The 144,179-nt window shown below is 35.2% G+C and overlaps 5 protein-coding genes across 11 annotated transcripts; 3 read left to right on the top strand and 2 right to left on the bottom strand.

Annotated features, from left to right (window-relative positions):
- Positions 1-17,510: 17,510 nt before the first annotated feature.
- Positions 17,511-50,460, top strand: LOC128999793 (E3 ubiquitin-protein ligase SMURF2-like). The gene is made up of 17 exons (XM_054426472.1): positions 17,511-17,637; positions 28,474-28,512; positions 29,260-29,368; positions 33,151-33,284; positions 33,933-34,188; positions 34,664-34,777; positions 35,385-35,500; positions 35,974-36,086; positions 36,291-36,427; positions 38,115-38,337; positions 38,764-38,888; positions 39,450-39,543; positions 41,740-41,918; positions 42,698-42,835; positions 43,162-43,345; positions 46,134-46,272; positions 46,878-50,460. The coding sequence occupies exons 1-17, from the start codon at positions 17,583-17,585 to the stop codon at positions 47,060-47,062; spliced, it is 2,340 nt and encodes a 779-aa protein (XP_054282447.1). The 5' UTR covers positions 17,511-17,582; the 3' UTR covers positions 47,063-50,460.
- Positions 50,461-51,466: 1,006 nt separating this feature from the next.
- Positions 51,467-65,551, top strand: LOC129000787 (mitochondrial glycine transporter-like). 2 transcript variants are annotated; one of them, XM_054427785.1, is made up of 8 exons: positions 51,467-51,539; positions 58,495-58,619; positions 58,985-59,078; positions 60,178-60,354; positions 62,275-62,443; positions 63,710-63,876; positions 64,529-64,621; positions 64,772-65,551. In XM_054427785.1, the coding sequence occupies exons 1-8, from the start codon at positions 51,504-51,506 to the stop codon at positions 64,796-64,798; spliced, it is 888 nt and encodes a 295-aa protein (XP_054283760.1). In that variant the 5' UTR covers positions 51,467-51,503; the 3' UTR covers positions 64,799-65,551. The 2 variants fall into 2 exon arrangements, with proteins under 2 accessions (XP_054283760.1, XP_054283759.1); XM_054427784.1 differs by lacking the exon at positions 51,467-51,539 and adding an exon at positions 56,864-57,481.
- A 4,134-nt stretch (positions 65,552-69,685) lies between these two features.
- On the bottom strand, positions 69,686-81,330 carry LOC129001071 (zinc finger protein OZF-like). 3 transcript variants are annotated; one of them, XM_054428236.1, is made up of 3 exons: positions 81,216-81,327; positions 75,441-75,832; positions 69,686-75,356 (listed from the first exon to the last, which is right to left on the bottom strand). In XM_054428236.1, the coding sequence occupies exons 1-3, from the start codon at positions 81,233-81,235 to the stop codon at positions 74,530-74,532; spliced, it is 1,239 nt and encodes a 412-aa protein (XP_054284211.1). In that variant the 5' UTR covers positions 81,236-81,327; the 3' UTR covers positions 69,686-74,529. The 3 variants fall into 3 exon arrangements, with proteins under 3 accessions (XP_054284211.1, XP_054284210.1, XP_054284209.1); XM_054428235.1 differs by having other exon boundaries at positions 69,686-75,850; positions 81,216-81,330; XM_054428234.1 differs by having other exon boundaries at positions 69,686-75,832.
- A 3,464-nt stretch (positions 81,331-84,794) lies between these two features.
- Positions 84,795-104,324, top strand: LOC128999991 (pyridoxal-dependent decarboxylase domain-containing protein 1-like). 3 transcript variants are annotated; one of them, XM_054426819.1, is made up of 16 exons: positions 84,795-84,918; positions 86,186-86,338; positions 87,026-87,210; positions 88,356-88,545; positions 88,974-89,118; positions 90,799-90,926; positions 91,255-91,326; positions 92,391-92,486; positions 94,456-94,557; positions 98,816-98,887; positions 99,120-99,218; positions 100,675-100,833; positions 101,288-101,519; positions 102,456-102,608; positions 103,366-103,574; positions 104,074-104,324. In XM_054426819.1, exons 1-16 carry the CDS (start codon positions 84,865-84,867, stop codon positions 104,197-104,199), a joined length of 2,175 nt encoding a protein of 724 aa, XP_054282794.1. In that variant the 5' UTR covers positions 84,795-84,864; the 3' UTR covers positions 104,200-104,324. The 3 variants fall into 3 exon arrangements, with proteins under 3 accessions (XP_054282794.1, XP_054282793.1, XP_054282795.1); XM_054426818.1 differs by having other exon boundaries at positions 90,799-90,938; XM_054426820.1 differs by lacking the exon at positions 84,795-84,918 and adding an exon at positions 84,997-85,027 and having other exon boundaries at positions 90,799-90,938.
- Positions 104,325-108,758: 4,434 nt separating this feature from the next.
- Positions 108,759-143,420, bottom strand: LOC129001591 (protein rhomboid-like). 2 transcript variants are annotated; one of them, XM_054428943.1, is made up of 8 exons: positions 143,276-143,420; positions 121,115-121,227; positions 120,020-120,137; positions 114,427-114,569; positions 113,381-113,493; positions 112,325-112,425; positions 111,883-111,937; positions 108,759-111,315 (listed from the first exon to the last, which is right to left on the bottom strand). In XM_054428943.1, the coding sequence occupies exons 2-8, from the start codon at positions 121,225-121,227 to the stop codon at positions 111,071-111,073; spliced, it is 888 nt and encodes a 295-aa protein (XP_054284918.1). In that variant the 5' UTR covers positions 143,276-143,420; the 3' UTR covers positions 108,759-111,070. The 2 variants fall into 2 exon arrangements, with proteins under 2 accessions (XP_054284918.1, XP_054284919.1); XM_054428944.1 differs by lacking the exon at positions 143,276-143,420 and adding an exon at positions 128,219-128,282.
- Positions 143,421-144,179: the final 759 nt, after the last annotated feature.

Raw genomic sequence — 144,179 nt, 5'->3', positions numbered from 1 at the left:
TTTTGGTCGAGTTTCGACCACTGGACGACCTCTCGTTTGCATTATTTGTTGCCAATGAAGCTGCGCGACCATTTAAACAAGGAGGTCCCTAAAAGTTCAAGAATAAAAGCCAACTCCACTTCAAGTACATTCCACTACACCTAACATTCCGTAGAGAGATTATATTGACAACTTTATGAAAATGATAAGGCTGAGACATCTAACTGCCATCCCCCATGTCACGCAATTCCAGCTTTAACAGTAACCCCACAACCAATTTTTCAAAACTATGCTGGAGGGTTATTTGTCGAACAGAAGTACGATAAGAACTGACGCGTTGTGACGAAGGAAAACTCCCTTTGAAGTTTCAGGTACCTATTTGACATGTCTCACATATCTAAGTTTTCGACCAATCTAGTGTAAACTAACTTTTTTTACTTCATTAATACTATCAATCCTTATTGCCTTAATATTTAAATCGGATATCTTCTAATCTGCAGTACAGCAATCATTTGCAAATTGCATTTCCATCCCGTAATCATTTTCATCTTGATTTGTATTAATTTATGTTATCACTTTAATTGTTATTTTACTGTATTATTGGCCTAACCTACGTGAAAAAGTGTACTTCATTTACATTATTACATTATTTCACTTTTTTGTATATCACGTATTTAAACAAATCGTTATATTACTTTATCACGTGCATTAGTTAAAATTTATTATTGACTTTCCTATTTTTTAGAGTAACTGAGCTCATTGTTAAGAAGCCTAAATTTGCCTTAAAATAAAAAAGTGGGAAATTTAATGTTTGCTATGTCTATTGTCTACATTGAAGACGGGGGATATTCAATTTTTTTCATTTTTAAGCAATTTTTGGTACCTTTCTTGAGTATTTTCAAAAAAATGCATAATAGTAGATTGTAGGAAATTTTATTCTCTTTCGGAATATTACCTTCCACTTTGGTCGATTTCCTCACCATTTAAAAGTTATTTGCAAAAACGTCAAGTAACCTCCAAATTTCTAGTGCTACAAAAAGTTGGAGATAACTTTTTAACTTTGTACAATTAAATCTACAGTTCTGCTGGATCGATTTTATTAAATAATGTGTCTTTGGTAGGCATAAACTCTTTGAGTTGCTTATTCGTTTGATGTGTATTTTATAGCGGTAAGTTTAATAGTATAAAAGTTATAAAGCGTTAAAACCGGGTGAGTCATTTTGAAACACCCGGTATATCGGCATTTCCTTACCTAAAAATTTCTTTTTTCTCAGATAGTTAGACTTAGCCGACTCAGATAATTATTCAACTATCGAAATAATTACATTCGAATACTAACAAATTCCCATTCCACTATTTATCAGAGTATTTGCATTATTTCTTGAAAATACTTTCCTTAACGTATGTAATCAGTATATTTAATCAAATATTTTTCATTTTACATTTCAAATTATTTCATTATTCTCTGGAATTCAGTTCGTGATTTTATCTCGAATAGGCCTAGCTAAACAATTTTCTGAAATCTAGTCTACGATTTTATATTCAAAATAGCTAAATAGTTTGGAATTTATTCCATAGTGTAGCGATGTAATAGTTGGATAGCAACAATTAATTTCGTCCTTGTTGACTTCCATCTATGTTCGGGACGCAAACATTCTATACATTCCCCATTGAATTTGACGAATACCGTTGACGGCACGCTGCGCCACTGGCTGGCAGAGCGATAGTTCTGTCCGATAATGAACATAGATTACGATGAGTCTCCCTTTGTTATTTGTAAAGAAATTGTTAATCCGAATCACAAATCATTTAATGCGAATTTAGGTATATAATAAGGAATAGTAATATACATAGATTACTCATGATCAACTTCCTATAACCAGCTATTAATTGGCGGTGTCGCTACGAGTCTTTCCTTGACTTTTACGTGGGCAGGCGTGAATTGTAACTTAACTGCCATATATCGCAGCCCTGCTTCGTCTTTGCAAATTTTTATTGATAGCTTACATGATTATATAACAAATTCTGTAACAATTGATATACTCTATTGCCTCACTAATTTTCATTTATTGAAGTTGGCCACTTCAAAAGATGAATTTACACATTTTTTAGTTGATGAGCGCGCAATCAGCTCAAATAAAAATTAGAGGATCATGTCAAACAATTACTCCAAACCCAACCAGACAATAGCCATTGTATCAGTTCACCAGCTCAACTGATAAGGATGTTTCAACTGATAAGAGAGTAGCCTGGAGCAGAGCGATTCAAACCTTGGACAAGACCAGTTGTAGGGGAAGTCGGGGCACAACGGGATACCGGGGCACAACGGGATACCGGGGTACAACGGGATAGCTGTATTATTTTTGTTGTATGGTGCTGTAACTTACTAGTGAAGCGTTTTACTAACTATTCAACTCAAAAGGCAGCCTCGGAGGCCATCTTAGTTCTATTGGAAAAGTGTTACCATCTGAACTGTTGTGACATGGGTATTTCATCAACTTTTTACAACTTTTAGCAGTTTTCTGCGTAAGGTAAGTTATTTAATATCAAGTTTGTAGCTTTTACTGACATATATCCTTACAGTATGCTTGTTCAGCTCTAGCCTAGTAATATTCTAAGGTGAAATAGACGTCTTTTGAATCCAGCATAATTTGATAACCTAAACTGTGTTGTCGGGGTGGAACGGGATAGGGCAGAATGCATTGGTATCCCGTTCTACCCCAATATGTTTTTTTGCAAGCATATAAAGTAAGTGTTGTCTTAATATTCCAGAGTGTGAGAAATTATACCAGAAAAACTGATCAACAGAAATGAGATGAAGAATCAATGACAGAAGCAGTTGAAGCGGTTATTTCCGTTGAAGTGGGTCGTGAAAAGATGAAGATATGAATTTTGAATTGCTTTCATGTCGACGAATTTAATATTGTGATTTAAGTTAGTCTGTGGAAAATAATACAACAATGTGAATATTTTATTTATGTATTTAAATTAAATTGAAGAAATAATTATCGTTTGAAATTAGTCTACTGTTTCCTATAATAATTAATTCTTTGAAATTATAATTAACTAGCAGTTTGCCCGTTCTACGTACGGGAATCTTGTAGTAAGTTAAAACCTTCTTATATTCAGAACAGGAGTAGAGTAGGTTTGCATATGAATATTTCCTGATATGCTGGCAAAACTATTAGGTCTAATGTATAGGAATACATATAATCCTTAGCAAATACATGAAATGAAATGAAAGGAAAATGTGCTTTATTGTACAATTTAGAACATGAATACATTTTTACACAGACACATAAAAACAATGGTTAATAACCGTCTGTTTTGTTGGCACTAGAGTTGTTCAATTACGATTAGAATAGTAGGCCTATTGAGCACTAAACAGATTTATTAATAATTCTGAAATAAAGACATAAGAGAAAAGATATAAGAGAGAACGATTACTTTATTACAGAAGTGAAAAAAAACAACAAAAACATACTGACCCTAACTTATCTGTAGACGAGTTTCATATACAATTAATTTAGGTTCAAAAGTTAAATTCTGTCACTATCTCCCATCTATACTTTCAAGCGTTTTCTATATAACTAGCTAAAGCTCGCCAATTATATTATCCCATTTATAAATTGATGATATTCTATTTCATTTAAAAAAAGTTTTCCCAACCAAAAATGTCTTATGCGTTTTAAAATCGGACAAAGTGCAATAAAATGATAGACTGTTTCATTTTCATTTAGGTTACATAAGGAACATCTATAATTTTGATCGAGCCAAGGCTTGTAATTCAGGTTGATAAGCTCTAATCTTGCTTTAAGAATCCACGAAATGGTACGAGTATTGTTGAGTTTGAGGGGACTCTTATCTCCAAGTTCAAGGTCGAGCGTGAGTAACTGGCTGTGATGGACGGAGGTGCGCGCCCGACCAACACACTCCCCCCTCCACCTACAACGTAGCCCCTCCGCTACCGACCTCAACTGCTCGCTAAGCTCCGCTAAATCATCATTTTGAAAATTAATATTTATATTAAATTGTTGTCCCAGAAGCTTCCATTCTTTACTCCAAAATACATTCCTTGAAATAATTTGTTTAGTTAAAATTTTGGGCAATCTCCCCGCTGGTAACGTTAAATATTTCAATAAATAATTTAGGTTTACATTCAAAGTATAAAAGTATAACTTTTCACAGCATGTTTCCAAATATAATGCATATTTTGGTGTGTTAAAATGTAAAGAAAATAATTTTTTGAGAAATATTTTTTGAACAGATTCTATTTGATCGCTTTCTATACATCCCCACACCTGAGCTCCGTAGCAGATTGTAGCTCGCACTACCGCTTCGAAACAACACATTTTAGGACTTAGCGGTACTTTTGGGTTTTTAAATAAAGCACTCCAGACTGAATTAACAGCAAATTTACCTATTCTGGCTTTTTCTTTGAAATTATTACTCCAAGAAAGGGAACTTGTGAACGTGATTCCTAAATATTTGTACTCATTTACCACCTCAATAAGTTTACCCATATACCACCATTTGTCGCTCACCTTCAATTTCCCACCATTTCTAAAAACAATAATCTTTCATTTATTTAAATTTACAGTTAAATTCCATGTCCCACAGTAGGTTTCTAAATTTTTTATCATGTGCTGCAGCCCGGTACTAGTTGGGGACAGAAGAATGATGTCATCAGCGTAAAGCAACATATTATTTATTTTCGATCCACCAAAATCGCATCCTCCTCATACCGCCTCCGGCAGGTCATTGATAAGTAAACTGAATAAAGTTGGTGAGAGATTGCAGCCTTGCCTCAGACCACAGAAAACGTACTACTATAGTAGTACGTTTTCATGAAGTCATGAAAAATAAAATAATTACTAAAAGGGTACTTTGTTATATATGTTTTGATTTTATTTAATATATATATCCTACTAATATTATAAATGAGAAAGTTTGGATGTATGGATGTATGTTTGTGACAAGTGAACGCGAAAAATACTGGTCGGATTGGGCTGAAATTTGGCATGATGATAGCTCACATTCCCGATTAACATATAGGCATATTCTTATTTCAAAAATCCTTTAGGGCTCCGCCCCAGTGGCTCTGGAGTTTCCCATGTTAACCTTATGAGAAATGGAATTATTGAATCTTAACAGCTGTTTCAATTAAACAAGTTGGTTCTGTTCTATGATGTTCAATAGCATTAAAGTTACAAGGATTACCAACAGGGTGCAGCACTATTATTTCTTTTACATCTATGACAACAGCTAATTTGCAACCAAAAGGTGAGTGAGCGTAGCGAACGAACTTCAACCTGGAGGCGAGTTAGCGTAGCGAACGAGCTAACCTGAAGGCAAGTGAGCGCAGCGAACGAGCTCCAACCTAAAGGTGAGTGAGCGTAGCGAACAAACTTCAACCAGGACGTGATTGAGCCATGCGAACGAGATAATCTTGAAAATTAAGAAGTTAAACGGGGCAAAGCCCGCGGGTTACAGCTAGTATATATATATGTGTGTGTGTCCGTTAGCACGATAACTCGAGCAAAAATGATCCGATTTTGATGAAATTTTGTACAAACATGTAAACCTACATTTATTCGAACGAGTTCGCGATCCAGCATAATCGGACTATGGGAACGGGGGTTTATGGGGGGTTTTATGGGGTAAAAATAGGTTTTTCCCATTTTTGACCCTAAAAACACAAAATTTCACAATTTCTTTTTAAACCATTTTGTAGAGCTTAAAAAAACAAATAATTTAGTATATTGAAGCGTTATTATGCGCCTAATTGTTACGGAGAAAATTAAAAAACATTGTAATTTTAAAATTCTCATGTTATTCTTATGGAGAATAAGTCAACTGTTGTTGTTTGCTTGTTTATGAACATATTTTGATCAAATTTGGAAAATACATTAATTTCTTACTAAACCACAGTACCATTAAATATTTTACATAAAAAAAACTTTTTTACCCTCCCTGTTGCAGCAAACCTAATTACTCATTAAACTAATTCTGTTTAAATTGGGAATAAATGTGATATTTTTAAGGAGACATTTTAGTTTAAATCCAATCAGGCAAATGGAAATTCGCTAAGTCTGCAGGTTTGCTGCGGCGGGGGTATATTAAAGTAAATCGGTCCCGGGCTTAGGTCTTACCATGAGACCTACGGTAATAGCTACTTCCCTATAGGGAAATTCGCTAATACCAACTCTTTTGAATTGGGGTCGTTAGATTGGATTTGTCGTCACTACTTCAAATCTATGAATTTCGAGTCAGAACAGACTAACTGGGACACACAAATGTTTTAGTTTTCCTGCAAAGTGATCTGAAGGAAAGTGTTAATTGAGTTTAAGTTTGAGTATGGAATGTGAAATAATACCCATAGTAGGGGTGGAAACTTATTGTTTTGATCAATATAATTTATTCTCTATAGCCACCAGAACAATCATAGGGAAATCCGCTTGCAAGTTGTATAGATAATTGCTAATGATTGGTAAAAATACAAACATTTTATCGTAAGTGATTAATCTTACTCAAGATCAGTGTTCGACGTCCAAATTTTACCTTCTCGAGATGGCGAGTACGCTGGGATATTTGGAACTACAATTTATCAGTGAACTATACCCTACTTTTTTTAGTTACTATATTTGTTCGAGTAGGCCTACACAGGGAAGTTGCTTGAGAAACTGTGACTTACGATTTCGGTTCTGGCGAAGAAGTTTTTGACTTGATGTTCAATGGCAATGTTGACTCGGGTCATTATAGCGTTATAAAACTTTATCATTAACCCCATTATGTGAAAAGTACAATTTTAAAGAAAAAGAAAAGGTAATCATTAACCGGGCGTAAAGAGACATACAGAACGAAAAAAACATGTAGAGAACCATTAAACTAAAAAGGTAAAGACCAGTGATGGTGTTAAATGTGCTCTGGAAGTCCCTTCTGAAAAATACCAATTTTTTTGAATTGTCGTCGTTAGATTGGATTTGTCAGTACTGCAAATCTATGAATTTTGAGTCAGAACAGACTAAATGGGACACAAATATTTTTTCCTTATGTTGTCACAAGGGGAAGGTAAAATGAACTCCTTATCAACATTTTGAGTTTATAGAAAATCTTATCAACAGCTACTATAAAAAAAGTATTAAGGGTAAAAAGAGACCAAAAAAACTATTTGAGTAAAATATCATACAATTCTGCATTTGAAATGGCCAGTTCTTCTTTCTGGTAGTGGTAGTCTACATAGTTTTAAAATCCACGACTCCTTTTCCATCAAATTGGACCGCTAATAGGGGGTATTAACGATCCAATTTGATGGAAAAGGAGTCGTGGATTTTAAAACTATGTAGACTACCACTACCAGAAAGAAGAACTGGCCATTTCAAATGCAGATTTGTATTATATCTTACTTAATTTTAACATTGAACAAAGTATGCCCATCTTTATATATACGACGTAAACACAGCTTTTACTCACAGTATGGGTCAAAGATTCATGAAATGCGACCAACTGCTGATGCGTGATTTACATGTAGGCTAAGTCACTATCTTTATTCCATACAACAAATGTAATGAAAAAAACGACGAATATAGGAATATACTTGAGCAAATGATCTAATTATCATAAATAGCTGCTTATTAGGTTATCAGCATTGCCCAGTTCGTATACTATTTATTTTTCAAATGAAACTCGAATTAATATAAAACATTCATTTGGTTAAAATAATATATCGGTTTGATTAACATAAAATAGTTTATACAGGCAAACTATCAGTTCTATTTCATGTAAAAAATTAAACAACCCCTAAATAAAATACAAAGATAAACAGTATTTGTTAATTATTATTTCTTTTATTGCTGACAATATTCCCGTGGCGGAGCACGGGCGGTTAACTAGTGAAATTTAAAACAAAAGTTTTGAATAAATTTTCAACATATGTTTTGAAATAAAAACAAAACAGAAGTTTTCTAACTAATCTTGCATCGTTGATAATTTAGTCAATGGGGCTATTTCATGTTAAACATTCCTTCAGCACGCAGCACAACAATAACCTACTAATGTGAAGAAATGTAATTTTTTTTTTTTTTTTAACTTAATTTTATTTTACAATCTGTTCAATACTTTGAACAATTAGTAAAAGGGATAATATAAATAAGTGTCTTGACCAAGAATCTTCCCTGTGAAAGATCTTGCAAAATTAAATAGTCATGTCATAACTAAAACTATACAAATCGGTATGGGAGTTCTAGAACTTTCACAATTTTCAGTCTGTTGGGAAAATCACTATTGTCCAGCAAATTAACGGCTATATTGTTCGGGTGGGTTTCGAGTTTTTCTTGATAGTTCTTGCTAATTCTTGTTATTTCTTCAATTACTGTAGGTATTCTGAAATCTTCATGGATTGTTCGATTCGAAACAAACCACGGAGCATCAACTATTCTTCGTAGCGCCTTTGACTGAAATCTTTGAATAATTGCTAAGTTGGATTTACTTGCCGTTCCCCAAAGCTGTATCCCGTACGTCCAAATAGGTTTGATCATAACTTTGTAAAGTGTGAGTTTATTGGTCAACGAAAGCTTAGATTTTTTGCCTAGAAGCCAGTTGAGTTTACGAACCTTCAAGTCCATTTGTTGTCTTTTACACCAAATATGTGTTTTCCAAGTTAATCGTTTATCCATATGGAATCCTAAATACTTAACGCTGTCCACTTCTGTCAACGCTATATTGTTCAAAGTAACTGGAGGGCAGTTTTCTTGTCTCAGCGTGAATGTTATATGTAAAGATTTTGTTTCATTAACTTTAGTTCTCCATTTTTTTAGCCACAGTTCGAAATCATTTAATGTAACTTGCAATTGATTTGAAGCATCTTGAGGATTTTCGTGAATGGAGAGAAATGCAGTATCATCCGCAAACGTAGCAACCGTAATATTTTGGCCCACGGGGATGTCGGAGGTATATAGTAGATATAAAACAGGTCCAAGAACACTGCCTTGGGGTACTCCAGATTGAATAGGCTTCAAGTCGGTTAAAATTTCTTGAAATTTAATCTGGAAGAATCGTTCATTTAAGTAAGATTTTAACAAACTGTAAAAAGAATGGGGGAGCAAGGATTTAAGTTTATACAGTAGTCCAGTGTGCCACACTTTATCGAATGCCTGTTGTACATCCAGAAATGCAGCAGAACAATACTTTTTTGTTTCAAATGAATTTTTAATGATGTCTACTAGTCTGTGGGTTTGTTCAACTGTAGAGTGTCCTTTCCGGAAGCCAAACTGATGCTCAGGAATCAAATTTAAGTCTTCTATAATTGGGTTCAATCTTCTTAGGATTAGTTTTTCAAATAATTTGGATACAACAGGAAGCAAACTTATGGGTCTGTAGGACGAGACCTCATTTGGTGGTTTGCCTGGTTTTGGAATTACCACAAGTTGAGCTATCTTCAATTGAACTGGAAAATATTCTAGCCGTAATATTGCGTTAAATATGAAGGTCAGCAATAATATTCCTTTTCGTGGCAATTCTTTCAGAATCCTGCCAGTGATTAAATCGTATCCGGGACTTTTCTTTGGGTTTATTTCCTTTTGTATTACTTTTAGAACTTCGGACGGTGTACAGGGTGATATAGTCAAAGATAATTGATTAGGTGAATCCAAATATTCAAAAATATCACTCTCGTCGTTTGGTGGATTGGGAAGTAAGGGCTTGAATACTTCTGAAAAGTAATTTGAGAATATACTTGCTTTCTCCATGTTAGTTTTGGCCCAATTTCCATCATTTTTCCTGATAGGTGGAACATGTTGTACTGGGCGCTTTACGTACCTCGTGGATTTCCATAAGGAGTAATCTGTGGCTTCAGTTGGAGATAAATTGTTGGTAAAGTCGGAAAACCATTCATTCTTTAGATTTACTAAACATCGTTTTAAAGTTTGAGCTGCATGATTAAACCTATTTTTATCAGCTGGGTTTCGAGTATTCTGCCAAATCCGTCTTAGCTTGCGTTTCTCAGCAATTCGTTTTTTTATAAACAAAGGATAGTTTATCGATTTCGTCACCGAGGTTTTTGCTTTAGGAGTGGCTTCCCAACCTGCTTTTTGTATAGTGGTATTGAAGTAATTAATTGATTCCTCCAAATCTGTTGGGGTTTTTAACGGAATTTTCAGGTCAATATTACTGTTTATTAAGTCTCTAAAGTGATCCCAATCAGTGAATTTATTGCAAAGGAACGGTGGTTGTTCTTTAAGAGAAATGATCTTACTGTATGTTATGATAACAGGAGAGTGATCAGAAGAAAGATCAAGGGATGATTCTACATCAATATAGTTCAATGAAATGCCCTTTAGTACGCAAAAATCTAATAAATCTGGCACTTTGTTTTGGTCCGTTGGCCAATAAGTAGGTTGGCCTGTCGAAGCACAATCAAATCCATTTTCTGTTATGGCGCTATAAAGCGTTCTTCCTCTAGGAGTTATTAGTCTTGATCCCCAGTGGGTGTGTTTTGCGTTATAGTCTCCACCTGCAATGAATTTTGAGCCAAGAGATGAGAAAAATTCTTTAAACTGGTCTTTATTGATAACATGAGGTGGGGGACAATAAACAGCCGACAGTGTCAGAGAGCTATCATGCCCGTCCTCTAAAACTACGCTGGTAGCTTGTAGAAAATTATTTTGTGTTTTAGGTAGTTCAAATTGTTTAAGTTTTTTGTGAACTAGCACCGCTGTTCCGCCATGCGCCCTATTATCAGGGTGATTAGTACTATAAACATTGAAATCTGAAATATTAAAAAAACTCTTGTCAGTAAAGTGGGTTTCTGAAATCAAACATATATCTATTTTTTGTTGAGTAATAAAAAGCTTGAGTTCTTGACAATGATTTGCCAAGCCGTTGGCGTTCCAGAGTGCAATCCTAAGGAAATGATTCATTTAATTTAGTTTACTTATGACGGTGGTTAATAGATTCATAAGAGAACCTATTTGCTGAGTTTGTTGGAGCAGTAGCTTTTCAAATTTGTCTATAAAACTTTCAATGGTTTTTTCTAAGCTATCCATCCTACAGGTTTCAGTCATTTGTGGCATTTTTTTAGAAGCAGCAGCTTGGGCGTATGATTGAGGTCGATCAGTTGTATCAACTAAAGGAAGACTGGGCGGAATTTCGGCAGAGGCTTTCTCGTTATTTGATTTGGCGTTGTTCAGAGATCTCTTTCTCAAAGGAGGGTGCAGATTGTTTTTGATCTCTCTGTATACGGAACAGCCTTTATAATTTGAAGGATGATTTCCTTCACATAAGGCACATTTTGGTGGTTCAGAAATAGGTTTTTTACATGTTAGCGTATCGTGATTTTGACCGCATTTTACACATCGATATGGGTGCCAGCAATAAGTTTTAGTGTGGCCATAGTTTTGGCACCTTTTACACTGAACAATATCAGGCTTCTTTAGGGGAGGCTCGAAAGTGATTTTAGCATTTAGAAGGTATTCAATATTAAATATGTTCTTATTGCCTGAATTAGGCTCAAGATCGACAAAAAACAATGATAGAGGCGTTTTTGTTTTTTGTTGCCGGATGTTGACTACATTACGGACTTGAAACCCGTAAGCCTCAATAGCGTTTTTTATGTCCAAAACGTCTGAGGAAAAGTGCATGTTTTTTAAAACCACGCGATAAGCTTTGTCTTGCTTAAGCTGGTAAGTATGAAATTTTGCATCAATTTCTTTAAGTTTGTGAACTAGTTTTCGGTATGCTTCCGAAGACTCTGTATTGATTTTAATTTTGTTTTGGCTCAGACATTTATACGTGTAAGAGCTACTGGGTATTACAGACTCAATCATGGTGACCATACATTTAACATCTAATACGTCAGGAACAAAAATCGGAGGAGGCTTGACTTCAGGAGCCTGAGATGACGCCGCCGCGTCACTCTCTTCCATTACATCAGTCTCACTGATGGCATCAAATCGGTTTGAGGTCTTAACCGTAAAGTTAGACGAGCTTTGGCGGGATTTTTTTGATGTTTCAGAGGTGTTTAGACCAGTATTACTGATAGATCTTTTACTTGAAGATGCGGCTATCTGCCATTCATTTTTGTCATCTTGTTTATTTTCGCTATTGCGTTGCGGGATAAAATTATTTACATGATGTGTTATGCTTGATTTACTGTAACTATGGTCGTGCATAGGATTCCCGTTATTATAAGGGGCTTTGTCATTGGTATTAGCAGTCTCAGGTTGCATATTTAACAAACAATGAATGAAATACAAATGTCAACAAAAACAAAACAAAGTCAAATTGGGGTTAGGTCAGATCAAAACCGTTATAACATCACATTATGGGAAATATTCGTCAACACTACAAATTAATTAACTAGAAACAAATAGTTCTCGACCTTTTTACCAACACTTCAAATATTTCTTGATGAAATATCAGATATTTGTCAAATATAGGCGCACTAAAAACAAATACATTTTCACTGCACTATTAACAACGATTTTCTTATACTCAATCTGAATCTAAAGATTCACTGGATTAAGAGAGGTTATGTTTTTAAGAAATGTAATCAAAGTAAAATAATTTTGTAAACTTCGTGAACATATGTTTAAAAAACCCAAAGCTTAAATATTTCAGCCATTCTACTTCCATTTACTTTGATTTTAACCATCTCCCACGATTCTACTAAATTTCATGCGCTTGGCTAATTTACATACAAATACACAAATTTGCAAATTGCACAGTAAAATTAATTTCAACATTCTAAGACATAACGACAAAAGTCTCAATTGTATGTAACGTCATCCCTGGTTTAATATAGTATACAGTACATTGCAGAATTTACTGGCAAACGAGTTAAATCCAAATGTAATATTGCTTACTGGCTTAATGATAAATCACGATCAGCTGTATTGAGGTAAACAAAAATCAACAGACAAATGGCTTCTAATGCTATTCTTATGGAGAACATTTTACGTTATATCATTGACTAAGTTAAAGGTTATGTCTAATTTTGTGTTAAAATTTGGGGAATTTCACTATTTTTCCGGGATCGAGACCTTTAATTTGAACCCTCTCCCGTCGTTCTACGACTACCCAGTCGCCCACAATTTTGACGCAAAGAATCGGCTTTCGTAATTAATCTTACTAATATTATAAATGTGAAAGTTTGTGTGTTTGTTTGTTTGTTTGTTTGTTTGTTTGTTTGAAGTTCAATCACGCATTAACTACTGGATGGATTGGGCTGAAATTTGGCATGATGATAGCTCACATTCCCGATTAACATATAGGCATATTCTTATCTCAAAAATCCTTTCGGGCTCCGCCCCAGTGGCTCTGAAGTTCCCCATGTTAATCTTATGAGTATTCATATTTAAAGGGAATTAAAGAATTTAGTCAGCTGTTTCAACTGAAAAAGTTGGTTCTATGATTTGCAAAAGCATTAAAAGTTATAAGATTTACCAACAGGGTGCAGCACTATTATTTTTTATCATTTAAAAAACTGTGATACATAATGAGAACTGTCAAAGTAGGATTGTTTACAGTTATGTTTATTTTTTGATTTCATGAATATTTGTGATATTTAGCAAATTTTTTAAATTTGTTTTTCTCTATTGTTTAGGTGAAGTGGTAGAACATTATGACTATTGTAGATGTGTCATACTATAGTATACTGTAAATTTAAAGAAGCAAATTTTATCAAACCGTTTCTTCCCCCATTGCAAACGCAAAGCTTGAGTATAACTGGAATAATCATTTTATACTTATGTGCCAACCCCGTACGAAGGACGGGTATGACTGCTAGTATATAGATAGATATTTAATTTACACAAAATCAGTAATGTAACCAATGCGTTTCGTTGAATTGAAAAACAAAGAACACAATTAAATTAAACAGCTGATGTAAACAATATTATGTTCTTCGTAAGGATAACATGGGAACTTAATAAAAAGCAACTGTGGCAGAGGCCAAGGGACTTTTTCAAAAAATTTAGGCCAGTTTGCAAATCTACGCAACACGCTCTTTCCAATGAGACGTCAGTGGATAAAATCGGTTTAGAAATGGTGGAGGATTCAACCGACAAACTTCGTGTTCGCGTATTAATTATATAGATTTCATATGTGCATGAAATGTTGGTGTGAAACCAACTTGTATAACTTTAAGCTAAATGGTTTAAGTTACCTGGCTTAGTCAAGTGATCCTTCTTCAGTATTACACTACTATTGTTTCGGACTTGAAAATAAGTCCATCTTCAGAAAACGTCAATAGGTCATCTAACCAAATTGGTTAGATGACCTATTGACGTTTTTGTTAACTTGAAGATGGACTTCCAGAGGCTACCTCACCATGTATACCTTTGAAGTAGAGGCTATATTTATTCCCAAAAGGTATCAAACGCCAGCTCCTGATCAAATCTTTTCTATCCCTTTAAAGTTTGTTTCGTGTTTTTAGTCTTCACGTACAGAGACTTAAATCTTTGTATTAAATTGTTAGCAATCATAAATCGTGGACAGAATCTTCCACAAAAGATAAATACAATATAGTTTAACACCCTAGAACTCCTTAAAAAAATATATTTTGTTAAGGCTTCGTCATAATGTTAAAAATACTCAATACAACAAATTCATTAATTTTACACATGTAAACGTTGATAGTTGTATGCGTATTGTATTTTAATATATCTTCTGTATACATCTAGTCCTCTATATTTTCTGTGAACACAAATGCTTCTGTATACACTTTTTTTGCAACTCACAGTAACTGAGAAATATTCTAAACTGGTGAACTGTTTTTATAAATTTTTGCCATTATTTCTCAACCCGTGCTTAAAAAATTAGTGACTCTTGGATGAATCCAGATACAAAATTTAATCTAAATCGGACCACAGGTTTTGTCTGTAGCTCTGTATCTGGATCATACAAGTGTGTATTATATAACATGATCAAATCACATAGTCAAAATATGTTTTATTCTATAACTTTTAATTTAATTAAACATAAAAGTCATGCTCCCTCCATTTTTAAAGTATTCAGTCCAAAAATGTAATAAATTTACTTGTGCATACATATTTATTTCGTTTTAATAAATAATTGAGGTGATGCAATACACTTATGTAGGCAGTCGCAGCAGTCGAAGCCGGGCATAGCGCCTAGAGTTTCACGAACGCAAACCGCGCAACGAGTAGCTAAATGAGCCGTAGAGTAAGTGAACCATCTAATATTTCGAAGAGGGTTCACTTACTCTACGGATCATTGTGCAAATGATCTGTAGTGTAAGTGAGCCATCTAATATTTTTCTGCAGGCTCGTATAGTATACGAGCCTATTCCTATAATTTATATTATTCATTATTTTGGCTCGTATACTATACGAGCCGATTCCTGAATTATCAAATAATTCGTAAGCTTGGCTCATAGTCACTATGATCTTTAGAGTAAGCGAACCTTCCTACTGTATTTTTAAATATAATACACGAGGCTCATAGGCACAATGATTTGTAGAGTAAGTGAACCCTCTTCATTTACTTTTTATTTTCGATAGGCTCGTATAGTATACGAGCCTGTAGTGCAAGTGAACCTTCAATATTATTTAAAAAGCTCGTATAGTCTATGATCTGTAGAGTAAGTGAGCTGTCCCCCACAGAGGATACGCGTCCGGTAACCAGACGTGGATTAGGCGTCCGGTAGTGACGTCACCGGGTTGTGGGGTCCCGGAACGCCATTACCACAACGATACGATGTTCGGTCAGCGTTGTTCGTGGTGAAGTGGATAGAGTGCTCGGCTGATATCCTAGAGGTCCCTGGTTCGAAACCCATCGGTTTCTTTAACTTTTTGTCACAGATTTTGCTTTGAATGTAATTTCTTCTTAACTGTACATCTTTTGTTCAAATTTTTGGCATTTATAATTTTATGTTATGAAGAGAATTTAACCTTCATTTGATTTTTTAATTATCAGCAAGTTTGGTTGGTTAGGTTAGGTTATGACAGTAACTGCCGGACGCCTAATCCACGTCCGGTTACCGGACGCGTATCCTCTGCGTTGAAGAAAATCGTCGGAGCCGTCAGCGAGCACATAATAGCCGTTTTCGAGATCTTTTTTGCAAGCAAGCATACATACATACATGCAAGCAAACATTGCTCGTATTAGAGTATAGGATATTGTACCGTGGTGGAAGGAAAAACAACAATATGCTAAGTCATACATGGTCATACCAAGCATTACAATTTAACATGCAGAAATCAAACTACATCAAATAATAAAAACAATCATCATGAAGAACTCTCTCTCTCTCTTAATAAATTGTAAAAAAAAAATTGGCAACCATAGGAACCATATTGTTTGATTTATTTTGGTAAAATAACACACATTATTTTTACATGTTTTCTATTAATTTAATGTTTATAGCCATATCTGTTTTATCTATGGCCATATCCTGCAAGGTATCCTACTATTTTTACTTTCTCCCCCTATACCATAGTATATGGAGAAAGTATTGTTTTCGTCAAAATTTTCGAGTTTGAGTTTTGAGTGGATATATTCGTTTTGGGTCCCCCTGGACCCAAAAAAGTGGTTTTCGAAGTGATGTCTGTGTGTGTGTGTGTGTGTGTGTGTCTGTGTGTCTGGATGTGTACAGAGCTAGAGACTACACCTGTGGTCCGATTTCGATGAAATTTGGTATGTAGGTTCTAATCTATGGTATCTCCAGGCGTTTTTTTCATTTTTTTGAAATTTAGATTTTTAATGGGGATTTTCCCATATAAACCCATAAAAAAACGGAAAAATCGGATTTTCTCAAAAATGGCCCGAACGATTTTGATAAAAATTTAGTATGTTGTAGCCCTTTAAATTCTGAATAAAATGGTACAAATCCCATATCTGTAAAAATTACGGTTCAAAAGTTATGGTCAAATATGTTATTTTCCCTTAAAAACCCCATAAAATAATGAAAAATAGGATTTTAGAAAAAAATACGGTTTTGATTTAACATAGTATGTTATAGTCCTTACAATTTTGATAGTTTTTTTAATTTTTTAGAAATTTTTATTTTTAATAGGGATTTTCCCATAAAACCCCATAAAAAAACGGAAAAATAGGATTTTCCCAAAAATGGCCCGAACGATTTTGATAAAAATTTAGTATGTCATAGTCCTTTATATTCTGAACAAAATGGTACGAATCCCATTTCTGTAAAAATTACGGTTTAAAAGTTATTGTAAATTATGTAATTTTCCCATAAAACCCCCATTAAATAACAGAAAAATCGGATTTTCCCCCCAAAAAAAAGGCCCGAACGATTTTGATAAAAATTTAACATGTTATATTCCTTTACGTTCTGAACAAAATTGTACAAATCCCATTTCCGTATATTTACTCTCACCGCGTACACATGATAAAGGTTGTTGACAAACTTATTGGAGAAAGTATGTGTCAGAATGCTGATACCGTTTATTATTTTTTGTACTTTTTACCGGTCTTTACCATGGTCTTTACTGTACTTTGATTACCACTGGCATTTTGATCGTCCTGCTGCCTCGCCTGCCCTGGGCCCTGGTGTCGAACTTACGAACTAGCCAAATTGAGGCTCTGCTAGGTGAAGTGTTGTTTACAATAAATGTGTAAAAATAATGTCAAATCCCACAGGTAGTAGGCGTAATGGAACGATGAAAATAAGATTAACAAGTAAGTAGATTAAATGAGATTACAAATTAAAGCAGTAATTAGTATAATTAAGCTTTTATATTAATATTTTTTAGATCATACAGATTGTTCATTCATGAGTTCATTCCAACATGGCTGCTAAATGTGTGAATAACAAGACTACCCACAATCTAATTAATTTTAAAGTTACTTCTATCTCACAAAGCTTACAGTACCTATTTATAGGCCTACTAAAAAGAGTGGTTTTTATGTGTACCAATTTCACACACCCTTATTTTCTCGTGCATGTAGTTCTCGTGCTATCTTAGTTAAAAATTGAAGATGTGAAGATTCAATTAGGCCTAGGTCTACCCTAGGCTATTTACCAATTAAAAAGTTACTTAAAATTGTTAAGTTAGCTTCTTATTTGGATGAATTTGGCTTAGTATTGACTATATTAACAAATTGAAGTGTTAAAGTAAAATCCAACCTCCTTGTTCTGTATGTTAACCCATTTGGAATATTTAGGCCTAGAACTTAATCCCGATTTATTCTAAAAATCCGGATAGGCTCTAAGATAAGCCCTTTGGTTTGTAACACCCTGCTAGGGGTTTTAAAGATCCTTCCTTACAAGCCTGACTAAACTTAGCTGCCTAGTTGGCCAAGAAATGGGCTATAAAACATTGACCTTTCAGATTCGTGTTTGACTAGCCTAAGTTATCTTGTCTTAAGTTGCAAAAGTAAATTACTGTAGGCTAACCCATTCGCTGCCAGCATTTTTCATTCGTTTAATCGAGAACCACCGAGGCCATTTTGTACTTAAACACAATGCTTAAGTTATAAGTTATAATGGCTAGCCTACCAGTAGGCCTAAGAAACTTTTTTATTTTTTCAAATATTTTGATAAAACTTTTTTTTCTAGAATTGTATTAAAATTTCCTTTATAAGTTAAAAATGTAATATTTATAAAGCTTTGAATGGATTTTCTTATGTAACCAAATGTAGCCTAAGTAAAAAATAAATTGGTAAGTTTAGCCAAGGCCTAGGCTATGAGTTTAAATAAAATAAAAACTTTGAATAAGTACAACCAAGATGACTAGGCCTACTGTAGGGCCTAAGTTAAGTACTTAACTTAGCCTAGCATATGAAAAAAATATAGGCTAAATTTTATCAATAGGCTAACTTAACTTATTTGTGTTACGGGTCAATCCATGTCAAGTGATCAAATACCTACCTCACCATTTTTTACAGGATTGATCTTTTTACATTAGATACATCTATGCAAAAGAAGCTTAAAAATGAAAAAAAAATTGTTTATCTCATCTCGTTTTTTTGTTATTTTATTTTAAAGTTCCAAAAAAAGTGCGGTTTTGCGCTTTAAGGGATTTACGTTTTATTTAATATCTCAAGAAAGAATAAAGATAGAAAGGTAAAACAAAAACCATTCTTTTCAGGATTAAATTAGCAGTCTTTGATGTCTCTGTGGCACTCAAATGCGCTACATAATATCTACCTAATGCTATATCATGCACAAGAAAAGGAAAGAAGCCTAAGTTACAGTTTTTATTTAGGTATTTTATACCAAAAAACAAAGATAACACCAACTATTTACAAAATAAAACTGTACATAAGTTTTAAACTTAGCCTAAAAAAGTAAAATGGTCTAGCATCTACGTTAGCCAAAACACACGGCGTGTGCACCTTTCTGGCACTCTAGTGCATATGGCTCGGGATTTCTTTGTTTTTCCACCTGCTGCAATAGCCTACTAATAGGGTTGCATACACAACAGTTTCCCTCTCATTTATCTGGTAAGGTTTCCATTCCAAACTGGTAATTTTGCCGCTAATTGTCTACTCCTGCCATCCTCAAATTGTCTCCTCCCGCTAATTACCCTAGATGGTCAAGCCACTCTTTTGACATAGGCCCACCTACTGTCAATTAGATAATGTGAACTGAAACCTATTTATGTCTTTTCCTCTATGGTTTTCCTTATATATAAAGTACAAGTTCAAATCATTCCTTGAAAAAAATGTGTAATACAACCTTTTTCTAATACTGAACAGTCTGTCCCTCATCGAGGTAGGCGTACTGTAGTGATAATCATATATGAATAGCTTTATATAACCTACCTAATGTTATAATATTGAAGCAATTGCACTTGGAAGCCTAGTTTAGTAAAAACCAAGAGTTTATATTTTATGTAAAACAATATAAAAAGATATTTAATAAAGTTATTCTCAAAGATTCTCTCAAATAATAACCTAATTAGAAAATCTGAAAACAAGTCTAAGGCAGTTTGGCAAATCGTTAACAATGAACTGCGGGCTTGAACCGTACTGAAAGAGACAAAATTATTTTAAAATATGGTACAAACCAAACCACTGTTGATAATCCTAATAATGTAGCTACTTAAGCTTTTTAACAGTTTTTTCTGTAATACAGTTATTAATCTGAACGTAAAAAAGGCTTCTGTCAATGGTGTTCATTCGTCGTAAAATCATACTGCAGTGATGGTGGGGTTATATTGTGCAATCTTAATCTAAGCCTCACTAATAAAGATGAAAAAAATTGTCACCCTTTTTCTAAGGAACAACATTTCACTAGGCTGGGACGAAATCCCAATTTAACTGATAAAATCTACTGCTGACATTATCTCCGAACCCTTAAGTTATCTCTTATTATAAATCAGTGTTTAAAGAATGGTATTTTTCCAGATCAACTCAAATACTCCAAAATTTCTCCCATTAAGAAAGGTTCGAAATCAGATATTAATAACTACCGTCCAGTATCAGTATAAAGTATTTTTTCTAAAATATTAAAAAAAGTAATAAGTTGTAGACTAAGTTTAATTAATTATTTTGAAAGTAATAATTTATTTTACAACGGAATAAACAATTTGGTTTCCAAAAAACTTAAGCACAGTTTCTGCTCTAACTCAGTTTGTTAATGACACATTGTTGTTGATCGTAGCAAGATTTGATACATTCTTATATATTAGGTAATTTTTTAGTCTGTTCTATCTTCATGTATGTATGACGTATACGTAAGCCTGAAATGTAACGTTTTGCCATCTTTGTCCATGCATATGTTAAATGGAGATTTCTGTTAATAAACAAATGAGATTGCAGAGGCCTTGGACAGGTCTCTGGCCACAGCAGGTGTTTTCTGTGACCTGTGGTCACAGGCTTTTGACTGTGTGGACAGTGCCGGATTTACCACTAGGCCGATTAGGCCACGGCCTAGGGCCGCAAGCAAAAGGGGGAGGATTGAAAAAAACTTTTTTATATAAAAAAAAATATTTTTTAAACCATCAGTTTGCCGCGATCACAGGTGACCATAATAATGTTTCCGTGATTGCGGCCCGGCCATGGGAGATGTTCTTGATTTCGGCGCGGCTGGGGGTGCCAATGTGGATGTCCATGTGATGGCTTCCCGAGGGAGATGTTCACGATTTTGCCGCGGCCGTGGGTGTCGATGATGATGTCCCCGTGATTGTGGCCTGCGGGAGATGTTCTCAATTTCGCCGCGGCTGGGGGTGCCAATGTGGATGTCCATGTGATGGCTTTCCGAGGGGGATGTTTACGATTTTGCCACGGCTGTGGGTGTCGATGATGTCCCTGTGGTGGCGGCCTGTGGGAGATGTTCACGATTTCGCCACAGTCGTGGGAGATGTTCTTGATTTCGCCGCGGCTGGGGGTGCCAATAAGGATGTCCCTGTGATAGCTTCCCGAGGGGGATGTTTACGATTTCGGCACTGCCGTGGGTGACAATGATACACTCATGATCGCAGTCCACGGTAGATGTTTTAATACAACTTTTCTGTGACCACGAGTGTCGATGATGATGTCCCCGTGGTTGCGGCCCGCGGAAGATATTCACGATTTTACTGCGGTCGCGGATGACTGTGATAATGTCCCTTTGTTGCAGCCCGCAGGGGATGTTCATGATTTTGCCGCGCTAACGGATACCTATGATGGCTTTGACTTGATTTAGGAGAGATGTCCACAATTTCATTCACGATCACGGGTGTCATTGATGATGTACCCTTGATGATGTCTCCTTGATGCATTAGAGATATTCACGATTACTTCCGCAATTGCAAGGAATTTCCACCACAGGGGAGGAGGGCCGCTCAAGTAATTTGGCCTAGGGCCGCAAGTACCCTAAATCCGGCACTGTGTGTGGATCACTCACTCCTGTTGCTGAAACTTAATGATTATGGGATTGGGGGAAGTTGCTTTTCTGTAATCTTACAATCTTACCTTTCCGAAAGAAAACAAAGAACTTAAATTTTAGAATTAGGCCTAGAATTAATTTAGTCGAAGCTCATAAATTCTTAGGGGTTTGTGTAGATGACACAGTTAAATGGGATTCACATTTGAACTATTTACATAGCAAAATTAGGTCGATATCATCTTTATTCATACATTTAAAGGGACTGTGTTTCTATTGAGACACTTAAAGTTGTTTATGATGCTTATGTGGAGTCTGTATTAAGATATGGCATAATTTTATGGGGTCAAGCTACTGGTATTGAAACTATCCAGGTTACAAAAATGTAATTATTCGCATTATCACCAACTCTCATCGACACAGTTCTTGTAAGAAACATTCTCAAAATTTTAAAATTCAGACATAAACGGGATTGTATATTCTAGAATTATTAAATTACATAAATTCAGTTAAAAATGAGCTAGGCCTACCAGAAACAATACATTTCAACCACAGGTATGAAACCTGAAATGAAAATATATTTAGACTCCCCAGACACCGTTTGACCCGAGCCTAAATGAAAAATTCTCATTGTATACTGGGCTGAGATTGTACAATGTGCTTCTGCCATGCTATAAGTCACTAAACAAAACCAAATTTAAAAAGACAATAGATAATTTACAACGTATTTGACAAGGCTTTTTACTTAATTAAAGATTTTTACAGAACTTTAATTTAGAACATTTTTTTATTTTTTCATTTTTAATGTTTAATTTTTAGTTAAGTTTAAATTTTAAATATTTTATATATGGATTTAATTTTGACAATGCACCTGTTCTAAATGTTACAACTTGTATGGAATGTTTTGTGCAAATAAAGTATGTCTATGTCTATCACAACCCTTACTAAGGTTATTAACCTCCATCGATAAGGTGACTTAATCCTGCTTGGAAGCTAGATTAGCGAGTTTTTGGTCTGGTGAACTCTAAGGGGCGGTTCACGAGCTCGGGACTTCATAGTCCGCGACCAGGCGTTGGTCCGGGACTATATAAGCGACGACCAAAAAATGGGTTCACGAGTCAGAGCCTAATGAGTGGAAGCCGGGCCCAGTGTAGGTCGAGACCAAATCCGTAGCGGAGCCTAATGACAGGGATTCGCAGGGAATTTCCGTTGAGACGTTGGTATCAACCAGTAACATCAGTCTGGAAACACATGTGAAGCCACTGCTGTTGACATACGCACTTCCATACAATAGGATGATCGTGAAAAAGGGCTGGACCAAAATGTTCAAAACGATAATTTTTCTCGTATTTAATTGTCCCAATGCTCGCCTATGATAATCTATCTAAGTTTATTGATTTATAAATCCACGTTTGTATGGAATCAGATAATGGAAGTCTTTAGTGAAATATATTTTTCTGTGTGCATTATTATAATTTAATTAAGATGCATGACATAAAATAACCGGGTATTTATAAACGGATGAATTCCTATTTTGCATAAATGCCCAATAATTTAGGATGGTGATTTTTTGATAGGATAGTTGTAACTAAACTTATTTAAATGGCACAATTATTGAAACTAAAATGTATTTTAGATGTACTGATTATTAGATATAAAAATTGTATGTTTGTGCTGGATTTAATCGTGGCTGTAACCTAAGAATATTCTTTCCGTTATTCTTACACTCTTTAATAATCTAACTTTAAAATGTTGAAAATAATATTCTGCAGTTAGCTCGTAATATTATTTATGTTAACAGCTATGGTTTTTAATTTACAAAAACGTCTTTAATTTACGTTTATATTTAGGAAAACATTGTTTTTTCTTTTGGATATAGTTTCGAACTAAAAATTTGATTTGTTCTGCTTTCATTAAAAAAAAAAAAAAAAAATAGCTATCATCCAAGCTTTACTAACATCCAATAAATCACCAGTTTCTCGATGAAAAGTGCTATCAGCCAAAAATATTAGTGCAACTAACATTTTTTTTCAATTTAGAATACAGTTATGGATTTTGCTGTCGGGAAATCCGTGCCTTTGAGTGAACGCCTCAAATGACTCATTGACGGCATCTTTGGAACATTTTAATCTACCTTTAAATTCATCAAGTCATAAAAGGGTTTTAGTCATGATAACGAGCTGGTCCTATGCGAGGTAGTGGAGTGATGGTACATAATTGTTAACATAATACAGTATGCTGTAGATATTTCATAGTCATATTTAATACACACGGCGACCAGTGAGTACAACACAAGACGGTGATATACCGCGAACCGTACTCAACGACTGACGGTTTGCTTGATGTTTCCCACGTCAAAAAACCATTTCTGATAATTATTAGATAACGATGGTTTAACTGTGGCTGATTAGTTATATTTATATTCTACACATAATTTTCTCGTTAAAATTGTAATAACTTGGGGTTTATCAGTAAAATATCTTTGTTATGATACTACTTTGTTACGTGCATAATTTATGTGTCGTTTTAAGTTGTTTGATGATTTTTTCATGTTTTATGATCCTTTTTACCATTTTTACATATTTTTTTAAATATGGTGTTGTGGGTAATGAAAGTGTTCGGAATTTAATGAGGAACCATATTTAAACATTAGTTTTTAACAAATAATAAAAATAAAGGAGCTAATTAGATAAAACCGGCATCATGTCACGTTAAACCTGCCTCCTACCAGGTCTGAGTTGGAGACCAAACACCATTGTTCTTTTGGGCCCGAACCATCTCATTTGGGCTCGGACTTGACTCGTGAACCCACCGGGACTAATGATCAGAGCCGGGACTATCTGTAATTGGACTCGTGAACCCAACTTTTAAAACCGGGTTTTATCCCTGCACTAATTGTGTGCCGCCTATCAGTTTGGTCCGCGGCTTATATTGTCTCGAGCTCGTGAACCCGATTTTTTAAGTCGCGGCCCAAATACCGGTTATTTCCGGATTCTGGGCTCGGACTACGATAGTCCCGAGCTCGTGAACCGCCCCTAATAGTATCTATGTCGTTTAGATCTACGAGGGGTAAAATAATCACTAATTTTGCGGTCGGACATGTCACCACGTGGTGTTCTAGCTGCTCCACTCGCCCGCACAGACCCGCTCGGCCGCACCCCCATACTGCACCACAATATTATTAACCTCGGCACACAATTTGCTTTCCGACTGATAGCTAATTACTCTTATGTGCACACTAAATAAACTTTTAAACACAAAATTAAGTCTTATAATGTCAATAAATCCACTAAAACTTCTTGAAATGTGGGAGCTGTCGTACCAGTAGTCTTAATCACATGCAGTCAATGCTGCCAACTAATCATCCCTCAAAAGTTGTGCCTACAAAGAGTTGGAAGTCAATTCAAGCCCAAACTAAAAGTTAATAAACAAAACATTCACAGCAAACAAGATAGAAACACCAACAATACCTGCCCGGTAAGTGAGGACAAAAACAAAAAAATTAAACAAAACAAAGGTATAAACCATAGGGTATTTCTTTAATTGCTTGAATGCTATGATTTTAAGAGTTTTTTGTTGCATCAATTTCCAGCATGTAAAAAAAATTTAACACATTTTTGTCTCTGAAATCTGTGAACTATGATACCCAACTGAAATAACATTAGGTTTGGTGCTGATGTAAATTAAAATTGTCTTTAACTTCATTATTACAATCATAGGTACGACTTGTCAAAGTACCCCAAGTTCTATAGGCCTAAAATCCACATGGTACTTATAACAACTAATATAGACTACCAATAATTTAAATGATAATATTAGCACCGTGTGGTTGTGATCTGACCTTAATTATGTTATATGTCTAAATATTAATTAAAATAGGATAGGTACCATAGATGGTTAGAAACACTAGGAGACCAGACTATATTATAATGGTGGTCCTTTCCCACTGAAATATACAGACTGAAGCAAGTCTGGCGTCTAAACGAATCTCCATTTGTGTGATTGAATTTTTACCAAAATATTTCTCTTAAATTGCCAGATTTATTGCCTAATTAACTTGAAATGAATATAAAGGCCTGCTGCTAAAGGGATGCAATAAAGTGGTTTTAAGTAAAATGTCAATACCGTGGCTTAAGTTTAATACGAAAAATAAATCAATTTGTTCAATGAAATATATTCATAAACAAGCAAACTACGACAGTTTATTTATTCTCTATGAAAGTAACATGAGAGTTTTAAATTTACATGTTTGTGGAATTTTTTGTTGTTAACTGTTAGACATAGAACACATCAATATTGATTCGATTGACAGCCTAGTAAATTATAAGTTTTTAAGCTCTACAAAATGGTGGAAAACAAAGCAAAATCATTTGTTTAGGGGGTCGAAAATGGGAAAAACTAATTTTTACTCCTTAAAACCCCGTTCCCATGGCTTGACCATGCTGGTTTACGAACTTGTTTGAATAAATGTAGGTTAACTTTAGTACCAAATTTCATCAAAAAAATTTTTACTTGAGTTACAAACTAACAGGTAACACAAATTTGAAAGAGATGGTGCTTTTGGCCTCTGGGGACATCAAAACGAAAAAAATAAATTGTTCCCGGGTCTAGGTCTTATCATGAGACCTAAGCTAATAGCTTATTCCCCATGTAGCATATATGGGAAATTTACTAAAATCATACATTCACCCTGCTTTATTTTATTGGTTGATAAATTTGGATAGTTTGTAATTATAGTTTCCTTTTAAAATATTATTTGTAATTTAATTTTTAAAATTGTATCACGGTTTTAAATATTTTAAGAAATATGTGCAAGGCACATTTTCAGACAGTTTTAGGACTTTTTGAGTTGGTTAAGACCTAGGCACCTAGAACTTTTTGGTGGGGTAACTGAAAGCTGCTTAAGTTTTACGAATGCTTATTGTTAAATTGCACTAGGACTACAGAGGGATTCTTAAAATTAAACTAAGCAGCCTAATAAAAAATTCCCAACAACTTCTTGAACCTTGGACAAATTAACATATGGGCTAATGTATGCAAGACCCTACGTAAGACATCTGTAGGCAACCTGATACTGACTTCTGCCGCTAGAGCGAGTTTTTGTCCCCATTGATCCTCTCTGTTTACCAGACATCCTGAAACGTTATTCCACTCTGTTGGTTTTGTTTTACAGTCCGGCCCCTGTGTAATCTATGCCTTCCAATACACAGCAGAATTGTTTGCCATAGAAAGTTTGTGATAAATAACAGACCTATCATATGGGGCTTAACTAACGTTTTTTGTACAGGGTTGACTTACAAGGCATTAGAACTCAATTTTGACAAATGAACCATATCTGTCATTCAATATTAGTGAATGTATTTGTACAGAATATTCTTAAAACAAAAGAACTTTGAAATGCACCAGGACAACGGATATGGTCCTTTTGTTTGTGACAAGCGCAAATCTTTAGAATGTAAGTTTGACCTAAATCCATCTGGATTTTGCAGTTTGTTTATACCAACCATAAACACTTGAGGGTTGTTCTGAATAAAGCCATTTTTATTATATATCTCTGATCAATTGTTTACTCTCTTTTTTTATTTGAATTCTTACAAGATAAAAAGCATTGTACAGATATAATAGATAAACCTATTAAATGATTTACAAAAAATGTACATATGAATGTAAGTATCGTAGTAGTAAATGAAATTATTGCATGCATGTTTAGCAGGCCCTACAGTACAGTTTTCTCTCTACTAGCCATAATTTTCATTCACGCTTGTTTTAATTTTAAATCTGTCCATATTTATTCTACTCTTGTATAACTGAACTTGATCGTTTCCACAATAATAAACTTTTGTTTCAAATAATCTTGCCTGATTTCAAATACATCTGTGAATGCATTCTTGATTTTTGTAAAAACAGACAAATGAATTGGGTTAATATTTCTCACCATTTGGCTTAATAGTTTATAAAAATGTTCTCTCTTTTTTTTGTCAATCAAACTATCAATAATTGTTCATGATACATCTAGACCTACTCAAATACATTGAATAAAACAGCTTAGCTAGGTTTTATTGGCAAAAATAAAATAGATTGTCTATTGTTTTAGATAGGTCATGATTCTGAGGAGGAACTATTTAACCAAGATTGGTCACTCATTACACAATAGTAGGCACCACTCTCTCTTCCTGTCCCAACTATCAGTGTGCTAGTGTTGTCTAATCATACACTTACCATTGACAGCATGAGGGAATCATTGAATCTGTAACATCCAACGGTTAATATCACTGTGTTGATCTTCCAAAAAGTTGTATTTAGTTCATTATAATTTTAACCTTAATTTTTTAATTTTCAAGAGCTATTTTTCTTTGGTTTGGTTTAATATACAACTTATTTCAGGACGTTTAAATATGTATTTTTAATGCACATAGGCCCAGCCTTTTTATTCTTGTAGTTCAATATTTCCTGGAACATCAAGGAAATTAGTTTAGGGTCAGGGAAGTGGTTGAGAAAATACTAAAAGTCAATGAAAATATGCTAAAACTATATAAAGTCACGTGAGTTGATGTAAAACTCAGTGAAAACCTGCACTTTAATGTATTAAAAAGGTTGTGTATTATAAAATTATTTTTCTATGTATTTATTTAAACCAAAAATGTATATTTGTACTAAAGTTAGCCCTATATGTAGTAGAAAATACATCCGTTGTCTTTTTTCAGTTCTCTGTGCAAGAAACTTGGCCAGAAAAGATCTATTTCGTAAGTAAAGTTTTCTGAATTAAAGATAGTTAAAATATGTGATTAGCCTATATCGGTTTACTCTAACTACCTCAACTGCCAGTCATTATGAACCTTACTGGTCTGTGCCATGATATAAGGTACAGTATAAGTCACATGGATAAACCATTGGTGTGCAACGATTTAAGATAGTGCATGCGGATAGTACGAACCATCTGTGTAGCTTATCTGCACTGAGCTACCGTAATAAGTGCTTAGACTATTAATAGAAAGTCTTAAACTGTTCAAATAGCACTAAATTAATTTATAGATTGGTCATAGGTAACATTGTGAAATGTTATTTTTGTCAAACAAAACACTAACAATTATTTTACTCAATACACTTAAAAGGTAATAATAATTATAAATAATTAAATCATAATTATTTATTTTTTTATAGTTGCAAGTATCAGCAGATAATTTTTTTTAATAAATTGCCTTTCAACATCAGTAACTTGGATCTGAAATGCTTGAATACTCGCTTATCTAGATATCTAATGAATAAAGCCCTTAATTCAACAATAGAGTTGGAATCATAACCACTTGTTTGGTTTATAAAATGTAAGTTGATTATAAATAAACCTCCTTTTATATTTTTGTATAGGCTAATATTTGTATTAATTTTTTTTTTTATTTTAACTTATAATGTCCTCTGTAGGTTTTTTTTAGGCGGTTGTTTCTGGATTTATGCTATTCTTTTGTATAACTCGGTCTATTATGTGTTTGCAGGGTTGCCAGACCCATTTGCCAAGATCAGTGTGGACGGGTCGGGACAATGTCACAGCACTGACACCTGCAAAGCAACATTGGATCCCAAGTGGAACCAACATTACGACTTGTGAGTAGCCTTAGTATGATATCCTCCCCTTCACATCCTGGGAAGCTGTGCTCTAGCCTCGGACAGTGCCACACATTGCTTCAGTCATATATCATATATAGCGGGATTTGAACCCAGTACCTTGGAGACCGAAGCCCCTTACTTTATCACTAGACCAGCTCGCTCCTCAATTTCCAATCTGAGCCATACGTAGGTGGCTGTCCCAACCAAATAGATCCTAACGAGACGGAGCCAACCGTGGTGTAAGCCATCTTGAAGTTCTCTTTTACTATCTATAGTGCTGCCCCTTATCTCTTACAGTTTTAATGGATGAACGGAATGGACTAGCTAGTAGATTCTTAGTACTACAATGTTCCCTTTTATTGAGTCCATAATTTAATACAATTTCTTCCTTCTCCACTTGATTATTAATAGTTAACTAATTAAGTTCTAATCATTTGATTCAAGAACATGATACATGTATGTTGTAAGCCTAAATCAGAGGTAGGGCCTATATCTTGACTAATTAATTCTAAAATAAGTAAAATTAGGTTTGTTATGTCAGGTTGGATATTATCAAAATCAGATTAAAATTACTCAAGTTATCATGTTCAATGGTCTTATCATGATACCTACAGTAATAGCTTATTCCCTATAGGCTATGGGGAATCTATATATCTATCTATCTATATATTAATAGGCAAGCATGTTTCTTTTAAACATTTTTTCTCAGCTCACCGTGTGCATCGCAGGGAAAATCTACGCATACTCTTGGAAAGATATTTTCCTGTAGATGTGCAGAATCCCTTTATAAATTAAAATAGGCTCAAAAATAAGCACAAAAAATGAATTTGAAAACTTAAACAAAATAACATGGGAGTTATGGGTTGCCGTGATGGTGACAAAATAACATCAAAATATAAACAGAAAATCAAAACAAATTCCTATCACATGTTTTATTTACAGTGTGGGGTTAATAAGGTACATTACATAGTGTAAGAAACGGCCATGTGGACCTAACTTTGCCTGAATAAATAAAAAATTTTTCATTTAATTTATTATTTTTTCATTTAATTTCATTTAGGCCTACATATTTTTGGTCGAGTTTTCGACCACTGGGCGTCCTCTAGTATCTATAAAAGAGGAAGTATGTATGTATGTACCCTATGAACTCCGAAACCGCTCAACAGATTGTAATGGAACTTTCAGGCATTATTGAGCATTATTCAACGATGGTTTTTGTGAAGTTTGGTGCAGATCCGTCAAAAGGGCTCCACCCCAGAGGGTTTTAAGGGGTCCAATGTCAGACTTTTGGAACTCAATGTTTATAAATAAATATAATTTAAAAGCTGATGTTAACTTTCATAAACTGTTTTGTAGGTTTGAATAATCACAACATTCTGTATTAGTCATGATTTGAAATAGTGCCACAATGTTTTTACAGAATGCAGAACAGAAAGCTTTTTTTTAAGTCCAAATATATTACACTCCAATCGCAGCACACCTGTGCACTCAACAATGTTTAAATTGACCACTATAAAATATGTAAACATAAAAAGTAAAAACCTTTATCAAAGTATTATAAACAATAAAAGGGATGGTAATGCCTTAATATTTTTATCTTTTGTTCTATACCCACACAATCTAACATAAATTATTAAGTGAATAATAATTGTGTGCTATCTCAGGTATTCAAATGCCTCCCAATTTGTCATTGACCCACCACATTACTTACTTAAATCCACCCAAGCTGAGCAACAGAACCAGACTGACGATTAAAAAGTTACACCAAACCTGATCAAAGCAACAATCATCAGTGGTAATTTTAAAGGAGAAATAGTCTTTATCCCAAGAAAACCGATGATTACATTCGAATTACCCTTTGAATTCAAGCGACTACAATTTTCTTGGCGTCTTGCTTTCGCAATCACCATAAGGCACAAGGGCATTCCCTGACTATAGCCAGTTTAAATTTAGAAAATGCATGCTTTTGACACGGACAGCTGTATGTTGCGTGCTCACGTGGTGGTAAATACGCCTAAAAACTTTCATATTTATACACCTAATGAAAAAACAAAAAACATTGTTTATCCACTGGCAATTAAGTAAAATACATATTCTATTTTTGTTTTTGGTATACACAGGGTGTCCACCGACTGGGAAAACCGGGAATTAAGCGTGATTTTTTTGAACCGGGAATTATGCGTGAATTTTGTATTTAACCGGGAATCGTGCATGCGGAGGATGACGTTTCCGTTACCGCGTGAAACAATGATGATGTCCAACTGCCGCGGGATATGTTAGTGATTTTTCCGCGATCGCGCATGCGGACGATGACGTTTCCGTGACTGCGGGAGACGACGATGACGATTTCGTGACCACGGGAGACGACGATGATGTCCAAAAATATTGCTTGAAATGATGACTGCGGGAAATTATTTGAATTAAGCTACGATCGAAGAAGATTATGATAACTTTACTGTGATCGTTCCCGTTTCCGTTACCACTGAACAATATCAGGATTTTTTCACGACCACTGAAGACAGTGGTGATGTTTCTGTTATTGAGTGAGATATTCAGGATTTTTCAGATATTGCAGAAAACGATGATGGTGTCTCTACGACTGTGTTAGATGATTACAATATAACCTCGAGTTTGGCTTGACCAAAAATTTCAAAATGACACTCTTCTAGAAAGATTTTTTATATTTTTTTGTAATATCTTCATTTACCTTTAACGTGGTAGGCTATTTATTTAATGGAAATGTGTTTAGAAGGGTTTCAAACATAAATTGGCTACGTGCAATTTTTGTAATTTCTGCATTATTATTTCTCTAGGCCACTTGGAAAACAACCCATTACTCCAAAATTATACAATATGAAAGTACATAAAGCCAGGGGTTGGTGTAGTAATCCTTAAGAAAATTTGGTAAAATAGAAATTATCAGTATTAAGAATCTATTTTTCAGGTGTCTGTACAGAGATTCGATAAATTTTGGTATCGACATATCACTATTTTTAGGAAGTTATTAATAAACGGCAGGTTTAATTTTTGGATTATTTAATCAGTAATATATCAAAATTGAATACTTGTGTCAGGCAATATTACAGCAATCATATTTTTCCCCCCCTTAACTGAGAATGCTCTTTCCGATAACTAAAATAGCGAGCTGTGTTAGAGCGCTAAAACAGCATTGAGGGAGTTGGCGCAAAACACATTGGAAATTTTAGTATGAAAAGTACGACCTGAACTACCTGGATATTTTTTACTCATGAATTACTCATGAATTTTTTCTGGTTGGCCTGGTGGACACCCTGTATACATTTTTATTATTTATGGTAAAGAACAGATTATCATTTAAAATAATAGCGCAGCAACGTGTGCCGAGTAACTGCTAGTTCACTATAAAAAAAAAAAAAAAACAACAGTAAAGCAGGTTTATAGTATACACACAATAATACAAACGTCATAATAAAAGGAACCAAAACCGTTACAATCTAAATACGCTTTAATGAAAAAAAATTTAAAGTTTTGCCTTTGAGTAAAAATTACTTTATAGTAGGCCTAAGTCTTACTAGCCTTACATTAAATGAAAACCGTTAAGAAGACTAATTTAGAAAAGCTCAATTACAATATAATATGGATTATCTTAGAATATAGACCTACCAACTAATATGAATTAAAAGTATAAATTATCAAATTTATCTTTCATCTCATTGCAAAAGATTGGACTTCAATTTTGATTTTTCTGGTGTTTATTTTGTATTTAATCACATTTGCTGAACAAGTTTGTGTTTTTTCAGATACATTGGCAAGGGAGATGGGATCACGATCAGTGTATGGAACCAGAAGAAGGTCCACAAAAAGCAAGGAAGTGGATTTCTAGGATGTGTCAAGATAATGGCTAACACTATCCAGCGTCTGAAGGACACTGGTTGTAAGTACTTTATAAACATTCCTCTTGTAATAATAATATGTCTCCTACAGGTTAAATCTTCAACAGTATGTTAAAAATGCTCAGGAGTAAAATCTTCTGTTTTAAATTATGAAGGGTTACAAAGGGAAATCTGTTGAAAAAGATAGTACCAGAAATTATATTGGATTAACTAGTAATAGGCCTATGTAAGAAGGATTAGGTTATTTTGTAAAACAATGGGATTTAAACTGTTAGCTAGTTGTTCTGGGGACATACCAAAACTTGGTAATTAAATCTGTCATTGTCTCTAAAAGAGCAGTTTTCGAATTTGGGCAAAAATTGCTCAAAACAATCGATAGTTTTGAACTGAAATATTTTTAATTTGCCACCAATTTGAGAATCAGGAGAGGAATCGTTAGGAGATGTTGGTTTTTTTAGTAGTGACACGTAGTGGTGCTTTATATGTGTTTTGCTTCTACAGTGCAGTTTTCCGAATAGTGACAAGTTGTGTGTCTGTCTATTGGCCTACCTCCAGCTCTATCCCTGTAGCCCAGTCAATAAAGATTTTGTGTAAGAAAGAATTATAAAAAAGCTAAACTCGCATATAAAATGTGTGTTTTCTATGTGTGTTTTCTTTTCTTTAACCTAAGTACCCACCTGGTGTTGCAGACCAGCGACTGGAGCTGTGCAAGGCGAGTGCTGACGACCCAGACGTGGTGAGAGGACAGATAGTTGTGTCCCTGCTGTCCCGTGATGGCGGAGGGGGTGGAGGTGGCGGGGGACACAATGCTGTAGTGGACCGTGACGGGGCACTCAGCTGTCCGGCAGATCTGCCCCCGGGCTGGGAGGAGAGGCGCACCTCCGCCGGCCGACTTTTCTACGTCAATCATCACACCAAAACAACACAATGGGTGCGGCCCAACAGGTACTGTCCCATGTTACAATCACCTAGCTATATTCAATTTCACATTCACCTAGCAGGAAAGAGGCCATATATTTCAAACAGTAGACTCAGCGTCATTGGTCCTAATAAATACGTCAGGACATGCAAAACACTAATTAACATAAACTTTATCTCACGTTTTTTTACTACAGTACTCATTTTGAAATCCAAATTATAGCAAGACTACCTGCCTGAAACCTGTATTGAACGGTGAACAATGTATTCATTATATACATGTAGAGTTTAAACGAAATTCACATTACTTCTATCCTAATATTTGTGATGCAATTCAGGATTTGTGTGTTAAGAAGCATTAACTATATAATCTTAATAACATATAAGATGAACATACACTAAGTTTTACACATGGAGATCAGCTATGCAGCTTTGCTGGTACACTAATGAAAAGATTTATAGTAATATTTTCAAGATTTTGAACTTAACATGGTGTTGGCAGGCCTCAGATTATGCTGACTTCAAGCCCTGAAAGTCCCATCAGCAACTCAACGTCCAACGATGCTGAGAACATTCCACAGAACAACAACAGCCACCTAGCCAATCCTAACCAGAGGTGAACCTGTGAAGACTATATAAGTGTTCAGTTTGGAACTATCAAAACTGTTATCATGGAAACATATTGTAGACTGGTTGATAATTGAACCTGTAACCTGTCAAATCAAGTTTATGATAGTAACAACTGAAGCATGTTAAATTCATAAGCGATCTTTCCAAGAACATTTCTAAGGAAAGTGAAGCTAAATACTATAACTTATCAAAATTGTTTGTCTTATGCATTGAAGATAAAAATGTGTTTTTCACATGCCCTCATGATTACAAGTTATTGAGAGATCCCACTTGTCCTGGAAAATCTTGAATGTTGACCGTATTCAGGAAAAGTTCCTGAATAATTTTACTCTGGGCTTTTTTGTTATCTCTCATGTGATTTTTTAACAATTTAACTAACATACATTTGCTAAGCATACAATAGCATACAATACATAGCATACAATAGCTAGCTTCACCTGTTAAGTACTTAAATTAGTTTGAGCTTTTGATCAAAGTTATCTGTATTGAACTCAGCAAACCTATCAAAAAAGGCAATACTTTATTATTTTCTTCTTTAAAGTAATCATATATTTCTCATAGTGTGCATTTCCCAATGTTTGTTTTCTTTGCAGGAACAACAGAGAAGAGCCACCTTACCCGAGACACATCCCTGGCCAGAGACGGAGCAATCGACGACAACAGAGACAACATCAGATACAGCAGCCGACCGACCTGCCACATGGTTACGGTAGGCTACAACCTGCTTATCTACTCACACAACTGTACTATTTTTTATTACAGTAAAACCGTGCTGATTCAGCATATTGAATAATTCAGAATATTCCGTATTGAATTGGTCGGAGAGTTCTTTACCCTGAATAATGTTCGGCTAGAGTTAGCAGACACTCGGCTGAGGTCATGTACTTAGAAAAATTGCTGCTAATCAATGGGCTTGTTAACTCTTTCTTTTTGTTGCTGAGTTTCCAATTGTGTTGCAACATGGCTATTTTTGGATGATGCTCAGTAGTCTTGCATTTTTAGCTAATCCGCACTACCTACCCAAGTCCTGAACTAATGAATCAGTGATTGTCTATTGTAGTACCTATATTTCACATTATCACTTGTATAACATAACAATCCAATATTACACAGCACTATTAGAGTAGCACAATAAACATATGATGATAACTTACTAAATATTTCAATAATGTTGTGTTTCAGAGCTAAGGACCACACAACAGGGTCAAGTGTACTTCTACCATGTCCCTACAGGCAGCAGCACCTGGCACGACCCTCGGATACCACGAGACTGCACTGCAGAGCTCAGTCCAGAGGTGAAAATTAGGCTTACAATGTAAAATCAAACTTATGACATTTATCTAAGTTTCTGTGCAAAACACCGCTGGAAGTACACTGGCCACCCAACTTGTTAAGTGGACATAAAAATGTATCTCCAATCATAAATTGTTAACAATCCTAACAGCAAAATATCTAGATGATTTTTAGCATGATGTCTGATGTGGCTATGTCTGTTACAGGTGTTGGGTCCTCTACCCACTGGGTGGGAGGTGAGACAGACAGCCAGTGGTAGACTGTACTACGTCGACCACAACAACAGAACAACACAATTCACTGATCCAAGACTGTCTACCAGCATCATATCCAATATCATCAAGTGAGTGGCTAGTTCTGGATAGGGTTCCAGGTGAAATAGGTATCTTTAAAATAACATCTGAATCTGTTAAAAAAAGATATTGCAGTAAATTTCTTCTTTGTATTTCTGGTATAGTTTAGCCCTCCGAGTGTCACGTGTTTTGGCCTTAATGTCAGCCTATTTTTTGCTCATTTGCAAGGTTTTATTAAAACTGATCTGAGAAGCTTAAAAACAATGTTAATTATACTGTTCTATATACCATTTTGTTTGGAAAATCTTGGGCTTCAATATTATATATAAAACATAAGGAAGATTTAAAAAAAAAAAAAAAAATTTAGGTAAAAAAATGTATAATTTCAAAAATTTTCAAAAAAAAATAAGTTTGCGCTCAATGAAATTGTATAAATTATAGGCCTATAAATATTTGAAAATAGCCACTTTGTTCTAAATTTTATGAGGATTACAAATCTATAATAATATAAGGAAGTAGATTTGCAAATAAAAAAGTTATGGGCAAAAAACAGATTTCAGTACATAGCGTTTAGCTAAGAATGCATAGCCCAACCATAGCTAGGAATCTGGCTGATAATTTACATCAATATCACTACCTACTTCTTCAGGATCATCAACCAGCACTTCAAAACCACTTAAATCTTCTTATAATGCACCACGTATATCACTACTTTTGATTTTTAACACTAATAACAATGATAAACGTAATAAAACACATCAGTCATCGGTCCGAGGGTAACCTAGCTGTTTACTAATACACGCACGTCAGCTCAGTCAGCTGTCTGCTACAATATTTTCGGAACTAAAATGAATAGTGCTTAGAGACAGACCTCTGCAGAAAGCTTAGAATATTACGGACAGAACGATACCTAACTCAATCCAGTACAGTCCGATTCAGTTAGTCATAGAGCCTTCGCCGTAAACAGTGTTCGCGAGTCGCTGCAGCGACGCACGACACTGTACAAAGTGCGTTACGCGTCGCTGCAGCGACGCATGACACTCGGAGGGTTAAACTAGCAGGAGTTTTGTTATTGTACTCGGACGCTAGGTACTAGCCCAGGATCATTTATCACATTGCTTCAGGCCTGACCTAGGGGTTGCGGCTTCATCTCTTAGATAAAATCCATTGGTGATTTGGCAGGTTTTGAACCCGGGACCTGTGCTCTAACACTAGCAGGAATGACACTGAGAGGAATTGAATGGGTGATTTGTTGAGGGCATCATAGCAGATAAGGTCATATTTTCTGGGGGGTTACATGCAATCAAATTCATCCAATAAAAAGAATGAATGTTCTACCACGTTTAGAGTTAATGTAAATTTAAAAAAAATCCCTGTTAGGATTCCCCAAAACAAATGAGTATCTGTATCTAGGCATCTCTAAACTTTTGTAATACTATCTGAAAAAAAAACACTTGAAAACAGAATGATGGGTTTTCAAGGATTCTTGAAACCAACTCATTCAATCTACTTAAAAAAATTAGGTTCCTATCAAATAGATCAATCTCAATCATTGTTCCTGCAAAGAAACAGAAGCACTTAAACTCATTCATACTCATTCATACATTAACATTAAATTTTACAGGGACCATCTAAACATCAGGGGAGATGATCTAAAATAGCATGATTGTCTCACCATGAGGGTTATTTCAATTGCTCATCTTACCATAAGAAATATTTTAAAAATCATTCTTGTAGGAAAAACAACCCCACAACACCAGTTGCTCCACCTGCTGGTGAGCCAAGCTCGGCCCCCACCACTACTAGCCCTGCCCCGCCACCACCAGCTGAAGGCGAGGCACTGCCCAAATACAGACGTGACCTGGTGGCCAAACAGAAGATATTGCGGGCAGAACTGACGGCATTGCAACCCCAGAGTGGCCACTGCAGACTGGAGGTGTCAAGGACGGAGATATTTGAGGTGTGTAGCGACTATCGAGTGCAACTGAAATGTATTTTAGGGTTGAGGGTATAAAGGAAAATGTCTATATGTGCCTTAGATAGCTTAGGATACTAGTATGGAAGTTTGTATCGAAATTGATTAAGTAAGCTATTTTTTTTTTAGATTAAAACTTTAGGTTACATAAGAAAATTAAAATTATAAGTCCCAAGAAAATTAAAAGACAGTAGTGTCAGCAAAATAAATGTATATCTTTTCCCTGAAAATATATTTTTTTAATATAGTGTGATTGGGTATCTGATTTAAGCAGCTAAATCTTCAACGCATAGGATATATCATGTAAGACGTCTATCCTCACATGACATTCTTTGAATGTGAACCAGTATGGAGTTAGCAATAAAAGGCTAGTAGTAGATTATAATACATTGTTGGTTTTTCTTGTCGCAGGAGTCGTATAGGCTGATGATGAAGATGCGGCCCAAGGATATGCGCAAGAGACTGATGGTGAAGTTCCGAGGGGAGGAAGGACTGGATTATGGAGGTGTAGCTAGGGAATGGCTCTACCTTCTGAGGTAATTTTTGTATTCCTAAGCCAAGTGCTTTTACTCTAAAAGAATAACTTTTTAACCAAATTTTAAGGTTTTTGTAAAGGAAAGGTTTAACAGGAAGTTTACCTTACTGACTAAAATTGATGAAAATGCATAAATAAAATCCTAACTCATCAAATTTTTGAAGCTATCAGCTCCAACTACTGATGACGAAGCTAGTAGCTCCAAAAATTCTATGTGTTATGTTTTTTTGTGCATTTTCATACAATTTAGTCAGTAAGGTAATCTTGCTGTTAAACCTTTCTATTACAAAATCCTTAAAACCCCTGGTCTCAAGCCAGCTGTATTAGCAGCTCTTATTGCCAGTAGTGCTGGCTGCCTTTTCTGTGCATTAGCTCAGAACTTGTGTTTTTTTTCCCCTATGCGGCTGGCCAATCAATGTTGACACGTGTACCTAAAACCTCATAACCTTTTAACCAAATTGTTATTGCTGTAGTCGTATATTCAAGTTGAACAGCAGCTATCACTTGTGGTATGGCAGCTTATAAACTCCTCGAGTAATCAAGTGTTTATTCTGTGTTACAGTCATGAGATGCTGAACCCCCAGTACGGACTGTTTCAGTATTCCAGAGAAGACAACTACACCCTCCAGATCAACCCTGACAGCAGTGTCAATCCGGTAAATATACATGGTTTGTTCTTATAGCACCCTTCCTCATGTCACTCAGTAGTTACAAGGAAAGCGAAATATTTCCCTCTTTACATTGTACATAAAAATGTGTTTGCCAGTTGAAAAAATTCAATGACTTTTAAAGGGGAAAGAACTATTGATTTAATGTAGAAGATTCACTATCAATTTTCACTTTAGGGACATAAATAAATATATAGGATGGAGAGGACATAGCTAACTCACCTGATGAAAGGTTGCAGATGAGTGAAAGAGGCGTATTGAAATGAAATGAAAGAGGCGAAATATCAAGTATTATTATGTTTGTGTGTATATATTTTATGTTTTCTTTGACTCGTCTGCAACCTGTCATCAGGTGAGTTAGCTGTGTCCTCTCCATCCTATATTTAATTTAATCCAAGCTAAATGCTTTCTCCTAAAAACATAACTTTACGGATATAGTTACTGTAAAGAAAAATCCAAGTCTGGAGCAAGCAAGTTTTGTTAATCCCAGTCAGCACCACAGTCAACCAGACTGATTTTACTTTCTCTTCCTATACAGAGTGTATTGAGAACGGCCATTGGTGACCTGCATGTTTAAAGGATACACTAACAACCACTTTATACTTTATACTTTTCGATGAAATGGCGACCATACAAAGTAGGTATTTTAAGCCAAGTATGAATGGAGATTAGTGGCGCGATCTTGTAGTCTTGTTAGTGACTAAGGCCGACATATTCCTTAGTCACAGCTGTTAATTAATAACCCATACAGCTTATGGCAACTAAGGGACCTACAGTTTGTAGTGGAATCCGAACCACATTTTTACCTTGGTATATAAGAATTGGTCTAATTACCAGGACAGTACTGCGGATAGTCGTAGTACTCACTCGTGCGGACGTTAATCCACACCAGAGAGTATCGCATCCACAGTGCATGCCTATAGATATCCACAATTCGGGACCTCCTAGTAGCCGTATTATTGGACGACGCCACCCGTCCCAGTCTAAAAGATTCCCCCGATCCGATGATTCAAGGTGTGTGTCTAAAGCAAGGATTATGAACACCTCACTATGTCCCAGTGGTTGTAGTATATCGCTAAAAACACAGGTCAACAATTATTTGCCACACAGGACGGGAATCAAACCAGAGCAAACGAATGCCACTGGCCAAGTGACACACGCCCTAGCCTTCTCGGCTATCTGTGCTTGGAGACTGAGGAGTCAAAAACCGGTATTTAAGCTGACGCCAACGATTGCAAACAGATAGCGCTACAGCAGGTTGTTCAAAGTGTTACAAGGTGGCCCTAGTTAGTCACGGACTATTTAGATGATATTTTTCAGTTGAACCACAACAGTGGTCATAAATTGTGTTACTGAGGCTTTGCTGCAATAAACTATTTTTCCTAAAATTTCTATATAATAATAACTTTGTTAAACTAAATCAAGGTTAAATTCAATATTACATTGTAAGCTAGATTTCTTTAGATTTTTGAAAATGTTTGTTTAAAATAATAAATAATACTATTAGAACATTACAATTTATAAGAAAACTTGGAAATTTACAACAAAAACAATGTTTTATTTAATGTTTACTACAAATACCCGGACTTTTCTTTGTTACATGTTTTTTATTGTCTTATTAATCAAAATTAGCCCAATCAATAAAATAATGACAACAATACAGTTAAAATTCAACAAAAGGTAATGGAATTAAAAGGCAAACAAAAAAGTCTTACGAAATACAAATTATTGGCCTAACACTGAAAGGGTTAAGCACTGCTTATTTAAATTGTTATTAATGGCAAATTAGCTCAATAACTTGTAAAAAGTTGTGCATTTTTTTTTTAATTAACATTTTTTTGATGAAATTAGCCAGCCTGATCCAATTATGACAATTGTGGCTTTGTTCCCTCCAAAAAGTGTTGACCTTTTCCCTTGATATTTTATAAAATGTACAAATATTTTAGAAATTGAATGGAATTTTGACAAAGATCATTTATGTCTACTGCTAATCTAGAAACTTTGTAGGTACTCAACATTACCTAGAATTTGTTGTATCTTTTTTGTACTAACTATCACAGTTACTAGGGATGCAGGTATTGAATTGGTGAGTTAAACAGAAGAAAATCATAATTTGTCTTTAACACAGCTGTAAACAGTAAGCTGTGGTAATATGTCAATCAATTTCTGTGCTTATTGTTTTAGGAACACTTGTCCTACTTCCACTTTGCTGGCCGAGTCATCGGCGTGGCTGTGTTTCACGGACACTATGTGGACGGAGGGTTCACCACTCCCTTCTACAAGATGTTGCTCAACAAGCCTATCACGCTGGAGGACATTGAGGGAGTCGACCCAGAACTGCATAGGAGCCTCACTTGGATGTTGTGAGTGATTAAATGGCGTAGAAACTATCAATTTAATTGTTTAAAAAATTAAAAGTCAATTCATAAGAAAGGAGGATAAACTACACTCCTTTTGTCATTATATTAGCAGAAAATGTTAGATGTTAACAAGACCAGAGTTAACAAAAGACGTTAAAAATTACAATGGCTTAAAAACGCAAGGGGTAAAAGACAGTGACACAATGTTTTAATCAGAATATGAGTGGAACATAGAGTAATATGCCTTTGTGTGGATTTGATACTGTCTAAGATCAGCTGTTTCTTTAGCCCGAATAATTACTAAAAGCCCAATAATGATTAATGAATGACAGATGGGTTTGGCTTTGAAATGCTTATGACTTTTATTAGTATTGAACTCCTGGCCTTCTTTCTAACCATTTGGTAAGTACTATAAACTCCATAATAGTTCTGTTAATACTACCTAGCCTACTATCAACGATTACATTATGACGGTTAAGCCTTCCCAAGCTATTGGGACCTCTCACAAGGTATCCACCAAATCTTGTACTGTACCTGTAAGAATATATAAGAAAACTCTGTATTTGTATGAACTAATTATATTACCAAAATATAGTATGACAGACACACTTAAATGTTGATTCAAATATAAAAAATTTTATGAGAAGAAATATTTTGTATAGTACCGAAAATATTAAAACCAGCATTAGCATACATCCTTCTCTTTACCAACAAATAAAAGGATTTTATCTAAAAATTTGGAAAACGTTTGATACCCCTAACCATTTAGGATTTGTTTGCAGGGAAAATGACATAACTGGTGTCATTGATACAACATTTGCTGTGGAGGTGAATAGTTTTGGCGTTTTGAAAGTTCACGAGCTGAAAACTGGTGGCAAGGAAATTGCTGTCACAGAAGACAACAAGAAAGAATATGTCAAGTAAGCTTTGAGAGTATAAGTTAGAGTGCCAAGTATGAAAATCACCCATTACACTTTTCTCAAACTTCATTTCAAATTCACTCTTCTTCTACTCCAAAAATTGTTTAAACTAATTCATTAGTATTCATATCAACTTTTAGCAACGAGTTTTCATAAAGTTGGCATCATTATCAATCAGAGATTCATCTTTAGAAATTCTCAGTTAGGTCACTAAAGAAAAATATCAGCAAAAGATAATTACGGTATCCTGAATAGTTCCTGTGTATAGGTACCTGTTTTTTTTTTTTCAATCATGCACATGATTGATACATTGTTGTCATGTCCAGGCTGTATGTCAACTACCGGTTCATGCGAGGTATAGAACAACAGTTCCTCTCACTACAGAAAGGCTTCACGGAGGTAGTGCCTGCTCATTTGCTGAGGCCGTTTGACGAACGAGAACTGGAACTCATCATAGGAGGCCTGGGAAGTATAGACATACAGGACTGGAAGGCCAACACCAGACTCAAGGTGAGAATTGTGTATGGATATATATCAGTTGACTTTTGAAGACTCTGTGAGTAACTTGTGTTAAACTAGAGAGGCATGCATACCTATTCTCTATATCGAATTGAGAGGTCCTCTCAAACAATTTGGGTATCCAATATATTTTACTAAAAATTCTCAGAACGGTTTTGAACCACGCCCTCACACCTGCACCCAGGCAAACCAACTGGAAGCGTGATCCCATGTGCAGGGACAAGGAGCGGCTCACAAATCTCCCTAACAACCAGAAAAACCGTGGAGGGAAGGTTCAAGAACAACTCTCTGTTTGAGAGGAACAGACTATAATGAACATTTTAAAACAATAAAAAAAATTATCAACAATAACACATGCAGTTCAATAAATTTAAAAATTCAAAAAATTTAGAGTCCTCATCTATCTTACTAGCTCTCAGCCATTTCCTTAGTTATCAAAACAATGTCAGTGCAAAGCTTCTACTAATTTTTAAATTCCTTCTAAATAAAACAACAAATTACAGTGATAACAATAAAAATACCTTTCAATCATTAATTTAGGCTTTGTCAAAATTAACCTTTTAGGGGCCCCCTAGTTGAATAAATAAATCAAATCATTAATAAATAACTTAGTGAGAATAAAATTTGAAAGAACAATAACAATAATTAGAATGCTGTGCTTAAATTTTTTTACCTAAAGTCCATTTGGCAACAGCAACAATTAACAAAAAAATTCTATATAATAATAACGATTCACAAAACTTGTGTAGTACGGTTTTGGCGGGTCAGGCAGATGACACCGGAGGGTCCATGAAGCTGGGCGGAGAGGGGGCCAGATTCCAAAGTAGGCCCGAATAGTATAAGTTTCTCCGCCGACGCTCAAGGAAGCTAGATGGCTCTCCTCGGGGGCCCCATCAGGCACAGTCGGCCTGTTTAATTACTCCATAGCGTTGAAAATAATGCAAAAATTCAAACAAAAAAACTGTCTTTGAATATACACAAGGTATATACACAAGGAATATTACACAAGGAATATTACACAAGGTAACAGATGAAAATGGATGTGTAAATATTTCTATGAAGTCTTCATTGTCAACGTCATGCAACCTCTGATTACTGCATGGCAGGAGTAAGAAGAAGTGCGTGGCAAACAGTTTCACCGGGGGTCGTCTGAACAGAACATGGCAAAACACATACTATATAAAAACAACTTAAACACTGTAACAGAAAATGAGTCGTGACATTCGTTGGTAGAAAGTAGTCACGGCTCAGTTTCAATCATCTTACCTAAACCAACTGCGTCAAGGTTGGATAATATGATAATATTTTTAAAACCAGTGTAAAGTGTTCAAAATCATTAATTCCTAATGTTTGTCCATTGTCAAACATATTCTAGGCTTTTGTTTTTTGTTCAAACGACTATTACTTTCTCCCCTTATACCATAGTATATGGAGAAGGTATTGTTTTCGTCAAAATTTTCGAGTTTGAGTTTTGAGTGGATATATCCGTTTTGGGTCCCCCTGGTACCAAAAAAGTGGTTTTCGGAGTGATGTCTGTGATGCGTGTGTGTGTCTCTGTGTGTCTGGATGCGTACAGAGCTACAGACCACACCTGTCGTCCGATTTTGATGAAATTTGGTATGTAGGTACTAATCTGTGGTATCTCAAGGCATTTTTTTGAAATTTTTATTTTTAGGGTTGTTTTCCCCATAAAAACCCCTAAAACTACGGAAAAATTGAATTTTCTCAAAAATGGCCCAAACAATATTGATAAAAAATTAGTATGTTGTAGCCCTTTGTATTCTCAACAAAATGGCAGAACTCCCATTTCTGTAAAGATTACGGTTCAAAAGTTGGTGTAAATTATGTTATTTTCCCATAAAAACCTCCATTAAATAAGAGAAAATCGTATTTTTGAAAGAAACCTGTTAAGATTGAAATTAGTATGTGATAATCCTTATAATTCCAAACAACATAGTGCAACCCCCCATTGCTGTAAAAAATATTGTTCAAAAGTTATTGTAAATTATGTTATTTTCCCATAAAAAAAACCCATTAAATAGGAGAAAATCTTATTTTCGAAAGAAACCTGTTAAGATTGAAATTAGTATGTGATAATCCTTATAATTCCAAACAACATAGTGCAACCCCCATTGCTGTAAAACATATTGTTCATAAGTTATTGTAACTTATGTTATTTTCCCATAAAAAACAGAAAAATTGATTTAAAAAAAAATCTATTCTGATTTAAATTCTTCTGTTATGGTCCTTATAATTATAACAAAATAGTGCATCCCTTCATTCCTGTTAAAACTACTGTTCAAAAGATAATGAAACTTTTGTGATTTTACCTATGAAATATCATAGTTACTCTCATCCATGATATTGACAAGCTAATGGGAGAAAGTATGTGTCAGATTGCTGATACCATTTATTTTTCATGTTTTAAAACCATCATCACAAGTAACATTCAAAATAACACAAACAGACTAAACAAAAACAACACTATTCAAAACTATATTTGAGGTTCTACTGTATGAGATAAAGAGATATACATTATTCTGAAACCATCATACCACAAAAAAATATTTGTAGCGATTCAACAGAACTCAGTTGTACACAGATAAGATAATCAATCAAGTAAGGTTAAAACCAAGGACCAGCTTACCAAAACTCTGCTGTTACAACATTTTTAATTTTTTTATGTAAAATGATGAAGCATTTTTCAGACACTGAAGCCTAGCGCTCAGTTTGTACAAGCTTTATACTGGAGTGTAGTTTATGAGTTTTATGTTGGCAGCACTGTACGGCAGAGACGCCAGTAGTCCAGTGGTTCTGGCAGATAGTAGAGTCGTACAGTGAGGAGATGCGAGCGAGATTGCTGCAGTTTGTGACTGGGAGCAGCAGAGTGCCGCTACAGGGCTTTAAGGCATTACAGGGTGAGTTGGAAGTATCAGGTCATACTACAGTATTAGTTAAACTAATAAGTTTCCCTCCTCTAATAGTGAAGAGCTAAGATTTTAATCTCCAACACCAACGCCATGGCACCTGATCAAGCTGGCTAGAGGTCATAGCTTCCCCACGTAGGTACAACTTGCTAAGTAGCATTGTTTCCACCCTGCTTCATCATAAGATAAGCATCCAGTCATATTAAGAGTCCTTGGAGCCTAGACCTTCTAACTCGTAAAACAATTTAAAACCTACAAAGAAAATTTCTAATCTAACGGTTTACTAGATAATTAAATTACAATCACTCTGGTGTTTGAAAAAATATAACACTTCAGCAGCTGCTTGAAATTAATATTGCTCTCATGGCGGGCAAATCCAAGATGGCCAATAGCCTCCAAGGACTCTTAAGAGAACCCATAACTCTAACTTGATTTGCTTTCTGGCAGCAGCAGAAAGCACATTCAAAGCATTAGGCAGTGGAAATTAGTTGTTGTGGGCCCAACTTTTACCTTGGTAATTTGTATTAGCCTGTGGATAGTAAGGATATTGAGGAGGTGGTACTTATAAAGATATAGTAATGCATTTTGGTGTACAGGTTCGACCGGTGCTGTTGGCCCGAGACTATTCACTGTTCATGTCATTGACGCACCTCAAGAGAACCTACCGAAGGCGCACACCTGCTTCAACCGCATCGACCTCCCAGCGTATGACAGTTACCAGCGTCTCCAAGAGAAGCTCACACAGGCCGTCGAGGAGACGTGCGGTTTTGCCGTCGAGTAACACGACATAACCGCAAGCACGCCACTGTTGATATTATAGTATATATATATATAGTCTGGGACTGGAAGTGTGTTTTTACCAATGATATGGTTTGGAACAAATTTGGCTCTTAAACCTTCATAGATTTTCTTTTAATTATTAACGCAAACAAATATTCTCATAGAGCTGATTTATTTTATCATCTAGTAAATGTGTGTTGCTATTTATGCTTTAAACAGTTTTAATATTTGTTTTTAAAGTTCGATCAAAGTAAACCCTCACACCCAGTTCCAGACAGTTGTTAGAATTTTGTAAATTATATTCGCCCGCTTTAAGAGTATTTTTATAAAGGAGATGTGTTAATGAGTGTTTTATTGTTAGTATTTGGTAGCACTGATATTTTAATACCTCACTGAAGTTGGAATGCAATCGATGGTGGTATAATTATTTTTTAGTTTGTAGAAGTGAAGTTCACTAATATTTTATCTGTCGACAATAATTTCAGTAACTTTTATGTTAGTGCTAATTTTGTGAGACAATAAGTCTGGTTTGTAAATATGTGATGTTAATTTGGTAAGAAAACCACAGTATCTAGCATGAAATTAACTGTTTTAATTGAAATACCATATTCATTACTGGTTTGCTTTACCAGTTAAACTTTAGAACAAATGGAAAATAATTTTACCTATGGAAAAAAATTATAGCCTGTGATGAACTATTGCAAACTTTTAAATTAAATTAAACACGTTGGTCTATATTCTTTCTTATATCTCAATAGTGGAAAGAAACTATTTGATGAAATACTCCTGTTGTGTATATAGACATTGTGTATAGCTATGTATATAGATAGGTTAACTTAAGATATTTCCTTGCAAATATTTTTGTAATTTGTAAACTAGGTTTTTGGGCTCAGAGGTATTGCTGAATTTTTTTGTAAGTTCATGACAATTTCATCGGAATATTTGAGCAGTGCTATATACATAATGATTAGAAGCGATGTTTCAATTGAGAATCTTACAAGGTCTATTGAAGCATTACAATATTTTTAGTGCAGTAAAGAAATACCCCTGCCGCAGAAAACCTACAGACAGCAATATCCATTTGCTTAATTGAATCTTCAATAAAAATACCTGGGGACCGTGCTTTGCTCGAGGTATATCATCTCACTGTCCTCCAGTCATAAATTAAAAACCTCTTTTACTTGGTTTAAAACTATCTTTTGTTGATGTTTATGATTACAATTTTCATTGTTAATTCGTTGCCAAAGTAGTAACCCATAAAGTAAGAATGTAAAACTAAATTACTTAGGTACCTTACCGTAATCCCATCATAGCTCAACAATTTTTGTCAAATTAGGACATGTTTCGGTGTTAAAACGCCAATCCATAAGGTAGGGATGTAAGACTAAATTACTTACATTATCCTGTCACAGCTCAACAATTTTTATCAAATTAAGACATGTTTCGGTGTTAAAACACCATCGTCAGCTTCAGATACTTGTAGAGTTGATCAGTTGTAGACATCGTCAAAACGTTAACACAGTACAGCTCGAACAAAATTTCGATAAAGTACAAAGAGAAACATTGAAACATTTTAAAACAGGCCTGTTCTAACATAAGTTGACCGACCGCACAGGTAGTAAGGGACAGACTGGACCAGCTTGTCTATCCTTATCAATTGTGTGTGTGAGAGATATATTGGGCAAGAGATATTGTTGTTATAAAGAAAAAGTAAACTGTTGTAGTTTGTTTGTTTGTTGATTAATTTTGATTAAGTTTGACAAATTTATTTATTTCATACCAACAAACCAATCTATTAATAGTTTAGCAATAAACACTTGTTCTTTCCTTGTAGTAGCAAAATTAAGTACTCATTAAATCCAACTAGCTGTAACCCTCGGGCCTCACCCCGTTTGACTTCATAAGTATTAATAAAACTATTGATAGTTAAGCTGAAACAAAACAGAATACAGTAATACCAACAAATAATCACACCTGATTTTAATAAGGTAATAAATTGAAAGAATAACAAACAAATAAGTACAGCTGAGGTATTTTTAACATAAGGTACAGTATATGGAAAGTTCCCTTTAAAAAGGAATTACAACCTTAAAGGCCAATTTATGAAATAATGGATAGTTTTGCGCAAGGTTTCTCGGCATGACGAACATTTCAGTATAGGGTTTATGGGGGTGTGACTTTTAGTTTTCTCAAAAGTTCATGGGTACTTTGGGATTTATATATGGGTGTTATTTAAATATGAAATAAATCTGTCAAGTTTAGGAAAATATTTTAGAAAAAGTCCAATAAAATCAAATAAAAATCTGCTTAGTTTTCAAGTTTGCTGCGACAGGGTAATTTTGGTGTTTAAGTTTGTAGAATTTAAGTACATTAAAAAAATGTATTGGAGCAAAATGGATGTGCAGATTTAAATCGTTTAATTTTTTTGGAGTTCACCTTTTGTATTGCATTGATTGAAAAACAATTTTTTATTTTCACTTATTAAAATCTTACTCTGATGCAAGTCTGAGCCCAAAACCTACTAGACAGTGTGATATTGTAGAATAGTATCCCACGCTTGCCTTACATCCCTACCTACGCTTCTTCAGCACAAAGTCTACCGAGAAGTGCCTTTTGGTTTAAAGTGCCTAATCGAATCTACTTAACACTAAAGACACATGACAAGAAAAATAGCAATGTGCATTTTTAGATTAGTGTATTTTCAATTCGACATGTTGTGCTTTTCAATACTGCTAGTGCTGACTTACATAAAGGATTTGCGTGCAATAAAGATTTATGTTACCATTAATACATCAGTTAATACTTGTTCCATAGATAATTCAGTGAAGATTTTCATTGGTAAATACAAGTTGTTTATATTATACAATAACTAGCTCATTGATGGATTTTGGATACTAATTAAACTGTCCTCAAACATATCACAGAGTTTGCAAATAGGAAGGATGGAATTACCTTATGAAGGTGCTAAAGGTGTGTCTTTTAAAGTTATCTAAATAAATTTATAAACTGTATCATGTATTTTGTTTTATGCACACATAATGCACATCACGATTATTAACACTTACAATCAGATATTATTACATGTACATGTATGTTTACAAATTTATATATGGCATTTTTATCAAAACAACACTGCCAATTTAGTTCATGATATATTTGAATGGGAAAACTTCAAATTTTTGTATATTGTTTTGTATTATTTGTTTGTAATGTAATATTTATGTACAGTAATAAAAAAAATATTGAGAATGTTTTAGAGTTCATTTCTTGTTTAAAAACATCTAACTCACGTAATGCACTGTGATTTATGTTTTATTTTCACTTCAAAAGTTTGCTTTCTCATTAAGTTGTATATTTATTAGTCCATGTCAACATAATATATTGTTAAAATATTTTATTTAGTACCAATCTGATAATAATAGTTAAGTATAAGTGATATCTTTATTGAAAAGAGATAAATTATTGGATATTTTGTACATTTTGGAGTTTATTAAAACTGTATCTAGTTATCTTTTGGCTTCACTAAGTTTGTACCCCCTTTTTCAATGTGAATGTGTAGCAAACTTGAACTAATTCCATCAGTAGACCACATGAACGTGGTCAAATGAAAGATGACGCAATGTGGCAATGATGCCAAATTTCAGTCCAATTAATTAGGGTTTACAAACAAATGTAACAATTTATTATGTTTTATGTTATTTTGGATTTGATATAAAAATAAATGCAGTAGCTACATTGAGTAAATAATTAGCTTTGACTATTGACGTAAGAATCCAATAGTCAATGGTTATAGTGTCACTGGTGTTGGTCCAAGGTTCTACAAAGCTCTCCATGCCAAAATAATACTATAGTCATGGTCATAGTATTGTAATAAATAACTACTCTGAAGGAGAACTCCAAAATAAATTTAACTAAATAAGTTTTAAGTTAGGCTCAATCAAATGAATAAATTTTGAACTGTGTCCTAAGTAGTAGTTGGTAAATTCACACCATGTAAAAAGTGGCCCTAGTTCAAGATTTGCAATTTTAAATAGCTTCAGCCAAAAATGGCATTGGTGAAGTTAATCTAACTAAACACATGTCCTCAATATCACGGCCTTATCTAAAAAAAAACTTCCCTGAAAATAAACTCCTAATTTTCCGCTGGTGTGTCAAAAACATGTTTTCAAGCTAACAATAGCAGATGGTGTAATTGTTCGGTTGATTCGTAAAGCTAATATAACGAGAAATATGTTTTGATGTTGGATCACCCAATTAGCATCAGAGATAAATTGCATTTTCCGAGGCTATCTACGCCACTGGGGGTCTTGATAACCCTGGGGGGATTGTCCCCCCCCCTCAAGTCAAGGCTCGTTTTAAATTCATCAAGCCATTATTATCTTCATTCTTGCTCTCAGTAGTGGTTGAACTGTTGCTTATTTTACCTTCATTCTATCCAAGTAATGATGTCTGGATTTGATGCTGTTTGGATTACCACAGTGAGTTATTGTGATTTTGTTATTTTGTATAGTGCTATAGCTATAGGTGTATATTGAAAAATATAATCGACCACCCATTTTTACTTAAAACTTAATTATTTCAGTAAAATTATACTGTATACCTAAATGTTATATTTTAGGATATCAGAATATTGGGACCTTTTTTCAGAAGAGGGCCACCACTATTTAAACTGTGGAAACCCCACAGTTTAGGTTAGGTGATCTTTTTATTTTTTGTGATTATTTCAGTTCAGTAGACAAAAAAAAACTTGTTAGTAAAAATATAAACTAACCTAACCCAACCTAAACTGTAGTCCTCCCACAGTTAAAAAAGTGGCGGCCCTTTTCTGAAAAAGGCCCGAATATTTATTTATTAAATGCTACAAATATCAGTGGCAATATATTGGACTTAAGCTATCGATTTGCTTAAATATTGGTTTACTAGAAATGCCTAGCATAATCTTCAAGCAAAATATCTATATTATATAGTATGTGTGATGGAACCTGTCCTCTGACCCTCCATTTACCTTGGACTGGCCTGGGTCTCAAACTATTGGCCATCCTCCAGGTCAGGAGACAGGTTCCATCGTACAGAATATAGGCATCGACTTTATATCTGTCAATGATATAGGGTTATACGGGTTTGGGCTTCCGTACCATAATGAACTACACTTGTATTGTATCAAATTAAAGCTCTTGCTCACTAAATTTCCTTTGAGGATCTTGAATAAAATTCAAGGAGGGAAGGTGATCTTGATCAGAGTATAATATCAAACAATCTAAAGCTATAAATATATTAATGGTAATGTTGTTGGTCTCTAGCTAAAGATAGCAAAGCAGAAATGAAATGAAAAATTATTTATTTACAGACAAAATTCTTTACAATATAATACAAATTTAACAATTAAATACATTGTAAATATTACAATACAACTAAATAGAATACCTATAGAAATATAAAACGAAATAGAAATTGATATAATCAGGAGCAGTTATGTAATCGATTAATATTTTTTACAGCTCATTATTTCCTTTTTTACTAAAATAATGTATTTCATTCCATAATTGATTATATTTGTATTTTATCAAGCTTCTCTGAATTTCACCAAAGTTTCATACACCTCTTTGTAAAAAGTGATCATCTCAAATCTGACCACCAATGAAGAGCAATACAAAAAACATTGACCCAGATATCACGTGGTTCTGAACTGTTGCAACTCTTGAACTCCATGGGGGGCGAGGTCGAGGGTTATCGAGTAGGAGAGTAGTGAAGAAAGTTCAAAGGGAAAGGAAATAAGCGTAATTTGATGAATAATTACATTGAGTGGTTATGGAAAAATGCAGTCTTTGGAATTTAAAAGAAATGATTCATTGTTACACTGTTTTTATTTTAATGCCAAATCGTAATTTTAATAAAAGCCCGAGATATATTAATTTGCAGAGTAAAATTACTTCCCATGAAAAGATGAGGATTTTAACAATCCCCCACAAAAAAAAAACTGTAAACCAGGTAAACTAAAACAAATATTAAAATAATTTCCCACCGAAGACAATTTTTTAGGTTTTCAATGGAGATCAGTCTTGTGTAAAACAAATTTAAGGAAGGATTGTAGGGTTTCTCCAATTTCATACATAATCTATCATCTTCTAATATTAATACAGAATATTTTTTCAAAAGGCTTTAATTTTTTCAGTGAACCCACATTAAGAATAAATAGTGACAGAAAACCCGCTTTTTGGTAGCATCCAAAACAAATTGCCACAAGTTTAACCTGGCAATTATGTAAACATTATATTTTTTGTTGTACAAATCATTCATTCTAATACCAACGATTAAAGTATGTAACCAAACACAGTTAAAAATTTGTATTATATAATTTAACTACATTGTATGCAACCGGTACAATATTTTCTGCATGATGTCCAGTTATGACACGTGTAGAGTATAAAACCAGAGTAAAGACCATCCCACTATTTAATGATTAGATGCATTAGCCATTTTGGGCTACGACGCCAGTTAATGTAATGGAGTGAAAATTTAAAAACGTACGTTTTCATGTCCCTGGCCTTTTACTTCGTAGATACTGGATTTTTAGTTTATTATTATGTGTTTTAATATTTTTTGGGACGGGGGCAACATGTTACACACATTTATTTGGTTTAAAATAGGTTCTAGGTATTTTTTTCGTATTTTTAAAGTCTCGAAATTCACGACCATGACGTGTCCCTAGGGTACATTTTCCAACTTTCACACTGTTTTTAGACTAATTATTCATGCCGAAATATATAAAGCCATATTTTTATGTCATCAATGGTTATTAAACTTACAAAAAAGGAGCATATTATAATTTTATTGTCATTACAAACTGACTACCATGACAAAATAAGTCTGTCCCTCGATTTGGCGTCACGACCATTTGGGAAAAATTTTCAACTTTGGAGCACGACAGTGGCAAGCCTGGCGTCGATGGAGTCAGTTGGTTTTAGAGACTAGTTCGGGGTGTACGTCAGGATTGTAGTGCCAGTCGTTTCGAGTTGAAAGGAGGAATTACAAGATTAATAAAGGAAAGATTGTGTTTTTTGTAATTTTGGTGTGTCCATGACCGTACGTAGTCATTCGATGAAGTAGACATGGTGTTAATTTTTGTTTATAAGATATTTCAATTGCTAGATTAACGTAGAAGTCCACTTTGTATCCTCGAACATGAGGTGCAGGGCTACCGCCAGAACAGAGCCAAATAACACGTAATTTCACGACCAAAGTTTCACGACCATCGCGGATTTTTTCACGACCAATCCAGCATTATGGATTATAGTGTGTTTGGTCGTGACAATAACTTTAATATAATTGTAAATTGAACAGTTTAGTTCAATTGAAACACATATTTTTATTATAACTAACAGGATAATTGAAGGATTGTTTAGAAAGATTTAGATTATTCCAGACAATTCACGACCGTACCGTTTGTCCCTGACCATCACGTTTATGATTTCTATCATAAAAATTTCAAAAACTAAAATATCGTCATATTTCAATGTTTTATACACAAAAGAAGCACACCTCTATACAAACATAACGATTTTTCGGGTCTCAGGTAAGTTTCTTCGGAGTTATACAAACTTAAAAAGATTTTATTGGCTTTTTTTCAATTTTTTAAGTTTTTTTATTTTTTTCTAGAAAGACCAAATATACCAAAAGCTCAGTGACCTTTTTATTGTATAATGGTCATAACAGTAAATTAGTTTATAGCAAAACATAGTTATAAAAATAATATTAACTATTTTTAATATTCATTTAAACGTCCGTTATGGTCGTGACAGGATTTTGTGTTTTTCAACTAAAGATGCTCTTTTAAAAAGAAACTACCAAAGATATTGCGTTACCATGGACATTTTATGAAACTTCAAATGTTAATGAAATAAAAAAAATAATAAAAGTTTTGAAAAAAGGGGAAAAGAATTTGCAAAGTGCTTTTCCTGAAAACGTACGTTTTTAAATTTTCACTCAATGACGCATTTGTGATGTGTTTATAAACAGTGTATGAATTGACGTCATTTTGATTACTAGAAGATATGTAAATCCAACGTCAACCAACAACATGAGTCAGAACTGAAAAATATCGGTCTAGTTTTTGTTAAAAGGAAGTAGAGCTGAAAATTATTCGCTAAAAATTCCAGCAGCTGATTATGTCATGATATCTTAATGTTAATGTTGAAACGGTACGATGGAGATGGAGCTGAGTTAAAAATGGGCAGGATGATTATTGAGAGCTTTTTAAAATAACCAAACAGATGATTTATTAATAGGGTGATTACCATGTACTTTGGTCAAGTGAATACACGCAACTTCAGGTCTAAAATCTAAATAAAGCATCAATATCTTTACCTTGTGATAAAATATGAGCCCAAGCTTTAATGGTCCAGAGATAAATTGGGAAATAAATTGGGATCCCTATAGATAAATTCGCTAAAATGTATATGATAACCCAACCTAAAATAACCGCCACATTGCGCTGTATAAGGGTGGCCTCCGTATATTATGAAAGTTCCAACAATACAGATACAGAGCTAGAGATTTTGTTTAAACTTTTTAGGCCTACAACTAAATCTAAACAGTCTACTACTACTGCATCGATATTGTTAATTAATGTGTAGTTGGAAAGCTTAAACTCCTTGAGTTGCTTTTTCACATGATGGGTCACTTACTTATAGTGATAAGTTGAATGTAATAAAAGTTGAAAAAACGTTAAAACCCCAAATTGAAAACATTTGAACCAAATTAAAATCAGTTTGTAAGACTCTCGGTCCGTAATACCAAAAAGCTAAACATATAGGGCTAAATAAAGAAAATGTTTAGTCGACAACATTCAGGATACTCTAATAGGATAAGAAGTGGAAAGTCTACTTGACAGACAGAGAGAAAATCTTTTATTCGAAATCTTAGAGATTTGAAAGGCGCCAAAATACAATAATACAAAAATCATACGAATTGTCAAATACAATCAATTATGCCAGTCCATAAATTCTTTTATGCTGTAGAATGGCATCTTGCAGAACCAACGGGCGAGTCGAGCTTTCAAGGTTTTAGGGTTGTTATCTTTCAACTCTCCTGATGGCAGCATGATGGAAGAATCTTGATCCGGCTTTGGTAGGCTTACGTTCGAAGAGTCCCAAGGCGACGAGCAGGGAGGTTGTAGTTGGTTCTATTTCTCGTTTCATAGCTGTGTACTTCTATATGTCGCTTGAGATTCCTGTTTGAGGCCAAAATAATGGTTTTTATTATGTAGAGGCTGATTACAGTAAGTAGCTCATTGTCTTTGAAGAAACCTCTAGAACTTTCCAGCTTTTTTTAGTCGGCATCATACATGATTTTAAAGTTTTTTTTCTGCACTATCAATACACGTTGCAAGTGAGTATGAGCCGAAGACCCCCAAACCGCTATTCCATAACGTAGATGGCTTTCAAATTGGGCGTGCGTATCACGCCCTAGCACACCGCACAAGCACAGCCTCTTGGAATGCTAAATTGATCAATTAAATAGGAAATTTGCAGGTTAAGTTGTTGGAATTCATAAATTTAATTTACTTATATATACTATATACATTTAAAATCTCAAATCACTGACAAATCCAAATTCAACTTTTGTGTAGAGGTCTTTGACTATCTTTGGTAACCAACGTAAACAAATGACGTCAAGGTGAAGGTCAGTTGCTTTGTTGCTTGTTAAAATTTTTAGCAGACGACAAAATGAAAATAGCAAACTAATACCTCCTAACTTCTTAACACAGAGTGAAGTTTACATGTATAATATCAGTTCTGTTGAATCAATCGTACTCGAATTATCATCATGAGATGATTGGTCTCCTTTGTGTGCTGATTAGTGTTTATTCAACATGGAAACATTGAAGAAAAGAAAACTGTTATCTCATTTTATCTTAAAACTATAACCTATAAGTTAATCTTTTGATAGTGATAACAAGGAGGTCAACAAGATATTTTATGTGGTCTTGAGTGCTTGGTGCCATATTTATAAAAATATTGCCTTTACTCTGCATCTAATTAAAAAAATTAGTTTCTTGAACTACACAAATATGAACAGAACGCCTATCTTACTTTATTGATAGCCTATGTTAAAAGTTTTTCTTGTCTACAAATAAAGTAATTTACATACCAACACCTGAGCCTATCCCTATATTCAAAACTAACAATTCTTGTAAGGCTAGGATATTTGATCATCTTAGTCCAAAAGTTTCACCTGAGGTCACAAGCCTAAGTTGTACATAGTCTGGAAGAGTTCTAGAGTGGAAGAGATTTTGCATGTCTCAACAAAGATTAGAAAAATAAGTTTAAATTGGCCTTTAAGGCATGGTATTCTTGTCTCGTGTGTTCAGATTATAATGGCAGAAGATATTGTCCATGATCTAAAAGAATATGTCGGAAATGTAAGTTACCTTAGTTTTATGTTTTTTGTTAACTTACGGCCTAATTGAAATGAAACATTATTAGGTAGGCTTGTGTATTTTGGGAATCCAAAATGGTGTTTACAGATGTTCCGTCCAATTAAGTACTTAAGTTACACTATCAACTTTTGGCTACCGAAGTTGACATCCCATCCATAGAAACCAGTTTTTAACCTTTGCTTTTCTTGGACTTTGTTACTATTTAGGAGGCCTTGTCTAAGTTAAATAAAAGTTGCCATATTTTACAAGTTGTTCTTGCGGCTGCACTTTAGTTTACCCCCCACATTTATCCACATACATCGTATTCAATTGTCAGAAATCAGTTATAGGCTAATATAAGTTACATTAGAACACACAATACTGTATTGTTTTATTATAAATTTAATTTATTATTGAATTAAATTCCCCCCCAAAACGTCCTACCATTACAGTAGGTAATTTAACTAGACATAATTTTTTTATTATAACATAGGCAACAACTTTTGACATAGGAATGGAATGTCTAGTTCTAGCCGCTAAGTTACTGTGCTTATTCAAGAAATAGGAACATTAAAGGGTGGGGTTTTCAACATCACACAAATTGGCCTCAGTCATGTGCACATTTTAATAAGGTAGCAATGTTTTGGGGATTTTGTCAGTATTTTTTTTTAATTTAGCTGTTTATCAATTAATACATTTTTCCACCTGACCGCTAAGTTCCAGTTTTCATGTGATAAACTGTAGGCTAACTTAATATGTCACAGTGTAGCATCTGTTTAAAAATTTCCTTATCTTGGTACCGATACGTAGTAGGGATATCCTCATGTAGTTTAAAACGGTTTTTGAGATTACACAGACCCGTGGACTATTTACTTAACTACAGCCAATTTAAAAAATTGACAACATAAGAAGCCTTAACATAAGTATGCTATTTATGGTGGTACAGCCATGCCAACATCAATAACACTATGGAAACTTGAAACTTTCAGATTATTACTAATAAGTTTCTTTTTCAGTCCCCAGTCTTGAAGGCGTTTCTGGCTGGCTCTATCTCAGGAACATGTTCTACTGTTCTGTTTCAACCTCTTGATCTTGTCAAGACTCGTCTACAGTCTACAAAACACGTCGCCACTCTTGCTCGGTAAATAAATATTTTATTTGACGATAAAATTTCCACAGTAGTAGACTTTAGGTAGTTAACTTAAATACTATACTTAGGTGTGTTAAAAATATTTTTATCGAACAGTTTAGGTATGGTACCTAATTTATCATGAAAAAATCACACCTATTACAAAAAAATGTATTAAATTAAGTTAAGACTGTTTTAATTAAATGTTGGCCCTAATATAATAATTCAATTCCTGCCTATTGGCAAGCTAGTTTCATATAGGCTACTGTATTATTAGTTTCAAAGTCCCTGGTTTTCTATCCTACTTGGTACCGGTATCAAAGTCACCAATTAAACATTTTTAAGAGAATTTATATAGGTACCTATTTATTTTTCAGACCAAGAATTGCTAGCACTATTGGTATGATGGAAACCTTCAACAGTATTATACAAAAAGAACACCTGTTTGCACTTTGGAAAGGAATGATTCCAGTAAGTAAAAGAGTGAATTAGTAAAATAGTAATGTCTAAGGATTAAGTTATTTTTATGTTTATTACTCACACATGGGTATCAAGCATTAAATTATGAACTCAAGTAGGCTTACCTAATTGTTTCCGTGTTTTATATGGAACTGTATATTTTTCTTAAAAATAGTCCATTCTGCATTAAATGTAACCAAATCACTGGTCGGGAAGATATTCTATTTCAAAAGTGTTGTGGTTGCTGTACGGTGTATTATAGGTGAGTCGGTGGCTCAGTTGGTAGCGTCACGGACTTCGGGCCCAAGGCAGCGATGTCGTTGGTTCGGATCCTGGTCACTGCCGCAAAAATTTTATCAGTACAGTTCACCCCTTGCTTTGCTGGATACGTTCCACGCACAGATCTATACGTAGTCTATGTGGACAGGCAAATGCAAGGTTAAGGTTATAGGGGAGTTGCAGAGGCTGCCAAACTCTTAGAAAAAAAAATATTTGATTAATGATCACCTGAGGACTGCAACCTCATCATTCATTTGTCAGATTCACTTTTTCTGTCCTCTTTACCTTCAGCAGTCTGTACAAAGATCATGAAAGTGATTTCCGCTTATTCATATCCACCTTAAAAATATTTACCAGAGTATGTCCGCATCATGCTACACAGCGATTCTACTCCTTCCAGTGGAAAGATGGTTGGATACAGTCACAAAAACGTAATAAAACCATGTAAAATAGACTAAATAATTTCATTTATTCCCACAATATATGGGACCTAAAGCTGCCTTCAACAATAAAAAAATTGATTGCATATAAAAATTTCTGAAAACACTTAAGATATGGCTTCTGGAGAAGGCACTTTATTCACTAGATTTCCTAAAAAAATTATAATTATTTCCAAGTATTTTGTATTTTGGTTATTGTTGTTTGTTTTTTACAATAGATTTTAGTTTTAAGACAAATCACCTGTCAAACATTGATGTAACCATTAACTAATAAGTAAATAAATATCTTAGCCTACCTCTAATGTCCTCTACCTACAGAAGATCAAAACTGGAAGATCTTAAGAAACTTAAGTCAACATGCACCATTTTCTATTTCTTACCACCTGTTCCAGAGTTTGACCAGGTGTGTGCCAGGGGTTGGTTTGTACTTTGGCTCCATGCACTGGATGAAGTCCAAGTTCACAGATGGGCGACCGACAGCTACACAGGCAATGATGATTGGCATCGTGGCTCGTTCCATCAGCGGCATCTGTCTCATCCCCATCACTGTAGTGAAGACTCGTGTTGAGGTACCTCAATCTATATTATTAATTCGCTACATGAAACTTTAGCGAGAATAAGGCTTTTTTGTTTAAGATTTAACCCTACATATTATATAATATCAAAATGTTCGTCTAGGTGTGTAGATTTGCAAACTGACCTTACATTTTTTTTAAGTCCCTTGGGCTCTGCCCCAGTGGCTTTTAAAGTTCCCATGTTATCCTTATGAAGAACATATTTGTTTACATTATGATCAGCTGGATAATTTGATTGTTGTTAATATTTTAGTTGAAATTTAATTAAACATGTGCTAATAACATTTACTGACTTGGTTGAAATGAAATATTTACTACTAGGTGAAACCCGTCGAAATTGACGGTTACTTTCAAGGCTTACGTTACTCATCTAACTGCGATAAATTGAGTGAAATCTTACTAATATTATAAATCTGAAAGTTTGTGAGTTTGTGTGTGTGTTTGTGTGTGTTGCTCAATCACGCACAAACTACTGGGCGGATTGGGCTGAAATTTGGCATGATGATAGCTCACATTCCCGATTAACATTAAAGCATATTCTTATCTCAAAAATCCTTTCGGGCTCCGCCCCAGTGGCTCTGTAGTTCCCCATGTTAACCTTATGATTTTTCATATTTAAAAGGAATTAATGAATCTTAACAGCTGTTTCAATTAAACAAGTTGGTTCTGTTCTATGATGTTCAATAGCATAAAAGGTACAAGGATTACCTACAGGGTGCAGCACTATTAGTTTTTTTTTTTATTTATGACAACAGCTAATTTCCAACCAAAAGGTGAGTGAGCGTAGCGAACGAGCTAACTTGAAGGCAAGTGAGCGCAGCGAACGAGCTCCAACCTAAAGGTGAGTGAGCGAACGAACTTCAACCAGGACGTGAATGAGCCATGCGAATACTTATGAAGTTAAACGGGGCAAAGCCCGCGGGTACAGCTAGTTATACATATTTTGATCATTTAGCATTGTTTAAAGAGTAATAAGTATAAAAGCAATAATGATATTAATTGCGTTTGTTACCAAATATGGTTCGGAGTTATTATTAGTATGTTATCTGGTATCTCTTCCTTTGGAATAATCTTTAAGTAGTATTAAAATCGTATTGGTGGATCTTTTGTAGTTAAACACTTCTGTGATTTCATCACTGTGATGCAGATTGATCTATGATTTGTTTTGAAAAAAATCTGTTTGTTAGGAAGACACGTTCCTACTTCAAAGGGAGGCATATCCGTTACAGTGTAAGTTTGATTTTTCCTTTGTCACGTCGCGTCAGTTCATGTCGTACTTCTGTGCCATGAATAACCCTATATCATAGTTTTGAGAAATTGGTTGTGGGGTTACTATTAAAGCTGGAATTCCTTGAAATGGGGGATGACAGTTAGTTGTCTCAGCCTTATCAATTACATAAAGTTGTCAATATAATCTCTCTACGGAATGTTAGGTGTAGTGGAATATAGGCCTACTTGAAGTGAAGTTGGCTTTTATTCTTGAACTGTTAGGGGCTTCCTCGTTTATACGGTCGTGTGGCTTCATTGGCAACAAATAATGCAAATGACATAGCAACGTGACATTTACAAAAAGCAAAAAATACTGTAGATTGGCTGTTACGTAAATATTGACGTTTACATGCATTTTTAATCAACATATCTCATAAAGGATGATGTGTTCTAGTTTAAAAGGAATATGACCTTTCTGTCATGACATTAGCTGCTTAAATAGTATTTACTCATTGTGCCATTTTTTACAGCCAAAATGTCGTGTTATTTTCAATAATATTACCAACCCAGTGGGCTACGGTCCGTTAAACTTACTCGGTTGAAAATGCTATCAACGACAGTGACATATTATAACTTCCAATTTATTGTGTGTAATATTAGGACGATTGACAGATTAGTCTAAAATGGTATGGTTGATGTTTTCAGAGTGGAGAGTACAAGTATCATGGCGTGGTGGATGCCCTGAGACATATCTACCGTGCAGAGGGAGTCCGAGGACTGAGTTGTGGTCTTCTACCTACACTGTTCCGTGACGCTCCATTCTCCGGCCTATATCTGGTGTTTTACAGCCAGATAAAACAGACGCTGCCTAAAGGTAAACTTTTGATTAGTGCATCTTATTACCACAGATACAAGAATTAAATATAAACCGACAGCTGTGCTGCGGTTAGCATACATTCTGGCGTCCACCGCTAGGGGTCCGTGTAGTTTCGGCACACACTGCTGCAGCGTCAAGCGCTAGCAAGCATTATCATGACAAGTTGGTAGTTGGAGCACAGCTGCCAACTTCTGAAGAATTCCCCGAATCCGGGAAAATTGGTTTTTCCGTTTAAGTTACGGGATTTCAGAATTTTGAACTTTACCCATATTAAAAAGTAGGTCTGATACGTTTGTTAGGGTGGTAGTGCTGGTAGCAGACAGTGAGTCCATGTCGGCAGCGAATCGTTGAACACTGAGCACACACTAGCGGCACATCACAGAACCTTTGTTTGTCAAGTCTATATTTAATTTGTCTATGCTATTACTATTCAAAACGTGTATTTATTGGGAAAAGAAAAACACATTTGGCATAAGAGTTCATTTAGGAATATGGGACAAAAGCAAAACTTATCATTTTTGAAAAAGTTCCAGGCAGATAATAGGATCGTGCCACTAAAAATTAAAGAATACTTTTGGATAACCTGTAGATAGTTTTTTTTTTATACAAAGAACCAGTAAATTATGCAAGTTAATACATAAAATATCTGATGCTTGAAACCCCCTCAATAATGCTCATAACCACGATATCAGGATTCTTTTTTTGGAACAACTCATTTCTTGTGTGTACAGGGTGTCCACATTCTGGAAAGTCAGGGATAGTCATGGAAAGTCATGGAAAAAAATTTGGTCATTGAAAGTCAGGGAAATAGGCAAGAAGTCATGGAAAGTCATGGAAATTTCCAATTATGGATGGATTTGAGGGGACCATTTAATGCTCTAGTCAGCCGTAACCCGAACTGTTGTAGCATTTTTCAGTATTTTTCACAAATGTTCGACAATTCAATTTATTACAGTTGTATTATTTTATGAGTTTTTCGGTTTGTTTTAGTTCATTGTTGTACCTATTGTACTCCATTGTTATCTGTTATTACATATTTAATTATTTTCTGCAAAATAACATGTCCAGGCAGTTATATTTGTGTGTGTACGTTATATTATAACTTGCGTGTAAAGTTCGTGAGTCATGGAAATCAATGGTAAATGGTCATGGATAGTCATGGAAAGTCATGGAAATTAATGAAACATTTTTTGTGGACACCCTGGTAGAAGATAACAGTAGTCTGTTGTAATAAGAAATCACATTGTTCTGTTATGCCAACAGAAGTGCTCACTGGAGAGATGGCTGCTGCCACCCACTTCACCGTGGGTTTACTGGCTGGAGCATTGGCATCTCTGGTGACACAACCGGCCGATGTCATCAAGACCAAGATGCAGTTGGATCCACAGCAGTACAAGAGTATTCCGAATGTGGTGGTACTAGTTTATCAGGTGTGTACAAGGAACAATTCCTTATCCCATTAAATAAAAAAAACCTAGTTTGTAGTTTCTCAAATATGTTACGAGCAAATACTATTGTGTTATGGTTTTTTATTTGAACACTTTTGAATATTTTCATGATGAGATAGTCTTCAAGATTGGTAAAATTAACCAAAATCCATTAAATGTAAGACTAAAAACATAAAAAAATGTAATTATAGTCCGAAATCGAAGAATAATATGGAATATATTCACAAGCTCAAAAACATTATGTTTGTTCAGTACCTGTTTCGGTGTTGGAACACCGTTGTTAGTTTCAGGTACTTGTGGAGTTGTTCAGTTAGAAACCTTGTTCTGTAGGATGATCGAACATGATACTCACACGCTCAAACAAAAATTACAATGAACAATATACATTAAAAAGACAGGCATTGACATTAAAATTACAGGCCTTTTGTTACAATAAAAGACAGTCCACATTGATAGCCTGGGACAGACATAATATTTATTGCTACAATATGCATGTTTGAAAATTGTAATGTAATTTTGTATCAATTGCGGGTACTGTTTGCATCCCGCATAGGAGGGGAAGTTTTATGTTATTTTAAGGCAGTATCTTATCAATCATACTTTTTTACTTGTACATAATGCCAATGTGTTGCAGAAATACGGTGTCTGTGGTTACTTCAAGGGGTTGATTCCTAGAATGTTACGTAGGACTTTGATAGCTGCAATGGCCTGGACTATTTACGAACAGGTATGCATTTAACGCTTAGTATAAATCTTGAAGTTTTTCCTCTATTGTCATCTAAATCAAAATATAAATTATCCAAACCAATTAGGTAAATTGTTTGTGATTCAATAATCTAATTTAAATACAAGCCTAACACTGATGGTGATGTTTCAGTTGACTCAGTCCATTGGTCTGAAATGAAAAGAAATATAGAAGAATTCACCATTCTGGAAACGTTTGGTGTGTAGATGAATTACCTACTGCAACAGTCGGAGTCCCGGTTGCATATTAATTCTCCGCCGTTCCATAGTAGTAACAAGAACATCACCTGTTACGTAAACATATGTTGTAAGACAGCAGCCCAGAACACATATCAGTCCAAAGTCAGTGACTTAGGTCTTAGGTTTAGGCGTTCAAGTTAAATGCAGTTCTGATTGGATGTTAACCTGTCATTGAAGAGTTGAATTAGTACCGATAGGGGAAATAACCAGCCAAGCATAATACTGCTAGACTAATCGTAATTAACATTTAAAGCTTAGAGTTAAAATGTTGATTCAAACCACTGTGCTGTGATGAATATCTGGAGGTAGCACTTCTCGAGGGAATTTTGTGCCGCTGACGGCCAAATGGTCGTCCTGGGATGGAATATGCCGAAGTGGAAAAATGTAAATCCAACCGTATGAAAATTTGTTAAAATCACATTGATTTATGTAACTTATGTGTTAACTTTGCAAACAAACAATTGATTTTATTTGAAGTTAGACAAAACAAGGGATAGAGCAACACAACTTATTTAATTAATAATGCTGATTGAAAAACTGAATTAAGACACACTCTGACACACTCTGGACTAGGACATCACTTTACAAACCAACAGCTTGTGTGAAGTATTCAAACTCTAAACTAGTGTTCCTTCCTGCAGTTGCAATCACCACCTTTTTATGTTGTCCACAACAACTGTTAACTTCTTCAATTTTTATGGTAGTTAAAACCATAAAAAACCATAGAGTTTTTTTAGCTCTTTCAATTCAAATCAATATTTCTTTATTCAATAAAGCACAAAGTACATGAATAGTGTCATTCTAATGTCCTTACATTATATAGATACAAAGTTCTTAAAACCTAACGTAAGTTTATACAAATTAAAAATTAACGCTCCTTCTAAAATTTTAAAGTTTATCAAGGGAATACAATACCTTGTTGATGAGAAATGTTTTAAGACCCCTCTTAAATCCCACCATGCTCTTTGCCGATTTAATTTCATTTGGAATTTTGTTGTAAAATTTGGAGCCGGTATAACTTGGTTTTTTACTGTAAAGTTCTAATCTGTGGCGGTTCTAGAGCAATGTTGGTTTTGTTTCTGGTGTTGTAGTGGTGGTTTTCACCAGTTAACGCCAATTGAGAAAATCTGTTTTTAACATATAGAACTGTTTCATAGATGTACAATCCATATACTGTCATTATTTTTAATGATCTAAAATGCTCTTTTGAAGTTCTCGAGTCAAGGTCCAAAATAATTCTTATAGCTCGTTTTTGTAATTTTAGGATTGTTTCTAAGTTATTGATAGATGTAGCGCCATATAGAGATATTCCAAAAGAAATAACAGAATGTATGTACAAAAAGTATATTGATTTTAATGTTACTTGATCAAGAAGATTTTTTAATCTAGTTAATGCAAATAGACCAGATACAGTTTTTTTAATTACTATGTTTGCGTGAGTATTCCAAGTTAAATTTTTGTCAATTTCAAATCCTAAGAATCTAATATTTTCTAATTTTTCAATAGGTTTCTGATTAATTTCTAGTGAAGGATTAATTGAAAGTCTTGTCTGACGGGTCTCAAAATTTATGAGCTTTTTTTATCTGGATTCAAAAGTAACTGATTGTTTTGGGAAAAATTTGAAAGTATATCTAGATTAGCATTTTTGTACATTAGAAAATATATTGCTGAACTGTAGTTTTGGATAATAGACCAATCACTCTAGATAGTGTAGATGAAATAGTTTCAATTTTGATTATGCGGTGTGATAATTAATAACTCTTTTTTTTAGTTTTCAAATTGTTACTTAGTTTAAATTACTTAAGTTTGGTCTACCTAGAGGAATAACTTCTTGAAACCTTTATGAAGTTAGTGAACTACTTAAGTGCTTGGTGAAATTTATTCTTGAAGGCCTAGATGTCTGAATAATCGCACCATTTAAAAGCTCTTAAAAAGATTCATTTTTTCATATAAACACAGTTAATTACTGGGCGGCAGTCTTGAGTTAAAATATTGTTATACTCCGTTCACAAAATGTATGCGGTTTTAGGAGAAGAAATCTATCTCCTCCACGAATTGATCGTATAATTAAAACAATAGCTCAACAGCTGAAATTTTGAAGCAGAAAAAAGTGGTTGGGGGACTTCCTCTCAAACTGCCTACATATTGTGAACAGAGTATAGTATTGTACGAATATATAACAAATAAAGCTATATAGATGAATCAGCTGTGATATGTACTTTTTTAACAATTATGTTCATTTCATAAAGTAATTTGTTTTCATTCGATTTAAAACACATTTTTGTGTAAACTATAAATAGAAACTTACTTTAAAGTATAATATATCTAAATATGCCTAGTTATTTAGTATTTGGAATTAGTATTAAAATGACATGTTTAAGATGGAACTGTAGTTTTAAGTTCCATTACATATTTTACTTTGAGTTTTAGCAGTATTTATTTAGAGCCTAATCAAAATGTTACGTTTAGTGAATCTTTTAATAGCTACCCTATTCGTCATAGCTTAAAAGAAAAAATTATTAGTTTATGATAAAACATGATCATTGTAATTATTTTTATAAAAGTAAAGACCAATGTATTTTGTATTTAACTAAACAACTTTTGATAAGTCTCTACGGTGTAAAAACTTTGTCTTTCACACAAAAACAGGCTAGTGTTTTAATGTGTAGTTGTATTTATTTTGCCAAAGATATGTTATTTTAGTTTTAACTGTTGTTATGTTTTAAGATAAAATGTTATAGGTGATGGAACCTAGATTGAGAATAGAGGTTGTGATGGTAGTAATTGGTTTTCATGGTAAACAATGCTGCTCAAATATGATAACAGAAAATTGTGAGTAAAGGGTTACAAGTGGATCAACAATATCGATGTTGTGAAACTTTATCATTTTTTGTTTTCTTCCCTTGAGAAGAGCTCGTGAAACACTCATTAGTTGGACGTTGACACGTTTATTTTAAACCTCTGAGTAAGCTATAAAATAGCACAGAAATAATCTCAAAAATTTTTACAAGCTTATCAGTTTTAAAATTGTTCGTATGTTGACCATTTGTTAGCAGTTACCACAAATACAGGGTGCGCCAAAATAACCGGTTTTAATACTAAATAGCTCAAGAACAAAATACATAATACAATTTTATGTATTATATTGTACACACTACTATGCCATTTTCATTTATAAACAATTATATCACTTAGATCCTAAATGCAGGTTTCCGATTTTTTTGCATATTTGGAGTCACCTTCGCCTTTGGAATAGAAGCAATCTCTTCCCGGAGTTCAGGGAAGGTTCAAAATTTCAAAACAAACACTTTGCTCTTTAAGTAGCCCCACAGTCAACAGTCACACAAAATTAAGTCTTACCAAACCAAGAGATCACTTTACTGGGAAAAAGTTCACGCAAAACTGTCATTGAATAATTGGCAGTGTGACAAATTGCGCCGTCCTGTTGAAACCATGTGCTGTTCATGTCTATCCCTCCTAACATTCACAGTTGTGGAACCAAAAACCCCCTCAGTATTGCCACATAGCGTTGAGATATTACAGCGACAGGGGGGTGTTCCCCCTTTTGTCAAAAACATATGGTCCGATTACTCAAAACCGTGCCACACCACCACTAGACAGTAACTTTCTTTCGACGAAGTGATATTTTACCAAACATAACCTAAAAATGGCATAACATAAGCAATCGTTCACTACATAAATGAGGTCTCTAGCTCTTATAACAGCTGACTAATTACAAAACAGAAACCGCCAGGTTTTTTTGGCGCACCCTTTATATACCTAAATTAACTTTTATTTTGCTTATTTCAACATTATTGGATATTTCATCCTGAAAATATTAACTTAAAACTCAAGGGCTTGTATACCTTTTCTTAATGATAAATTTAATCTTTAGTGGCCTTTTGAATTGTAGTAATATCTAGAGATTGTTGATTACTGTTTTGTTGGAGTTGCATATAAGACTGCATGTATCGATTTCATATTTTGTAAATAAATGTTTTGTTTTCAACTTGATCTTTTTCAACCATATAAAACGGTAACAAAACCAAACCAATCATATACTCAATTCCATGTTCACCGTGCAGTACAGGTCTTATGGAAGATAACCTTTCTACTACTACAGTAGACTCCCTCTTATCTGGATTCCTTAGGACCGAGGCCAGTCCGTATGACGAGTAATTTCCTGTTAAACCGACGCCCCCAAAACTCGTTAAAACGTTTAAATGCGTACTGTATACAGTATTTGACTTAAATCTAGGAGAGCATTGTATTTAGACACATGATCACTGGTCTCAAATCTTTCCCACAAGAACAGTTGTTTCAGTACCGCACACTTCCTAGTCCGGTTAAACCGATGTGCTGATAAAAATTGTCCGGCTAAAGAGATGTCATTACCGCCAAGTGTAGTCTGGTTAAACCGATGTCAGGTAATTTCTGTATTTATCAAGATAGGCCATTAATTTCAATTTGACTTATAATTATAATTTTTCTTTAACCCTATTTCTGGCATTTGTCAATTTTTTGACGTTAGAAATTGAAGTGTGATCTGGCATCGTCAAAAAATTGACATTTAGGACAAGGTGTGTTTCAACTTAATTTTTCGACCAGTAAACTCTCTTAAATCGCAATAAAACTTCTACTACTAGGGGTTGGTGAATTGTAATAGGACTATAGAAAAACTTTGTAAGAACGTATTGTTTTAGGCTGAGTACAAAACTGTCATGGTTGATATATCACAAATACTTATCAAATAAATGTATGAATAAAAATACAAATGAGAAATAAAAAACAGACGTACTAAGCACATTATAATTTATTGATGACAAATTTAAATTAACTAAAGGTACAATATTTACAAAAATTCACTTAAAACTAATCACAAAAATACTGGTCAAAACCGGTTGTAGATAAAACTAAAAAAAAAAAGTGATCGGAACATAAGTATAGCACGAAAATCAGTTGTCTAAATAAACTAACTAGTAAAAATACTAACTAAATATAAAATAAAAACCTTTTAATAAATAATGTATACTGTCTTCAGTCCAAAACCTGAGTATTCAAAATTTCATTATGACTAATGTGATTTATGAGGAATTATTATATACAAACAAAGACAACAAAGAGGTAGTACCTATAATGTCAACATGTGAGATCATAATGTCCATAGAGCTGCATAACGTGAGGATGCATTGGTGCGTACAAGACCATCTTTCATTCGATATTTAATAAGTTATATTCTTTGTGATAACTAACTACATTTGGTAAGGCTAGTGAGTTTTACGTTACAAATATCCAGCAGAGAGCACATTTTTATCCAAGCACATTGAACAAATGACCTCACATCAGCTGACTTTACATACACTATAACAATAAGAGGTGATCGATTAAAAGTTGTTACAAAGGTGTAAAAATACCAGATTGAAGTATTGAAGCATAAAATATCACCAGAAATCTAAGAGTGGCTGCTGGTAAATAAAGCTTTTTACGCCACACTAGACTGTTTTGACGAACTTTCCACACAAGGATTTAGTTCTGGAAACAGCTGTTTGCCGCCAGCTTAACCAAATGGAGTTTACCGGACACCAACCAGCTGATATACTGTATTTGGAGATGAGTGGATATAAACAAAAACATAACCTCTCTTAGAGGTTAAGACTAGTGATTGTTAGTCCTTTATTTGGTGGTAATATATAGGCTACGGATTTGTACAGATTTATTAGTATGGCGTAAACTATCGTACATCACTCGTCCAAAATGTGTTTACCAGAATCGTATGGTAATCCCGTACTCGACTTTGTCTTGCACGGGAACAACCACACTCGTCTCGTAAACACTTATTTTCCAGGACTAGTAACGTAATATACTAGAACATGGAGTTTTAATAAAAAAAAAGCTAAAATATTTTTACAAAACATCTTCAACACTGTAAACCTGCAGATTACTAAAACAATATCAGAGAAAGAAAGTTTATACTTGAATTATTCAGTATAAGTAACATATGGGCCCCCAGCAAGTGCTTGAATTTGCTGTGTTCAAAAATTGTTGTTTTGGTTAGAACCAAAGGAAAAACAAATATATTTTCAAAGCTTTAAAGACATGCAAAACAAACGATCAACGTGATTAATTTATCCTCCATAATTGTCAAATAGAATTGGTTTTTTCCGTTTGTATAACATCAAGATTTGACTTATCAAGTTTAAATATTTAAAATATTCGACTTAGAGTGGTATTTTTAACATTTTGATTTACTGCGGTTTTGAGAGGATTATGAAAAATTCCAGATATTAAGGTTTGAGGTATGAGGTCCTACTATACTCATATTTAAACACGGTAGTCGCATGTGACCATATTAAATATGGTCACTAGTGTTGCCACGATCACGGGAGATGATCGCGGTATCGCAGAGGCCGCAATATAAAGTTACGAGTATTGCCTTGAACTTGGGAGATGATCACGGTTTCACAGAGACAGCAAGAAATGGCAACGAGTGTTACGGCTATCGCGGGAAACTATCACTAAGATCACCAGAACACATCAAATGAACGAATACAATATCTCTTTCGAATTACAACAATACCATAAGTATACAAATTAAATTAGAAGCATATTTGTGTAGAATAGACTGTTGTTTTGAACACAAGTATAAATAAACAACTTTAGGACTATATAGAGCTGTGATTAATTTAGAAGCAGTGATAATCAGTTAACTAAAAATGAGTCTTCCAGTCAACCCCCAGAAAAAAAGTTTAAACAGATGGATAAATATACATTAATCAACTTTCTCAAGCATGGGGTATCCCAATGTTAGATATACTATGTTGTATTGTCCATCCAATTAAAACATTTCTTAAGCTTTTAAAAACCAACAGAATTTAAACAAAACTAATATAGTCACGAACAATTTTGGAATACAATTTCATTACGATACCCAACCGGTGTCCAAGTATGGAGTATATTGTTTCAATAGTATATTAACAAAGCTTTTTTTTATGACTTGACAACAATCTATGTTTACAATTAAAAGTGACATAAAGCTATGTTGATCAAGTAATTAATTTAAGCACTACTGTCTACCTATACGCAATTAAATTTCTACATACGGTACACACATTTGTACATCATTTGTATATACATTGAACATATTATATTCTAAACCATAAATAAAAAAATATAGGGTACCATGGCATGTAATGACAAATTACTATTCCTGTATGATTAAAAAACATTGACTTGTACTATCATTTGTAAACCAAACCAAAAGAAATTATAAAACTAAAACAAATCAAAACACATAAAAAAGGACACGATAAAACATCACAATATTACCTTAATTTCAAAGTTTGTTTCCTTGTTAAATCAGAAACTCTTGCAGAGCAAACAGTGCTTGGGCTCATCCAAGCATAAATCATTGATCAAAATCACTTTATCACAGTCAAAAGACTAAAAAACTAAACCGGTTTTCTTCAGGCATTGAAAATTTCCAAAATGTCTGCTAAACTTAGCACAATGAAGTTGTTTATGTTAGAAAGTGCATTGCACTAGTATTAGACTACTTATCAATGTTAATAATTGGAGATCTTTCTGAAACTAAAACTATACAACCACTTTTGACTTTATAATTAGGATTCTTTTCTTTCTTTTAATGTTTTAATTGAAATGCTGACCATACAAAGATAGGTATTTTAAGCCAAGTATGAATGGAGATGAGTGTAGGATGAGGATCTTGTAGTCTTGTTACTAAGGCCGACATGTTCCTTAGACAGGACTGTTAATTAATAGCCCATACAGTAAATGGCAACTAAGGGACCTATAGTTTATAGTGGAATCCGAACCACATTTTTTCCATGTAATTTAGAATTGGAAAAGTATGGAGAACTACACATACAAAATAGGCTATGCACCATAAAATGTTCTTCCACCTTCTTATGTTTTTCAATAAACCCTCAATTGACAGATAGGACAGAAGTTTTTAGGGAGGGTTTCCACTTATGGGATTGTCATCCCAAAAACAGGATTTTTACATAATGCTTGGGATTAAAAAGGTATGATGTATATAACGGGATGCAGGATAAAACAGGATTTTCAGCTCTGATCTTTTTTTTATACCGTTTTCCAGATTAAAACTAACCCCAATTGATTAAATTATTATAGCACAGCTTTGTATCAAGGTTTAAAGAGCTTCGAAGACAGACTCATGATAAAGATCACTCTAGTTGGAACAAAAATTCATGCGGGAACGGATAGAACTGGAGTCTTCATTACAGTGGAATAAAGCGGGATTTTCTTGGCCATGTAAGCGGGATTTTGTTTTTGCTCATGTGGAGGGACACTGTTTCCAGGTTATTATATTTTATTTTAAAATCAATTTTTTCAACGGATGTGATAAATTAAACTTGTAAGTAATTAATAATTTCCTAAAATATAAATGTTATCTTTAAAATCTTGTATTTGTATTTACATAATATATCTAGGTTACGCTGTTTTTTCTTATATGCAAACTCATGTTCATGTATGCTGAGCTATGCTATTTTGTAATAGTTTACATCATATAATTTATAATGGGTACAAACAAAATGAAACTACTAAACTTTAAAGATTCAACGGATATAAAATATAAAAAAATGGGTTTAAACCGAAACATAAAAACACTTCATTCACATGTTAAATCTTCATTAATAATCTGATTGAAAACAATTCACTAACTATTATTAAAAGATAAACTAAAATTTATGTGAGCAGTTAAAAATTAGAACTTTGTAGGCCTATAAAAGTAATACTTGGTCAAATAACTTTTATTCTTCTATGACAAGACAAAATACATAACTTACATCCACACCAAACTAGCCAGCTGTTATAATACTTTGATACTTATCAATTAAATATGCCAGCTAATCAAAGGTGAGCACTAGATAGTAACAAGCAAGACCACGGTTACCACTGTAGCCTAACAACTATATTTTTTAATGCCAATGGCATAGAAAAACGCAAAAATTAAACCAAAATATATTTGTACTAAATCATACTCATGTCTTTTACTTAATACCTGAAATACAAAAATTCGTCAAGTAACACTCGCCTATTGGGTCTGATGATGATTGGAGTGTCCAATTGAAATCAACCACCACTTACCATCTTTTTTATATATTTACCGTCTTGTGAGTAAACAGTAATATATAAGTGTAAATATATGTATTATCACAAGTGTTATTTGACGTAGTTTTATACTTTCAGGTAATTTAAAAACACTGCTGATGCTGATCAAGAAGTTATTTTACTTAATAAGCATATTTAAATCATCTGTATTACCGTAATGAGAAAAATCAGAAAACAAATGTAGCCTACTCATAGTACGTTAATTCGATTAACATAAGCTGTATTCTTATGTTCCTATACTCTTCAAAAACACTAATAAAGGCATTCTTCTCTGCACCTGTACAGTGAAGTGTTGGACAGACCTAATGTATGGTCATCATAAGTAAACCTACATAACAGTGGTCCTTGCAGAGTGCGTTGGATATATGTCGCTATATATTATGCAATACATTAAATTACTCTAGTCTAGACACGGTAGCTACCACACATAGCGACAAAACACCGACTAAGTTATACATAGATACACAGACACATGTTTACCTTACTATGTTGCGGTGTTTACGTCACAGCTGCCATCAGAGCATTGGGTTGTTGGAGGTGGACTTCCGCAGGTTGCTGAAGTATGGAATTGTTGAGAGGTAGCATTGGCAAGCTGGCCTGGGTCGCTACATTCACCATGTGAGACTGCCTCGGAGGCTGCTGCTGCTGCTGCTGCTGCTGCTGCTGCTGATGAGGTAAGGAGACGTGGTTCATCTCAGTCAGTTCACTCTTCATAATCTCTTTCAACATGAACGGGTTTACTTTTTCGTCATATTGCTCCTGAGAGTTGGGTGTTTGGATGACATGTGCAGTCATATCCGAGGTCTCTCCTTTTATGATCTGCTTCAACATAAAACTGCTGTTCTTATTGTCAAAGGCTTTATCAAACTGTTGAGCACTGTACTGCTTGGCGTTCGTGTGGCTTCTGCGGTGAGAGACCAGATGGCCCTTACACATAAAGTCCTTCGGACACAGGTCACATTGGAAGGGGCGCTCGTGAGGGAGGCCTTTCTGGTGGGATCGCTGATGGAAAAGTAGATTACCCTTCAGAGGGAATGACTTGCCGCACTCACCACAGATGTACGGTCGATCTCTCGGATGTGTCAACATATGTTCCACAAGATTTTCCTTGGTTGCAAAGGGAGCACTGCAGATAATACAGTTGAACTCTTCGCCGCTCGCATGCTGTCTAACGTGTCTCTTGAGATGCTCTTTCCTCGTGAACGTCCGGTTACAGAACTCGCAGTTATGCGGGGACTCTCCAGTGTGTATACGGATGTGGTTCGTCAGATGTTCTTTCCTCGTGAAACTCTTAGTGCAGAAGTGGCATCGATGCGGCGACTCGCCTGTGTGTTGACGGATATGATTAGTCAAGTGTTCTTTCCTCGTAAAACTTTTGTTACAGAAACTACACTTATGCGGTGACTCACCAGTGTGACGGCGAACGTGGTTCACCAGGTGATCCTTGCGAGTGAAGGCCTTCGGACAGAACTGGCAAGGGAACGGAGTCTCACCAGTGTGCTGTCGCTCGTGATAGACCATATGATCTTTGCGGGTGAAACTCTTGGAGCAGAAGTTACACTGGTGCGGTGACTCGCCCGTGTGCTGCCTCGTGTGATTCACTAAGTGTTCACGCCGAGTGAACGTCTTTGGGCAGAAGTCGCAGCGATGGGGTGTTTCACCGGTGTGCCACATCACATGATTTTTGTAGTGGTCCTTGCGTGAGAAATATTTCCCACAGGTTTCACAACGGAATGGCGTAGCCTCCTCAAACTGTGGTTGCAGCTGTTGCATAGACTCCGGCCCCGTCACTGCTCGCACCCTTCAACAGAATCGACACCTGGACATAGAGAAATATAACACTTGAAGTCTACTAAACTCATAAACACAACAGTTCAGTAAGTTACCTAAGTGATATATAATAAATCAACAGTTTTTTGGCAATTTACACTTAAAATCCCTTTTAAACTTCTGGAATATAAAACTATACCTTACATTAAACGGTAACACCATAGACAAATAGAATAAATATAGACCGGCAGCAGTGCTGCGGTTAGCATATGTTCCGGCGCACACCGCTAGGAGTGCCGTGTAGCTACGGCGCAGACCGCTGTAGCGTCTGCTGGTAGCATACGGCTCCTGCGCTCCTCGCCTGCAGCGGTGTGCGCCGTAACTACACGGCACTCCTAGCAGTGGGCGGTGGAACCTTCCTTTGACAGTCTATATTTATTCTATTTGTCTTTGGTAACGCCTAATAATAACTAAACCTTTTTCATAATCTAGTTATCACTGAGCCTAAGCACAGTCAATTATTTTTTTGTACCGTAAAGTAGTATGTGTAGACTGAGGGGGGAGGTAGCTTCGTCGACAGCAAAACTTTGTTGTAGTCTATTGCAAAACTTGTGGAAAGCAACTTTGCAGTGTGGCAAAGGGTCGCCGGAATTTTATCCCCCTGGAATTTTACCCCCTGGGCAAAGCTGACGTCACTATGACAACCTGAGTGCTCAAAAGTTTGTTCGCGGGCGTAATTTTACCCCCGCGGATTTGGAAGTCTAATGAAAATAGACAGAGCGTGATTAATTAGATTAGCAATAAAAACCGGAATTTCACCCCCTGTCCATATAACTAGCGTTTAGACAACTGAAAATGTACTGGCCGGATTTTTACCCCCTGGCCGGATATAGAAATTATAAAAAATGATTGATTTTCCTATTTCTGTTTTTTATTTAATTGTAAACATTTTATTGTTAAGCAGCCTTTTTTTGTAATCTCTTCTAAGTAAACAGAATTCGCTGTTTAATTTTGATGTTCGGGATTTGCGTTTGGGGCCAACTGTTGGTTAATAAGTATGTAAAATAAACTGAGTAGCTTATTTAAATGATAATTGGGTGAACATTTCTTCGTAAGGAAACAATAAGGCTTTTTAGCGAATTTCCCTATAGGGAAGTAGCTATTACCATAGGTAGCATGGTAAGACCTAGGCCCGGGACTGATTTACTTCATTTTGATGTCCCCAGAGGCTAAAAACACCATTCGTTCAAATTTTTATATATGTATATACAGGGTTAGTAAAAAGTGTGGAGACCCCCTGTTATTTTTTTAACGGCCCATACTAGAAAAAATAAACTCGGCACACCAAAATGGCATGTTATGAAATACTTTTTGGGCATAACCACCACTTGGTGTACATCTTCAAAATAGGGGATTTTGTGGGAAACTCTTAAAAATTTTAAACACAAAGACCCATTGAGTGACCCCTTATTTTGAAGGTCCTGGTAAAAGAAACCCAACAACGCAAACTAGAGGTCTCCATCTCAATCCAGTAAAAAATGGCAGCCAATTGAAATTCTCAGAAGTTAAATTTAACTTACAGCTTTCCAAGTCTGGAGACACTGTGTAAATTTTGTAATGGCTCTCACTAGGAAAACTAAACCCTACACACCTTTTTGGCATGTTATGAAGTACTTTTTAAGCCTAATAATAGCCACTTGGTTCTCAAACTCAAAATGGGGGATTTTGGGGGAAACTCAAAAATTTTAAACGATAAGCCCCATCGAGTGACCCCTCATTTTGAAGGTCATAATAAAAGAAAACTATCAACGCAAACTAGAGATCTCTATCTTAACACAGTAAAATATGGCAGCCAATTGAATATAAAATTGAAAGTTATTTCTGATTTCTAAAGATTTCAATCAGCTTCCATTTTTTACTGGATTGACATAGAAACCTCTGGTTTGCGTTGTTAGTTTTCTTTTACCAGGACCTTCAAAATGAGGGTCACTCAATGGGGCTTATCTTTTAAAATTTTTGAGTTTTTTGGGTTGGCATATAAGTATAAAATGCTTATTGCAGTTATACACAAGCTTTGCGTTTGCAATTGGGGAAGGCACAGTTTGGTAAAATTTTCTTCTTTAAATTTACGGTATACTATAGTATTACACATCTACCATAGCCATAATGTTCTACCACTTCACCTAAACAATAGAGAAAAATAAATTAATTAAAAATTCACAAAATATCACAAATTATTCATGAAATTAAAAACATAAACATAACTGTAAACAATCCTACTTTGACAGTTCACATTGCGTATCAGTATTTGTTGCTGCTTATTTCAAATTAGCTGTTTTCATAAATGCAAAAATAATATAGTGCTGCACTCTGTTGGTAAATCTTATAAATGTTTAATGCTTTTGCGTATCAGAACCAACCTTTTTAGTTGAAACAGCTGACTAATTTCTTTAATTCCCTTTAAATATGAAGAATACTCATTAGGTTAACATGGGGAACTACAGAGCCACTGGGGTAGAGCCCAAAAGGATTTTTGAAATAAGAATATGCCTATATGTAATCGGGATTGTGAGCTATCATCATGCCAAATTTCAGCCCAATCCGTCCAGTAGTTAATGTGTGATTGAACTTCAAACACACAAACTTTCACATTTATAATATTAGTAAGATATATGTGTGTGTGTCCGTGAACACAATAACTTGGGTAATTTTTGTCCGATTTTGATGAAATTTGGTTTGAAGGTGTAAAGCGGGACAAACTTAAATGAGTTTGCGAACCAGCATGATCGGACCATGGGAACGGGGTTTTACGGGGTAAAACTTGGTTTTTCTAATTTTTGACCCTCTAAACACAACATTTCCCAATTTCTCCTCAGACTTTTTTGAAGAGTTTAGAAAAACAAATAATTTAGTATATCAAAGTTTTTTTGTACAATAATTGGTTACGGAGAAAATTCAAAAAATTGTAGGTAATTTTAAAATTCCCATGTTATTCTTTTGGAGAATGTTGTAAAATGTTGTAGTTTGCTTGTTTATGGATATATTTTGATCGAACTTGGTAAATTTATTTATTTGCTTAGTCGGCAGGTTTGCTGCGGCAGGGGTATTTTGTTATTGTTACAATACAAACAAAAAACATTATTTACCACACGGTTGTTTTGTAAATCGTTAAAGAAATCTTCGAATCAATTACCATTCTGATGTTTGTTTATACGTCAAATTAACCAACAGTTAGCTTCGAAAAGATCGAATCCTGATACTCGAATCTCAAAATTAAAATTAAAAAACTGTTGATTAGTTGATGTTATAAATAAATTAAGATAGACTACCTACTAAATAATAAAATGTTTACTATTAAATTAAAACTGAATTAAGATAATTAAGCCTTCTCACTAATTTTATATATCTGGCCATGGGGTAGAATTCTGGGGGTAAAAATCCGGGGAGTAAAATTCCAGGGGTAAAATTCCGGGGGTAAAAATCCGGGCCGTACATTTTGAGCTGACCTCATGATGGGGTAAAAGTCTGGGGGTAAAATTCTGGCCCGTACACTCTAGGTTTTTATAGTTTGATGTGTTCACACTGATTAAATTCACAACCGTGAAAAGATACGTTTAATTCTGCGTTTGATCCATCGAACTTATATCGCGAAACTCAAAAGTTCGCGGCCGGAATTTTACCCCCTGGTTTGGTTTGTGACGTCACGTTTACCCAGGGGGATGATAATCCGCTACCCCATGGCAAAAAGTAAATGAGGTGGACCTTCATGTATTCTTTTTCCAGTAGTATTGATTCTTATTGTTTTGTACCATATTAATGGATAAGTTAATAAGCTAACTAGATTGTGCAACGATTGATAATCAATTATTAAGTAAAATGTACAACAAATAATTAATAACCCATTAGACATAGGTCTATGTGGGGGAGGGGTGAAATTCTCTAGTTTAATTATTAGTAGAATGATTTTTCAGTGTGGCAGATTGCGTGTACATAAATAAATACATAATATTTATTTATACTTACTGTCTTCGCATAAATATAAAATAAATAATAATTATAATTATAAAACTAAATATATATGTAATATTTATACTAAAAAACTATTACACCAGTTTTATAGCCGTGCACATGCTTAAATGTTTTTGTGTTGTGTTTCGAGTTGTATATGCACTATTTATTAACTGACGCAATGAAAATGAAGAAATCCCGTGAAAAATTTAAATATAGCAGTATTTAAGTTTAGTGTATGACTACACCCGACGATGGAGTAATCTCCGAACCGGCCGTAGTGTCATAAACAATAAGGATTCCGAAGACTTACATAATATTGTACATAATATTTATTCTTAGTAGAAATTATTAGTTAACAGTAGCCTATACAAACATGTTAGGTAAGTAACTTATGTCTTACTGTTGAAAAGTTTGGTAAGAACAAAGAAATCACCGAGACCGAGAATAATGCTCCATTTCAATAAAAATGGCATCACAAGAGACTAAATAACAATTTTCCTTTACAAACACATTGTACCACAGCAACCAATAAAATATCCCTAGTTTGGTTGGTTAGGTTAGGTTAGAACAGTGTCATCTAACCTAAGTTAACCAACCAAACTTCTCGAACAGCTACAAATTTGCAGTAGGCCTAGGCCTAGTTATTCTACTAAAAAATATTTTGTCATATGACCTAAACTTTACCTTCCTAATCTAACCTGAACTTAACTTCGAAACTCTTAATGCAGTGTTTCTCGGTAATCACCTTGTAACTTAGAACACTTTTGGGGCAAACTCCTAAGTTAAGTTTCACATTGAAATTCACAAAAACTCTGAAAATTAGTGATTAACTTAATATGGTTTCCCTAAGAATTTTGCATACTACCTTAAAAGAATAGGTTAAGTTTACTAAAGAAGGGTAGAACAAGGAACTGAACATTAAAATTAAGTTAGGCTTAGTAAGTTTACTCTAAGGATTTATTTAAAGTATTAAAAGTAACTTAGTACTTGTGAGTATCAGTATAAGCATATATGTTTCAAGTGTTATAAGACGTTTCTTTTATTTACTTTCCGAATTAAAAGCTACAATACTGTAGAGAATAATAACGTATTAATACTCATTTACAGTGCCTAGAGGGTTATTGATCAAATCAATTATTCAACAAAGGACAAAATTCAGGCATGAATACATTGTTGTTTTTATTAAGGGTTTTAAATGTAAAATAACTTATTGTTAGCACTATTTAGTTTGGCTATACATTAAATACATAGCACAACTATCCAGGCGTTTAAATTATAAAGAGCTGTTTTAATTTCATAAAATGTTATGATTCAAAAGGGTTTACCACTGATGGCGCAGACTATTTTTACTTTGAGGAACTCTAAAAACAAGTGAGCTAATCATGGTTAGGGGTGTTACTTACAAGTATTGGAAATCGTGCATTTTTTTGTCGAAACACTTTAATTCTTCGAATTATATTCATTCACTAAAATATAAAAACTTAATAGTAGTCCCTATCTGAAATAAACTCTTTTAACAGGACGCGATCAATTTCATTCCGCCATTTTGTGATTATGGGTTAGGTGATTTACATAGAGGTATCTGAACCATAGGGGAAGGAAGGATTATATGCATAAAACTGCTTTCAGTATAGAGTATTACCATAGACTAACCAACACGTATTACTAGCACTTACTTACTTACTGCTGGGGCGCTACAAATCGCAGTCGATTCTTCGCCTCGTAGATCAGCCTCTTCCACGCTTCTCTGTCCGCTGCCATCTCCACTGTCCCTCCACACTGACTCACATCTCTCTTAACTTGGTCATACCATCTCATTTTTGGTCTACCCAGTGGACGCTTTCCAGTTGGTACAGCAGAACATACTTCCTTCAGTCTTGTTCCTTCTTCCCTTCGCAATACATGACCTAGCCAACCTAATCTTTTTGCCTTTATCAAAGCTATTATATCAGGGTCCTGGTATAACGCTCGTAGCTCTCTGTTTTTTCTAATCCGCCATTCTCCTTCTTCGTTTACTGGGCCGAATATTTTTCTTAGGACCTTGTTTTCAAAAACAACCAAGCGTCCTTCATTTCTCTTGGATAGGACCCAGGTCTCGCTTCCATACAATAATACTGGTTGAATAATGGTTTTATATATTCTTATTTTTGTATCAGATGATAGGAGTTTTGATGACAGGAGCTTCATACATGCACCTAAACATTTATTGGCATTTGCTAATTTACTTAATATTTCTGTATCTTCTATATTAAAGCTATTTACAGTAACTCCTAAGTATTTAAAGCTTTCTACTGGTTCAATTAAATAGTTGGCTATATTGAAATTGGTGCCTCTATTGATAGGATGTCGTTCAAACTTTATTATTTTGGTTTTTTCCTCATTTAGTTCCAAACCCACTTTTTTACATTCTTGAATAAACTTGTCGGCTAGAAAACACAAATCCTCCGACTTTTCAGCCAATATCACCACATCATCTGCAAAGGCCATGACATTTAAGTCTACACCCAATTTTAGGCCCCTCTTTAGATTTTTTACTTTTTGTAGAGCTTCTTCAATCGCTATGTTGAAAAGAGTGGGGGAAATCCCGTCCCCTTGTCTCACTCCTGTATTTATACTAAAGCTCTCAGACATTTCTCCATCTACCTTTACTTTCGCTTTTGATTCGTCAACACATAATCTTGTCAAATTTATTAACTTTTTAGGTATGCCATGTTTTTCCATTTTCCTATATAAGGTCCTTCGATCAATGCTGTCGTAAGCTTTCTTGAAGTCAATAAATATCCCATAAAAACTCTTATTATATTCATAATAATTGAGATTCCCTGTTTCTTACTGTTATTACTAGCACTAGTGAATGATTTTGTGGATTTTAACTTTGTCTTCAGATTTTTGGGGCCATTGAGGACATGCATCAAGGTTTCACAGCAATAATAAGCCACCACGACAACCCAACCTGCCACAAAAGGTAAAAGGTAAGAAGATTTAAGTGCGGGTTGAATCCTCCTAGGGGTTGACCCACCTCTGTACTTTCAAAAAGAAATCAATGTTTGGTTTAGAGTCGATGTCAATTATCAATCATTGAGATGGGGACGCCACCTAGGTGCGTATTTTAACCCAAATCCCATGTAGCACAGATGGTTGGGCCAACGTTGGTAAATTGTGGAGCCACACAGTTGGCCAACGGTAGAAATGTCACCTCTTTAAACTGTTTTCCAGCCAACCATTGTCCAACCGTTTTATTTCACACAAAATAATAAAGATTTAGTACGAAAAGCATAATTATTAGTTGAGTAAATTGATTAAATAGTTCATAAAAACAAATTTTGAAAAAAAACTAGAACAAAATTTTTTGGCCCAGACGGGTCTCGAACCCGGGTCCTTCGACTTATGAGCCTCTTACTTTACCACTGAGCTATCTGTGATTGCTGATATAGAGAGTTTTCAAGTGGTGAAAGAGTAGCCGACAGTTGCAATGGTCGCAATACTTCAAACATTTTTGATACTACACAGTATAATATGATTCTGTTAATCTGTTAAGGCATCATAAGTAGTTTTTTTTTGGAGTTAGAGAGGATACTGGTATTTGAATGATTAATTAATTACCGTTAGATTGTTAATGCTATTATAATTGCCTGTTATATGATTAATTACTCTTTCCCCTTAAATTGCTGCAAATAAGTTAAAGAATATTAATTTAAAAAATATTTGCATTATTAAAATTCATTGTTGTAGCGCCGGAACTGTAATATATAAAATATCTGGTTTTACAATACCTTTATCAGTTCCAAAAACTTTTGGAAACTTTTGGAACTGATAAAGGTATTGTAAAACCAGATATTTTATTATAATTATGTTGTGAAAGCTAGACCCAGAGAATGAAAGTCGTGTAAACTCAACTATGGACCATTGTTGGTCCAACAAAAGTATCTTTTGTTGGTCCAACGGAGTGAAAAACGGTTGGACAACGGTTGGCTTGATGTATGATACCCAGCAATGCATATTAATGTATTTCATTAACAATGAACCAATGTTGGCCCACAGTTGTAAATATTGGTTGGCCCAACTACGAGATATACAGTTGGACAACGGTTGGTTGGTTGTGGAAGCTCCAACCAACCATCGACCAACTGTCCCACAGTTGGCCAACGTTGGCCCAACCATCTGTGCTACATGGGATATGAGTGAAGGATGATTGTCAAATGGAGTGTGATGATCTGTGTAGCTTTGTTACTGACTAAGATCAGCGGTTTCATTAGTCAGGAATGATCATTTATTTAAAGCCCAATGATCAGGAACAGCTATAATGCCTATAAATATCCACAATTCGTGACCTAGTAGCTGGATTACAAACAGGACGACGCCACCCGTCCCAGTCTTGAGCACCCTGATGGTAAACATTTACCAAACTCTAGAGCCACTGTGGCAGAGCCCGAAAGGTACCTTAGAAGAGATTAGAATATGTCTATATGTTAATCGGGAATGTGAGCTATCATTATACAAATTTTCAACCCAATCCGACCAGTAGTAAATGCGTGATTGAACTTAAAACAAATAAACACACAAACTTTCACATTTATTAGTAAGATTAAAATAAGATAGAATAAAATCATAGTTACTTCCACTGCTTACCATGATAAAGGTTGTTTACAAGTTTATGGCAGAAAGTATGTAGCCTTGCTCACGTTTGCTGATACCGTTTATTTTATTTTTGTATGATACCAATGATGGTACTTTTACTAATTACCACTGACATTAATTGCCACGAATGTTGACAACTTACAAACCGGCCACCGGTTATTTATGATTCCACTAATTAAAGTATTGTCGTCTTAAATAAGCTCCGTAAACCGTATTCAGGTGATTCAGTGCGGATGCTGCAGGGATCTCTGTACAACGATTAGTTTGAATTGAATTCAGTTCGGTACAATCGAATCGAACTCGAACTCAAACTGAACTCGTAGCGGATGAAGTACACAAATCAGCAGTAAAGTTTAATAAAAAATACTATGAAATTGAAGAAATCACAAACATTGCAAATCTAGGGGAAATATTATGAGTGATAAGGAGAAAATGCCAGATAATTCAGGTGACCATGGGAATACAACAGTAAGTATTCAGTTAAATGATTTATAAAAATCCATGTGACAGGCTTTATTTAATTTGATTAGTTTCCATTTAGTTGGTGTAAGGTGAAAAAGTGTCGACTAATTTTTAGGTTAGTATATGTGACAGACAATTAATAGGCTAGTCCCTAACTTAGTGGAACCAAATTTTAATTAACAAATATATTGATCTCTGTAAAGATAAAATCGTATACATTCAATCATTAAATTTGCCAATGATTGTCTGCATACCTCAGATATTCCTAGGCTACCCTTAGACTTTAAAGTCCTTGCCATGTCTCAGGGGAAAAGAGTAAGTTAGGTTTTAACCAAACTAACCCTCACTGGTTTATTCATTATGCATAGATCATGTCAGATGTTGTCCTGTACCAGGTATCGAAGAAAAGGGCTCTCAACAACACTAAGAGCCACACCAATAGACACTATTAGTATATATTAGTTAGTACTTAGTGGTAAGTTACCTACCCTATTAAAAAAATCACATAGGTATCCCACTCATCGCTGATTGACATAACTCTGTCTCAATTTATAAAACTTACACACTTATTGTGTTATAGGTGTTTATCTTAAGTCTCTTATTGTTCTCGTTCAACCTTTTTTGAAGTTCCACACTAAGCCTCCATTCCTCACTCCAAGCTCTCAATAACTTAGGCTAACTTACCTATCACAGAAAAGTAACTTAGGCTATTACCCAAATCAGAATCAGGAATATCTTAAGTTAACTATCCATCCAGTGCTAATGCAATATCTCGTGTGTAAAATTAGTTTTGACTTATTTAATACCTTGTTAGAATTATTAAGTAAAGTTAATAAGTTAGGTTGCTGCTATCAGTTTGGATACAGTAGGCTATTTGCCTTATTGTTGTGATGTGTTCAGTTTTTCAGTTGCCAATTTTAATTAGCCTAGCCTAGCATACCTAAGAAATCACAATTTTGCACAATTTTTTTATGTGGGCCTACAGACCTAACTTAATTTGAGGTCATTTATTTAATTGACTTAAACCCATTGCCTGTTCTATATTACAGTCCCAAACAAAAAGATACATGACTTTTTAATGCCGGTAGGCCTACTTTTAACTGACAGGTGAAAACAGATTTGCCAACCACGCAAAATGAGAATTTTTTATGCTAACAGCAAACATTGAAAATCGTTGTATTAAAACTAAACATCTATGTTACAAGCAACCTAATCTTTTTATTCTTTTTCGATAATAGAGATTGGTAAGTTCTTAAATTATTTGTTTGTTTAGAAGAGCGTTGTTGGTGACATTGAGTTTCAAGTGTCTCAGGTGATTGGTCGACTAGAGGAAGCAGTGGAGGGGAGGAGTGGGGTGACCCCTGCCCCACCCTCCCTGGGACCCCTACCTACTCGAACTGCAGAAGACATCTACACTCAACTTGAGGTAACATGTCTCCTTCATCTCCTTCATTTTTTGTGGTTTTTTTCCTCCTGACCACAGTTTAAACTATAACTAGAGGTTAAAATACCTTAATATTTCAATGTGATCAACGTCACCGATGAGCGGCAACCTTTTAAAATAGAACAAAAATAAAGTGGTTGTCCGAAATGGCTTTGCCCCCTTCATTTCACTTAATCAGAGTTCAATGTAACTAACTTATTACCCCTATACAGTGTGATTGAAAAGAGCCGGAACGGTGATAAATATTTTTTACTATTAGCCTATAGATAAAATAATGAAACTTGGTAGGCCTAAGTCAGTTATAGCCTACTCTTTTAAGCTATTATTACTTTTCTATCCCTTAACCCTACAATAAACCCTCAGACAATGAAATTTGTCTTTTGCTGGGCATGCTTGAAGAGCATATTGTCATTGTAGTTAAGTTACCTCTGGCTTGACCATGTTAGTTGAACTGTGGTAAGTAGGTCTACTTAATTGTCTTTATATTACAGTGAGAGTAGGTATATGGTAACTTTGAGGTCAAGGTTTTAAGTTTTAAGTCTGTTATTTTTTCATCAAAATATTTTCCTCACAGTTTTGATTCAAGCAGTGTTCAGCAAAGTTTCTACGAATTGTGAAATCTCAAACAAAAGCTGTATGCCTAACAAACATTTAATTTTGATTTGACAGAGCCTGTTGGTGGAAGTGACTCAAGAGGATGGTAGCACGCTGCCGGAGCCTACGGGACTGTCTATGTTGGCTCTTGTGTGTCACGCAGTGTCTGTCCACGCTGGCAGTCTAGACAGAGGACAACTGCAACAGCTGAGCAACAGAGTCACCTCGGACACCAGCAAGTGGCTGTCACAGCTGTTTAGGTACAACCCCTTTAAAGAAAAATCTCCTAACATTGACTTTTTAATCCGTTTTGAACACAAATTGTCACCGCTGTAATGTAATTAGGCCTGATTGTAGGACTTACCTGAAAAGTCACAGTTCAGTGGCTTATAGATACATAATAAAAAGTCTTCAAACATAACACTATTGTGTATCTATTTAATTGAATACTATCTATTACTCCCTGTAACTTTCCCAAAAAAACAAACTAAACTCTATATCACCTTTAAAAAGAAATGCTAATCAGCCTCTTGGCTTTCTTTTAAAATATAATTGTAGGACTTTGATTTATAGGGAGATCATGGATCAGTTTAAAGAACTTTTTCATTTGCGGCAAAAGTATACATTTTTTAATCTCATAATGATCACATAGGCTAACTGTTCTACGATCGTAATAATAAAAGTTGGCTTGGCTCAGCCTACTTTCAATAAAACACCAAGATTTCCCATTTCAGTAAAAAATACATTATTCCGAATGTTGTGCAGTCCCAAATGATTTGGATATTTTGAGTTATACAGTGGATTACATATTTCTTAAGAGGACAAACAGATATCTACCAAAAGAATAAGACTCTGAAAACCAGGGAGATGGCCTAAGCCCCAAGCCTAAGGCCCCATTGGATGACACATAATCCAGAAGCTTTCCACAATCAAATAAAACTGAGTAAGACAGAAGAAAGAAATGGTAATTGTTAAATCTTCAAAACATGATTCTCAATTTTGTTTTACCAGATAAAAATACATTTCAATAGCACATTCTTTCCTGGAAGGGTCTAGGTCCCAAGGCGCTTCATCCGTCAGTGTCAGATAATTGCACACCTTATATGGCTGCGTCATTTTTACATAGCTAACAACCATTGGCGATTGGTGGGATAACTTGGTGACTAAATCTCCACACTCTACTGCTAGACCATCTTGCTCGACCCAATCGCTTGTATGTGAATTAACTGTTGTAAGATTTAAATTTTTTCATTTTGATTCAGAACTGCACCAGAGCTAATTGGAAATTCAAAACAGAGCATTCCTTGTTCCAAGATAGTTTTTGTTCCCATATTTGTAATTGTTCCCACCAGAATATCATTCCAGGGTTCCTACAAACCTTTCTAATGTTTGTTCTGTCTGACAGGCTAGGCGAGTGTGGCGTCTGCTACCACGAGGACCAGCTGGAAGGTGTAGTCAGAGTGACCAGGTCTCTGTTACATGCCAAGTACCCCCACTACCTACAGGAGGGCTACGAGGTGATGAAGACTAAGCCTCCAGTGATCTACAGCAACATCGCATCTCCCCTGGGCATCGTACAACACATCTGTCGACAGGTCAGTAGATACAGTGTGGTAGTGATGTCTTTTAATTGGAAAATGGAAATATAAACTATATGCTCACTCAACTCAATTTCAATTTCTACATCGATCATGACAAAAAAAGCTTACGACCATAATGCTGATTTAAGTAACCAAAGTAATTTCACATTCAGCCTGTGAGTCATCATCCATAATGCCTTTTCAGATTGGACCATAATTGTCTTACAGTTTCTACCCATTTCATCAGCTTCCATCCATGCCTTTAATAGCAGATTTGACTTGGAAGATTTCTAGACTTTCTGTTTTAAACCATTTAAACCTGAAATTTTGAAGCTAATGCTCTAACTAAAGTTTCCATTTCCTCATGCATTATGTAATACACTCTCACTCACTGATGTCTGATGTTTTAGTGACAAGTTTTGAACATCTCTCTGATGTTACAGCTAGGCCTGCCTCTACATTGTGTGAGAGCTGTACCTTGTACAACTCTGTTTGCTGGACACAAGATGGACGTAGCAGCTCTAGAACGTCTAGTAGAGGAGGACAAGTCAGCAGGAAGACTGCCCTTGATAGTTTTAGCTGATGCTGGTAATTGCCGTTGATTTTTTGTTTCAATCTTGAACTTTATTCACAAAATTAACTGTCTGTTCGCTAATTGCCGTCGGTACCACAACCACCTTGGTGTATCAGCTCAGAAGCCAACTCAAGAAGGCAACTTCTATTTCCCATCTTAGAGTTAAATTGGACTCAATCTGATAGCCAGCACCAGGAACAACAGATTAGACATAAACTGCTGTGCAAATGACCACAACTAGTAAGTGTCCAACAAAAAAACACCTTTTTACCCTCCCTGTTGCAGCAAACCTAAGTACTCATTAAACTAATTCTATTTAAATAGGTAATAATAGGTGTGATATTTTTAAGGAGACATATTAGTGTAAATCCAATCAGGCAAATGGAAGTTGGCCTAGTCTGCAGGTTTGCTGCGGCGGGGGTATTTTATATTTAGAATTGTTTTAAACATATTTTAAAACATTTCTTTTAAAGCAGTTTTATTATTTATCAATCTCCAGCTACATAGATATTTTAAACCTCAAAATGTAGAATAAAGTGGATTATCTTATCTTATGGAGTGGAAAATACAAGATCCATTTAGGGAAAAAGATAAAACTAATTGACAAAAACAATTATTGTATTTTCCTTGTGCCATGCAATCTCAGTTGAATAGCGATTGATTATGCTTTTTAAAGATTTTGTAAGGAGAATCAGAGAAAAAAATTCAAAAATGTTTGTCCTTGAGCTACAAAATATCGACCCATTTATAAATCATAGTCTGATTTCCAAACAGCTTTCCTTATCATCCCACTGTTTTTCTTGTGTTTTTTAATGTCTTGCAATGGTAAAACTCCATCACAAGAAGCGAAAGTGGCTCTCTAGCCACTTTTGCTCCGTGGGATGAACAACTATTTTCATCATACTGTGAAAATAACCTTCTAATCGTTACAAAATTATACTACATAATTTGAGGTTAAGCAAAGTCGTCATCGATGTTTAAATTTCTGTAAGTTTGATTACAAACATAACTTAAAATTAGGGGTGTGCGATGCATCAAAAATGCATTAAAATTTGGATTCGATTCGATTTGATGCATCAAATTGCGATTCGATTCAGCATGCATCGAAATCACGATGCATCGATTTGGCCTTGAATCGCATCGATTCGAATAAAAAAAAATATGCTGCATCGCACACCCCTACTTAAAATATCATATGATTAGTAACGTTTTCATAATGTAGCCTACTAATAAAATTACGCAGTAATGCCATATCCTTACCTCTTGACTTATTTGGAAGCTATCCTTCCTTGACTCTTCCAACCCATAATCATAAACAACGTCTTCCCCGTTGTTACAATAATTAATCATATGTTTAGTAATTATTATAATATGTACTATTTTAATTTTAGTGATTACTTTTATTCGATGTACACAATGTATCCTTAGTGAATAAATATGTTTTCAATTCAATGTGTTTCAAATAGTAAACAACATTTTTAATCTGAATGTCCCATAAACAAATTTTTAGGTTAGCTAACCGAAACTTTATCATATTTTTTCTGTTCCCAATTTCAAGTTATCCAAAATTGATAATTTTGTGGACGATTTAGAGAACTAAAAACGGCTGTTTTCCGGACAGTATGATGAAAACGACTTGGTTTTTGCGGTTTGCGGGTTTAACAGGTAATATTAACTGCCTCTAATGTTTGTAGGTATGCCAATAGCTGGACATGTTGACAACTTATCGCGGCTCCAAGAAGTTTGTCGTAACCATGAGCTTTGGCTTCACTTACGAGGACATTCATTGGCGGCTTTGGCTCTTACAACAACTCCCAACAACGTGAGTTTTGGGGTCGGTAATTTGACTGTACTTAGCTTTAATATTGTCCTGTGCTGTTAACAAAGACATTCTTTTTTTATAGATATTGTAATGTTGGTATTTTTCCCTTGTGATATTTTTTTTACCCACACTGCTCACTTTATACTCAAAATATATTGTTTATAAAATAAATATGTTATTCACCAAATCCACAGAGGTGTATAAAATTACTCCATGTTTGACTTCAACTCTTCATTAGGGCTAGAGTTATTATATCTTATTTTTTTATGTTTTGCCTCTGTAGTAAGTTTTGCAAAGTGAGTCTGATATTAAAAAAAATTTGTTTCAGACTCCTCGAATATCTGACAGTGCAACTCTACCAATCTCTACTTGGTTGGGAGTGCCTGGACTACCTTCAATTGTATCCTTTACTCAAATGTACTTGCTCTCAAGTTTAACCAAATACATTTCAACACCAAGAAGTTTAAAAATGAGAGAGTTCAGCTAGCTTATCTGAGAAAATTAGAGCCCAGGGACTTAAAAAATACATAATAAAAAGTTATGTTACAAAACAATGTCATTTCCGCCTAGTATTGATCATCGTCAGAAAATATATTAATGATGTTTTAATGACATTCTAGTTTCAGGTCATAAGACATATTGTCAAATCCAATATTAAATTATAGTCACCTGTAAAAAATAGTATTTCTCATTCTCACTAAGTAATCACAATTACTTATTGTCACAATTAATTCATTGTCATTATTGTGAATATACAGTAGTGCGTCGAAAATCCAAATGTTAAAAATCCTAAACATCAAAAATCCAAATCGCTCCTGTGGGATTTAAAATATTGAATCAGCACAGAGGCAACAGATGTTTTAAAATTTCGCGGGCCAAACAGTTGGCGCGCAGCGGAGTAATGCGTGAACATGTCGAGCCAGTATTTGTTGTGTTCGCTTCCAATGCATAAACTCTACATATTATTTCAAGAAACAAACTACAGTAATATACTGAAAATACCTAAGTATAAAAACTGTTTTTATTTTATTTACTGGATGTATCCTAGAACTGTATTTTTTAATACTGTAGGCATAATTCTGTGTCTTATTAGGCATTTTTTAGGTTACGGTATGTTTGAAAATCGGAACAAATCAGTAATCTGAGCAACCTACGGTCCCAATTGGTTCGGTTTTTTTTATGCTTTACTGTAGTTAACGAAAAGTATTTAGAAACCAATGCCTTTGTTAAGTTTACAAACAAGTTTTGATCAAACTATCCAGAATTATCTTTACGATTTCTAACTTGTGCGTTAATTGTTCTTTAGGTTTGTATATCATTGATTTTGTACAATGTCTTTAACAGTTCTATTTGTTTATTTATTTTTTTTAGTTAAAAAATATCACAAAACTGTAATAGCAGAGATACATCAAGGTACATTTTTACCATCAGTTCACATGGTGTTTTACTTAAATATGTCTACAGACATTGTACAATCCCTCAGGAATAGCAGGAGCGGCTTTACTGCTGGATCATCCTGGAAGAAGGTTGCAAGCTTTGCCGTTGTGGGCAGTGCTTCAGGTTGGTACCAATGAAGATGTGCTTAAAACTACTGTAAAGTAATTTGAATGGTCAATTAACATATTCAAAAGATCATAGCCATAGCTGTAGTGATCAGTGAGAACACTTTTGTGATTATTACTTTAATATAGGGATGGACGAGATTGGATTTTTAGTTCGAGACGAGACGAGACGAGATTTTTTATTTCTCATAAAATTTCGAGACGAGATCGAGACGAGATTTCTCTTCTCATACACAACGGGAAATGCACGTTCGAAATTTTTACCTGATTTTGTAACATTCTTAGATGACTGTTTAAATACTAAAATAATGATAATAGGCAAGAATATTTACAATCTTTCATTAAATAACATCAGCATAACATTTTTTTATTAATCACGCCTAACTTATTAAAAATGCCTACGATTAGGAAACATGGTGATATCAGTTAGGATAGAGTTCAACTTATCCTAAAATAAAATAAATCATAAAATAAAAGCAATATTAATTTTTATAAAATAGTTACTTGTTTTGACTTTTTTTATAGTAATAAAACATTCCTCACACTGCTTACACTTAACAAAACTTCTCAAATGTTATTAAAGTAATATTATTAAAATAATGAAAGTAATATTTACATTAAAAGAATTAAAGTAATATTTACATTAAAAGAATTAATTAAATAAGAACGCCTTCGAAAAGGAAACGCAACTACAACATGCTCCTGTATTGCGGGTATTGCATTGACTTTCTGCAGGCGTTTTTAATTTTTTTTATTTTTTTTATTTTTTATTCTCGTCTCGATAAAAATCTCGGCCAAAAAGTAATCTCGTCTCGTGTAACGAGATTGAAAATTTCCCGAAAATTTCCCGAAATTTCGAGACTTGACCATCCCTACTTTAATACTTTAATCTGAAATGGCGATTAACAGGACAGTGTAGGATGAGTGGCACAATCTTGTACTATTGTTAGTGACTAAGGCCGACATTTTTATTTAGACACAGCTGTTAGTGTAAAACAAAACAAATTCATTTGCTCAAACCATTTCAGTTTATAGAATTAAGAAAACAAATCATTTGAGTCAAATGCAATGATTATATCCCCTTTTATCCATATGCATGTTGTTGCTTGACATTAGCATGTGTAAAATTTGTTTACTTGTTTATTTTTTTTCTTGTTTCTATGCCAGTGGCATTTTTGTAATGAATTAAAGTCAAAATGCTTTTAGGGAAAGTGGTCCAAACCCATTAAATGTTTTGTGGATGTGCCAGAAATTGAACCTGTCCCTCCCGCACCGAAGTCTAACCGAACGCTAACCGAACGCTAACCACTAGGCTAGCAACACAACAAAGTAATAGTCTCCTTAGAGGATTAGTTTTATCGATATGTCTAAAGTATGTTTTTACTATTTTTTTAATTAACCAAAAAAGTGAATGATAACAGTGAAATAATTCCACTAAGAATTCCATTAAAATAAACTGAACTCCGGGTACAGTTTTAGTGCCACTAGAGTTCTTGGGTATCAAAATATAAAACTGAAAATCTATTTATTTGGTTGTTGGTCCTTATAATGAGAATCTATGTTTTTTGGTACCATCCCATCTCTAGTTTCAACTAATTCAGGAAACATATACGCTCAAAACTATATCATTTTGTATTAACATAGAAAGAGTTAAGTATTAAAGTAACTTAGGCCTCCCTCATAACATCAAACTTGGTGACAGGACATTTATTTTTTGTGAGTATTCATTTATAGAGGTCCGTACAAAATTTAATACTACACATTTACCCTCACCCAGTAAAAAATATTGGCCGGATGAGTTAAAACTCAATGCAACAAGGGAGAAACGTTGTTGTTTAGAGTAAATTAAAAACCTACAATAAAATAAAGAAGTTGGTTACGAAATGGTTAACAGAAAGGGACAAATCGTTGTTATCTTGAATCCTCTCATATTGTTAAATGTGCTTGAACCTATTTAAATTTTGTAGAACATGGGACAAACAGGAATACAGCAGAGGATAAAGGAAGCTTTTGAATCCAGTGAACAACTTTGGCGAAGGCTCATAAAGTATCCTTGTCTTCGGATGTTGGTAAGTTGAAATACAAATATGCCATTGATCCAGTAATTAGTTGTACAAATCTAGCCATTTAAGCTGAAAAATTGTGAACCTCTACGCCCTAACAAGTTGTTAAATCCACCAAATAGTGTGTAGTTAGTGACGTAGTTTTAATTTAATTAAACTTGTGTTGTTCCTTGTAGACTTTAGGGTGTCTATCAGTCGGGAATTCTGGGAAATTCGGGAAAAAGCCTGGGATTTATGAGAGGTCGGGAATAATCTAACCCTTAAAAATTAGGAATTAACGGGTCCCAAAACTTTGAAAAACTTTTCTGGATCTTGTATTCCCGATCATTGGTACGGGATTACTTTTGATTCGATGCATTGAATAGAAATTTGATTCAGTGATTATAAAAAATAACGATTTGATTCATGGGGGAATCAGTATCCATAATCTGTATCCATATGTGTTATTGAATCAGTATCCATATACGTTATTGTGCAATACCATGACGACGATTCCGTGACCGCAGGAGACAATGATGACGTCTACACGATCACAGACGACGAGGACGTTTCCATGACTGCGGAAGACGATGTTGTCGTCTACACAGTCGTGGGAAATGTTCATGATTTTGTCGCGATTTCGTACTTCGACGATGACGATTCGTGACCGCGGGAGTCAATGATGATGTCCATACGGCCGCGGGAAATGTTCATGATTTTGCCGCGACTTAAATAATCGTAGCAAAACTAAAAATATTTGTAGTAGGCTTATAGGTTTTATTTTTTTAACTTCTTGAACAAATCAAAGTTAAGGCTAGGAAAATGTTTAATTGTAAAGTTATATCATCTTCAGATAATAAGAGCAAAGCGGTGTGGAATGTTGTGAAGTCTGAACTTGGAGTCCTGAATTCCAATCATTTGGATTTCCCTGATTTGTGTGTCGGAGACAAGCAATTAAAAGATGGACAAAATGTGGTAAATTTTCTCAATGATAAATTTTGTAACATTTACAAAAATATAAATTGTATGCCTTGCTTACACACTGCAACTAATTTGATTAATAATACTAGTAGGCCTAATAATATAAGAATGAAATTTCAGTTCAGACATGTATCGATTTTAGAAATTAAAAAAACCGTTAGAAATTTAAAAAATAAAAAATCTTCTGGATGGGATGAAATTCCTATTGAATTAATTAAAAATGTCATAAACCATATTGCAGAGCCTCTGTGTCTAGTAATCAATCAATGTTTTGATGAAGGAATTTTTCCCTATCAATTAAAAAATGCTGAGCTGAAACCACTTTTCAAAAAAGGCTCAGTAATGGACCCTGATAACTATCGTCCTGTTTCAATACTCCCATCTTTGTCTAAAATCTTTGAAAAAATTGCTTACAACCAAATCTATTCATATTTCGAAAATAATGATTTATTTACCAATAAACAATATGGTTTTAGATCTGGGAAAAACACTATATCTGCTGTCTCAGACTTCATAAATCAGGTTTCTGATGGCTTGGATGGGTCTCAGAGCACAGCTGCGGTGTTCTGTGATCTATCCAAGGCATTTGATTGTGTAAATTACAATATATTAATGAGTAAACTTAAATATTATGAATTTTCTGATATGGCTCTGTCTTGGATGCATTCATATTTGACTAACAGACATCAAAGAACAATAATCGTAAAAAATGGTAAAAAATGTATTTCACAGTGGCTTAACACTAAATGTGGGGTTCCGCAAGGGTCAATACTAGGCCCCTTGCTATTTTTAATATTTATTAATGACTTACCTCAAAATGTATCGTCTAACCTTATCTTATATGCTGATGACACTACAGCAATAGTTAAATCAAATAATTTGCAAAATCTTAAACAAGAAATCAGTCTTTCTATTCTTAATTTATCTAATTGGTTTACAGCCAACAGGCTAAAACTTAATAATTCTAAAACACAGGTGATGTTATTTCAAACAATTCAGAATAGGCAAAACTCCACTGTTGAATTATCTTATGATAATAATATTATATCCTTTACTGAAAATGCAAAATTTTTGGGTTTAGATATCGATAAGAATTTAACATGGAAAACACACATAAAAATGGTAGTTGGTAAATTAAATACGGCTTGCTTTCAAATGTATGTTTTGAGAAATGTAATAGATTTAAAAACTAAACTCACAGTGTACTATGCAATGTTCTTTTCTGTCTTGCAATACGGGATTGAATTATGGGGAGCAACTTCTTATTCTAAAGCAGTTTTCAAAATTCAGAAGAAATTTATAAGGATTTTATCATTTATGCCCAAAAGAACCTCATGCAGAGCTTTATTTGCTAAATATGAGATATTAACTTTGCCTTCACTTTATATATTTAAAATGATGGTGAATTTTAAAATTAATTATCAAATGTACAATGATAAACAAATCAGTCATCCATATCATACACGCTCAAAAAATTTTCAATATCCAAGACATCGCCTTTGTTTATATGAAAGATCTCCTTATTATATGGGATTAAGGCTTTACAACAGTCTACCCACTAATTTTAAAGAAATTAACAGTATTTCAAAATTTAAAAATGATTTCAAACGATACCTTTTACAGAAAAATTATTATAATATTTCTGATTATTTAAATGATAAGTAAATATATTTTAGTTTAAGCTATGTGGATTTTAGTTTTGTTATGTAACTTAGTGTTTAAGATCTCTGACAATATCACCTGTTTCACCAGCTAACGCTGGATCTGTGAAATGTTTTGTGATAATAAAGTAATATTTCATTTCATTTCATTTCATTTCATCAAAAACCTCAAGCAATGCTCGGTCCCCTGGTACTGGTTTTTATTTGTTTCACCAATACATATCTTTATTTGTAAAATCAATAATAAAATAGGTAACATGCAATATTATGCTGCAAGTAAAGATTATGAAATAGGCAAGCAGCTCCCTGACATTTCCAGCAATACTGGTTCTTCTAATGTGATTGAAAACAAAAATTTCACTCCATTGGCAAGTATGAATAGAAAAATGCCTTGTTGCTTCGAATCAAGTTGCATCGATTCAAATCAAAAATATTTTGAATCTCATCGAAAATTTATTGCTGCTTTGCACACTTATACATTTAATCCGGGATTTTCTCGGCACGTGATTTGTTCAGATCGTCGGTGATTTTGCGTCGTCGCGAGTGACAACATATGTTGACAATGGTACCGTGACCGCGAGACAGAAAAAGGTGTAGTAACATGGAGAATGGAGCCATTTTTTTTGTCGGGATAAAAAAAAAAATGGTAGTGTAATGTCGGGAAAAAGTCGGGAATTCCATTTGATAAATCTGGTAGACACCCTGGACTTAGACTAGCAACTACTACAGTGTGTTACCAACGTCATAGTGAAGTGTGATTAACACATTAGATATGATTGTTTGGCCACCTGAGCAAATAGTGACACAAGTGTGTGTGTGAGTGCTATTCTGATTAATTTAAGTTTTTAACTTCCTTAAAATAATCATGAATGGATTGAAATTGCTCAAACATTAGACTGTGGTTTTCTACTAGCCACTGTAACATCATAAATTGGTTAGCACTCTTTTTATTAATCTGCTTTTACTTCAATTACTAATGTTTTTTTAGATTAAATAAATATATAGGATGGAGAGGACACAGCTAACTCACCTGATGAAAGGTTGCAGACGAGTCAAAGAACACATAAAACACACACATAATAATACTTGATATTTCGCCTCTTTCAGAGGCTTACTTCTGAAGAAGCCTCTGAAAGAGGCGAAATATCAAGTATTATTATGTGTGTGTTTTATGTGTTCTTTGACTCATCTGCAACCTTTCATCAGGTGAGTTAGCTGTGTCCTCTCCATCCTATATATTAATTTAATCTAAGCTAAATGCTTTTTCCTAAAAACATAATGTTTTTTTAGAAAATGAAGAGTTAGAGTTAGCGTCATGTTATGTCAAATTTTTCCCATTGTGTCCTGTCCCATAGACAAAAAATGTATATTTTTGGAAGTCAAGTTGTATCGGTCACTGATGAAGTTGATTTTTATTGCTTTTTGTCTGTTAACTTCAAACTGGCCATTTTACTTAGAAGCATGTGAAAACAGATGCTTTATCTGTAATGAACATTAAGTGTATGCCTACTATTAGTACTACAGTGCTGAGTAATATGATTAGTACTTACTTAGTTTTGCTTAATAAGACTTACAGCCACTAATGGGAAATGGAGGTGCAAAGAAACTTAAAGTTGTATTTTAAATGTGATTGTTTTTTTCAGAGTCAACAACCTGGCGGGGAAGGTGGGGTCATCACCATAGCAGATATCATCACCAAACCAGTCAACACAAATGTAAGTTGTTTATCAACAAATTACACAATATTTATCTTTTTGGAATTGTGTCTATTTTATTTGGAGATATTATATAGTTCTGTTATTCTGAACTAATCGGGACTGAACCAAGTTTGGATAAGGGAGAGTTCAGAAAAAGTGGATTTCATTCGGACTTAAAAAATAAAATTGCCATGTTGAGTTATGATTATGTTATGATCTACAAACACTAGCTGAGTTTTCTTTGTTGCAGCTATTGTTTGAAGTGGTGGCAAGTTCAGTCGTGTTCCAGTTTGTACCGGATGGCTGCCAGGAGAGAGTTGCGCCATACTATGATAAACTCAACTCTTGGGTTTGTATATTAAAAATATACCAAACACAATATACACATGTTGTAGTGTTCGTAATCCATTGGTGTGTAACAGTTTTAAAGCATCACACTCTTCTCTTCTGCGTCCTCTCCTTAACTCATGAATAACAACCAGTAGTTTGATGTACAATTAGTAGAGGTTTGCAAGTGGCTTGGATTTTGAGCCAAACCAAGCTGAGCTTTTATCCCTGCAATATTATTGCAAATGCAGAATGTGTCTGCAATTAAAATTCACAATGTATCTGTTATCATAGAAAATGTGTGCTAATTTTCTGTCACCACACAAAAAATATCATGGTGTCGTATTTGACTTGTCTGAGAAAATGTTAGCACCCAGGGCTATTAATAATATTACTCTTGCTTGATTGGGTACTTCTTTATACAGTAGACTCCCTCTTATCCGAACACCTTTTAACCGGACTACACTCGGCGGAAATGACATCTCTTTAACCGGACAGTTTTTATGAGCACATTGGTTTAACCGGACTAGATCGGCAGGAAGTGGGCAGTACTGAAATGTCTGTTCTCGTGGGAAAGATTTGAGACCAGTGATCACGTGTCTAAATACAATGCTCTCCTAAATTTGCTGACTACATCAATTGATGCAATTGCGCAACCCCCACTACATGTAGTTCAGTATGAGGTCAGCCATTACCGGGGAACGTTTAAATCGTTGCTAGCCTGTAGCTTAGAATGTGAGCTTTATTTTGTTGTAGGTTGGTACAAAAATTTCCCGTAAAATCCCATCTGACAATGCTTTTGTCCCGGTTTCGGAGATTTTCTCTCTTCAAGCCATATTACAAAGCCACTGACTACTGATCCAGGCAGTGCTGCTACCTTTGGATGTTTTAGGGAACTACGTCCAATTTCGGGATAACGTAGTTCAATCACCGCTGCTCTTTTGTTATTCGTCAGATTGAAATATTTGAATGCCAATTGCGTTCGCTGTTAGGGTGCCGCACCGGGGCTTTGCCCGAGCCTCGCCGCCATTGGCGAGCGCCTGTTAAAATGCCTGCCGCACTGAACGTGTTTAGTCGAATATCACAGTAAACCCGTTTTAACAAGTTTTTGGGGACGTCGGTTTAACCGAAAAACCCGTTATCCGGACTGGCCTCGGTCCCGAGGAGTCCGGATAAGAGAGAGTCTACTGTACTCATCTTAAAACTCTGAGGTGGTATTGCTCTCTCAAAGACATAATAATAATATTTATTGCATTGACAAAAATGCATTGTGAGAATCTCAGAATATCACTCAAAATTGATTTCAAATAATAATCATACATACATACATAAAAACTCATAAAGACTCATTACTAACTAGGTATAGAAAACATTATTATTTATTTTACAGTCAAATCCAGTTAGACTGTTGGTAACTCGTTAAAAATGTCAATACTAAACCGTTGTGATCAGTACTAGAGGTTTGTTTACTATTACAGCTGGGCCAGATCCTACAGAGAGACTCGCCGCAGGTGCCTGTGGAGCTGTGTGAGTTGGAACACTCTGGTGTGGTACTGCGCTACTGTCCCTTGGAGGCCATCTCTGTACCCTCCCAGTCCGACATAGAAGCCTTTGTCAACTGTCTGGACCAGCAGTTGGTGAGTAGATATCAGCTGACGTAAATGGCTTGTTACCTGGCCGCTTTACACACCATCAGATCATCAGATGATGATTTAACATGAGAACCAAGTAAGGTTATGTTGGATGGTCCAGGATTGAACATGGTAGGATTGGCAGCGATGAGCAACAAAAGAGTCCAAGGCTCGTGGAAAGAAGGATGCTTGTGACATTTAGGATTGGTGGAAATGATGGGAATATGGGTGAAGTGCTAAGCCGACCTATGGGAGATGATGTAGGACCTGAAACACAATAAGATGTAGTGAAAGAAGTCGTTGGGGGTACAGGAAATATTATTTGTGGGGGGGGGGGGTATACAAAGTGACTCAACTAAGATTATTACAATACAATAGTGGGAATGGTTCATGCCTATAGTCGTATAATGTAAGCCAATAGTCGTCGTTGTATAACCTGAACTTACCACTCTGTCTGCAGGAGATCCTGGTCGCTACTGTTGGCCACAAAGACACGTTCCATCGCCTGGTGTCGTCGTCGCCCAGCCTACGTCTGGTGGAGATGCCTGGATGGGCTGGTCTAGGAGGTGTACGCTACGTACCACAGGGCTGGGAGACCCGTGTACTCACAGACCAGGTCAAACAGGAGCTCAACAAGCTCAACATTCAACTGGTGGACAGGCTGAGGGCTACAGATGCTGCGTTCTCTCTAGGTGGGTTATAAAACAGAAGGGTCAAAGTTAAAATGATTTCCTCCCTTAGCATCTTTTGGATGATTCTTTGAAGTTAGCCGTTGGAAGAAGTTTTTTTTAATCCTCTGAAGTTGTTGATCTTAGCATTGATTGTTATTTTATTAACGCCAGTAGCATTGCTTAATTATGCTACTCAGTAAGATGAGCTTTATTTTAGAGGTGTGCGAGCCTGGTATTTTTGATCGAGCTGGGTTTTAAGAAAAAAGCTAGCTTTTTTCAAGCCAAACTTTTTATATCATGAATTTTACGTAATACCATTTAATAAGTTAATGTGTCACAAACCTTTCTTTTAAAAATACAATTTGATTTTGTGATTCTACATCAATATAATTCGTTCAATATAATTTTTTTCAGTTCATAAAGGGATTCACAAAACAAGGAACTAATAGAAACAACATCAAGGAACTTAAGTTTAGAAAAAAGTACACCTTATTTTCTTTTTTCTTCTAAAGGCAATGTTTTCTGGAATTGTGTGGTTATTGACTAAGAATAGGTACACGGTCGAGAAAATACAATCATTGTCCTCTCCGACTGCATCATATTCGTGATTATCTCCAGTGGTCTCGGAAACATCATCATCGTCTTCCCTGATCACGACAAAATCCTAAACCTTTCCCACGTTCTTCTAAACATCTTTGTTTCCTGTTTCAACAAACCACGATCTTGGCAAAAGCATGAACTTTTCGATTGCGGGATCTCTGCAGACGCGTTCCTGCGATTGCGAAAACATCACAATGATTAAAGCTCATCTCAAGCTTAATTTTCTAACTTCATGGAAGGTCTCAGCTCAAAATTTGAGCCGCTTGTACACCTCTTTTTATAATATTTTCAGAAATTAAAGAGTTCCAAAGCTTACTGCACAACATTAATGCACTTGAATCACTCGTCGCTGTGTAGGTGAAGGAACTGATGGACTGGCTTGTGTGAGGTTTGGAATGGTGACAGCTGACACAGACGTCGCAGAACTGCTCAGTCTTGTGGAGAGCGTGGGCAAGCAAGAGGAAGACAGTTGGAAATTTATTGACACAATGGCAGAGGTTGTCAAGAAAGGTAGGAAACTGATGCTGACATAAAAGAGTCAATCAAAATAATGTATTTCACATTCACCCTAATCATTGTCATAAAAACATACACACACCGTAAAGCTGTTGTCAGCACGTTGATTGTTCTTATTGCACAACTACACATATAGAAGCAGTTTTAGCATCTTAGAAGCCTTCATCAAGGAAGCTAGCAATGTTTTGCCAGATTCTAAAGTCAGATTTTAGAAAATGTTAAATGTTTCACCAATATGAATCAAACCAAAGAGTTTAGTTTCCTAAATTATTTATTTTGGCTTATACAACCTAGAGTTAACTGTGTTCCTATTAGTTCAGCATTATAAACTAGATCACATCATTGACTTTTATATACTACAGTAACAGTAAAGTAGACATCCTATCTACCAGTTGCAGTGATTATTTTGTTTGAATATAATATAGTTGAACGGGCCATTCTTTGAGTGCGCTGCTGAGTAAATTCAATTTTCACCCGTAGATTTTGGTATTTTAGTAAACTTTCACCAATCCGTCCCCATATTATAACTAGCAAATTAGTGATAGGGCCAGACTAGTGGATGGTAATGTTAAAGGGGTAAAGGGAAATAAACTTGACATCAGGGCAGTCTGTTGGTTTCTCAATTCAGCTAATCTAATTTTAATCAAAAACTGACTGTAACAAGAGAATGGGATGTATAATTCTATCGATAGTCAAAGATTGCATCTCAAATTTCCCTTACAGGTTTTGTTAACATCATTCATTCTTGTAGGTATAGAGGCAGCTACTCTAGACTTGCAACGAGAGAATGAGGAGAAGTTATGGCAGGAAGGCATTCTACGTCAGGTGCCGGTGTTTGGATCTCTAGTCAACTGGTGGTCTCCTTCTAACAAGGAGTCGGGCGGGGTCAAGGGACGTAGTCTCGACTTGACAGCGGGCGTCGTGGCGTCTACAGAGAATATTTACAAATACCACATGCAGGTTAGCATATAATGTTGACTGTGGGGCGGAGAAGAACTTGCCATTCACTAAGTTGACTGTGGAAGATAATGTTGTTAAATACCTACGTAAGCTAGTTTTGATCGGATGTGTATTTGTAACTCTTTTTCCACTATTTATTATCTGAAATTAGAGTACAAAAAGAAAAGATCATTCTCTTATAATGTATTCAAAAACGATGAAGATAGGTGTACCAATTTTGAAAATTGAATTTTGAAACTGTGACAAAGCTATATTCTTGAATATTTACACACAGACAGATATATACACATACTTTTGCCATGTAATAACGGGTATTTCACTTACAATAAATATTGTCTGATGATGATGAAATGTCAATAGTATACATTCTAATAATAGGACTACAGACTACAAAATACTTTAGTTTGCCTTAAAATATTTTTATCGTGAATAGTAAATAAATCCTATTACCTATTGTTTGCAATGTTTTAGTTTTACTTAAGAAACACCGATTTTCCAGGGAGTTTCAGGAAGCTCCTCTGGAGGTAAAGGACCTCCAGAGCCTCTGGTTCAAACACCTGTTGCTGGACACTCGAGGACTCCTTCTGTCTCTTCTCAACAGAGCAACACAAACACAGCACACTAACCGTCTGACACAACCTACCACGTATAAGATACTTACTTTGTGCTCTTATTTTTGTAACCTAGAGTTCACAAGATGAAACATGCTTGTGTTTATTTTAGTTAGAAAATATATTTGTGATGTTCTAATTTAGATTTTAATTTGAAAGTGTTCTTTTGGTTGGCGTGTTTGAATGGATGGCTGTAAAATCGTGATTTGTCAGATTTTTATTTACTAATGATGAAGTGTGTAATATAAATACAATCATACATATTAGACCCTGGTGAAAAGGCGGGTCATTCTGAGCATCCCATTGTTAGCTATGGCAGTTGCTAAGAAATGTAATCAGACAGTGTTTTCTTTCTTTGTCTTCCATCCTCACTTAGCTGGATTTCATTACCTTCTAATTGGACCACAAATGTGTTTGCTCAAACTTTACTTATTTATTTATAGTTTCATGATTTATCAGTTTGGTTTCCTTCAATATATCTCGTCTTATCTTATATACTACTGAATTTTGCAGCACAGTTGTATTATCATCATTAACAAACCACTTTAAATTTGCAGATCGTTTTGCGTCTTGCAAGTTTTATATGTTACATTTTTTTAACAGGTTCACTTCACTTTGAGACAAAATTGTTTTGAACATTTTTTAATTGACGATCCATGATATGGTCCCAAAATAATGTTACTTTGCCAGTTTTGGTGTTTTTGTCAATATCCTTTTAAATAGCTGTCAAGCTTGATCTAGTTTAATGTTTTGCCTCACCATTGTTGGTTCACATACTTTTGGAACTGTTTGTGGTGGAGATTGAGATTTGTTATTTGTCTAATGGCTTTAGTGATTCTTTAGGTTTGATGAATAGAACTATCTGTATTTCTCAGCTTTTCCGAAAGATGAAGTTTAACTTGCATCCATCCATCATCCAGTTGGTTGGATGTTAACTAACAGTTCCAAACTTCAAGAAAAAAATACTAATTTCAGAGTGCACAGTTGTTTTAATTTACTTCTTTAAACTATTCTAATTTGACAATAAAAACCTTTAATTTAGCATGTAATAAAAAAGCTAGTTCTTAGGCTACAATAAGAATTTAACTGAACCATGTTGTCTCAATGGTTTTTGTTTAACACTAATACCGAAACCCCGGTCTGACAGGCCCACGGGAATTTTCAAAAACGCATGTTGGCAACACTGTTTACTTGGTAGATTCCATTCCCCCAATACCTTCCCCCCTTTTCCTTCCCTACCTACTGATATATCGTTTGTTCATTTTGCATGGGTGCCGTGACCTTGACAGGTCGTCTGTTCATAACATGTCCGTCTCAGAAGCCAAGCGTTAGTGTATTTTAAAGCGGGGTCTCACAGACCGAGGGTTTCGGTTTGTGTGTTTCTAAACAGGGTCCATTATTTTTCAAATGGGGTCTCACAGACCGGGGGTTTCGGTTAACGTCAGCCTAGGTGGGGTTTCGGTATTAGTGTTAAAGTATTTTATCAAAATTTCCTACTAACTTTTTGGGGTATATCTACTCCCTGGAAATGTTAAACATTTTTGTTATAGAACGGTTCAAACCCTAGTCTTGTAAGCAAGCACAAAAACCATTTTGCTACCCATACTATAATTCATTATAGCAGCTTTTATGGCATGTTGATTTATTTTTTTTAATTTTTAAAAGTATTCTTTTTACTATAATTGTTTAAATCATGTGATGACCTCGTTTTAGCTTTGGCTTTAGTTCTTTAAATGATTTAAATAATTTTGGTGTGATCACAGAAAAGCAAGGTACAGAGGAAACTCGCTTACAGGACGACTGTGCGTATGCAGCTCTAGTATGTCTTGCTGGTCAAGGAAGAGCCCGAGCGGCAAGTACTGTCCATTGCACCGTGATCATTGTAGTACATGAGAGCAAGTGGGGTGGTGTTGGACTTTGTCCTAGACACCAGCGACTGGTGCTAGACACCACCGGTGTACCATTGGATGTTTCCTCTGTACCCTACTTATCCGTGGTGTGATTTAAAAAATTGGTTTGCTTTCATTCAGGAAATCTTAAAAAAATATATTGTGTGGATAGCTAACTGTAAATAATAATTTTATTTATTTTAGATATAAGAAATCCTAATTAATTATATTGTATTACCAGAAAATACACAGAAGAGATATTGTTTAAAACTGACTGGATGTTTATTCAATCCAGTCTATAGTTCTGAATTGGACTGTACCTTGAGTGGGATGCACGGTGGACTGTACTTTTGGGTAGGATGCACGGTGGATTAAAAGCACATTAAGATCATTTCATAAAACTACTGTTCACATCCAATAAACCTGGATCGAAAACAACAAACTCAACCCAACCTTGAGTAAGTGGTCAAAATAAATTATGTAACATCCCACATATAAAAGTTTCAATATCACCCATTTTTCATATAGCCTATATACACCATAATTACCAGAAAATGTGTGTGATATATTATTTTTACACATATATTTATATTTTTTATACATGTGCTACGTTTTTTTTATCATCCACATTCAAAGTTTCTAAATGAAAAAAACGTGTTGCAGTTACAACAAAGTGACCGTTAAATACCTAATGGGGGGTTATAAATAATCTTACTTTCAGCATCATCTTCGACCAACTAAAACTTTCTTGAGGTTGTTCCTCCACCTCCTTTAAAAAAATCTTTGAAGAGACAAAAATCTATTACAAACCATGCAGTAGTTTGATGACTTTATCTTTGGTGATATGTATATATAAGGCACAAAATGTATCAATATTATTTAGTTTATATAATTTTGTGTTGCATTTTTTCCTAAACAGACAGCACAAACATAGTACAGTACTGTAATTAAATTTAAAAAATAATACCGTATGCATAAAATTTGTATTTACTGTAATACTTGTTTTGAAAAGAAACAATATTATGTCCAATGCAGTTGATATTTGTTGATATTGCTCCGCTTCAAATGTTTGATTATAAATATGAGCCATTATAGTATTCAAAGTAGAAGTAGATTTTGTGCCTTTTGATTGTACAATGTGATAACAAGTAGGGTCAGTGGTTTGATCATTTCACAGTGTTTAGTTTTGCTTGTGATATGAAAAATTAAACCTTGATGAAAACTGTATACAGTTATGCTTGTGGAATTCTTAGTAAGAAACAAAATCTTTTTAATGTTACTGTATACTTATTCTTACAAATGTATTTAAAGCATGAACTATAGTTCACTGGAGTAACTTTTTGTATAACTAATTCCAATGGAGACTAAATTGGAGATAATACAAAATAATATTCTCTTTTGTGTTCTTTATAAATTTTTGTAAGTTAGAAAAAAGAAAAGAGTATATAAATAAATATTATGTACGATTGAAAAATGTTGGACATTATTAAATAATTTTTAAGAGCAATTTACTTTTTTACAGTTGTGCAGGGACAAGAAGTTTTCTAGCTCCCTTGTACATTGTTTTAATCTTTTGTTATATGGCCATCTTGCTGTGGGAAAATAGGAAACAATCATTTTGCAAGTAGGATGATTCACTCAAAATTATAATTTTGATAACTCATAGTTATTTTAGCTTAACAATAGAAACTTTTGCTCATATTAAAAGCAATCCCTCCCATATATTTTTGTTCCTTCTAAGGTTTTAAACTAGTAATTAGCTGAGTAGCAAATTAATACAGCATATTTATTTTGTAAACTATAATATCATTAATTCAACCTGAGTATCTCAATATTTGTAAATATTTAGAATTTATAAGCCAAAGATGCCTATCTATGGAAATATGTTAACTTAATAAAAAACTTATACAAACCAAAGTTGTTTGATTTCCAGGTTGTCATTTGTATGGGTTTTTAGCTGTATTTGAAGTGTAAAACCAACAAAATGTTTCACCTTTGACTCGATACTGTACCTTGAAATTGGCATTCTCTCCCCAAGTTTTAGATTAAAATAACTCAGTTCAATTAAGCCAACCTTGACTAAAATCTGCAGTTCTTTGCAGTGGTTTGCTGTTTGTACGAATCTCTATGTTTTTTAATAAATTTATTTGACATTCATCCTTTTATAAACACCTTCAGTAATTTACCATGTTGGACTCTTGCTCTTTTACTTTTGTATCTGCACAACACCTGTACAAATTCCTCCAATATGACTATAGAAAATGTTATTTTCAGTCCCCAAAGTCCTTTTTCCCCCCAATTTTGTATTTGTTTCTTTTGGAAAGACGCAACATATAATGTCTCATATTTTATTATACACATACTGTATTATTACTGTGACACACACTGTATAGTAAAATTGCTTGGAAAAACAAACTAACAAATAGACCAAGTTTGATTAATTTAATACCCCTTAAGGTTCAAAGGGATGAATACTACTGTACCTTAAGAGATGTCAAAATAAAAACACTGTAATCTCAAATAAATAGTTTTAATGCATACAATTCAGTGAGGTAGAAAAGTGGAACATTTTCATTTACCCAACAATGATATTTGTAAAAAACATAAAACAACAAAATATCATGTTAGGAATTATTTTTATAATATAGGTTATTGAAACTATAAAGTATTTTTATCCATTTAAACATAAACACTCGATTGAAGAACATACCAGTCTTATTGCCTTAAGTGGTTAATAAGTTATTTAATTATATCTACTTTGATTTGAGACAATACTTGAAGGTAATTCTTATTCTAAATAAAATTTTCAAATATATCTGTGCATACAAAAACAAAATAATGATAACAAATGAATAATTAATCTTTTTTTCACTTCAATGTTGCTGAAATAAATTCATTGATGTATTATTTGTGATGTAATAAGACATTTTACTGGTTTGTGATTTCATTCAGTAGAACTACGTTAATCAAAATGTCATCCAAGGAGCATTTCTAGCATATACTATACTACTGTTCATTTTAACTAATATTTACCAACGACTTTGAAACAAACATTTCAGATATGCACCTTGGTGTGTGTATTGCTGTCTTAATTGATTCCCCATATTTGTTAATCTCCAGCACGGAAGCCTATATGTGACATATTAAATAATTAGGTCAAATTTTGACAGGCATAACAATGTTGAGCCGCAGGTCAATGACGCAGAATTAAAATTTGAATCCTTTTAAAAAAATTTTATGGGATATGCAAATAAAATTTTTTTTTTTTAGATAAATTGAACTAGTTACAGTGATATAAACCGTTCCACCAAAGAGATTTTTGATTAACATTAGTCTACTGTAATTGAAATCAAATTAAAATCTGTGCAACAAAAATTAGCTTTGTAAGACAAAATATTCTTTAAACAAATGCAGTATAGTTACATAAGGACAAACAAAAGTAATGAATACTTTATACTACTTTATATAATAGGAACTATTAAGTTATGTCTTGTAAAGATCTGAAATGAAATTAATAAAATCGTCTAAAACAGAGTAAGTATCTAGCATGATACTTTTTGGAATTTTTTGTGATTTTAACTATTAATAACATAATGTCTAATATCCTAACTGAGTATAACACTAGTTAATATATACATCAATAAACCTCTTAAATACAAATGCAAAAATGAAAAGATGACTAGCTTCAAAGATCACTTAAAATCAAACGGAATTGTTCTGTTGTTGGATTTCCATGATGTTTTGTTTGTTTAGCTACTATTAATACTTTTTATACAAGTTCTTGATTACGTTTACAAAAAATCCAATTGTTAAATGAAGGTTTTTCAGTCACATATATTTCAAACCGACATTACAAATGTAGTGTTTTATGATATCTAGTAAAACCTTTTTTACAACCAGTTTTACCTAGATGATTGTTAACAGTTTACTATGATTAATTACAATACCTATTCTATTGTGTTACATATAAAAGGTTTTTCCTAAGTTAGCAATATTACAAAAGTGAAAAATCTATTCTATGCTGTCATATAAAACATACTGGTAGTCAAAATGCAAATAACATTATTTTATCTTTACATTGTTCTTTGGTATCTCTAATAATAAATATTTACAAAATAAATCTATAAAAAGACAGGGTTAACAAAGAAGAAAAATAGTAATGAAACAAAGTGATGTTTTCAAATAACATGATCGAGTAAGAAAAGTTCAAAGATATGCCATTCCTATTTGTGTTAAACCAAATTAGCAATTAATAAAACAAGGACTGTAAACGGCACATTAATTCTCTGATAGGTACCTTTTTGAATTTATATGTATCATTGATTTGTTTTAATAACAAATAAAAATTAATCATAGGATTCAAAAGCATATTTTTGATTACCGTAATCCACAGGATTGATTTTTCAACTGTCAATGATCGACTTTAACATATCATACAAAAACAAAATCTAAACAACTTATTATAAACATTCTTTACACTTGTACAAATCAAATATCACACGGACACAACTGTGTTATGTCACTGTGATATTATCTCACAACACAACAATTTCAGAGGATCACAGTGATTTTGTGGTCAAACTCACTGTCGTTTCTTTATTTTCGATTTCAGGCTTTTTAAATACAGGAAGGAGAACAACCAAAAGATTGCATCGTTCAATACGTTTATAGAGTGCAGTTTCACTGCTTGAACAATCCTGGGTTGATCCGAATCCACAGTCCACTAGTAACCAGGATCATTTAAGTATAAGGCTTTGTACGATCAAATATAAAGACGATGATGATGATTCATTTTTGAGAAGTTGTACCACAAATGACTGCACCTCTAAACACAAATTGTTCAGTGAAGTTGCTTCTTCACCAATTACATCGCTTGTTTTCACTTACACATCGAATGCATTGTTCATTTCTCACTGTCGTTTCATGAAACATAACACGTTTTTTAAAAGTTTCTCACATTTCTCTACTATGCCAAATTGACATAGTAGGCGTGATATCACGGGTCGTAAGCATCCGTGCACAGGTTGAAGATTATCGCGAAGATGGTGCAAGCCGCGTAAACTCCCAGCGACACCCACCAGATCAACTGTTCGTGGAGTTTCTGCTCAAAGTTTTTGAGAACAATCAGTCCGATGGTCAGACCCGCTACTGCTCCAGTGAGATGTGCCACGTAGCTGACTGGTGGACCGAGGGTTTCAGCGGCGTAACGGTCGTAAACTGCGAACCCAACATCTGCGCTGGCTGTAACACAATCTTATGTTAGAATATGTTGCATGGGTAGATAAGTAACATAGGCAAGAAGACAAAAAATATACTGTGAATTATTGAGCTTCGGTGATAGAATCAGCATAACAGTTATACATTCATGTACAATGCACAATGGTTGACATGCCTGGGCCTAGATTATACCCCACCTCTTTCCATTAATCACCATAACTGTGACGTCTGACCTGATAATCTGGTAAACACCACAACATACACGTATATTTAATGCTTTAATCTTAAAATGTCATTTTTGTTTTGTTTGTTTCCAATGTTATGCCGTAATACTTTTCACCCATACAATCATCTCTCAAGGTTTGTCTTTGTTGCAGGTACTTATTAAATTCCCAAATACACTTAAGGTATAGGTACTAAACCTTTCAATAGATAACTAGGGCGCTAACTTTTACTAAATCCAAACCAGTTCGGTTGGAATTATTAATGAGAATAGTGCTTGGTCTCAAATTAAGGAAAGTTATAAGTTTTAAAGATTTTTAAATGCCACAAGCCTAACATAGTGAGAATAAACGCTTATTTATTACTTACCAACAATGAAAATGCCAACCAGACGAACAGTGCCAAACTCCATGTTGCTGTAATTCTGAAAAAAAAAAAACATTACAAATTAGATACACTGTAGTAAAGAAGTTAAATGTAAACTCTTTTCTAAGCAACAAATAATAACATATGTTGTCATACCAAGGAATTTACAAAAAAAAAATTGTGAAAACTGTTACTAAAACACCACTGTATTTTTAATATGGCTTTCCTGATTAATTTTAGTTGAATAAAATATATCTCGTCATAGAATCTTTTTCAACTATAATCTGCTACAAGAAAATCTCCAAAGTTGTTAATTTATTTAGTTATTACACTTCAAACATTTCCTTCATAAATAAGATAATTTTTTTCAAAATCTTTGTGTTCCAACACAATATTAAAGCTTCAACCCTAAGCCTACTACACTCAGGATGAAAAGCAAACATACCAGCAAGACATTGGCAAGATGAGCTGCTAAAAGGGCATAAACTCCTCCCGACGCTCCCACCAGATAAACGTCTGTGTCAAACACCGACGTTCCGAGTGAACCTGCGGAACAAACAACTTGTAATATATCACCATAGATAAAACACACTCCTTAATAGATTCCTCATCCTTATAGAACAGCTGAAGCAAATTTTATTGATAGTTCTATACGTCACTGTAGAGGTTGTGTTTTGTTAACAATTTGTTTCTTGTTATTTAAGTCAATTAAAACCTTGTTTAACCAAACAAAACGATAAACAATAACTGGTCTCCTAGTTATATTTAACCAAAAAGTAAAGCACAAATCATGAAAATAACCCTAAAATACTAGAAACAAAATTTCGCCTACACTACCGGGTAGCGATCAGTGTCGACGTTCATTAACTAGACACGAAAAACGAGCTTCAAAATTTATAATGGGATGAGTAGTCTTCTTGTGTTGGTTAGTCTATGGTATCCAACAGCTGAGCTTGTTACATAACTAAGGCACAATTTGAGTAGGGAAAGGGGTAAAATGGCATTCTCTCTCTTTGAGAAATGATCAAACTAAAATGTTGTTTTAACATTTTTTGAAATTTATTATGCTTTCTGTAACGAATTAGACCAAACAAGCCACTTAAGGGATTCTTTCCCCCAGTAATTGATAGTCCAACCTGCATTTGAATCCAGAATTAATCACACGGGTTGAATCTGCAACCTTTAGATTTGAAGGCGAGCACTATAACCCACTACCCAGCAAAACACCCGAGCACTAGGCTACTCAGTCAGCTGTTAAAAGATTTCTTGAAAGTTGAAGAGGTAGGAAAGGATTCTTATTCACGGAGAAGATGTCAGTTACGGAGAAGGTGGCCCACTTTGTGTAAATGGGCTGACTGGGGTGTAGCAGTGTGCCAAGTTTTTAGGGGTGCAAAATTTCCAAGAAAAGTTTGTTCTTACAATATTATTTTGATTGACATATATTTTTATCATAATGTTTTAACCTCCAAATAACTTTTATAGAACATGACAGTTAGCTTACCTGCTAGTACACCGGCCATGTAGACAGTGCCTATCCTCAGTGACCCATGGACCATCTCTAGAGGTAGGCCTACCAACACTTGAACCAACAGATTGAACAGGAGGTGCAGCCAACTGTAGAAAAACAAAAATCTCAATCAGCACACCAGGAACATATCCCTTTGATGTAGTCAAACTTCATGTTGTCCACCAGGGGTGCCCATCCCCCCAAGGGAAATACCCCCCCCCCAAACTGGTCAAGATTACCAAATCCGTGGAGTTTTGGGTCCACCATCCTACCTGTCCACCCCCTAAAATTTTGATGGTTCAAATGAAAATGTGTTAAACGCATATTTCAATATTTGGTTCCTATTTACCACCAATATTGAAATGGTAGCAACAAGACAGTTCACAGAAGTAAGAGATTTCATTTGAAATTATAGACAAATCAAACAAAAACTACTAAATAATAAAAGCTGTGTGTTGCACATGAAAATGACCAGAGTTGCATCATCCCCAGTCTTGTGGGGGCCATGGACTGTTGCACATGGCGAGCCCCAAACTCAGCAAATGCAATGTGACTTTTGATTGTTAGCTTTGGACGGATTTTCGAGTGTGTTGGTAAAAGTTACTTATTACATATTAGAAAAACTTTAAAGTGTTACATCTTGCTAAAAGGTAAGTCCGTCAAACCAACCCACCCACCTTTGAGTCATATCTGATGAGATTGAGATTAGTTAAAGGAATGGTGGTTTTCATTTATCGTTGCTTGTTGAACAATTAGAACTTGATCCTGAGCAAAGTCAGTAGCTGTGTTTGATGGGATGCTTCAAAACTAAATCCAGCTGATCTTAGTCAGTAACAAAAATACACAAACAAGCAACACACACACATCATTATACTATTCACTCCCTCATTCTGTATTCATATTCCGCTTAAAATACCTAGGTACACAAAGTGCATCAACTATAACCAACACAACTGTTACAACTGGTTATTTACTCAGTTACAAAGTTATTTACTCATCTTAATTTGTTAATTAATTGATTTCTCTGAGTGGTTACATACCCAGCATGCAGCACCATGTAGAAGAAGAACCTCCAGAGTTCTAACCGCTTGTCTGGTCTGTATATGAAGATACTGTCTATTGGAACAGGGCCACTGGGGTTGATCTCTCCATTGGCAATTGTGTAGTAAGTGAAGAACCCCAACTGGAACAATGTATGAGATTAGTTTCAGTAAGTAACTGTAAAGTTATGAAGGTTATGTAATTGTCAAAGTAAAATAAAAACATAACGAATATAAGAGAGGTAAACCAGACTAAATTTTCTTTTATATTTGCCAATATGGAGGGTTAAGCTATGGTACTTAGAATTATTATTTAATGTACCACAGACAATTTTTTTATACCAATTTTTTACCACAGACAGTGCTTCTTACCACCAAATCATTTTAAGTATATACAGCACTTGGCATTTTTATGTGATACAATTTTGACTTCAGTCAAAAAAAAAATTACAAAGAAATCTTAAACTTGATTACCTACGTTTTATTTGTATGCTTGCACAAATAAATAACTTTCTTCTTGTTAAAAGAAATATTTTGAGCAATCAAGGATATTAAAAAAACAATGAAATTCCGTTTAGAAATCACTATGAAAGTACCATTTCATGATGGTTATTTTTTTATAAAGTATTTTTGAATTATTTATTAGAAAAATAAGCATTTAATTCTTAAGTAAGAACCTCCATTGAAATATTAATACCCCTCAAGTATCTTGATCTATTATTGTAAGAATGCCTTTCATCTTAAATCATGGTCAACTCGCACAATCCTTATTTGTAAATAATGTAAAGTTAAAAACTGGGTTAAAAATGTATGTTTTTTATAATTAAAACTATTTTGACGTTGAATTGCCGCCCGAGTATGTACGTACATATAATTGTAATAACAAGATTCTAGGTGGATAAAAGAACAATCAACAACGTGATACTTTAAAACAAAAACATGGAATTATGAATCTGACAACAAGCAAGAAAGATGTAATCTACGGACACAGGAATACAAACAACTGATGAAACACACGAACACCTTAATTGAGATTCTTTGGGGAAACCAAGATTACCAGCCGGAAATGGTACTGGGGAAATTAACTACTTCCGTCACACGAACTGAAATACCAGGTGATAATTTATTTAGGACTCGTGCATTGTTAAACGAAAAGTATAATCAATACCAGTAGCATCAGTAGGGACTTGGTAATATGCGCATCACCAGCTGTAAATATTCAGTTTGCAGCTGAAAACACTCAGCATTGACTATACACCTCTACGAGGTGTATAGTCAATGTATAGTAGAGGTGTATAGTCAATGCACTCAGCTTGCAACTGAAAACATTCATTTGTATGCTAGTGGAGATTAGCCTAAATAATTATGTATTTCCGAATCACACCGGCGTTAATAATTTGTAATTGATGTAATTTTTCATTTTTCGAAAGCAAAAAATGTCCGACATTTTTTTAACAAATACTGTACCGGTAACCCATATTGTGTACATGTCGAGACAACGCTGGTGCGCCTGCAATCGCTATAAATCATTCCGCAGCACGCATATGTGTTGCGGTTGAGGCCCACGGAGCAATACTGTACAACCAACCATCGATCTCTACTGCAATACTAGTTGTATTGTTAGAGATCGATGCAACCAACTCATATCAACAACGGCATTATACCGTTATCACAAACTGTATTTTTATACAACTGCATAGATTATTGCGACTCATGACGTCCTCAGCGATAACTTGTTGGATATATTTGTTTTGTAAAAGAAACAAAAATCTATTGCAATTGTTTCGTGGTAAACGACCAGTGATAAGTTGTGAGCTTATTAAAAATATACAGACAAATTTGAATTGAACATCAAAAATATATCGACTAAAGTGAGTATTGGCCACAACAGACGTTTAGCAATTAATACACATGTGGTAATTCATGTGGATTCTTTCAACGTTTCAATTACGTAAATTCATTAAAAGTACAAAAATACCGCCCCACAGTAGACAGGCGCCATTTAACATGCAATACCACATGTGCGGCAGCCCGCCCAATAATTCACGGATTTCTCGAAATGCGGAAGAGGGTGTCCCGAAATGACCCTCCCCCTAGGCACGTTCCAAATTTACATCCTCAACGGTCCTACCACCTGACGACCCAAACCCCCTCCAGACATTTTGACAAATTACGGACTTTTTACATCCCCAAAACTAATATTGTCGCGGGAAAACACACTCAAAACATCGTAGACAAATTGTTGGGTATTTTATTGGCTGGGTCGTTTTTGCGCTGTTCCAGTATCAACAGTTGAGCAAATAAGATACCGGTGTAAACCCTACTTCTGTCACCCAATACTTCAAGGAGAATTGCATATATTGCACAGTTATAAACTAAGTATTCGTAATAAAGAATCATGTTATCAAAACTATTATTTTCTTGGACGGAAAGTTTTCCACCTTATTATTAAAATTGCATACATAAAACCACTGCTCATTTCAGTAAAACTTTCCTTCGCAATTTCCCCAAGAGTAGATAAATTGGGTGAATTTATGACCACAGAGTAAAAGTAAGGCGAAGGGATGGGAAGGGGCTTTATGATTATCTCCACGCAGGGCGAGTTTATACTCGGGCTGACTGGGAAACGGCACGCAATGCGACGAGGGTGGATAGTAGGACAATATATATTGAACAAAAAAACTGGCACACATTCATCCTCATTCTAGAATAAACAAAACAAAACTTGTATTACATTCAGTAATACATTCAACTTAGTGTTGTGTTAACTTTCAGTATGGTTGTTTTAAAAATGTAGACGTTAGTCACTTATGTCTACTGAAGTGTAAAAGCACATGTTTTACGAATATTGTAGACCAACCGGTTGGCTAAGTTAATGGAAAGTAAACAAATATAGTCAAGTTGAACTCTTTAACTGCGTAAAAACATTTAACCTTAAAAATTAACGCGCGCAAGAAATTTGCGTGTCATATTAAATCAACACCACGTTATCGAATATAGAATTGCTTCTTGTTACATAATAACTCAGAGCGACAACAATTAAATCACAATCGAACCGACACCTGGTCAACATTTCCCACAGCCATAACAATCACGTGTCACTGTCACTGCCTCCATGAGATTCAATTACCGAAAACATCTGATTGATCTCGGTGGCGGTGGCGGCGGTGTGATTGTTGATAGCTGATTGTGATGAAGTGATTACCGTCTGTCGGCGCCCCCCCCCCCTCACCTCACAGCTGATGACCGTGGGCAAGGAGGGGGAGGGGGCACGGGCGATGTTTTTTGTTACGCGGAGAAAAACGACAACAAAAGAGGCTGAGGGGCCACACACAGTCACTGAGGCGGTGCGAATCAGCGGAAAACGACTCAATCTTAACTGGCCGGATAAGCGGGAGTAAAAACAGCTGCGGACTGTAAATATTGTCTGGAAGAAAATAAACTGCGAATAAGGATTGCGACTTTCGGTTTCCTTTGACCATAAGTTCGCGACTCACGCCTTGACAAAACTACAAATATTTATATACATGTGAGGATGGAATCTTTTAGGTTTAGATTATTTTACGCTATATTCTTTGTTTAATAGCAACAACAACATTAGAGACAGATATGAAATCAATATTGAATTTTCAACAAATAAAAACAGTTAGCCTAACTTATTGTCAAGGAATTTTTAGGCGGACTGGGTCTAATTTTGAATAGCGGTTATAAACTATACAACATCGTCGCGAGAATGAATATGAAAAATAAAAAGCATTAATTCGTTGAATGTCTAAATCTAACGTAACTAATTTATTCTTGACAGGTGTTTTAAAAGTCAAACATTAACGTGTTTTAAGTCAATGATCTAGGATGCCACTTTGAAGAAACAATTAATAGTAATACTAAATCTTACGTAGACAAATTTACTCTACATAACTTTTAAGCATTTCCACTTTTACTACCTCAAACCCAAATCTGTCAGAACTAACATCTTTGAGCAACACTCGCCATTCGAGTATACAAACGTCATTCAAACACTTCAAAGCTTTAGACAAAAACAAAAGGTGTCAGAATCACGTCTGAAATAGACCGCCTAGACACGCTATATTTCGGTCCGGCGTTTCTTGTCTACATATTCTACATTCCTTGTCTACATAGTCGTTACTTGACAACTTAGTCCGCCGTCCGCCGTTCCTAGGCGCACAATCCTTGTTCCTTCCCTTATTGCAATATAGGGATCATACTCGGACCCCTCTTTAGATTACGGAGGATATTAACACCATTTATCACTCCGGTCGTTAAATCGGATTTCCTTTTGTTGTACAAAGGTGATAAATTCAGAAGATTGTGCGGAGCCTTAATTGACTTGTTAAACTACGTTGGGTTGAAGGATTTCTAGAGATGTGCTATTTGACCAGCGAGTAGTATTGAGTTAGTTTGTTCTTCTCTCTAATATTTTATTGTAAAAAATGTATATACGAGCAAATGTTTTACATAGTTTATATCCATAAAACACGTGTACTGTATTTATATATTGCTTCCCAAACTAGAGGCTGAAACCAATACTTGCGTGTAAAAGATGGCTTTTAAATTATCCTATCAGCGTGGCGGGCTCAATTCCAAGGCAAATTAAGGCACGCATCGTTAAACTGGAATAGGATTTCGTAAAATTAAAAACCGGAAGTGCTCTAGTGGAAGCGCATCAATTAGCAACCGGAAGTGGACGGCGCGCCTGCGCTGTGAAATATGACTTTACGTTCACATTTAGGGAAACAGAACCAGAAGAGAAGCAGCCCCTAGACCAGATGTCGGTGCAGAGTTTATCTGATGAAACTCAGGGTTCTGTTTTGGGGTGGGTTTGTATTTCTGCAAATGACATTTAAATAAATAGTTTTCAAATATAAACGAAATCTTTAGATTTTAAAAATCTAAATATTTTCTGCGCAGGTGTTGACATTGGAGTCTCCAAATCATTTTTTACAGCTGCATTGGATTCTACTAAATTGCCTATTATTGGGCCAGTAATTGCACAATTGCTCTAACCTTTTGTATGAGCGGAATTACAATGAAATTTTACCATCGCATCGGCGTGGAGATAGTTCTCAAATTCGCTGACAGTTCTCATCTGAAAGACCAATTCTTTTTTCTAGATAGGAGGACCAACAGCTCGGCTTGGACCACCTGGTATCAACGTTATCACGGAGATTAAAGCCATTACAGTGTATTTGTGATTGGAGAGATTTGAAGTCGAGCTTCTTGTACATATGTTTACGTGTTGACTAGCTGCGACACGTGAATATGTAATGAGATTTTTCTGTACGGACTCATGTTATCATAGGGTTTTTTAAAAAGATGTTTACAAATTTTAGAGATTCGTCTTCAATATGATTGAAAATTATGTGATTCAAATTACATCAGGCAAGTGCCTAGTGAAACCAATGAAACAAAATTACAGTATCAACTGTCGAAGTGGGTTATAACACTCTCAAGGATAGCAATAGCTTAAAACTTGATCACATGTAGCAAGTAAGTATTATATCAATGTATTTCACATTAAATTCTACAATGGAGATAAATAATCTAAAAAGCAAGGTAAAAGGAAATAACTCACCTCCACAACAGTTATGAATAAAATGAAGAACGGCGGGGGGTAACACTTGTAGTTGTCCGCGTAGTATTTCCTATCTCTTTCCTCTGTGAGGAACTCATCTGCGATGATTTGTACCATCCTGAAACAAGCAAATTGCATAAAGGTAACGCTGTTGCGAACATGAACAAAACACAACCCAATACCGTCTGCATGCCAGGTAGCATTGATTGTAAATACTAAACAAAAGAATACCAGTAGCTTAATGCGATACACTAAAAATAACTCTCTTGAGTGAAGAATCCAAAAATACCGATTCGGTTCTATTCCTGAAATAGCCAACAAATAAACATGTTAATTCTGAATATGCTCAGTTCTTGAACACGTAACTGGTAAACGTTGAGGTAAACTGGTATCATTGAAAATTGTTGATCTATTTCATTGGGACTACATGAATATTCATTTTTGATTAATTATTTATTCAATTGATTTCAAGGGGAAAACTTCTTTGTACATTCTTTTTCCTTATCATTCATCCCCCTGTTCGCAACCCCCTTTGCCAATACATTTACTAATTATGTTTTACCTTTACATTCTCCCATTAGTGTTTAGAAATTTCCTCAAAACATCATAAAATACATGGTCCGTAGAACACGTTTTCCCTTATCTCTTTATTTTCACAGACAATCTCTTCACACAGCGTTATTAGCCAGGAAACTTCAAAAACCCCATAGTTGTATTTCCTCCATTACTTTAATCGTTTATTCCACATCAAAAAATAATGTGTAGTCACGTCAAATTATCTTTTTCTTTCTCAGTCGCAAAAATGTGTATGGTATTTTTTCTTTTTCCTTACGTCTTTTGCAATCGCAACATTTTACAAAAATACTACGTGATCGCAGCTTTACACGCTCTACCTCCTTGAAAACCCCTTTCAGCCAAAGCAGAACAACAGCATTAGCACCTCCCCAAACTAATGAAAAGAACATCTCGGTACTTATTCTTATTACAATTTTTGGATTGACGCTGTCAACTACCGCATTCTCACATTATTCCCTTTCATTCCCTCCACTTTACCCAAACGATCCCCAACAATTATTCTCTAAATGTTGGTTTTACCTGCGGAACAGCGGTGGTTCCTCCAACAGCACGTGGAAGTCGTTCTCGCTGCTCACCTCGCCGTCTCTGTGGTGGACCGCACACTTAAAGCTGCGGGTCCGTTTACCACTCATCTGTAACAATAACAAGGTCAAATTAAACAAGTATACTACAAGAGTATGCATTGCAGGATAGCGATACTGTACAATTGCCGAACCATGGGAATATTTTAGGTTTGACTTGGTAGTTTCCATTGATATGCACCTTATTTCACCCGGCATCGCCTGGAAGGAGGCAACAACAATGAAAATACCACATTCGTAAAATTCTGAATGGACACGACGTGCGACGATCGCCGGAAGTGGGCGGAAGCGGCGCGTGCTACACCGGAAGCACCTGGCAGCATTGTAGGACTTCCGGTGTTCATTGTCATCCGGACATCCATGGTGAGGACCTCCGGGGAGGATATGGAAAACTGTCGCCACCGATCACCTGGTACATGATTCGGCAGAATCAAAGTTTGGGTTCTGTGAATTCACACGAAGTGTCTCGCTTTGAATTGACACTACGACGATACTATCAATAGTATTTTCTCCATCAGCAAGGTGTATTGGCATCACAATCAACCATTTTTCAACTATTTTCCTTCTTCAACACCCAAACCAGTTGAAATATAGCTGAATCTGCAGCATCCGTTCGTATAAACAACCCAACGTCAAAACTCGGGAACTGTTTAATCCAACGTTTCTGTTGTTGTAACAAACTCAGTTCGGAAGATATTTCGAGAGGTATACGCCAGTTTCGAGTGTCGTCGGTGTCGTCGCATAGCGTCATGCGCTGCCCGTTTATTCCTCACAGGAGTCGAAATGCCCGCGCATGCTGACTACAACCACAAGCGTGTGTAGAATTTAGTGCGGCTTCTTAGAAGGCAAACTACTTTTGAATGGAATCCCCGAATTACAAAGTCAGATCAGAAGCTACAAGCCGCTGTGGTTGTCGAGTTGTGTCAAACATTTGAGACACTATGGAGTTATATTGTTAGTATTTGGTACATAGATGGATGATATTTCGGCGTGGATTAGGACAACTGCATGATTAAATCAGAATCAACAATGAAGAATGTCTGTAAAACAGTATTACATCTGGCAGTCCTACTGGTGTACACAAGTCTAGTTCATACTTCGCACAACAGGGAATTCCATGTTGTGCAAGAGTAAAAGGATATCCTTAACCTTGTCACTTGTATTTTTGATTTCTCACGTTGACTCACCAAACACTCCAAGTTTTTAAGGGTCGTGTCTCGTGTCCTGGGTAATAAAATGTTTCGTTAATAACACGTCAGCATTAGATAATACAAAGACCAGGATTTGGACCGTTCCCAAACAAATTGAACGCTGTTGGTCAGTTTTCTTAGAAAGCTATGAAGCCTGACAATGTATTTCAGCTTAATTTTGAACAGTCGTAATCAACCCGGTTAATTTTTACAGTGTGTCCTCTATCTTAGTGCAATATGATTTCTATTAATGATTATTGGAAGATCGTAGCAATATAATACCATAGATGAATTACTTCATCTATGATAATCCATAGAAGTGTATTTTTACACTTTGGGGTGGCGACGAGAATCGATCCATAGTTAGGCTAATAGTTACCAAAATATCGACTCTTACAATCAATTTCCAGAAAAACAAACAAACAAGTATATTTTCACATTGTATATGTCATTCTTTCCCCCATTTTATGAATGGTGGATACTGGTTGAATAATTTTGTGTATAGCAATTTAAAACCAACAAATAAACAAAACAGTCGAACAATGGTTCTAATTGGAACATGAAAAGTTCAAACTTTAATATTAAAGTCAAACCCGTAAATAGAAGACTGTACTCGAATGGTAGAATGTAGAAATTCAAATGACACCCAAAAGGGAAGATTAAAAAGGAAGTATTAAAGTTGGCGCAGCGTATTGTTGTTGAGAAGAAAGAAGTTGAAATTAAAAGGTACCGAAGCGGAATTCATCATGAAATCAGGGCGAGTCGCAAAAAATATTACATATCTCGAGTTGGATTCAAAGTTATATACGTCTTATTTTTAAAAATACATCTATTAATCTCACCAACGTCAGAGTTGGATTTTAGCGATTGATGGTCTGAGTTTCGGCCATGTCAAGCGGTGAATATATGAGTTTTATTTGACATCGGGATAACGAAACTTAAATTGAAAACGAATCACCCAAATTGAAGTAAATAGAGTCACAGAACAGTTTCTCATGGTAAAGAGGGGGTGTGTTGTGTTTTATTCAAGGCATCGGAATAATAAACGGACCACCAGTGCTGCCTACGAATTGATGATATTTCCCTTTTTACTTTATTACCTAACTCGGGAGACTGGCAGTGGACAAACACCAACTTCCCAATCTGGTTTATTTGAATGTTTGTTTTTATTGACCTTCGGTTGTCAATTTCATTGAATCTTCAAATCATTATGTTAAGGATTTATTGAACAGGTATATAATTAAAAAATCATATCAGTGAAATTTTAGAGTTCCTCCGTAGTGTAAATTTAGTCAGAGTATGTAACGTGTGGTTATATATGGTTTACAAATAACTGTCAAGTAGATTATTGAGCTAATTAGTCATTAAGTAAATAGTTCGATCGAGTCTTTGCTGTGATTGTAAAACAGTGAGTTGAAAGTGATATATTTTAATGCAAACTAGGGGCGAGGTTAGTGAGGCCGGATGTTCGAACCCACGACTGCCCACTCAGGCGCCGTGCTGACACACGGTTACGCAAATGAACTGTGACTTGTAGCAACTGTTACTACCCTGGAACTGTTACTGTTTAGTGAGGCCGGATGTTCGAACCCACGACTGCCCACTCAGGCGCCGTGCTGACACACGGGTGGTTACGCAAATGAACTGTGACTTGTAGCAACTGTTACTACCCTGGAACTGTTACTGTGACCAGACTAGGGGCGAGGTTAGTGAGGCCGGATGTTCGAACCCACGACTGCCCACTCAGGCGCCGTGCTGACACACGGGTGGTTACGCAAATGAACTGTGACTTGGAGCAACTGTTACTACCCTGGAACTGTTACTGTTAGTGAGGCCGGATGTTCGAACCCACGACTGCCCACTCAGGCGCCGTGCTGACACACGGGTGGTTACGCAAATGAACTGTGACTTGGAGCAACTGTTACTACCCTGGAACTGTTACTGTGACCAGACTAGGGGCGAGGTTAGTGAGGCCGGATGTTCGAACCCACGACTGCCCACTCAGGCGCCGTGCTGACACACGGGTGGTTACGCAAATGAACTGTGACTTGGAGCAACTGTTACTACCCTGGAACTGTTACTGTGACCAGACCAAACGTGGACACACATCTCCGTTTATCTGGTCACTTGACTACATCGGGTGTTTTTCGCAACCCAATACAGGTACAGTAGCGTAAGACACTGTTTGTCTGTTTAACAAAAAAATCATATATTGGAACATATCCCTGTTTACCTTACTTCATTCATTGCCGATCAGCCAATAAGTATTGTTGCATAGTTTTCTATGAGTTTGAATTTATTGTGAATAAGAATCTACATACTCAAATTGTGTATTGTACATTAAAGTAAATCATTTGGGTTTTACGCCAGTACAGGTTTGAAATTAGGTTTCCATTTGTGCGTGTATCCAGTACCTAAAAATCAACTATTCATAGAATTGTCAAAAATTCAAAGAAATCGTATCTGTAAAAAACAAAAAAATCTTAGACCTACAATAATAGGCCCTACACAATTTTTAATTATTTGAGCTTGCAAATACACCACCACGGTAGTTGTAATTACTGTATTTGTTGTGTTTTAGTAAAACACCCTGTGTATATTGTATCTGATAACTATATCGACCTGAATGTTATTTATGAAACTACGACTCAGGTTTCCAAGTGAAGGTAGGATGCACAATACAGAGACGACCCCAATGCCAACCAGCCCTTGGATGTCTCCGCTTTCTGATTTTTCACGATGAAACAAACAATCAAAGCGGAACGCCGTTCTTCACCTCGTTATCAACAGCGGTCAGTTTTGCAACGCAGGTACAAGCTTGTTGCTCCAAATTTGTTGCTAGCTCAAATAAGCGTTTTCTCTGGTTACTAATATTGATATTGTAATTGATATTGTACCGATCTTTTGACCGTTTTCTTTGTGTTCGCAAACAACGGACTGTTAACACTAGTAGTATTTGTGATCCTAGATCGAAACTTTGACAATCGATATCGAGTGGGAATCGATTTCGACCACACCGGACGTATTTGTCCACCAGACGACAGGTCTCCCAGAATAGCTTAGATGAAAGTGTAAGAGTTTGGACCGATTCCCAGCCAGTAAAAGGTGTCTCGCCGGGGCTATTTTCTCTGCTGGGGGGATCGCACACTGACCTTGACCTTGTGATAAGGGGTGATAACATGACAGGTGGCGCGGTAAATGGACAAGATACGGCTAGGCTGCACACCGCTGCTTGTACTGCATGTTGTATGCGATTCTCTGTTAGTTAGCAGTAGCTTGATAGTACTGTAATATCATTTTATCAGGGAGGTTTGGCACGCAAACATCGGGGGAGAGGGATTTAGGGTGTAGAAAGCTTTAGTCAAGGGTAAAGAATCGCGCTGAAAAATTTTTAGAAAATTCTAGTTTCTAGTTTATTAGCTGAATCTAACTGTTAAGTGAATGGCTGAGTTAAGTATAGTCCGTCTCCAAATCCTCAGTTTATGTAAGTCCCGAGATTGTTAAATATGTTTATACACCAACCTTGAATTCACAAGTACAACAATTTGTTTGTACGATGCCGGTATCTCATACTATGAGATATTGTGGCCCTAGCAACCCTTAAAGGTGTACTTTCTTACCGCAATCACTATTTAAAACTTAGTTACGATCGCGGAAAACAATGTTGATCTTGATGCGCAGACTTTGTTTGAAGATCCCGGTACTTTGTAGCAACCGCACGCCGGGTCCGAGGAATGTGGAAGGTAATTACTGTATGCCTACCTTGTAATCGGAGAGCTTCAAGTAAACTGGCCGGCTTTTACATGGTCGGTCTTTATAATCATCGTGTGTATGATTACAAGTGATTGAACATTGAGCATTCGCTGTACCGCCTCGAGCGGCCCGAGATGTAGGATCGTGTTGCTATCGAAAAATATAAATGGAAAACAAAGGGATTGGATTCGAATCAAGGGATGTGCGAATTACAACAAAATGAAGATATGGATATTTATCAAATGACAGTTGGTAGGCATGTGAATGTCGAGGGTGTTGTGATACATCGAATCAATTAATCAACATCCAGTAGCAGTGTAGCAGTGAAGGCGGCTGAACCATGAACAACCAATTGGAAGTATGCAAAGCGCGCAATGTATATATGCAGTGATAATTGACTGAATTAGTGGTAAGGTTGAGAATTTTCTTGTGATTTGCTATAGCTTGAAATTTAAATACGAGTAAATCATCAGATTTAATTATCGTAATCGACCAGAGTTACGATGATTGGAAGCGATTCTTGAAATGTAGTAGGCTGGGCTAATAATCATTAGGTTATTAAATATGTTTTAGACAACGCCACCTTCGTGCGTATTTGAGGCAAAATACAAATGCAGGATGACTAGATGAGTGTTGAATATCTAAAAGGTACCAAGGAGACTACTGTACTGACTTGTCAATTCAATGGCTATACTATACAGTATGAAACAGGACACAAAATGCCACGTAACATTTCCTCGACCATTGGTCAATCTTAGAATGACGTATGAAAATTTCCACCGGTGACGAATTTGCCTCAAGAATTATTAGTAAATGGGACGATTGACGATTATCCAGTTGAAGATAAGAAGGATGTCGTGGATGTTTCCGGTAGAGGCGCCACCGGCAATCAGCTGTTTCCGGCGACCACGTGACCGATCAGCTGGTCGCGAACATAACCTCAAACTCAAACGTCAAACGAAGCTCGCTCGACGCTCGGCTCATTATTCATCCTTTAGGGTTTGACTAATTTTTCAATGGTCTTCAACAATATTTTAAAAGAAAATTTTATTTTTCAAGGGTTTCTTTTTAATTTCTCTACAAATATAAAACTTATAAACAGTGCCTTAGCGAATTAATAACAATATATTTTTTACACGATCCATAAAGATTAACCTATTCCAATTTTAAATGTTTAGATCAACTCTTTCACTCATCGTTGCAGATACATTATGGAAATTCCCACGGTCAACATGGGAATAAAGTAACGCCCTATGCGTGTCACCTGTTCTTTCAACTACCGGCTGACGGTATTCTTTTATTTCCGGTTTCATGTGTAGTTCCATCAATCCATGTCAGTGGTGGGAAAATATGTTTGTTTGAATAAAAATATTGAAACGGGGCTTTCGGTCACAAATAAATTGATACACAAATATGGCCAACCAATATTTTTAGCAGTGATTCAACAAGTTATTTCGAAATAGAATTGGAGTTTGGAGTGACCTGCAACTATATAGTATACAGCATGTTGCATATTTCGAAACACTCGGCTTTCACGTTTTTCAAAGTCATTTTTATGAGAGACACGTTTTACATAGATTACCATGTAATCAAATTAGGGGCTTGCAAATAAATAGGAAATCAAATATGCTTTGCGTTCAATGTATAATTTGTTTTTGTTTTTATTTTAAACGAATGCGTGGGCCTGTGCTAACTAAAATTGATTCCCCACTATCCGAAACTGATTAAGGGACTCCACACCCGAAATTACGTAATAGAATTGTAGTGCAGGAATATTAGATAATCCACAAGTAAGATTTCTTTACATACAATTAATCCACTTACTTTTTCAACAGTCCCATTACACAGTTTATTATAAGATTAAAACTTAGTACACGATTACATAGTTTTTCTTTTTTATGTGCAAAACAAAAACATTTACGTCATGAACGGATCCCGCTTAAACATTAAATAAACCCAACACAATTCCACGCAATATTAGGCAAACTAAGACAAACACAGTCCCCGCTAGTTGCATAAAAAACAATGCAAACAAAATTAAATAGAAAATTAGGATTTCTTACATAACATAATACTATAGAGTAAAAACATTAACTTACAAAACAATAATTGCCGCGTTTTCACCAAGTGTTCCCGCCAATGAATCACCTTCTGAGTGGCGCAACAATCCACCAACCAAGATCGCAGATCACACTCTCACTCACAGCACCAACACTCGTACGCGCTCACACACTCACACAGACACTGACTGGCCGACTGGACGACCGGTATGGACCTGAGCTGAGACCTGACGGTTTTGTCACTGTCACTAGCTGAGCTAATATACCTCGCACCTCCCACTCCCCCACTACAATACGAAATCGTCAGACGAGTTCTGACCTGCTGAAGAATTGCACCACTTCACAATAATATGAAAATGTTTTATAAAACAAAATACTTCCCTACCCTTCACGCTCAATCGGATTTAAGGGATGAATAAGTACATCGAGGACGGATTTGTTTGAAAAGGGTTGATTCAAAATCTACGAAACAGTTTGACTATATTGCTCATTCTGATTTGTAATATTGCAACACAAACTGAAGTTTCATAATATCTTTGAGTATGTATGCTCAATCAAACATTCTAAACTGTAAAATTCTCGACTCTTAAAACACCAATTGACATGAAAGTCGCAGAAAGTTCCAAGTTTCGATAGACGGTTCTCAAAAGCGCCGCCATAGAGTAGAGAGAAGAAAGTGAAGTGATAAAACAGACAGACAGACAGACAGACTTGGTGGCGCTAGACGGCGTCTCGGCGCTGCGCCAACAAGACGTCGCGCGTCGCGACTACACTTGACGGGGAGCCGAGGGGGGCATGAGAAGAAAGGGAAAATGAACACGTTATTATACACTACCCAAGTACTTAGCGAACACACAAAGCTATTTCTCAATAGTGCTGGATAGTTTATTTACCATACTACTGGATAGTTTCTTAACTCTCTGCATAACTACATACATTAATTATTTTCGGATACCGTAATCGATTGAAGCATAATTCATTGAGAGGACTTAAGTGCCGTTTAAATTAAATAAACCCACAATTAGCGAAACTGTCCAGACAAGCCGTTGTCATCTGATTGCCAGGTCAGTGTGAACAGTATATAACGTTATAATTCGAATAGTTCACTATAGTAGGATGGCCTCTCGATGGTCCGACATTTTGCTAAATCCGGCATATCGGATATCCTATCGGCCGTTCTATCTTATTTTACAAAACTACAAAGAAAATATCTAATCTCATAGTGCTCTAGATTTTTAAATTACGATTTCTTTGGTAGGCTATTTGAAAATACACTTTGAGGCGGTAAATCACTATTCAGCAGCTGTTTGAAATTAAGATGGCCTCTAGCCGCCAAGAACGGATTGAGACGGATTACCGAGGCATTATAATTGTATAATAATTTTAATCCAATTCAATGCAATATGCCGATTGCTATAATCGTGTGTGGCCAGTAGTTATGGCTATAGTATCTCCTTTGCCACCAGTATCAAACAGACTACATTTCGATTGCACACTAGTACTCGTATCGCGAATGGCTAGTGGGCAGCGATTGCTTATCTTATCGCAAACTATCGCTTTATTCATTTAACCAATGACCGATGGCCGAATGACCAATTCGATGTGATTCACCGTATACTCGCATCGCGTGTTGCTAGTGGCCAACAGCACTTATCTTATCGGTTACTATTACTTTACCGATACTATTTCGATACGATACCGAATACTCGCATCGCGTGTGGCCAGTAGTCCGTCTACCGGTTCGCCCACACGGGCGCATAGTCACAAAACAATGCTTCTTCCCCACATCTACATACTATCCCGTTCCCTTTTTAGGCAGCGGTTCAATTATGTGATACTGTGGGAACGGTCCAAACTCATTTTTCATTTCCGATCGTCTTTTCTCCGGCGGCCCTTTACCCTTTGGTTTCGGTCGGATTTTGATTTTCCCGTTGTCATAAACACTTCGCTGCGATTTATACCATTGTGTAGGATCTGGATCTGTTGTAGGTTATTTACGCGTTGTATTTCATTAGGGAGAATAGACCCGGGAGATTTATCATTCTTGTTGTGATATTTCGAATGGAGCGTTGAAAAGGTCGTTACAATGTCACAGGATTTATTCACTGAGTCGCAAGTTTACTTCTTTGGGAGGAAGGGATTCTGAGTCTGATTTAATGGCATTCCCACAAAAAAGATAGAGCTTATCGATATTCCCTCCACAAAGTATTAGTCGAAATTAGTATAGGATAGATTTATTTGAGGATGATATAAATAAAAATTAAGTTTTAAATACAGTAGTTTATAATTACGCATCAGCCAAAAAGAAAATTTCGTTTCGTTTGTAAGGAAATAAAGAGTTATTCTATTACATATTTTGTAACAAAGGACTGAAATAGTTTTGGGATGCAGTATTCAATTTAAAGGATCATGGTATAATTTGGACGATCAGTGTGCTTAGAATTCGATAACAGTTAAGTCTAAACATAACAACCACTATGGCCAATTATTTTTCAAATGGTGTGCTCAAGGATAAACACAGGGTGAATTAAGTCTTTCAGTCTTTCTTTCAAAGAAGACAACAACCATTATTGTAGCCGGAATTAGAGGGGAGTTGCTGGAATTCTGAAAATAGTCGCAGAAGCCCGATAGGTCGAAAGTTGCAGAATTCCTAATTGGTGCCTTCACAATGATGACAGGTTGAACCAAATTGCGACTTGTGGCATTGAAAAGCAGCTGACTCGAACCTGTTGGTTTCTATATTCGAACGGAATTAGTGACTTCAACAGAATAGAGAATGCCAAAAATTCATACCATTATGTACGAGCTAGTTGTAATGGCTGGATAATTTAGAATACCCAAGTGGGAAATGAGGTACGCTTTTCATCCAATGTAGAAATATATATCCAAATGGATATCCTAAGGCAGGAAATTCAGAACTCCAGTGAACAGGTTGTAACAAAGAGAATACGCATACCGTACTTATTCTTGTAATAGGTAGTGCAAGTCTAGTTTAGAGCACGAAGTTGAGCTCAGATCTTCAAAAGGAAATTAGACAAGAGGAAAGTAAATAAAACATCTATGGGAAAATAAGTAATCTGGGTCTACCTAACTTGTAGTCGTAGGCCGAATCCCACGTCGCAGACGGTCGGTACAATGGCAGTAGAAACGCCTTTGGATGGTGGGCGATGTAGCATTCCCTACTGTAGCATACTGTGCGTTACACTTTCATTTGTCTGCATCGCCTTTACCTTTGATTTGGTACAATGGCAGTAGAAAAGCCTTTGGATAGTGGGCGATGTAGCATTTCCTACTGTGGCATGCTGTAAGTTACACATTCATTTGTCTGCATGACCTATACCTTTGATTTGGTACAATGGTATTAGAAAATCCTTTGGATAGTGGGCGATGTAGCATTCCCTACTGTGGCATACTGTGCGTTACACATTCATTTGTCTGCATCACCTTTACCTGATTCAATGGCAGTAAAAACTCCTATGGATGGTGGGCGATGTAGCATTCCCTACTGAAGCATACTGTACGTTACACATTCATTTGCCTGTATCGCCTTCACCTTTGACTCGGTACAACTAGACTACCTTTACAAGACGCTTTTGGATGGTGGATGACAAAATAGAAGAAGCATTCGACTAAAATCTACCGCTTCTTAAACCAGAAAGTACTTCTTGGACTTTTATAATTAATTATTATTGTTACAGTAATAAGAATTTAATGCAATATTTTTATTTCTATCCGTGACTTCACAAGTAATCTTTATGTGTATAATCATCGCCGATATTGTGCATATGCTATGTGGTGCCAATCACAGCATGACAAAGCGAAGGTAAATTCAGTCCCTGGGGGTTGGCAGCACATTGTTGTCTCGTTACCATAGTTACCAACTACACAACACGCGACCATTAATTACATACTTGGTCGATACATGCTGTATGTAACCTTTGCCCACGTGCATTGATGTAGGTTGGCCAAATGCCTGTATATAATACGTTTTAGCAACACGATAAGAACTAAGATAAACTATAAACTAAAATAATATAAATGCATCACAGGTTTAATCCACCCGGAAAACTTGTGTATTGTAAAAGTCTGTCGTTTGTTGAACAAGGTAGCAAATTAAGTTGTAGTTGGCCTATACAGGTTAAATTACAAATTAAAGCTAGGAAATGGATAAAACTTAGGAATGATTTAATGTAATCAATCGATCTATTACCTTTTTATAATACTAAAGAAGACTACTTTAAATGTAAGAGGCATTCGCCAACAATTTAAAATCCACGATACAACCCATCACTATAACTGCTACTCCAAATAAAGAACTTTAGGATGTAGCTCTCGCAGCTAAGTGAACAAAAAAGAGCCTAAGAAGGCGCCTCAATGCTGATAGATTATCTAAACTGGGGCACAAAATGAGAAAAACACACACAAAAGGAGTGAGGTTAAGGTTTTTTTTGGAGATGGTAATTATTAATTAATTACTGTACAATTTTTATTGGAGATATTTTTATGACACGACTTTAGTAGCACTTGTAGGCCTATATTTTATGATAAGAGATTTCATATTTTTAAATTTAACAATGAATCTTCTGTCAACAGATAGCTCAAAGCAGAAATCGTCGTGAATGTGAAACTACGACTTGATGATGAACGACGAAGAATGGTGTCTCGCTCGTTGAGCACAAATGACAAACGACTAGCGATGACGAGTTTTAAAAAATCAGCTGATTCCAGAACAATCAGCTGTCAGGGTGGTTGTCCGCCGTGGGAACGCCTGATTATTGGCATAATTATTGGGCATGCGCAGAACTGCGAGTACGACATGGCGCATGCCCACTAAATGACGTCTGTAAAAGAGTTGAATGTTTAGCTAGCTCAAGTACGCGATTAGCGTTTCAACTAATTATATCCTTCTTAAATAATAACTCTTTGGCATTCATAAACACCAATAATAAAAGACAGGTAATAATGGTATATCAATTTAAACCTGGAAAATCCAAAATATAAACTGGACCAAACATCAAATGTATACTTGAGCAGTTTAAATGAGATTTAAGTCAGTTACCCACAAGTATTGTGCTATAGTAATCCAAATCATTTTTGTAATTTTGTTCTATCTGTAAAATGAATGTGCAGATACCAATATTTTACTCGTGGCACAATGAAAGTACTGCTTACAAAAAACGTCCGTGCAGAATAGGACCTATACTGTACATTGTTTTTGCATTTTGGTTGTATGTATGGCTTTGATTTTGTTTGTATTTAAATATAGGTGTTACTTATAAAAATATAATGAATGTTAGAAGAATCTAATCATGACATTGAAGAAGTTAGCATTTATGGAACAAATTGACATTACATTTTCCGTATTCAATTTACTTTTATTTAATTTTTCTCTTAATTAGACAAGCATATAATCCACAACTGTAACTCAATCATTACAAACACATTGATACATCAATACCCCATAGACACAACGTGACGACGAACAATTTGTACCCATCTGTTATCAGTAGAACAGCTGATGGTCTGATAACAGGCCAATTACTGATAACAGACAATGTGGTTCTTGCTTCTGTTTAAACGCTGTCTTTGTATCGTCTTGTATTGAAATTCCCATTATTTCGATTGTGATTAGTGATCTAATCATCTCCTAAATCTTAAGTACAGTCTATGAATAGTACAGGCAATTAGAAGTGTTGCTATTTATCTTTTGGCACATGTATATTGATGTGTTGTTAATGAGGATACCTTTTACAATAATTATTTCTTTGTAGTAGTTCCGGAATTAAGATAACAGTTTTGATTATGGTATTCATCGCTGTAACAATATACACTATACACAGTTAATAAACGGAGGTGGTATATTCTTACAACCATACAAATGGTTGTTTTCTTTTTGGACAGTGTATATTGTCAAAGGCAAGAGAGTAAACGAAATCTGGAGTAAAAAATTAATCCTCGTAAAACTCTACTAGTCTGCCACCCCTTACAATGTCCCGACAAAATATCTAAACAGTAGCCTCCAAAATATTCCGGGACTCAAATATTCCTGTCACTAAATCTCGCCACAGGCGGTGCATTGGAGGGGGGATTTTGGATGGCTAAATAAGATATCGGACAGTAAAGCAGCGCCTGACTTTTGACCGGTGCCCGCCTATACGATGACTCTACCCCAAACATTACAATGAGGAATAAATTAGACACACGTCTTGACGCGGTATAATTAAACGACAGAACGATACGACTCCGCGTAGGAGGAGGTGGGACGCAGGTCCTTGCACTTAGGGGATCACCGGGGTATAGGAATGTTCTGTACAAACAATAATGTACGTGCAGGTCTATAGAATCGATAGAATCCAAAGCTTCGAGTGAAGACAGATGCTATAATACAATCGTAAACAAATCATTCCATAGTGATACAAGCTACGTCATCAGTTTCAGTAGAAGGACAGAAGAAACACAGAACGTGTTTGATCGATTAACTCCACAACAATTCGCATTTGAAAGGGACGGAGCAGCAAAAAGAGTAAATATTATAAGACGGAAGGGTTGCGTGTAGTATATAAAGAGGATGTCTTGCAGAATCGATGTTGGGACCACATGTGTTGCTTTTCCTTAGCATGATTCGGGGCTCGCTACTATCTGCTTGCGTAATAATTGGAGATTTTAGCCTTGGTTTGGTATTTATTTAATTAAGTTATCAAATTCACTCCTGCATTAACCATCCGCACAGCCTGGAAAAGCTGTAACAGACAAAACCGACACTCCTCGCTCAAGAGGGTCGTTCCGACAGGGACGTTAAATTAAATTAATTAAACACCGAAAAGCTCTCGCAGCTAAGTGAACAAAAAAGAGCCTAAGAAGGCGCCTCAGTGCTGATAGATTATCTAAACTGGGGCACAAAAGGAGAAACACCGAAAGCAATCAAATTTAAGAGCCCGAGTGAGGTTAAGGTTTAATTAAGTCGTTGTCACCGGCGTTGGAATGTGGCTACTCGGGTGGTCACGTCACAACCGTGCTCAACGGTGTGGTTTTATGCTCAACGGTTTGGTTTTATGCTCAACGGTGTGGTTTTGTGCTCAACGGTGTGGTTTTGTGCTCAGCGGTGTGGTTTTATGCTCAACGGTGTGGTGTTATGCTCAACGGTGTGGTTTTGTGCTCAACGGTTTGGTTCTATGCTCAACTGTTCAGTTTTGTGCTCAGCGGTTGTAAAAAGGATGATGGACGGTTGAAAAAGTATGATCAACCCATGGTAAACAGATTGAAACTTTTAGTGAACGACTGAGGAATGAGATCCTTGATTTATTGGTACAGTATCGAGACTATGTGTCATATGTATTTTGTTTATACTACTTTTAAAACTACAGTTAATTGAATAACTAAGTGCCAATGCCAATTATACCTTATAGAATATAGATGAAGTTGAATAATCACAATCGCCGGTGGTGTATGCATGAATTCTATTATTGGCCCTCAGCAGTACTGTAGTATGTTTTATCTATGCAGTATCAAACCACAGCCACCTCTAATACAGATCACAGCCACCTCTAATATATGTATTAGAGGTGGCTGTGATCAAACTCATGCTAATAGTTGTGCCCTGAAGCAACCCCCTAGTGGCATATACAGTAGTATCCTACTTAGGCCTAAAGCTATGGTTCCACAGGATGCGGAATCTCCGCCATGCGGTGCGCAATTTTTCGGAGCGGAAAATTACGCAGCGAAAAATCTAGAGGGGTGGTTCTACAGACTGCGAAAATAACGTTGCGGAGATTCAGTTCTGTCCAAACTAGCGACGAGTTTGGATAGAAAGAGGAAAGCCCTTTTGGCTTTGATGCTATATGATGCCATTGATGATGATGTTGTCGATCTTTTATCTTTGTTAGCGTCAAGTCACAGTGATCAAAGTAACATATTTAAGAATCGAGACAGTGAAGGAGCCTATTTATCCTATTTATTTAACAAAACTTAAGGGGTTTCAATCACGAGATCCCGTTTAACACTTGATACCCAAACATCTCAGGATAATTGTTCGTCAGGTCTACCATTTTTGACAGTTTATGTTAAATGTATTATAATAATTAATTTAAAAGTAAGTTTGTTGAAAATCGGTGTTGCGATTATAGGTGTGTGTAAAATGAAACTGCACGGTCACAATATTTGATGGCTCTTCTCCGCTGGCGGAATCCGCACTGCTACTGCTCTCAGACCAGTATGATTTCTCCGCCATGCGGAACGGAAATTTCGGGATGCGGAATCGCAAGTCAGTGGAACCGCATACATGGGAACTCCATTAAACCAGTGTCGTTTTAATTCCGCAGCGGAAAAAATCGCACCGCACGGCGGAGATTCCGCATCCTGTGGAACCAGGCCTTAAGACCTACATACAGAAAGGAATAGGCTATCAACAATTTGTATTGAAAATTTCCAAAGTGCATTTGTTAGTTTCTCATTTAAATTCCAATAGCTTCGCACACTGTTTGCAAATCTAGCCCTGGTTTGCAAACGCCCCCATATTTCCCCAGCCCCCGGCGCGTGGCAGCCCTGTCAACCCAGTAGCACAAAGGTAATACCAACCTCACGACGCTGAAGGCCCTCGGAAGCGCACCGCGTTCCCGACATTCCAGTTTCGGCAGTTATTATAGAGGCCCGGTTTAAATTACTTGTCGGAATGCATTTAATTGTTTTCGAATACCCTGTGTTATTTATCGCGCCGCGGCCGCCGTGGCTCTGATTGGTTCGCTTTCACTGTTTCACTGATCACGAGTGATTAAAACCTGCCTAGATCCCTGGGAACCCCCTCCGGCTACTGCCCGTGTGGTGTTTATGTGCCTGATAGTCATGTTGTAATTAGACATGCTATATGAGACTGACTTGATTAAAACTATTGATCGAAAGTTATTAGATAGAACCAATGAATTTCGACACTGCAAGTAGATTTCTTGTAGGACTACTATTGTAAAGTGAAGTCATGTTGTGATGTGTCTAATGTCCGGTAAGCCTAGACAGGTTAATGGCATAAATAATTCTCTCTTATTTATGGGTAAACATTACATTACCAGAGACTACGTAATGGTTCCCAAATAGAACATTCTATTGTGTTAAGATTAATTATAAATGTATTATTGAAAGAAAATAACTGTAAACACTAAAAGTATCATACATGTCGACCAGAGAAATGGTACTTAAGGTTCCGGTTCCACTATACAACCAACAGGCATTTCTACTACCGGGTAAGTCAACAATGAGATTGAAATTCTTCTGTAGTGATACTTTTTAATTAACTCAATTGAATTTCCAACAGCTAGTCGTGTTAATTTCATATTTCACATGCATAGTTTGAACTCATTTATCCCCTAGGGACGTTGACCTAAATATTACTTAGCTACAGTTCGTTAGCTAGGGTTTCGGCCGTTGCCCAGAGTAACTACGGTAACATCACCTAGCGTGGCCGACGGCCGTACTATGTCGTACTAATGAGCAATGTGTTATTAGGGGACCGAGCTTGGCTGCAGAAGGGCCATGTGTCTCTTACAGTAGTTTTAAATAATTATATTTATAACCTAAATAAAAAGAATACACCCGCCACAGCAAACCTGGAGACTAAGCGAATTTCCATTTACCTGGCTGGATTCCTACTAAAATATTCCCTACAATTGTCAGATTTATTTCCTATTTAAATAACATTAACTTAGATTTGCTGCTACAGGAAAGATATTGAGGTGTATATTTTTATTGCAATGTATTAAATTAAAGTAGGCCCTATTAAATCAGCTTAGTATTAAATAAACAAAATTTTCAAAATTTTGTTAAAATATATCCTTAAACAAGCAAACTACAACAGTGTATTCTCCATAAGAATAACATGGGAATTTTAAATTTACTATTTTTTTATTTTCCCCGTAACCGTTGGGCATACAACAACGCTTCAGATACAAAATTGTGTTGTTGGCCTCTGGGGACCTCAAAACGAAAAAGTAAATCGGTCCCGGGTCTAGGTCTTACCATGAGACCTACGGTAATAGCTTATTCCCTATATTGGAAATTCGCTAATAACAGCATTGGTATGTTTGTTAAAGAAAGAAAAAATGTAATAACCTACAAAAATATCGTTATAGATCTTTTTATTTGAAGTTGTTTTATGATAGGTAGTTATATTTATTTACAGGTATAAATATGCACAAAAACATTTTCCGTTCCTGTTGAATGAGCGGAATTCAGGACTCAGCCGTATTTGGTATTGGTAGCCTATACAGGTGGCGTGATCCCGCCGACCAATAGGAATCACGAATGACAACGTGGACGAAACCACATAACATCAGTATGAAGCTACGGCACCTCAATATTAAGAATTCCCAACGTTTAATCCATTTCGACATCATGCATGATTCCTTGTGTTATCTTGTGTTTAGGTTGTGTGGTGTTATGTACGTAGTTGGAATATAAGAAGTAGTTGTTTATGATTTGAGAGGAAAGATTTACCATCATAATATAGACTACAAATCAAGAGCAGCACAACTGTCATATAACACCTTATCGTCCTTGAAATTGTAAATTTATATTGTAACATTTTTCACGAAACGTACAATCTACACGGTCTATGTAGCCCATATTGAATAAAATGTATGCGTTACATGAGTCCTTTTTTTAAACACTGATAGAGCAAACCAATGTGGTTGCGATACAATCTTAAACAACGTCACATTCAATGAATTACATCATGTCACAAGGACAATGACGCCACAAGGATGTCCGTCAATGTCGGTAAAGAAGGATAAACGTCTCAACGTGTCGGCAATGCAGTACAGGATACACACAACAATATGATTATGACTAATCAGCTATTTTTGTTGTATAAGATGTGGGACATGGCAGTGATTGGTTGTTTGTTCTGTTTAAAAGTTTTCTAAGTTAGTCATTAGTAGTTTTAAAAATATATAACTGTACTCATTATATTGCATCCACGAATACTGGTTCGAGTATTCGTGGTTAAATCTGTATAGGACACATAACCCCTTGAACTTGTACACACGGCAAATGTGATACAAAAATACATAGTCTGTATAATGTGTATGTATAAGTGGGTTTATACATTGTTAATACGTATACAGGTCTGGAAAGTAATTCTGTAATATAGCCATCATTTGCATTAAAAAAGCAGGTTGTTTTTTTTTTACCAGACAAAGAATAAGGTGTAACTTAGCACGGACCAACAGCAGACACATTACTGAATTTTAAATAGCTTTAATTGCAGATTTCTGTTCAATATTTTGTTTTATTTCTCAGCGATTCTATAGAGGGAAGCGCTCCTTCCGTACAACATTTGTTTGATATTTTTTGTCAAAGTAAGTGACACCGACACCGAGATCCGGGGATATTTTGAATGAACGACTCGGTGCGTGGGAAACTATCTGAACGTGGAAATGACACAAAAGCCGAGACAAGCTGAGGATAAAAGATGACTACATTTGTATAACCGAGACAGTCCAAACAGTGGCATTGCGGAACAATCCATTTATCAGATCCTGCAGACAAACAGAGCACTCCAGTAGCGGCGTTCCAAGCTGAGGAAACTGTGTTTATTTATCTACCAAGCGGCATTCGATAACAACGAGTATCTACTAATACAGGAACAGTTTACCAACGATCAATTCTGTCGTGCGAACATTGATTTGACAACGAATTAAATACAATTCAATAATTAAAACGAAAGTAACTTAATAACTTATAATTTAACCGAAGTAACATAACTTATTTACATGCATTGACAACACCCGAAAAAATACACAGTGGCAATAGGTTTACGATGAAAGAAAATAAACTAATAGTATATTACGTTACTAGTCCTGAAAATAGGTGTTTGCCGGACGAGTGTGGTCGTTTCCATACGAGTCCGGTAATCACATTTTGGACGAGTGACGTACGATATTTTACGCCATACTACTAAATCCGTACAAATCCTTATATATTTCCACCAACTAAATGACAAAAAATCACTAGTCATATGTTTTTGTTTATAACGATTCATTGCCACCTAAATACAGTATAATCAGCTGATTGGTGTCCGGTAAAACCCATTGCAGTACAGTAGTACGCAATGAAACCCCATTTGAATAAGCTGGCGGCAAACAGCTGTTTTCTGGATTAAATCCTTGCGTGGGAAGTTTGTCAAAATAATGTAGAGTGGCGTAAAATTATTTACAACACTCAATTCGATTCCCAGATAGAATGTGCCAGAAAGTGACGGACGCTGTGATAATGTTATAAGTTAAATTTTCAGATGGGTTCTATATTCATTATGTATTGGTTGATTTGCTAAATGAACAGCTGTGTCGAAGTGTTCAACTATTTTGGTCTTTTGCAATTGTCGTGTGTTTGCAAGGCAGATAAATTTACAGCTGATGCCCTCAACTCCAGCTGAGTGTTTGTTTCCCGGATGATTAAAAAAAAACTAGGCATTTCGTACTTCAGCCAAGCAATGCATGTATCAAAACGGCCATTTACACAGCTGCTTGACAAAAAAAGGTTAGATTTGTGCAAGCTAATTTTCAACCCTTAAACTTAAACTAGGCATAGTACTTAAGAAAATCCTTATTAAAAATCTGTGCTATATTCCCCTGATTTGAGTTAGTGTTTTGTTCATAAAGTACATCCCGATGCAAACTATCGTACTGAGTTAGTTGATTAAAAACTAGTTGAATAATTTGTCAAATGATGGACATTTTCTGCAATGTAAACAATATTTAAATGTACTAGCTGTTACCCACGGACTTCATCCCGTTTGACTTCATAAGTATTTAAAACTATCGATTGGTTAAGTTAAGCTGAAATAAACAAAACAGAATACAGTAATACAAACACAAAAATCACACGAGATTTTAATAAGGTAATAAATTAAAAGAATAACAAACAAGTACAGCTGAGGTAGTTTTAACATTAGGTATGCCTATATGGAATGTTCCCCTTTATAAAGAAATTACGACCTTAAAGGGCAATTTAAGGAATACAGTAATGGATAGTTTTGCGCAAGGTTTCTCGTCATGACGAATATTTTTAGTAACCTATATTATTTATGGGATGTGACTTTTCGTTTTCTCAAATTTTCATGGGTACTTTGGGATTTATATATGGATATAAAACATATTTTAACATTCAGCTGATAAAAATTTAATAGCAATTTTACATATCGTAGATTCTTTTAGACGTTTTATATTAATTGGCTGTTCACTCTATGCACCCGATAGTTTGGAAAATGTAATTAAATAGGTTTTGTAAATATTATGTAAATATTTTTGCTTTAAAACAATAGGTTATTAAAGATTTCACCAATTTGATACCTATACTTTTTACAAATTATTGTCTTAACGCTTATCTTGAGCAGGTGTTTTATTACAGAATACTGCATAAACCACGGAGATGTAACCTTTTCTCTAGTGCAGTTTAATATTGTTTTAATGGCTTTTCAATCATACATATAGGCAAAGCAGTATGCCTAGTCGAATTAGGTTCGGTAATAAATTACAAAATAATCAAATCAGTAAACGTTTTAATATGCCACCATTTTGTTTCTGATATTGTTATAATGCTGAAATGTTTCAAAACTTATTTTTTAAATGGTTTATAGTTGAAAAGTTTTGGTGCTTAAAAGGCCAAGTGTCTAGACCTCGGATTAACGATTATATACTTCACTTACTGCCATAGAACATAGATAAAAAATATTATCGCCTTCGACGAATAGATATTACCTGTCTCTTTTAAGTTTTTAAGACGTTTTAAAGACTTCCCTACGAAATGTTTGCTATTTAAAAGCAGTCTCAGCATAATTGTAAGTAAGCCTATGATGTTTGGTAACATTTAAATAATTATTAATTGAACGCTATAGTACCTTGAAAAATATTAATAGTTAGGCCTACTAATTAATTAAAACTACTATTTAAATAGTTTTAATTTTATTTCACTTATAATACGTATTTTATTTTATTTTGTTTAGTTTTATTTTTTCCATCTTTTTAAAGTGTTACTACGAAATTCAGGATTCACGGATCTGGTACATACTTATTTAAAAGAAACATCATAGGCAAGATTTACACTTATAATCTATAAACACTCTTGTAACCGTTATAACTTTTTAAAAACAAAACTGATAAAAATGACGAATAACGCCCATATGTAATGCATGTTGTAAAAATCAAGTTCGGGTTTTCAAAGAAATCATTTAAAATAAAAATGAAATTCAATCCTTTATTTACACTACAACAATACAAGTACATAACACGATACAAAAACCATATTACCCTGTTCAAACCGCAGTAAACTTTGATTCTGTTAGTTCGGTTACAGAATACTAATTTAATTGTGATAAAACATGTTAGACAATTTCAATTACTATTCAAATCATGACTAATACTTGTGTAATCCCATTGACAGTTTGGGTTTCCCGAACGTTAACCTTCACCTGACAGACAACAACAATTGTTCACCTGATATGTTCATGTTGAACATCGTAATGACAATCACATTGTTGTCCAACAACCGGAATCAGCTGTTGGATTGTCAGGTGTAAACAATTCCCATTACCTGCAACTTTGGTTTGTTGGATTTTGCATGCGAAGTCAAAGCCCGGAAGTCAAATTCGGAAAGGTATTTTAAAACATTAGAATTGTATTTAAAAATGAGCCTGATAGTGGAAATGGTGTAAATTTGTCTTTAATGGACTAATAATTATGATTTATTGCAATACCAGTAGCTTAACTTAAAATAGCCTTCCTTTATTAACAATAATAATTATAATAACTAGAGTTAGATTGATGGGGCATGTGTATTACCCCAGTTAATTTACCTAACTTTTTATTCTTAATCAAGCACTGAAATCTTCTGATTATCCTATGATCAACACCTATGACAATATAGGCACTTACAGTAAAACTACCTTCGTACAGAATTAATAGCGATCAAATGCAATACAAGTGATTCAGTAAGCTAAACACAATTGACAAACTATGATATATTCGTGTCACAAAGAAAACATAATTAAAAACCACAGGAAAGTAAATAAATGAAAATTTTCTTAAAGTTTTAAACACAGTAAAAACTACTTACACATTATGACAAGCGAATAAATCCATCCAATAGACGAAAGTACAACCTCATACACCGAATAAACCTGGGAAAGGTAGTTTGAGCGCTTTGAAAGCTAAAGTTTCAAACTTGAGACAATGATCGCACGTGTACACGAGTTGATCAGACGATAGACGTACAGACGATTACCGAACGGCGGAACGGACTGGACTGAGCCACTGAGCGCCGCTGGGCGGAGAAACGACGAAACTGAACTGGTCGCGCGGCGCCGCGGCACGAGCCATAGTAGAGGGGGAACAGCTGACAGTAGGGGTAACTCAATATCGTCGCTGTTTACCAACTGTGTTGTGTGTGTTCTTCTTACCTTTTACCTGCCGCCTCCCTCTTATCCCCTCTCATGTCTTAAGATTTTCTCCTCTTATTTTTAATTTAATTGGGAAGTGTTTTAGCGGTGCGAAACTTGTGTGTAAGTTTTGGTACATTAGTGACATCTTAGTTTTGATAACGTACGCCACTGGCTTTGAAACCATTGGATTTAATCTGGCTATCACAAAAGTTTATTTTTCATTAATCAATTTCAAAAGAAACATTTATTTCCCAAGTTACATTAAAGAATATTATATTCTCGCCCCTGAAAATTTGTTTGATCAAATTAGAACAAGAGTAATGAAATAGCTGGTTCATTAAGCTATTTTTTGCATCTGTCTAGTCGAACTTAATTAAAGTTTTTTCTATTGCTAAAACTTCTCAAACTAAACGAAAGAGGTTGTTTCTCAAGAATGTTTATTTAATGTAAGACGCATGCTATGAACACGTCTTGGCATTAAACTTGCAGCCTTTCCCTCAAGGAATTCAACTGTTATCTTCCCCCAAGTTCTCCGCTTCCTACAACTTACCTCATGAAAACAAATTGCGTCGGTTTTAC

This window comes from Macrosteles quadrilineatus, unplaced genomic scaffold, assembly GCF_028750875.1.
Source record: "Macrosteles quadrilineatus isolate MER2022 unplaced genomic scaffold, UCM_ALF_1.0 Scaffold_8__2_contigs__length_117827958, whole genome shotgun sequence".
Classification (NCBI taxonomy): domain Eukaryota; kingdom Metazoa; phylum Arthropoda; class Insecta; order Hemiptera; family Cicadellidae; genus Macrosteles; species Macrosteles quadrilineatus.
Note: the sequence above shows the minus strand (reverse complement) of the source record. Positions and strands in the feature narration are given on the sequence as shown.

Bases quoted from the DNA above. Each gene is read 5' to 3' on its own strand.
- LOC129001591 (XM_054428943.1), bottom strand. From the start codon at position 121,227: ATGAGTGGTAAACGGACCCGCAGCTTTAAGTGTGCGGTCCACCACAGA. The intron at 114,570-120,019 runs GTGAGTTATTTC...ACATTGTTCCAG, and splicing joins TATTCATAACTGTTGTGGAG to TTGGGGTTCTTCACTTACTA. The intron at 112,426-113,380 runs GTAAGCTAACTG...TTTGTTCCGCAG, and splicing joins CATGGCCGGTGTACTAGCAG to GTTCACTCGGAACGTCGGTG.
- LOC128999991 (XM_054426818.1), top strand. From the start codon at position 84,865: ATGAGTGATAAGGAGAAAATGCCAGATAATTCAGGTGACCATGGGAAT. The intron at 92,487-94,455 runs GTTGGTACCAAT...TAAATTTTGTAG, and splicing joins CGTTGTGGGCAGTGCTTCAG to AACATGGGACAAACAGGAAT. The intron at 102,609-103,365 runs GTAGGAAACTGA...TCATTCTTGTAG, and splicing joins GGCAGAGGTTGTCAAGAAAG to GTATAGAGGCAGCTACTCTA.
- LOC129000787 (XM_054427784.1), top strand. From the start codon at position 57,437: ATGGCAGAAGATATTGTCCATGATCTAAAAGAATATGTCGGAAAT. The intron at 62,444-63,709 runs GTAAACTTTTGA...TTATGCCAACAG, and splicing joins AAAACAGACGCTGCCTAAAG to AAGTGCTCACTGGAGAGATG. The intron at 64,622-64,771 runs GTATGCATTTAA...GTGATGTTTCAG, and splicing joins CCTGGACTATTTACGAACAG to TTGACTCAGTCCATTGGTCT.
- LOC128999793 (XM_054426472.1), top strand. From the start codon at position 17,583: ATGTCAAATCCCACAGGTAGTAGGCGTAATGGAACGATGAAAATAAGA. The intron at 29,369-33,150 runs GTGAGTAGCCTT...GTGTTTTTTCAG, and splicing joins TGGAACCAACATTACGACTT to ATACATTGGCAAGGGAGATG. The intron at 34,778-35,384 runs GTGAACCTGTGA...TTTTCTTTGCAG, and splicing joins CTAGCCAATCCTAACCAGAG to GAACAACAGAGAAGAGCCAC.
- LOC129001071 (XM_054428234.1), bottom strand. From the start codon at position 81,235: ATGCACGATTTCCAATACTT. The intron at 75,833-81,215 runs GTAAGTAACACC...ATTCTGTTGAAG, and splicing joins ATGCACGATTTCCAATACTT to GGTGCGAGCAGTGACGGGGC.